The following is a 140,977-nucleotide window of genomic DNA, read 5'->3' on the forward strand; positions in this document are numbered from 1 at the left end:
TCAATGCTAGAAGATCGAGCAGACATCACACAAAAGCCGTTTAAAAGAAGAAAACAAAAAACGCGCAGCTAACTATTGAAGACAATTGGGGAAAACACAGAACAAGTGATTAAGAAACTGAGGAGCTGGAAGAAAACCTGACGCGTTCTCCCTGGCGACCCTTCACCATCGTTGCTTGCTTGTGGAAGCTGACTCACAGAGTGCGATGAAGCAGAGATGCGGCGTAACCCTAAATTCCTTCGAAAAATGAGATTTTAGGGTTTTATAGGGAATGCTCTAAATTGAAGGGCCTCATGGGTCAACCATTGTTTGGGCCTGATGAGCCTCTTGGCTTTTATAGGTCTGTTTTGCTTTTGCCCAAAAATACTTAATTGTTAATACCAAAAAGAAATCTCAACAATTATTTAATCACATACTTTTCTTGACCCAAAAAAAAAACAAATCTAATCACATACTTTTTGGTTGAAAATTTTAATTAATGTGTAACTGGTGGATAATAATAATAATAATAATAATAATAATAATAATAATAATAATAATAATAATAATAATATATCATTATTCTTTATCTGGGATGAAATATTCGAATTTTTTGAATGAAAATATTTTTTTTAAAAAATTAAATTCTTTACGGTATGAGTTCTTTTCTTCATAGTTCATATATTATTGTCGTACAAAATAAAAAATACTTATAATTTATTCCGAAAAAAGATGTCTGAAAAAATGTACTATAGAAGTATAGAACTATAGAAATGTATGCTTAGCCTTTAGTCGTTACTCATTAGGTGGATAATTCAATTTAAAAATGTTATGTGTTCAAGTATTTTTATTAATTAAATTAACTAAGTTATTAAAATTTAAACTTTAGTTATGTTCTTTTTTTTTTAGTTATATTCTTTTTTTTTTTATTTTTCTCCTCTTTTAATATCGTTATCGTCGACACAATAACTCTATCGCTACTATTGTCACAACTTCTTTAATGTATTGTTGTTATTCTTTTTTTCTTCTTTTTCTTTGTGAATTGGATGTATTTTTTTAGTGAAATTAAAAATGTAAAAATACTTTTTATATTATTTTTTTATGCTCAATATTTATGTTATTATATGTGTGAATTTGTGTGCTATGTTGAACAAAAATATGTATTATCTATCATGCTAAAATATTTGTGTGCTATAATAAATTATAATTTCTTTAAGAAAAAAGTATGAAAAGATAATAAATTTAATGTACAATATGTACAATAGAAATAAAATTAAAATTATAATAAGTTAATAATTAATTTAAATAATTTCTCGTAATTTCGAATTTTAAATTTTAAATAAATAAGAATTTAGTTATGGAAAAGTTACGTATTTCTCCATTTTATGCGTACGCCCAATTTGAAATTGGACCTCCACGAGGAACTCCATAAACCAAAGATCCTCGCGCGGAGCCCCGGAGTTCTACCCTGACCTTGTTGTACTCAACATCGTCCCCTCCATCGTCAACCTCCTTAACCACGACAATGCTGACATCGCCATCTACGTCGTTTAGCTCCTCCAGCACCTCACTGACGAGGATGTCCTCAACGACAATGATAAACCGGCTAAGGTTTTAGTTGATGCTTTGATAGAGAACAGTGTTATCGAGCTGCTGGTGCAGGTTCTCCACTGGCTCAATGATTCTGATCCTGACGACTTTGCTGTAGTTTACCCGACGCTTGCAAAGATAGAGAATATGATAGAAGTGAAGCTGACAGTGGCAGAGTTAGTTTGTAAGAAGACGAAGCTAATGAAGTGGTTGCTCGAGAAGATTAAGGTATGATTACTTCAGTGAAATTAAATTAACGAGCTCCGTAATTGGATATTCAATTCACTAAATACGTAGATGGTTATTTTAATTCTTAATTTGATGGTTATTTTGTTTAATTTAGTTTAAGTATATACAAGTAACAAATGCTAGATGGTCATTTCACTAGGTAGTCGAATGATTATTTTGATGGCTGGTGAGAGAGCTTCTAACACTGGAGAGGCGGGATTATTGATGATGTGGGATAGGAGACGGTTTGGGGGTAAGGTGTTTAGGTAAGTTTCTTTGGTAAATTAGGGTTATGATGGTTAATTTTTTTGAAATAACTGTTTATTTTTTTCTTATATTCGGCCAAATTCAAAACCCATTATTGTACACATTGTCAAGATTTTTCATTGTCTCTCTATCGGAGTTCTTTGTTTAATGATTTCTGACAAATTAGTGTGAGTTACCAGACTATTAGCTTCGATTATTTGTGTTATTTTTCTATACTCGATATTTGTATACTATTGTATATATTTTTATTTTTTATTTCTTGATTATGATTATTTATGATGACCTTAGTTTTTTTAATTAAGTTGTTTGAAAAATTAGTCTTATTCTATGATTCTGATTTTTGTGCTGTATATGTAAATTTGTGTGCTATGCTGAATAAAAATGTATGTTACGCTTAAATATTTGTGTGCTATGATAAACTAGAATTTGTTTAGTGATATCTGTCAAATTAGTGTGAGCTAGCAAGCTATTAGCTTCGATTATTTGTGTATTGTGAAAATGAAGGAGTGTGTGCTGTTTCATTTTGATTTACACATGTGATGTGGTATAGTATAACAGAATTCAATAAAAAAATATACATATAAATTTTAGTGTAATAAAATTTGTATACTATATCAATAAATTTGTATTATGTTTTAATTTTGGTGTGTTATACTTAAAAATTTTGTATGCTATATTTTAAAATTTCCGTATTTTTCAACAAAATTTATATGTTGCAGAGAAAGTGTAAAAAAGACTTATACATATGATGCAAGCTCTTTAAATTGTGTGCCGGTGGAGCACTGAAACGATGTCACGCATTTCATTTTGAAAATAATTTTTATTATAGTTGAAAAACTTGAAATATTAAACAAACTTAAATAAATTTGATTGTAAAAATATAACATCACTCAATTTAGTTAATATGTGAGTATATTTATAAGCACTTATTAAATCAAATACATGGTGTTTTAACCATAATAATACTTTTTCTTTTTGCTGAATAACCATATTACATTAATTCGAATAATTCCTATTATCTGAATTATTTGAAAAAGTAATTATGCACTAGTATACTAATGTTAATAACTTATTTTTTTTTATCAAAATAAAAAAAAAATTAGCAAAAACAATAAGAGAGGGAAAGAAGAAAAGAATAAAAGGCGAGGTTAAAACTTAAAAAGGTAGGAAGAAGAAGGAGAAAGCAAAACAAAGCAGAGAAGAGAGAATCCATGGCGAGAAGCTCGATCCTTCGATCATTGGTTCTTAGCCGTGCAATGCTGAATAGGGTTCGCCCATTCTCCAACCATCTTACCTCTCATTCATTCCCCTCTCCTCCTCAATCTCACTCCTCTCTCTTCGCCTCCGTCGCCGCCGCCACCATCGCTTCCTCTCAGCTCTCTCTTTTCCACCACTCCCGCTCGCTCTCCTCCGCCTCAGGTGCTTCCTCTCTCTACTCACTACTATCTTTTCTTTATATAAACTATTTCTACTTTTCACAATCAAATACACTGTATACTAACTATAAAGTCAATTTCTTGAATGATTTTTCAGCTCCTTCCGATGTTGTCCTTGTTAATTCAGAGAAAGAGTTCAATGATATCCTCAGAAAAGTTCAAGGTTCTTTTCTTTGTTTTCCTTTCGTTTTCTATGGATGGATTTGGTTTTCTCTGATTTATGCTGTTGGGGATTTATTACTCCCTTCACTTCACCTTTGTTAATTTACTTCTGTTGATGCAATTTCATTATGAAATGATAATATAGAGCTGATTGATTAATTATTTTCTGCTGAAAAATATCTTTTTAAAAACAGATAACTCGTTGCATGCCATCTTCTATTTCACTGCAGTCTGGTGTGGACCTTGTAAGTTCCCGTTCCTTTTATTGTTTTGTTGATTAAGATATTGGCAGTGAACTATATTCTGTTTTGATATTTTGATTATGCATGTGTGATGATTAATTATATGGATATCACATGCTATGTTTATTGACAGTTTGCTAAGAGGTAGTTTCCGCGCTTCTGATTGTTCATATGTTTTTCTTGCTTTCTATTTACTCTAGACACAAATCCCAACTGTTTCCCTAGTTCTTGTTTCTTTGTAGGCAGGTTTATTTCTCCTATAATTGGAGAACTAAGTAAGAAGTACCCTCATGTAACAACATATAAGATTGATATTGATCAGGTATGGCCTATTTTCTATAATGTAATGCAGGTTTAAATCATGGACAGATAAAATTTATGTACTGGAAAACCATTTTTTTTTTAGTTACTAAGCTTTACTACTCATAAGCTGAAATAGCTTAATTTTTTTTTGGTATTTCTACTATGTTCTGGTGTTTTGCATAAGATAAGTCCATGCTCCAAGGCAGCTGAAACCTGAAATTTTGCCCTTTTCTGCTATGTGTTCCAGGAAGAAATTCAAGGCACATTAGGCAAGTTACAGATTACATCTGTGGTAATTGTTTAAGCTTTTGGTTAGAAATTCATTTGTTCTGTTATTCTTTGTATACATAAAATCTTACATATGTATGGACCATATATCTCACTGTGTCCATCAATCACACTTATCTTCATATTTATAATCCCTTGTGCTGTTGTGCAGCCAACGCTCCATTTCTTTCAAAATGGGAAAAAGGCTGATGAACTTATAGGTGCCGATGTTGCACGATTGAACCATATTACAGAGAAACTCTTCAAGTAATTCTTCAAATCTTCACTTTATGTAATGTTTTGGTTGCTGTTATTTCCTTTCACTAAAGTTTTGCATTGCTAGCATTTCATGTAGCAGTGCAATGTTCTATTCTGCAAGTTATTATTGATCGGTTGTATATCGTTGTTTCTACTTGCTTTCCCGTTAATTCATTGAGCTATGGGCTGCTCACATCTCTTGAAACTTCAAGCATGCATGTTTACATACATGTATATGAAAAAGATTATTGCTTTGCATTGGTAATCATTGTATTTTTCTTTAGTATTGGTCTTATTGGTTCAACTTTGACAACGTTGCACATCTGTTAAAATTGAGACAAGGCTCCTTTAAAGGGAGCTTGTTTGTAAAGTGAACCAATAAGAGTGAATTCATTTGTAAATAAATATTGCTGTGCACTTAGATTAAGCAAAAGCTGGATAGGCTCTTACTCACTTTAGAGGCAAGCTCTGTTTTGAAGAGCTATTGCTATCTGCCACAGCCAAGCACATTTAGATCCTCTGGATTGGGGTATGAATGGGGAGTTTTGACCACAAACTGACCTCTAGGAGGCTAGGACTTCTCTCCGTGAACACCCCACTTTTGTTTCTAGCTTGGGTAGACTTTTCTTTTTGGTCACAGAGGAAAGCCATTGTTTTAATCAATTGAGATGCTTTTGCATTGTAGTTTTGATGTAGCATAAAATGTAATTGAAGCATGGAAATTTGACTAACTGTGTGTTCTCTGTTCCAGGAAGGACTGACTTTGGTTTTCAGAGGTGGGAATGGCTGATGGTTGATGAAGTACAAAATGATCAAACTGCAACTGCTTAATATTTTTTTTTTTTAAATATTATTCACAGTCATCATTTTATTCTATTTCAAATTTCCATGAGAGAAGAGAGAATATGCATACATGTTTAGGACATGGGACATATGCATTTACATGTAGAATATCGTTGAGCCTGAAGTTTCAAGAACTTGTGTCACTTATTGTTACACTTAATAATAGTTTTCGAGCTTTATTTTTCAGAAGTGGACCATTTGAGTTATGCTTGTTCATTCCATCTCTGCATGGTTGATTTTTGTGAAATACAATATGAGTTTCCCAGGTGTTCTTGAACCGCTCCGTTTAACTATTTTGGGTTCTTTTGCATAACAAACCTTTCCAAACTAGTGCAACACAATGAAATGAGGTCTACTAATTGCAAATTATCTATTCTTCAACCTTGATTAACAATGAACACCGGAAAAACTAACATCGAAGACTGGACGTAACCTTATGAAAAAGACATTATTTTTATAAAAAAAATTAATTTACAATAAATGAATTTATATTTATTTTTAACCATATACAAGATATTAATTTATAACTCGGAGGATTTATATTTTATATAACACGCACCGAGTCATGCTTAATAAAAAAAAAAACGCTTAGAAATGGCGATATACATATAGGAGCGTTTGGGAAGTTTTAAAAGCTATTTTTTTGAGTTTTTGACTTTTAAAAAGTAATAGTATTAATATTTAGTATAATTTTTAAAATTAAATTGTAGTTTTTTGAAAAGCTATTTAAATGTGTATGAAAAAGTTAAAAAATGATTTCTTTCATAATAAAAAGCTTTTCACATTTTTTTAAAAATAAACACGTTTAAAATTAAAAAATTAAATATAAAATAACTTATTTATAAGCTACTTTTAATATAAATATTTATTATTTAAACTATTTTTTCAAAATGAACTTAATTAAGCTAGGAGTGTTCGTGAATAGAATCATATTCACATATTTGCGATAAATATCCGCATTCGATCCGAAAATTGCGGATACGATCCGATCCGCAGATTGATCGCATTGTATAGGATCCGATATGTACCCTTTAAGGATCGGATCGCGGATATCTGCGTATCCGATCCTTAAATTTGCAGATCCGCATAATAATAATTAACATATATATATATATATATATATATATATGTTTGGTATTATATTTAATTGTTTGTATATTTTAGTTAGTAGTTATTATTTATATATTGTATTATTTTATTTTTGTTATTTAAAAAAAGTTTGATTAAAAATATTTTAAAAATAAATAAATTTTAAAAGTGTAAAATAAACATTTTTGTTGAATTTTTTACATAAAAATATCGCGTACACCCCTAAATTAAACTGTTTAACCAAATCCAGATCGGATCATGCTTAATGTAAAAAAAAAAAAAAAAAAACCTTGAAAACGGCGTCGTTTCAAGGTAACCCACCCCCGGGCCACCTTCAAGCCTAATCGATTAATCCGGGATTACCCAGCCCTCAAACACTCTCAACGTCTCTCTTCTATCGAGTCTTTCTCGTCATTCTCTCACTCAAGCTCGGCCTCTCTCACTTCTCTCCCGGCTGGGGTCGCAGTCAAGCTCTCTCGTCGTCTCTCACTTCTCGTTCGGTCTCGCACTCACTGTCTCGGACTCAAGCTCGTCGTCGCGCTCTGTGTGGTCACCGTCTCGCAGTCAGCGCGCGCCTTCCCCGCGCTCGTCGTCACCGGCGGCTGAACCATCAGGTCCCGGGGCTGGTCGTCGTCATGGCTGTTTGTCTCGCCACCGTCGCGCACTCAGTCGCGCCTTCCCTGCGCTCGTTGCCGCCGGCGGCAGAAGCAGAACGTCCCGGGGCTGGTCGTCGTTGTTGTGTTCTTGCTTTGAGCCTCACCGTAAGCAGCTGGTCCCCGATTTGGTGAGTTCCATTCATCTCTGCACCTTTTTTTTGTTTTTTTGCTGAAAATCATCACTAAGTTGAATTTGTTACTGATTATGTTGCTGTCTTGCTGAAAAAATCACTTAGCTAATTTTTTTGTTGCTGTAATTCATCACTGCACCTTGACGGTGAATTCGTTGCTGAAAAAACACTGAGCTAATTTTTTTGTGGCTGAAAATGAGTTGAATTTGTTACTGGTTATCAAGCTTGAATCTGTTGTTGTCTTGCTGAAATAATCACTTAGCTAAGTTTTTTTGCTGCTGTAAATAATGTTTTGAACTAAATTTTTTGTTGCTGAAATTATCATAGTTGAGTTTGTTATTCAAAATGAGGTTCATGCTCTCTGCAACTCGGAATAAAATTGTTCCCATGCTCTCTGTTTGTTTTTTTTTTCTAGAATTTTAAAATGTCTTCATCACAACTCAGTTGCTATTATGAATTATTCTTGGGATTAATTTGTGAAAAATACACAAATGTAGATCAATTAAATTTGGAAGATGATCAAGATAACAATGGAAAGTAACAATGGTATGGAAGATATAGATGCAAATTAATGAAGGAAATGTTGGTCAAGCTTCAAATTTGTCCTCTGAAGATATAGATGCCGACTTTGAGATCACCCATTGGATTTGATTTACCGATTGTGTTATCTTTTGCTTTCTCTTGTTCATTTAGATTGAGAAAGTATTTTGTACTCATGACTAGTTTATTCTTTTTACGTCATTAGTTATGTCTAAGAATTGATAGTTGGTTGTTATTAATATGTCTTCATTTTAAGTTTTAACTTTTTATTTTAGTTTTATTTTCATAATTTTACATTTTTATTTAATTATGACCGGGTCAAGTGGGTAAATCAGTGACTTATCGGTTGAACTAGTAACCCGGTGACTTCGTCGTATGACCAGGTCAATTACCGGTTTGATAACTATAGTTGAGACTTTGCAGTTAGCAGCATAATGGTGATGACCAACAATCCCAGCACGAGCTTTTACTTTCCACGCCAACCTTACGTTCTCTCCGCACCTTCCACTCCCAAAGTACGTTTTTTTCACCATCATAACCCATTATTCCTTTCCCTTTCAAAGTCTCTCATTCTCTGTGTTTCATTTTCACACACGCTACTCTTGTTCCTTCTGCAGACTGCAATTTGCTGCTACTCACCTCCAGAGCTTTCAAAGGGCCACCTTGGAACCAGATTAACGGAAAACCACGTTGCGCCAACTCAAACCCATCAACAGTCCCGGGTTCAACCACTCATTGATCTCCTGAAGGCTTGCGAAGAAACTAGGTCTGTAAAGATTGCAAATTGCATTCATGGGTACGTACTAAAATCTGGTTTTGAGGGCAAGGACTTGTTGGTGTTTCTGAACCATATAGCTCACGTCTACTCCAAGTGCATGGTCTATGATGCTGCCCTTAAGGTGTTTGCTGGTATGCCCCAAAGGAATGTGTTTTCTTGGACCGTCATGATTGTTGCATCTAATGAACGTAGATTCTACCTTGATGGATTGGAGCTGTTTCTTATGATGTTAGGTGAAGGAGTGTTGCCTGATGGGTTTGCTTTCTCTGCTGTTCTGCAATCGTGTGTTGGATTTGGTTCGACTGCGCTTGGCGAGATGGTGCATGCCCAGGTTGTTGTCAGAGGCTTTCTGATGCATGCGGTTGTTGCCACATCTCTTCTTAACTTCTATGCCAAGTTAGGCAAGTGTGAAAGTTCGATTAAGGTGTTTAACAGCATGACAGAGCTTAATAATGTCTCTTGGAATGCAATGATATCAGGTTTTACCTCTAATGGTCTACACCTACAAGCATTTAGTTGGTTTATCAATATGATTGAAGAAGGGGTTGCACCTAATACTTTCACCTTTTTAAGTGTTTCTAAGGCTGCTGGGCAGTTGGGTGACATTAACAAGTGTCATGAAGTTCATAGGTATGCTTCCAAATGGGGATTGGACTCCAACACTGTAGTTGGAACAGCTCTGATTGATATGTATTCCAAATGTGGGTTTCTGTCCGATGCACGAGTTCTTTTTGACTCGAAGTTCACATGTTGTCCGGTTAACACACCCTGGAACGCAATGATAACAGGTTATTCACAAGCTGGTTCTCACCAAGATGCTTTGCAACTGTTTTCAACGATGCGTCAAAATGATGTCAAACCAGATGTTTACACATTCAGTTGTGTGTTCAACTCGATTTCTGCTTTGAAGTGTGCGAAAACCTTGGCAGAGACTCATGGGATGGCTTTAAAATTTGGATTTGATGTGATGCAAATCAGCGCTTCAAACGCCCTTGCTGATGCATATGCCAAATGCGAGTCAATTGAAGCTGCAGAGAACGTATTTAACAGAATGGAAGAGAAAGACATTGTATCTTGGACAACCATGATCACTGCATATTGTCAATATTCTGAGTTGGAGAAAGCCTTGGCCATCTTCTCTCAAATGCGCAATGTAGGCTTTGCTCCCAATCATTTTACATTTTCAAGTGTGATAACAGCATGTGGTGGCCTTTGTTTACTGGAATATGGTCAACAAGTTCATGCTCTGATATGCAAGGCCAACCTGGATTCTGAAGCATGCATAGAAAGTGCTCTAATTGACATGTATGCAAAATGCGGTAATCTGATGGAAGCAAAGAAGATTTTTGAAAGAATATCTAACCCAGACACTGTTACTTGGACTGCGATAATATCAACTTATGCTCAACATGGTCTAGTTAAAGATGCACTTCAATTATTCAGAAAGATGGAACAGTCAGGGGCAAAGGTCAATGCTGTTACACTATTATGCATCCTTTTTGCTTGTAGCCACGGAGGCATGGTGGACGATGGCTTGAAATTTTTCCATCGGATGGAGGACACCTACCGTGTGGTACCGGAAATGGAACACTATGCTTGTGTTGTTGATCTCTTGGGGCGCGTTGGTCGCTTAGATGAAGCAATGGAATTCATAGACAAGATGCCAATCAAGCCAAATGAAATGGTGTGGCATACATTGTTAGGGGCATGTAGACTTCATGGAAATGCCAAGTTGGGGGAGAAGGCGGTGCAAAAGATCTTATCCGTTCAACCAGAACATCCATCTGCTTATGTTCTTCTGTCCAACACTTACATAGAGTTAGGACTCCACAAAGATGGAGATAGTTTGAGAGAGGTGATGAAAGAACGAGGCATAAGAAAGGAACCAGGACATAGTTGGATTTCTGTGAGAGGGGAGGTTCACAAGTTTTATGCTGGGGATCAACAGCACCCACAAAAAGATAGAATCTACAATGTTTTACATGAGTTGTATGCAAATATTAAGCGCGTGCATTGTGGACAAGAATTCAGTTATGTATCTTAACATTTGAAATTGTAATTGTCCATTAAAATCATGCTTAAACAAGAAGATTAACAACGCATCTAGCTCATGGGATTGTTTACTTTGGAAAATACGACCAATTTACTCAAGAACTCTTCTAAGGTGTCATTTAAGGAATTAAGAAGAGTGCTTCTCTTTTATCTTTCTTTGTTACTTTCTCTTTTAAGGCACGTCCTAGGCATAACACAAGAAATCAAGAATCATTGTTAAGTTCTTGGACATGTTTTTCATCGTCTCAATCAAGGGCATTGGAATTTCGGAAGAAATGAGATATACCTTACTAGTAAACTACTATTTGAGTCTCAAAATAATTAATTTTGACGATGTTATTTATTTCTGGGAGATTCTTTGATGTTTATAATTTTTTTTTCTAAATTGCTTAAAAATAGAGATAAAATGGTGGAATTCATCCTTTTATTTTTGAATTTTATGTGTAAAATTTAGACACCATAGAAGACATTTTTATTTCTCTTCAACTTTTGAATAAACGATTCTATATGAAATAATATTTTGACCTTTCAAAAATTACCTAAATGCACCAAATATAAGAAGATATGTGTACCTGAAAAAGGACAATAGTTCACATTTGTAAGCTAAGTGTTTTTTTTTCTCTTTTTGCAATTTTTTATGTGAATGACAAAAAATTAAAACTAAAAATTGAGAAAAGAGTGTGCAACTTGAATATTTTATTTGTATATATTATTTAAATAAATTTTCAAATGTTTTTGAAATTAGATTAAATATATGAGATATTTGTCATTTATTAAAAAAATATGGTCCATTTTATTAAATTAAGATTATCTTTAAAGAGTCAATTCTTTATTTCTTTTAGAGATGATTTTGTTGTAAATTAAATATTTTGAACATCAAAATGATAGTTTCTCTTTTTGGACAAACACTCAAACTCACACACACGACACAAGTATACAATTCACACACACTATACTGATTAGGCTAAACCTAATCTCACTCGGAGAAAGCATATTTAGAGACACTATAATCTATTACTTTAATTAGGCTGTATTTGTCTTTTGAAACTAAGACTGAGATTGAAATTGAGTATTATTTTTGTAATAAGAGATTACAATTAAAATTTCAGTTTTAAGATACAAAATTTCAATTCTTTTAATACCTCTAGAAAATGAAGATACAAAGAATTGAAATTTTTTAGGGATAATTTGCTTTCTCAGGTTGGGATGAGTTTTGCCACTAGCATGCTCACTCCTATAATCTCCTCCCTTTAACTCTTGTCCATTGCCTCAGGAATTTGAAGATCCTTTTCTATTTCGTTTTATAATAGGAGCTTTACAATATGTAACCGTGACAAAGACCCGACATATCCTTTGCAGTTTGTAAGGTCAGTCAGTTTATGGATCATCCTTTACTTTCTCATTGGAAGGCAGTAAAGAGGATATTGCGTTATTTACAAGACACCAGAACTCATGGCTTATTTTATTCAACAAGTGCAGTGATTTTTGGCTGTATGGATTTGCTGATTCAGACTGAGCAGTAGATTTAAAGAATAGGAAATCTGTCTCGAATTTTTGTGTATATCTAGGCACTAATTTGGTCTCTTAGTTTTGCATGAAAAAATTCACAATTAGCAGGTCGTCAACAGAGGTAGAGTTTCGAAGCCTAGCCGCTTGCCAAGCTGAGCTCAAAATCCTGCTTCAAGAGCTGCAGATTACGCTGCGAACAGCTCCCACTTAGTGATGTTAGCAGCAAATCTAGTCCTCCATAATAAGACTAAGCATTTTCAATTAGACATTCAATGTGTGCGAAACAAGATTAACACTAAGGAACTTCATGTTATACACATTCTAGGGAGTGAACGAGTTTCTAACATTCTCACTAAATCGTTGTCAGCAGCCACATTTGATCGGTTGAAATTCAAATTCAGAGTGGTCGACAACCCTCTCTTGAATTTGAAGGGAGTGTAGAGGATAGCAAATGTACAAAGATCATGAATAGTTATATATATATATATATAAGGATAGAGCTTTTCGAGTAAGATGGATTGCATTGATGCGTATCATGCTATTGTTCAGAACTTTTCGAGTGTTCATCTTGATCTCATCGTCAAGACCCAAGAACTGTGTAACAGCTCTTGGACGGTGGATTTGGCTCTAATCTAACGAATGCGGCAGCGGATTGCATAGCGAAAACTGCCATACGTTGCAATATTTCTTATACGAAGTGGTTGTTACCCAACAGAATTTGGTTGAATTTTTAGCAGATGATATATTCCTTTTTCTCTTAGTTTTTTCTTTCTGTGTTTATTTTGTCCTTAGTCATAAAAAAAATTCATATGAATACATAATGTGATTACGTTTATTTTTATCAACTTAAATTAAATCGTTAATTTAAATTATATCTATTTAAATTTTAAATTAAAAATTTTATAATTTTATGGAATAAAATTAGATTAATTAAAAAATAAAAATATATACTACAATCCAAATTGTATCGAAATGTAAGCAAGTTTACCAAATTTATAAACAAACTTTATGTAAATAGACAAGTTCGTCATAGACGAATTTTATATGCATTGCAAAAGTTTGACTATCTCTATATTAACTATTAAGCGAACTTTATGAGAACTCTAAAAAAAGTGAATCCAAAAAAATAATGTCTTTTTAATTTGTTTTGAAAATTAAAATTTTTTTATATTTTATGATAGGAAAAAAAAACCCTTTATATATATATTTTTAAAGCATGGTGATTAGTGTAAGAAAATCACTAAGCAGCATCCGAACTCAACTTTTGACAAGGAAACAACTTACTTTGTATTTACCTTACCATTATTAACTGTTTCGTCTGTTCTTATTCTTAAATACTTTGTGAAAACCAGAAAAAAACACACACACAAGCATTTCTATTTGCATTGTGGCAAAGCTATAACCTAATTCTAGTACAAGATTAAGAAAAAGAAATCACTTTCTTAAAGGGACACACATCTTTAATCGTATAATATCGTCAACTCTTGTAATCTATTTCACATCTATAAAAGGTGACATAAATGGTAAACCGTCTAAAACTAAAAGGCACAAATATTCCTTCCAAGTTCCAAGTGAGTTGTTGGCTTTTCTATCTAATTTGGGTTCGGTTGCTTCTTTCAACTAACTTCTTGAATGCTTCAAAACATTGTTATTTTGAAAACACTTCACCCTTTATTATTTTGACGTCGACATTATTCCTAATACAGAGTAGTTCCATCAAATCCCTTACTCTAGAAAACAACTTTACTATATATATATTCCGATAATCAATACATAATAACATTTAATAAATTAAAAATGTTGCACCTAATCCTGGATTGAAATTACGTTGTCACCCATATACAATTTCTGATAGTTTGTGTAGTACATCTTGTGACATAGTGATGAACTCAAGACATGTCACCAATTGATTCAGTTCCACATATTTTCAGTTTTTGAAGATGTTCTGAAATAACAAAGCTATAAAATTAAAGGTGGAAACTCAGATGCAGTCAACTTTACCTGAAGTTGATAGTTAAAAACAGTTAGATGATTTAACTGATTTGATTAATTTTTCATCTAACGGCTCTTAGATACCAACTTTTAATGGATATCATAGAAAACAGTGGCGAAGGAAACCAAAAAGTGAATCTGTTTGACAATGTAACACATTACCATATGGTTTCAGAAAATTAAATTTGTCAACTTTGCGACTTTTTCTTAGAGAAACTTCAAATATCAAATCAAAGTCAAATTAAATCTGTATTGGGTCAATGGAATAGAATAATCCTGTTCCCACATGTCCTTACTTATTATTTCGAATAATTAGGGTTGTTATATGCTTATTGATTGCACCTCCTACATATAGATATATATAGTACATGTATACAAAGTTATAGACAATAAAAATAAATTAATAATATTACCTATTTGTATAAAATATATATATTAAAATATAAAATATACATTATATATATTAATTAAGAATTTTAAGAATGTTAAGAGTGCTATATATAAAAATATAAAGTAAACATCAATCTTTTTATTAAGTATTTTATGAATTGAATGCATTAAAAAGAATGATCTACTTTCTCAATTAAAATTCTCAAAACACACTTTAGTTATATAGCCATGCCAACGTGATAAAATTCTCAATTAAAAGAAGCTTTTGTGGACACCACATATCATAATGTGCATTGCCCATTGTTTTTGTTTTGGTGGAAGATAACATAAGATGCACTACCCACCGTTTTTTTTTAATTTATCTTTTTCCTTTTAAGTAATAGTTTTTTTCTTCCAAATTAGTGGATACTCTATCATCACACCATCATGATACAACCATTTTTGTTAGTGGAGAAAAATGCCATGCATATTTCCAATATTATTTGTCTCTACCCAAACAAATTAGGGCCTTACCTTTTTTCCCCCTTCATTTTCATATTTCCTTTCTAACCTAAATGATAGGAAGTTTTTTATTCCATTGGTGGCTGTTAATGTTGATAACAAATTAACAATAAGTGAAAAAAATGCAACTACTATACAATGTTGAATAGTCAATTAGGTTAAAAGCGAAAGTTGGCTAAATTGACATGATTAATCAATAGGCACAACAAATTAAAGACGAATATGAGTTCTAAATTTCTAATTATATATGGTGGCCCTGGACTTTCACTCTAAATAATATAAACCACAACTTGAAGTGTGTCCAAAAAATTTTGATAAACTAAAATAAAATATAAAAATTTAATTTATTTTTATTTTTTTATTTAAAAAATTTAAAAAAAATAATAATAAAAGATAACAAGAATAAGAAATAAATAAATAAATAATAAATTATATTTTTATTAATATTTTTGTGTCTTTTTTATTAAGATGAATACAAAAATATTAATTTAATGTCTCTAAATATAATATTATTGTCTATATTTTATCGATCAAATATAATTTTATAATTTTATATTTTTATTCTCTGTTTTAATGTCCTATTTCTACAAACAAATAAAACGCGACTATGCAAGAGAAATTCAAAAAATCGGATCCTACAGATATTATATCATTGGAGAATTATCATGGGGTACAAAGTCACGTGGGTCACGTGCCAGATGCGTTCTTCATGCCAACCTGTTTGTTGTGCGTCTCACAGTCTTCGGTCTTTTAAAATACATTAATGACATTATTTTGATGCGACAAAATGTTTTAAAAATGTTTAAAAGAATAAATTTTTTCTTTTTTCTTTATACTTTATAATTTAAAAACGTACGTAATATTATTAAAACATATTGAACACAAATATCTTTCCGTATAATTAATTACAAATCAATTATTTGATGCTATTTATATCTTTAAAGGGCTATATATAATATATTTTTAAAAAACTAAAATATATAAAAAAATTTAAGAATTTTTTTTAATCAAAGATAAGAAACTTGAACCTGCAACTTCTTAATTGAGTATGAAGAGACTATGCCATTTGAACTATTATTCATTGACAAAAAAAATTTTAAGAATAGAAACTTATATTTAATATATTTCCATCACACTTATATTTTTTAAGAATCAAAATAATCGTTAATCTTTTTAAAATAAATAAATTAATATAAAAATAAAATATTATTTTGATTTTTAATATTTAAATCAAATTTTAATTTAATCTCTAATATTTCAAAAAATTTTAAACGTCCTATTTTAATCTTTAAAAATTTTTAATAAATCAATATTATTCTTTTATTAAATTTGACACGAACAATTAACATATTTAATAATCAATAATATCTAATTTTAGTACATAAATAAAATTAACACATCAATAATTACTAACATAAAACTCCTTTTTTGTGCAAAAAAAATAAGTTACAAAAATATTTTGATTATATTTTTCTAATATAAAAAATATGGCTTAACAATTATATTATTAGGGTCCATATCTTTTACTCTTAGTTATTTGTATAAATTTAATGATAGGATGCTATTAAATTTGTTTGAAATTTTTTAAAACAAAAATAGAAAGTTTGCCAAATTAAGATTTGATATAAACATTAAGGAGCAAAATAATATGAAGAGTGTTAGGAGATTAGTGAATTTTGTGATTTGTAATTATTAATTAATTACTATTAATAATTTTAATGGTGTAAAATTATATCTAATAATATAAAATTATTTATTTTTTTGCTAATTAAGTGTAGACCAAATTTTAATAAAAATACTGATTTCTAAATTTTTTTTAAATAACATTTTAAACTTTTATCTTTAAAAAAGAAACAAATTATTTTAGCCTTTTTCTCTTTTGTTTTTTTTTCTAATTTTGAAGATGATGTTACTTTAAACATGAAAAAGATTTTCCACTTCCTCTTATCTTTAATTGTTTATCATTCCCGATTCTGGATTCCATGTTCAAAATTAATCACTGTGATTGACATTGTTTGACCAGTTGGAAAAAGACCAAGCTAGCTAGAACCTTGAAGCAATTTTCATTTTTCACACCTAAGCTCACACGCCACCGGGCTTGACGAGAACACAAGCAACGCAACCACGACTCAACCAACTCTTCCTACGTGGCATGCAGTACAAACTCCTCCCAGCATGAAGTACAACATAAAACTGAAATTCTAACAAACCCAAAGGGTAAAAACGTAAAAGCGGTTCAAAAACCTCCCTCCAAATTCCAATCCAATAGTGGCCCCACCCGCACCTTCCACTTAGTTAAAAAATTGCTGTCTCACCCATCTCCCTCGGAAAAGTTCTTCTCTTTTTCTCTTCTTTCATTTTTCTTCTCTTCTTTCTGCAAATTCCGTTCCAAATTTTCTCTCCATTTTTTTGCTTTTTGAAATCTTATAAATCTCTTTCGCTTTGCATTCCCTCGGCACCTTCCTCATCATGGCGCCGAGCGTCCGAGACATCCAGCTAACTCCCGCCGGTAAAACCTCCCTCGCCGCCGCCGCCGACGACTCCGGTGACCTCGAAGATGTTCGCCTTCTCGATTCCTACGATAAGGACGACGTTGAAGCAGCAGCAACAACATCAACGAAGCGGATTCAGGTCAGAGTCACCGGCATGACCTGTGCCGCATGTTCCAACTCCGTCGAATCCGCTCTCATGTCCGTTGACGGCGTCGTTTCCGCTTCCGTCGCACTTCTCCAGAACCGCGCCGACGTCGTTTTCAATCCGAGCCTCGTCAAGGTTAGTTATAGCTAGCTAGCTAGTTGAATAGTTTTGTATTATGGAAACTGAGTTTCTTTCTTTTTGTTTAGCTAATAGCTACTGATTTTTTGCTTTGGAACTTGTTGCGTTGGTTTTTAAACCGTAGGATGAAGACATTAAGAATGCGGTTGAAGATGCAGGTTTCGAAGCCGAGGTTTTGCCGGAACCTCAACAAAGCGCGACTGGAACGAAGCCATGTGGTGCTACTCTTGTAGGACAGTTCACCATCACGGGGATGACGTGTGCGGCGTGCGTGAACTCCGTGGAAGGGATCCTCAAGGACCTCAGTGGTGTGAAGAAGGCTGTGGTGGCTTTGGCTACTTCGCTAGGTGAGGTTGAGTATGATCCAAATGTGATTAGCAAGGATGAGATCGTCCGTGCGATTGAAGATGCTGGGTTCGAGGCTTCGTTTGTGCAGAGCAATGAGCAGGACAAGGTGGTGCTAGGTGTTGTTGGTGTGTACAGTTTGGGTGATGCTCAGGTTCTGGAAGGTATGCTGAGTGGGATGAAAGGTGTGAGGCAGTTCCGATTCAACATCGTGTCGAATGAGTTGGATGTTGTGTTTGATCCCGAAGTTATTAGGCCTCGATCACTTGTTGATGGGATCCAGCTTGGGAGTAAAGGGAAATTTAGGTTGAATGTTAGGAACCCTTATGCCAGAATGGCTTCTACAGATGGTGCCGAGAGCTCAGCTATGTTTCGGCTTTTCACTTCCAGCCTGTTTCTTAGTGTGAGTATCTCTTCCGTCTCAGTTATTGTATGGCAATGTTTTATGTTGGAGTCATGTTGCTTAGTTCTTTTTTTTTTTTTTTTAAATCTGTTTCTTCATCCATATTCCTATAGGTGTGTGAAATCATGTTCATAATCATTGTTAGATGATTGAACGGATACTCGTGAGTCATGACATGCATAAACAGATATTTCTTCACAAAATGCATTGGTGGAGAAACATTAGGAGTTAATTTTCTAGTAATGTAATGTGCTTGGGATCAATAGGGACATAGGGTGGCTTTAGAGAAGAGACGGGAAGCTAGAGATTCCAAGTCATACGGTGGCTGCGGTTTCTATTCCCATGGTACATTAGTATCAGTCGAATCTTCCTTTTATATTCTATATTTTGTCAAATTCCATTTATTTATTCTAAGGGTTGCATTAGTTTGTACAGAAGTTTCATATAAAGAAAGCAGTATTCTGCCGTGATGTCATTCTCTCTGTTCTTCATAGAAACATAATCAAAGCAAATGGTGACTTGTTATTGTCAAATATTGGTCGTGTATAATGTGTTAACATCCTTATTTTGTTCATGTTCTTGTCTGATATTTCAAATTGATTTTTGCTTGATGTATTTCGTTCAGGTTCCTCTCTTCTTCATGGGGGTAGTTTGTCCTCACATACCATTCATATACTCCTTATTACTCAGGAGATGTGGACCTTTCCTCATGGGTGATTGGTTGAAATGGGCATTAGTGAGTGTCATCCAATTTGTGATTGGAAGGCGCTTCTACATTGCAGCGGGCAGGGCTCTTAGGAATGGTTCAACAAACATGGATGTCCTGGTTGCTTTAGGAACTACAGCCTCCTATGTTTATTCTGTTTGTGCTCTTCTGTATGGTGCTGTTACTGGATTTTGGTCTCCAACATACTTTGAAACAAGTGCTATGCTCATAACATTTGTATTGTTGGGCAAGTATTTGGAATGCCTTGCCAAGGGAAAGACATCTGATGCCATTAAGAAGTTAGTGGAACTTGCTCCTGCAACTGCTTTATTGATTGTAAAAGATAAAGGTGCACATCATTTTCTTTTCATTTTATATTCTTATTTTCTTGACAAAAAGGACACGTAAAATTGTTTCCATTTACAGCTAATCTTTATATTTTATTTCATGAAAAATGGCTTCTTCTTTTATTTTTTTATTTTTGAGTAAACACCAAATCAGTCTCGAAGGAATTTTAGATGGAACTGGTCCCTCCATAAGGGAGATTAATTTGTCATGTAATGATATTTTTTAAAATCTAATTTCTTATAATAAAATTTGTTTATTTATCCAATATGAATATTAAAAATTTTATGAAATATAGGGACTAATTTGTTTGACGAGAGTAATTATCAGAGACCTATTAGAGTAATAAAATTTATTGGGATCCAATCCGGATTTTGTTAGGGACCAATTTAGGTATTTACTCTTCATTTTTTTCCATTTTAGAACTCATTAATATAGGTTATTTGATTCATCATGTTCCACATTTTATTGCAACATCAGATTATAACTTGCTGATAATTATCTTATTTTCTAGGTGGTAAATTAATTGAGGAAAGGGAAATAGACTCCTTACTCATTGAACCTGGTGATACATTAAAAGTTCTTCCTGGTACAAAGATTCCCGCTGATGGTATTGTTAAGTGGGGCTCAAGTTATGTAAATGAGAGCATGGTGACTGGTGAATCTGTACCTGTTTTGAAAGAGCTCAATGCATCAGTTATTGGAGGTACAATCAATTCACATGGTGTCCTGCACATTCAAGCAACTAAAGTAGGATCCGATACAGTTTTGAGTCAGATAATTAGTTTGGTGGAGACAGCCCAGATGTCCAAAGCTCCCATTCAGAAGTTTGCTGATTATGTAAGTAGTCTGGTTGTGCACTTGGGTGACTTCTATTCTCTAGAAGTTTTACTTTTATATCACAGTTATTTATTCGTAGAATAAAATAGCATTTGCTTCAAAAGCATAAAGACAGTATTAGCTCAAGAATCAATTCCGAAGTAAAGTAAAAAATTTCATGTTTCTAGATGTCCTGGTTAATGAAAACCACATGATTTAACTTCTTAAATCGGTTGGCCATTTCATATAATTGTAACTAAAAGAGTTGCATTGAGTAGCAAGGAGTCAGCATTTACTTTTCCCAAGCTGCAAATTCAGCCAAGATTTGATTAAGCTTGTCGAGTTAGGTCAATATTTAAATGCCTCACCTTTGATCACTAAATCAGAAGAAGCTCCTACAGAACTATTTGTAAAATTTGAATGTCATTGAATTTAGTACTTTGAGGTTTAGGCTTTATACCAAATTGGAGGAGCTTTTTCTTTTGTGTTCTTATAAGTTTGTAAAAATTATCTTCATCTTGTCATCTGGATCATTCACATAAGTGGATTGGTCCACAAATGATTGAAGGAATATAAGATATGAACTTATGTTGCATTCTGTTGATTTGCAGGTAGCAAGCATATTTGTTCCTACTGTTGTGGCTTTGTCATTATTGACATTCCTGTGTTGGTAAGATTAAATTGTCTAGTTTTTGTCATATTAATAAAAACTTGATTCCCAAGGAATTTGGAATGCTTATCCCTACTTTCTCTAAATATTTTGACTAATTGTAGGTATACTGCTGGGGCTCTTGAAGCTTACCCAAAAGAATGGCTACCAGAAAATGGAAATCATTTCGTTTTTGCTCTAATGTTTTCGATATCTGTTGTGGTGATTGCATGCCCCTGTGCCCTTGGTTTGGCAACACCAACTGCTGTCATGGTGGCAACAGGGGTTGGGGCTAACAATGGTGTGTTAATTAAAGGAGGAGATGCCTTGGAAAGGGCTCAGATGGTGAAGTATGTTATATTTGATAAGACAGGCACTCTAACTCAAGGGAAAGCCACTGTTACTACTGTCAAGGTGTTCACAGGAATGGAGCGAGGAGAATTTCTTACACTGGTGGCTTCTGCTGAGGTGACTTCCAATTTCTCAATGATAATATTACTTTCTGAATCTTATATTCTGTCAACGGTGTTGTAAGATACTTGGTTTGGACCTACATCCATTCATGCAGCTATAGAAGACCACTAGGTTATATTTTGTATTTTCTCCACCTCCTTGACACAGACAAATCAACTTTTCCTACAATGTTCTAGATTGTTGAAAATAGATTAAGTACAATCTTAGGAAAGATTATTCATTTCTGACTATTTGATTTGTCAGAAGGTTTCACCCTTCTGTTTCTTGTAGGAGGAATCTACCTGTTCTAATTCTCTGTTTCTTATTTTTCAGGCTAGCAGTGAACACCCATTGGGAAAAGCAATATTACAATATGCACGCCATTTTCATTTCTTTGATGAGTCCTCTACTATCAATGGTACTCTGAATGATGCGAAGGAATTAAATTCTGGGTGGCTTCATGATGTATCAGATTTCTCTGCTCTCCCAGGAAGAGGTGTCCAGTGCTTTATAGATGGGAAGCGCATTTTGGTAGTTTCTCGGTCATTGCTATTTAACTATCATTAACTTCATAGAACTGTGGGATTTGTTTGTTTTTTTAAGCTGTTTATTTGACGCAGTATATCCTGAACAGGTTGGTAACAGAAAGCTGCTGTCAGAAAATGGTATAGATATTTCCACTGAAGTGGAAAATTTTGTGGTAGAGCTTGAAGAAAGTGCAAAGACAGGAATACTGGTAGCATATGATGACGTTCTAACTGGAGTGTTAGGTGTTGCAGACCCACTAAAGAGAGAAGCTTCTGTTGTTATAGATGGCCTCCATAAAATGGGAGTCATACCTGTTATGGTTACAGGAGACAATTGGAGAACAGCTCAAGCTGTTGCAAAGGAGGTATGTATATGTTTCTATAACTCTTGTTTTTCTTGGCTGTTAAAGCTTTTTGTTATATCTATTGAGTGTGGTTTCAAGGGTATTTGGCTATGCTTGTTCAAAGAAAACCAATATCTTTGCATAGATTATATTAGTCTTGGTGTTTGTACTTTGTAGTGGAACACAGTTGTTTTTCTTGATCATAACTGCCAGCGTAATAATTTAAACTTTAAAAAAATAGTATGATTTTGAGTTTGTATTTTGTAACATGAACTTTACTGGATAAAATCGATTTTGTTTTGTATGGCAGCTTGGAATTGAAGATGTGAGGGCAGAGGTTATGCCGGCAGGAAAGGCGGATGTTGTTCGATCCTTTCAAAAGGATGGGAGCACAGTAGCAATGGTGGGTGATGGCATCAATGACTCTCCTGCATTAGCCGCTGCAGATGTTGGTATGGCAATTGGAGCTGGGACTGATATTGCAATAGAAGCCGCTGACTATGTGCTGATGAGAGATAACTTGGAAGATGTGATCACAGCCATTGATCTTTCTAGGAAGACATTCTCTCGTATTCGATTGAACTATGTATTTGCCATGGCTTACAATGTTATTGCAATACCAGTTGCTGCGGGGGTGTTTTTCCCTTCTCTGGGGATCCAGCTGCCACCGTGGGTTGCTGGTGCATGCATGGCTCTCTCCTCTGTAAGTGTTGTATGCTCTTCTTTGCTTTTGAGAAGATATAGAAAACCCAGACTTACCGCAATACTTGAAATAGTTGTAGAATAATTATAAATAATACGTAGATTTAGAGGGTACAAATGAGTTTGACCCTTATAGTATTCCAATTTTGTGAATAATCAATCTTCTTCTGGGCTCCTTGGAGTGTAATTGTAATTGTAGTTGCCAATTCATTGTAAATGCAGTAGTATTTTCATCTCTCTCAGAATTTCTTTTTGCTTTTTGCTTTTTTCTTTTTCTTTTTTTTTTTTTTCTTTGTCAAGACCCTAACACACCCTTTTTTTCTTTTCCCATGGGTTCCATATAACAACTTTCTAATCATAGCTAGGATTTGTTTCCGGACACACCTTCTAACAAGGCATACATGGTATGTCCTAAAAAAAAAAAAAGCATACATGTATGCCATTAGGATTTGTTTCCGGACACACCTTCTAACAGGGCATACATGTTACCAAAAAAAAAAGCATACATGTATGCCATTTAGTACAAGCCTTGCGGTGCTCTCATCATTTCCGTTTAATGTAATGTGGGATCACCGATCACGTGTTAGTCTATGTTCTTGGAACATAAAAGAAAGATTAAATTTTTCAAGTGGTTTTTAAAATTTACAATTTTAACCATTTATGTTAGTTCATCGGATCTAAAATTCACTATTCTGATTTTTGAGATCCAATTTCGAATCTTTTTAAAACTGAGTGGTGAATGTAGTGTTGAGCATGCTCTGATTTTGTTACGCTAGACACAGATCAAAATAGTGTTGTTTTGTTTTAGTGTATAAGAAGACAAAGAATTTATATGAAGTACAAACTGTTTTATCTCTTCATTCGATAAATCGTAAATATCACATTAGGAATTTAGTCATAAAATAATCAATACAACATAAATTCAGATACAAGAACAATGACATAATCCTTCAAGTCTTGGGCTTTTATTCTTTTGTGTCATAAAGCATTCAAGACGAAAGCAAATATAAATGGTTAGATAGTGTTTGGTGGAGAGACAGAGATAGAAAGATGAGACTGAGAGATAAAGACTAAAAGATAGACATTGAAATAAATCTCAATATTTTATAAGAATGAAACTCTAAGTTAATTTGTACAAAAGATAAAATTGGAATTAATTAATTGAAATGAAGATATTTTAGGTATAAAATGTTATTAAAGTTTCAGTCTCTATTTCTAAAAATTTTAATCCCCTATGTCTATACTTTTTGGAGGTACTGAAATACCAAAATTTTAGAAATAGAGACAGAAATTTTAGTATCAGTCTCTGAACCAATAAATATGATACTCAGTCTTTCAGTGTCTGTCTCAATATCTCAAAACAAACACTACCTTAATGATAAAAACAAAGAAACTCCGTGCAAAACCATGAATCACACGCAACCTATAAACAACAATAACGAACCCTTATTACATTGAGTGGGTAAAAGAATACCAAAAATAGATTAGTGTGTGTATAGATTGGGTTTTGTTAAATTGGAGTTTGAATAAAAATAATTTAATAGAATTAATTTTGGATAGAAATGAGTCTATATCAACATGATTTATGTTTATTAATTTTATATTAAAATTGATTTTGATAAAATAAATATTGTTTGAATAATATTAATTAAAATTATTTTTAAATAAATAATTACTAGAAAAAATATTTCAATAAATTATAATATTATTTTTAAGTATATTTATTTTTTTACACTTTTTTCTAGTATATTTTTTATATAATATTTTTTCTAGTATTCTTAGCACTTTTTTTTAGTATATTATAATTTTTCACTCCTATTATTATTTATAATTATTTTTTTTAATTTATTCTGAGATCAATAAATTATATTATAAAAAATAATAATAAATATAATATACAAAAATTATAATTATAAAAGTGTACAATGTCAAATAAAAAATTAATAAAAAATAAAAATAATAAATAAAAAAAAGAGAACTGATAAAAAAAACATAAAAATTTCATAAATAAAACATTAACATATATGAAGAGTAGGGTAAAATTCAGAAACAATGATTTGTTACTTCTTATAAACGAGGAATAAGTATAAAATTATCCAAAAATTGAAGCGATCAAAAAATTTGAACTTTTTTTTGAACTTACTTCAACAAACACATCCTTAAATTAAATTCAAATTCCAGAGGACAGCACGGGTGGTAACGGGGAGAGTAGAATAGGGTTTGGAACCAACTCTAATTTTACCCGTGGATTGCAAATATCTCAACTCTAACTTTACTCATTATTAACTTGTGGATACTTGACTCTATTTGCGAGTTAAAAAAAATGCAACATTATTATATAACTTGATGATAATTTAAAATAGAAGTGATTTTTATGTAAAAAAAATATTAAATTATCAATTAATGATTTTTTAAGTGGCTAAGGATCTTTTGTATTTACTATTTAGTGAGAGGTCTTTGGTTCAACATCCACTTAAAACATATTTTTATAGGGAGCCATTCAGATAAAGACGTCTAAAACGTCTTTTTTTAAAGATATTTTCTAATAATTAAAATTTAACACATATAATCGATTAAATCGTGTTATTTTTATCAAAATTAGGTCATATAAATTAATTTGACTGAAAAAATGGTGAATCAAATCTTGAATCGGTCTAAATTAATAATATTTTTTATAAAAAATGATTACAATATCCTTATCGTAGAAAAATGACTAAAATATTCTTATTATATATATATATATATATATATATATATATATATATATATATATATATATATATATGAAAATTCTAAATCCTAATCTTATGACAGCAGAGAAGTAAAGAGTTAGAATTTAGAATTTTCAAAATTAATATATATAATAAAAATATTTTAGTTATTTTCTATAATAAAGATATTGTAGTTATTTTCTATAAAAAATAATATTAATTTAGTCCAGTTCAATATTTGATTTACCATTGTTTCGATCAAATTAATTTGTCTAGTCTAATTTTAACAAAAATAACACGATTTAATCGATTATGTGTTAAATTTTAATTATTAAAAATTATTTTTAAAAAAAGACGTTTTAGATATCTTTATTTAAGTGACTCTATATAACATATACATATATAGGGTGCGAGTTGACAATAACAAAAATGCAGAATTTTTTTTTGTCAAGAAAATGAACCCTTTTTTTCCCTCTAAATACTTAAAATTTCTATAAAATAAAGAATGCAATGTTTTTTAAAAATGACCTATTATTAAAAATAATAAATAAATTAGCATATTACAAACTTTAATTTTTCTCTCTTTTTTGTAAAAAAGTAAATGTAGCCTATTAGAAATATTTTAAAAAATATAATTAATCTGAATAACAGGTTATTTAAAAAAAATCCATTTATATAAAATATAACTAAATAGAAAATTAAGATTTTTTTAATTAAGATTGCAACACTCTTTAGTCTTTAGTAAAAAAATGTTCAAGAATAACCTAAAAGATGATATTTAAGTATATTAGTGTGTAATGTGATTATCATTAAACTTTATTCTTAGACTTTTATGTAGTTGTGTTTGTGTGAGTTGTGACCCTTAATTGGTTCCACTTGGGTGCTTTTGGTTAACATGTTTAGAATTTGCATTTGGTTTAATTCGGATGATGCAACTTTTGTATTGTCGTGGTCAAGAATTATGACATGCTTTTGTTTACTCCACTTGCTTGAAAATGTAACTGTTCTTCTCCTTAAGTAGCTCGAGTTGGCTTAATCAAGCTCTTAATAATGCTAGCAAACCAGTCTTGCTGGATAATAATAAATAATAATAACTGTTCTTTACGCCTTAACAACCTTTGAAAATTATTTTCTGTCGGCACGTGCGATAGTGACTGAAAACCCAGCTTCCAAAAATCAAAACTATGTGCGCCAACTCTTTTTTTTTTTTTTTTCTTTTTTTGGTTAGGTCTCCAATTCTTCTTTTTCACCACCTCAAATAGAAGGTGGAATATTTTGCAACGCCCCCATTAAAGTATCCAATTCCCATGTAAACAGGTCGTTGGGACTAATTTAATTAAAAAAAAAATTTTGACATTTTGATACGCAGACATTTAAATCTTTGAAAATTTAAAAATATATTTAAATTTTTGACTTTTTCAAAACTTAAATATATTGATCTCTCATGTTTATTTGGATCTGTCAGACTCAATAGAAAAATCAAACGTGATACCTGATTGATATGGATGGACACGTGACAGAGTTTTTAAAATTAGACAAATTAAACTCAGGAATATATATATCTAGATTTTGAAGAGATCGAAAATTTAAATGTAATTTTAAATTCTCAGAAATTTAAATGTCTGCAGACAAAAATGTCGATCTTTTTTTTCTTTAATTAAATCCAGACTTAATTCTACTATTTTATAGAGTATATGTTAAATATTTAAACCTAATTCTAAATTAATCAAACAGAAATTGAATTAAATCAGATTGACCTAATACATAATTAGTGTATATACTTATAAATTTTATACGATTAATTATTAAAATCTTACTCTTAAAAATGAATTTAATAATTATATAATATTTATACTAAAATAAATTATTGTAAATAAAAAATAACAAAATATAATATAAAAATATTAAGTAAAATATAAACTTATAACATTTCATTAGTAATTTCATTGTAAAATTTGTATTTTAGTTATAAAACATAACTTTGGATTGGACCAAATTTACTCGAAACATAATTCGAATTTGAGTCGAAAGTTACATCAAATAAAAATGAGAAATCTAAATCCTACAAGGCTAGGGTAGAGTTTCAACTTTCAAAGCGAATCAGGTCTTAAACACCCCCTCAATTCCAAACGATTCTTGATGTAACGTTACATTATTTTTCCTCTCAATAATAATATAATCTTGAAGAGTTCAACGGCGTAATGTTATTTATTTATGGTCCAAAGTCTTCAGTAATATAATTCGTTACTGTACAATGGTCCCAGATGAATGGCTTTGTGAAGTACTTTGAAATATCGTAAGAGTCAACAAAGAAGAAAGGAGGAAATTACAGCATCCTAAATAGTCAATTGATTTTCATATCATAGTATAAATTACATTATACTATACCTAGTCATATTTCCCTTCCCCACACCCACGCATTAATTATGTCCAGTGTATAGTATAAGGTCTGAGGTTGATATTTAAATTTATATGCCAACTTCTTATGAAAGGCACTAAGATCAACTTTGACCAAGTACTATGTTTCAATAAGAAATGCTTTAAGGCAAAAACAGCACTAAAATATTTTAAGTGAGGGATCATACTCAAAGGGAAAAAAATTACTCTTCATACCTAGTTTATTATTTAACCAAACCCAAAATAATAAAATCAGTTGGACAGACACTTATTGGATCTCATAAAAGTTGAACACAATAATACGAGTTTAACTCTATTTATTTAAATAATAAGTAATTAATTCTTATTTTTTTCTCTATGAAAAAGTTTAGAAGATTAACAACTTTTATGTTTTGTGACTAATACTTAACCATAAAAAAAAGTAAATGATCTCTTATTATTGGATGTAATTTTACACCATTAAAAATACTATTGATGACTAATTAATGGTTACAAAATACAAAAATTATTGATTTCCTAACACTCCTCATTTTCTATTCATTTAAAAATAAGATCTCCACAACCTTTTTAACAAAAATAAATAACAAACTCACCATCAAAGATGAAACTATTTTAAAAGTGGTTATTAACTTTACATTTACACTTATTATCCTAATATTTTTCGAATTTTAATCTACTAAAAAAATTTCCTGAAATCTTTGTTAGCTTGAGTATTAAATTTTTTTATAAGTAAACATTACTCTGACAGCTTCGTCCTTACAAAAGAAAGGGATCGAACTTTTTACCCAAAAGCATTTAAACTTTACATTCAGTCCAAACCACTCTAATTCTAAGTAAGCCTCAGAACATTTACCAATATAATGTTCAAACTAATTCAATTATAAACGAACTAAACTAAAAAAAGAAACAGAGTATATGAAGTGTGAATACGTTGCAATAGACAATAGTTATATATAGAAAGATGACTTGGTTTGCATGATGAGGCTGTTGCCCAATGGCCAGTATTAATAATCATATTAAAAAAACCAAAAACACCCAGAAAAAAATAACAAATCCAAAAATTTAAAAATTATCATATAAAATTTTGTTATTTCTCTAAGTTTATCCATATAAAAAAGGTCTTAATTTGGTAAACCCTAAGGTAGCGTTTAGTAGAGAGATAGAAACTGAAAGACTGATACTGAAAAACAGAGATTTAAAAACAGAGAATGAAATAAATTTTAGTATTCTGTTTGGTGCAAAGTGGAAGACAGAAATTGAAACAAGAATGAAGTTCTAATTTAATTTGTACAAAAAGTAAAATTGGAATTAATTAATTGAAATGAGGGTATTTTATGTATGAAATATTATTAAAGTTTCAGTATTTGTTTCTAAAAATTTTAATTTTATGTGTCTCTACTTTTTGGAGGTATTGAAATACTAAAATTTTGGAGATAGAGATAAAAATTTTAGTACCAATCTCTAACTCAACAAACATAATATTAAATTTCAGTCTTTTTGTCTCTATCATAATATCTCAAAATAAACGCTACCTTAAAGTGATGTGAGGATGATACGATGAGGTGTAAAACTATCGAAACCTAAACATTTATTGACTCTTGGCAGCCACGTATATATGAATCCTAACTTTTGTTGGCCTCACAAGTTATTTTAATTGAAACTAGAACTTTCCGTCTAATAAACATGTTCATCATGAAATTCACGACCAAAATAAAGAATGTATAGGCTAAATCCTGGATTAGGCACGTCATTATAATTAGCTATTAAGTATAGATAATTAAATTATCATTATTTTGGGGGCAGGGGGTGAGTATGTATTTCAGTATTTCCATATCATACGCGTTAACGACTTTTATATAACTATAACTCTATAACAAAGTTTAGGCTAATTACATAAGTTCTTGTTCTATGCTTTTTTTGCTAGACATACCAAAGAATGACTTAGATGTAATAAATTTATGGATTATAATGCTTTAAATATATATATAATAAAAGTATTAATATAAATAATTATATTAAACTAGTCTCTCGTATATAATATATTTTAAATCATAAAAAAGTAATACATATAATGTAAATATATAGTAACTATTTTTTTTATCATAATATAATATTTTTTAATAGAAATTTGATTTTCAAGCTTTCAAGTACACATTTTGTTGACAAGACCACCTCAACATACATAGCTGCAATGAAACCAACAATGAGTCCACCTCAACACATTTTCTTTAATTTTGATGTATTAATTATTTAATTATATATTTTATATTATTCACATATAATAAATTAAAAAAAATTATTTTTAATAATATAATAATACATAATTAGATACACAATTAACTTAATATTTTGATATATAAAACCCCCTGATTAGCGTCACTGATATGAACACATGTTACTTCCTGGAAGCTACCCTCTCCACTTTTTGGATTTTAGTTTCATTCTGAATTCATAGAATAGTCAAAGCCTGAGACAATCTTAACCTTTGACCAAACACAAGCTACTATAAATCCATACACTACCAAACCCACCATTCTTTCTTTCAACCAACAACCACTACTCTTCTCTCTTAGCTTCTTAATCAACTCTTAGTTAGAGTAACTATTCATGAGTGGTGCCATGGCTGCTACTACTACTGATCATCATAAGTGGATGATGCAGTTGTATGAGCAGCCTCAGATGGATTGTGATGGAAGCAACATGGCTCCTCCTATCATGGAAGCATTTTCTGATGCAACTGTGGTGACAACTATGTCACCAGAGAGCAGCAGCATGATGATGTTGAGCCAAATAAGCAATAGTAGTTGTAGTAGTAGTATTAGTAATGTTCAGTTGTTAAGTCCAAAGAGGAATAATAATAATAATAATAATAATAATAATAGTGCATTCAAACCAATCAGAAAGAGATCAAGAGCTTCTAGGAGAACCCCAACAACCCTACTCAATGCTAATACCAATAACTTTAGGGAATTAGTTCAGAAATTTACAGGCTGTGGTAGCACTCACATGTCTCTATCAATCCATAAGGGACCTATTACCTTGAATTTCCAACAAGGAAGCAATAATAATGATAATAATCACAAGATGATTCTTCATCATTATCATCATCATCAGCAGCAGCAGCAGCAGCAGAATAGCACAACAACAAGTGGAACAGTTTCACCATTTGGCACCAGAACTAGTAATTATTATTTCTATAATCAACAAGCTCATGAACATCATGATGTAGCTGCAGTGATGCCATCATCACAAGAACAGCAAAGTGGTGGTGCTGGCTTAATCTCTACCTCCTTGGACTCTAATCTTCCTTCTTATGATGTTGATTACTTATCATCATCAAGGCCTACCAGCATGGATGCCTCTGAAGACGGTTTGCATCAACTAACTGTGAATGATTTCTCCAACAATGGAATTAAGGGGAGTGGTTTCTTCATGTGATGATTGGTTTTGATTCATTTATGGAAAAAGAAAAGAAAACACATATATATGTCTTAGTTATTTATTAGCAAGAGAAGTATGCACTTCTCTTTAGTCAACTGTTGTATGCATATGCTACATATACATAAAACAAGAATAATTCATGTTTCTTTTATTATGATCAGTTCAATTCAATTTGTTTTGTTGTGCTGCTTTTCTAATGGAGTTCAATTTGTTCTCCTTCAATACAACAATTTCTTATTCTGTTGTTTGTACAGTATGTAGTTTATATATATGAATAGTGTTTCTTTATTTGTAATCTCCATTGATATAAAAAAAAAGAGCTTCCATTATCCAGCAAATGAATTGATATTATATTTTATTGATATGATAACTAAAATTGTGAAGATAAGATCATACTCTTTGTCTACAAGCAAATAGCATAATTTAAAGTTGAGTAACCATATATTATATTGCTGCAGATGAATTATTGATCACTTTGCATGGAGTTGTTGTGAAAGAGTGTGTGTGTGTGTGTGTGAAGCTTTCCATCATAGTTGTCTTGATTCATGAAGCAGGTTTCAAATATTCAGTAAGGTTGAATAGAAGAGGTTTCAGAAAGTGATGTGATTGAGTAGTCATAAGGTATGGTTTACTTGGTAAATTAACTACTAAGAGTAACTTTGACCATCATTAACTTAGGAATAAAAACTTTTATAAATAGATTTCCAATAAGGGAAGAATTCCTAGAGATTTTGTGTTTATAATGATTAGAGGTTGAGAAGAAAATTTTAAAGATGATGTGTGAACAAAAACACTCTACATTTGATCTAATGACAGCATAAATCTTATTATCATCATCACTATATCATAACTAATCTTTTGTTGTAATATTTTATTCAACCCAAAGTTGCACCCCTTTTGTTTTAAATTTAAGAAAAAAAAGACAAATCAGATGCCTGATTTTTTTGCTTACAAACATTTAAACCCTTAAAAATTTAAAAATACATTTAAGTTTCTGACGTTTTCAAAATTTGGACATATCGATCTTTAAATTTAATTTGTCTGATTTTAAAAAAATTTTCACGTGTGTATCTGTATCAATCAGGTCAGTACAACAGGGGTCATATTTGATTTTTCTATTGAGTCTGACAGACCCAAGTAAACATGAAGAATCAATATATCTAAATTTTGAAAAGATCAAATACTTAAATATATTTTTAAATGTTCAAAGACTTAAATGTCTGTGGATAGACCTATTTGTTTTTTTTTTTTTTTTTAATAGATGGAGTTTTGGTCAACAAATGGACAAATTCAAGTGAGGAAGGTTGCAATGTTGCAGAATTGAATTGGAATTGCTAACTGGTTTTGGCTTCATCTGTATATAATTCCTTATCCCACAAGTCTACCCTTATCTTCTTATTCAAGCCATCATCCATATTTGTCTTTTGTTATGCCGCTTAGTTAAATTTTAGATAATTCCAAGTTGATTAGTTTAGTTTCACGTGCAGTTTACAATATAAATGTTATTCTAATCTTTGAAAATAACAATAATGGTTGTTTATTTGTTCCCCCAAATTAAAAGATGAGTAATTATCTCCACAATTCTTATTTATTAGTAAGAGAGTCAATTTGTTACAAGACGTACAAGGTGATGTCTTTATTTATTTATTTAATAGTCTTTTGAACAGAAACTACTTACTATGCTTTACATCTCATCAAATTTGTATTTATAATAGTCAACGAAAAAGAAAAAAAAATTATTTGTAATTATAATTTTTAATGTAAAACTAAGAGAGTATTAACTAAAAGAATCATTATTATTAAAACTTAAAAAGGCATATTCTTTCTTCACGTTTACGACGCAAATAGGCATAAAAAAATTTATATAATTGAATAACGGTGTAAAATATTTTATACTAATAATACATTAAAATTAAATTCATTTTCAAATTATATTATTATAGATAAAATGCTATTTTAAATCTTAATATTTGAGTTAATTTTTACTTTTGTCTCTATCATTAAAAATGTTTATATTTATCCCAAGTACTTTAATTCATCTTATTTTTATTCTCATCAAAATTTAAACTTTAAACAAAAAATATCATTTTTCTCTTATTATTATCTTTTTTTCCACCCAATTTCATTCTCATAGCAAAGTATATTTAGTCTAGTATATTTTCGACGCAAAATTTTAAGATAAAGACTAACCAAAATAGCGATTAACAACATAATTAACTTTGTTAAAGCTGCGTTTATTTTCTGAAACTAGAACTGAATATTGTGCTTGGTGATTTTAATTTTAAATTAAAACTAAAATTTCAAACATGGGACACAAAATTTCAATTTCTTTAATAAATCTAAAAAATGAAGACACAAAAAAATGAAATTTTGAGATAAAGACTAAAATCTTAATATTTATTTTTAAAAATATTCTTATTTGACTTTTCAAATTTTAAATTTATTCCTTAGTTTCATATTTATTTTAAATCAAACATGATATTGAAATATAACTCAATCTAATATATTTTATATTAAATATAATATAGAGATTTAATTTAATTTCTGTTTTTCCGTCTCTATCTTCTAGTATTTATCTCTCAATTTCAGTTTTTCTTTCAAACAAAGCTTAAGAGACTATAATAAAAGACATTTCATTGGCATCTATATTCTTACTAACAAAAAGATTATAAGTGAGAACTATTTGAAGAGAAAAATTTTATAAATATTAGTAATATATATATCATGTAACTATTCATGTTGTCTCTTCCTATCAGCTTAAACTTAAAAAAAAGTGATATCATAATATTCCAAAAGAAAAAAATAACATAAAACAAATAAAAAAAACTATACGAAAAATCAAACCAACCTTAAAAAATTCTTACTTAAAAAAAATTAAAAATATAACCATTTATATTTTTTTTTCTATCCGCATAAGTTTTTGATAAAAAATAGGATAATAACAATAATCTTTCAGAATCTATTTTATTTTGCATCATAATAACTGAAAAAAAAATTGAGTTTTAACTATTCTTTCACTTAAAAGTCCCTATTCAAAGTGTCTATCAAATGACTAGTCAAATTTCTTAGACACCAAAAAAAAAAAAAAGAATGATTAGTCAGATTAATGATTATTCCACCTTGCAAATTGTTTGAATCCGGAGCAATTTTCCCAGTGAATTAGACAATGGGATCCAGCACATACCTAAGAAAAAAGATAACCTTTCGTTGTTTGTTTCCCAAATCCAAGTTGCTCTGCTAAGTCAACTCTTCTAGATATGTTTCCGTACTAAACGAGTCTTAACTCATAAGCAACTAAACTTCACAAATATTGTGAAGTTTCATATTTTGAGAGACAACAAAACTCTATTTTCAATTACAAAACTGCTTCCTTTTTATTATACTTTTCATTCTCACGTTAACAAGCAAAATCATCGGCAACCTTCTGATGGAATTAACAACAGAAAATGTTCAACCAAAATATGAGAGAAAAGAGAAGGAAAAGAAAAAAAATAAGGGGGGCCGGGGGATAATAGAAATAAATGTTAATGTATAACGGCATAAAATTGATTCCCGGTTATTCAACTTAACAGCATGCCCATGTAGATATTAATTTTTTAAAACCAAAATGGTTTGAATCATCTTCTGCTCGTTGTGGCCTGTAATAGGCTAAGAATATATGATAGAGTAGCCTGAGATGAACAGTTATAAGATTGGTAACGAGCCTTGTGACTACTTCAGATGGTGCTCAAACAAAGATGCCATCTCAATCTGTATCACACAATTCATGACACGTTACTCAAAATAACTACTTAAAAGCCTGCAAACTTTACAAGCAGCCAAACAAATTGGTAAATGACATTTCTTCAACCAATAAGCTTGTAAGTTGTAACTCAACCAATGCTGCTTAGATCTTTACTAAGTTCATGAATAATTGAGAATGTTTGCAATCTCTGGATAATTATTGTCACACTTCGAATTCATGATTCACTACAACCACATTGAGTAAGTTGCATAATACTTATCCATCAATTTAGAATGAGAATTTATTATTTATGCTTTGATTGTGTAGGCTTGGGTTAACTTGATGCACTTCAACAATTACCAGTTTATCCCAAAGCTAGTTGAAGCTCTAGGTTAAACCGGAAATACCTAACTAACATGCCCCACACACCCTTCCTAAATCTCAAAGCACACATACTAGGGTGTCGCCAGTGGGTGACGTAATGTAAGATGCCGTAAACAACTAGCAAGACATAGCTTTATATAAAAAAAAATAGATGATTATTGCATAATAAAATTATATTATGAAAGCTATAAACTTACAGCAGTCAGTGCGGCCTCAGCACCCTTATTCCCAGATTTTCCACCAGCACGATTTAGGGCCTGCAGTCGGCAGAAAGGATAAAAAAAACTAAATGATAATAATCATTAGCAAAGCAGAAAATTTCTAAGCTAAACAAATGGTACAGCCTAAGTTTACCTGATCCATATCTTCACAAGTTAGGATGCCAAAAATGCATGGAACACCTGCAGTCACCCCAAAATGCATCAATTTCCAAGTTGCATATTAATGCCAAAAAAGGTAGCCGAACAACAATCACTGACAATCGTAATTTACATCCCAAATAAAAAAGGACATGGGCAAGGGGCCTCAATCGTTCTCATCTATATTAGGACCGAACAAGCTTGCATTAAATTAAAAGTTTCAATATTTTGCTTAGTGAGGACCAAGTGAAGTGAATTTACTAAGGCGTTTGATGTAACCCTCACATTTTAACAGTCTCTTTCCAACCTAAATTCTACTCAACATTTGAAGGATCAATACGCCAGTTGAAAACTCAAACATGATCTGTTCGTATCTGAATATTACAATTGACATTAACAGAAAACAACCTGAGTTGAGACTAGCTGAAAGCACTCCAGATGCTGCAGAGTTAGCAACTGCATCATAATGGGTTGTATCTCCTCTTACCTGTTAACAGCAAATATTGGTCACAACAGAACTACAGAATGTTAAAAATTAAAAAATAAAGACTATTAAAAGTTTTCATATATTTGTAGATTTGTATATATTTATCATACCACAGCTCCTATGCATACAACTGCATGATATTTGCCTGATTTTCCCAGTCTTGCCGCAACAACACCAATTTCAAAACTGCCAGGAACCCACACAACCTAAGGGAGAAGGGAAACAAACAAAGTTTCAGTCAAAATTCACCCCAAAAGATAGGAACACTGAAATTTCTAACAGACTGAACAGAAAAAATGACTCCCTTTGCTCTTATGATTTATTTAGTACAATCTAAGCACTAGCATAGCATTTCAAAAAGAATGGGTTATTTGTAATCCGTTTTCAAACAGGGACTTCTTGTGGGTCAGAACAGCTTACATCTATCACAACTTATGTACTGCAACTGACATCTTTTTTTTTTTTTTTGAATATATTGATGTCGACATAATATGATAACAAACACACCAAGTTAGACATGCATAGATGAAGTAAATAGAAAAATATTTCATTAAGGGTAGAGAATGATAAATGCTTTCAAATTAAGGATAGGACATATCAGAGCAAGGAAAATGGAAAAGGGCAACGTTTCATTTTAGATTACTACAGAAAGCATGCACAATTTTTGTATAGATTCCACTGAAAACACATTTGTCTTAGCTTATCATGTAAATTGAATCCAAAATAAAGAAATTGGAAAAAAAAAATTTGAACTCAAAACCATAGAGAAACAGAAGGGAAAATGTAAAACAAAATAAATTTTAGAGATCGAATCAAACGATACTAAGAAGAATTCCATGAAGTTTTAAATAAGATAGCTTACTAACATCAATGTCCTCGTCTTTAACTGAATAATTTTTGAAAGTACCCAAAGCTCCCTCCAATAGCGGCTTTGTAACAATTTCATTAAACCGTGCAACAACCTAAAAGTACAAATTAGAATTGAGCAAAGAAGCATAGAACGAAAATACTAATGACTACAATCTTGAAAACTTTTAAAAAAAGTTGAGGAAGGGTGTTTCTTTTATTAGGAGGTAGAATTACTCCCATCCAAGCCTCTTGTTATCTAGCATCCCATTGTTAGCCTTTGCTACTTATCTTTCTTTGATATTCTAGGCTTGGGGTGGTGGCATCCTCTATACCAAAGATAAACTTCATGAACTCTCAGGTATTGGGGTGGCTCTTGGGAAGTTTCATGGCTAAGTAATCTTTGTTTCTCTGCTACTACACAACTTCTCCCTTATTATTATTTATCTGCCATCAACTATTCTCCATTTGAAATTCTTTTTTCCCGTTCTTGGTATTTCCATTGTATTCAAAACCTTAGTCAATCACCACAAAGCTTAGAATTGGAGTACCCACTTCTTCTGCCACTATAATTATCCATCTTCTCTCCTCTACTATGTCCAAACTAATGAATTTATTCATTAAATCAAAACTTCAGGAATGCAAGATACCCTCTAAGGCGAGGTCTTTCATTTACTCTCTCCTAATGTTTGATTCATTCAAAGGCAATTAACAAAAGATTTGTAACGAAGACATCTTAGCATTAACATTGTGGATTACTTATTTACTCACCACAGCAAAACGAAGTCCCTGCGTTTTGGTAACAGAACCAGTCAGATGCCGCACGGCAGCCGTCTGGATAGAGGATGATCGACCCTTTCTCTGTACAGCAACTTGAGGCTTAATATCTGAATCAAAATTAGGAAGCCAATCTACATAATTAATATTCCAACCAGCAAGAATAAACAAAATGGATTCTTCCTTATATTTATCACAATACAGAAATCATTAAAATAGTCAAAGGAACAAAGAACATCACCTCGTATGGAACCCGCAAATGAGAGAGACTGTGGAGTTTTAGAGGCACCTTGAAAGTTTACGATGCTATTGCCACAAAAAGAACGATCTTGAGCCTCATGATGCACAAATCCAAGCTGAGATTGATGGGTAGGAAGGAAACATTCGGTAGAAACAAATAACGCCATTCTGTTGATCTCCAAAAGTTAGCACCAAGAACGAAAACTGCAAAATAAACAACCCAAAACGAATCACAGAACCAAAGTGTTTAGCTCAAAACAGAGTATCCTGTATAAAACTAATATCCACGCTAAAAATAAATAAAAAAAATGGGTCATAGTCATAGCACATTAGCACTTCACAGCTGAAATTATTTTCTGTAGGAAAAATCAGGAAATCAATCAAGGAAGAATAACATTTCGAATTTGAAATTCATAAATTGTGCTGAGTATAACATAAATCACATATTTTTCCAGCTTGAATTAGCATGAGCTAACAATCCAACAGCACGCTTCATGGAGAAAACGTCACATTATGAATAGTGAAGCATACAAAATCAAATAGAAAAAAACTCACCGTAGAATGTAGTAAACGGCGACGCTCCAAGTGTGGACAAAGGAGTAAGGAGAGTGAGAATAAAGATGATGATAATTGATGTGTGTAAAATGGGGGAGGGTTTTGACTTTTGATGAAACTCGAAACGCACCGTTTTCGGCTTCTGGGAAAAGCGGGGGAAAGGTAAAGAAAAGACAAAAGAGACTTACTTTCAATTATAAAAGTTGGTATTCATTGGATCTTTTTTTAAGATTGATTAAATCCAATTAACACCAATTTACTGTAAATTCAACCAATGCCTTTTTTTTTTTGGATGAGTTATTCTTCATGTACAAGTATTTTTTTTATATAAGTCATACAAGTCATTTATATTTACGTGTTTTCGTGTTTTTTTCGTGTTTTTTCTTTTTTTTTATTTTTCTTAATTTTTTTCTCTCGTTATCATCGTCGTTAACACCACAAATTTCTTTTTTTTTTTCTTTTTCTCTTTCTCCTTCATCATCAATTATCTCATTGTTGAAGATAATAAATAATTCAGGTTGAGATTGTCAATTAAACCAAAATAAAATTGATTATTGTTTTGAATCCAATCAAGCGGCTAAGATGTGGTTCAATTTAGAAGAAAAAATATAGCATTAGAGGAAATATTTTTATGCAGCAAATTTGGATGTAGCACAAATATATTTAGATGTAACACGAAGATATTTAGGTGTATTTTAATAGTTTTTAGTGTATTTTTATTCTGATAAGTTTTGCATAATTCAAAACATCTTCATCTTCTTCCTTCTCATTTTTTACTGTTTCTCTTTTTTTTTATCATCATCACCATCTTTTTTTCTTTTTTTTTTTCTTATCCATCTTTTCCTTTTTATTTTACCTTAACAAGAATAAAAACAAAAAAATCAAACAAAAAAAGAAGAAACACATAATGCTGCAAAATTACTCAAGACGGGATGAACTTACATTCATCTAACTAAAAGAAAGAAAGAAATAAGGAAAAAAATAAGAAGAAAAATGCAGCATTAGAGAAAATATTTTTCTGTATTTGTAGCAAATTTAAGTGTAACAAAAAGATATTTGGATGTATTTTAAGAATTTTTGAGTATATTTTTATTCTAATAAGTTCTGCATAATTCAAAACTCTTTTTCTTCCTTCTCTTTATTTTCTACTGCTTCTTCTTCCTCATCTTCTTATTTCGTTTTCTTATAGTTATTCTTGAGAGAAAAAATCAAACAAAGAAGAAAAAACACATAATGTTACAAAATTAATAGAAAGAGGAGGAGGAAAAAATGCAGTAATAACAACAATAATAAAAAAATAACAATAAAGATTGAACACGCGAAGAAAAAAGAAGAGAAACACAAAAAAAGGAGGAGGAGAAGAAGAATGAAGAGGAGGAGGAGAAGGACGAGCGTTAAGAAGAAGTGTCTTCCATAATGGTGAATGCAATTTTTGTTAGACTTGACCTAACTTGTAAAACTTGTAAGTCAAAAAGACTTATATGTAACTCTTTTTGGATTTGGGTTCTCTAATCTAAATTTTGAATTTCATTTTAGAAGGTAAAGTATAATTTCTTAAAATTTATTTTATAGGTAGGACACAAAAAAATATAAGAGAAAAATCATTTAAGGGTGAGAAATCACACTTTATCATCTAAAATGAAAATTTAAAATTGAGAGAATTCAAATTCTTTTTTTTTTGTTTCGATATTATTTTCTAATTTGACAGACTAAAAACTAATTTATCTTAGTTCAAAATTCTATTTAAAAGTTTGTTGTTAGCCAATAAATTATTATATACAAATTCAAACTCCGAATAATTATACTAGTTAGTTATTCACTATTCCAATTTAATTTGATTAAATTTAACTAATACCTATTTAAATTTTTTTCCTGTATTTTACATTTGATTTAGACTATATCATACATATTTTTTTATACGATTGAAATGAGAAATTTGTATAAAATGTATTAAAGTATAAAATTCATAACAAAAATAAATTCAAAATAGATAAGTAACATCAAATTGTTCTTTAGACGAAAGTTAAAATGTTTTATGATATTAATTTTCTTATGTTAATATAAATTTATTTAATTTGCCCTCACATAAAATAATTATATTTTAACTTTCATTGAACAAATACAAAATATTAATAGCTACTATAAAAATGTCTTTTAAATAGTATAACAAGAAGCATGCATTGGTGTTAAAATTTAATTTCAATATGTGGAAAAGATAAAAATGCTTTAGACAAATATTTAGTATTTAGTATTTATCGTACATTATTGTGCTGATAAAATTATTGAAAAATCCAATAATTATTCTAAAAATATTATTAATGATAATTAAATAATAGTGAAATCTTTTGATATTGACACTACGTCATTTTCTTATGTTCCTAGCATAATTTTTTATTCGTCAAAATATGATTTGTTTAAGGTAAGGGATAATTTTTTAATTAAAAAAAATCCTTTTTTTTTCTTTGTTTGAATAGAAGTTTCCTTAGCATATACGTTTTCCTCGTCTCTTCTTTTATAGAGTCCTTAACATACACGTTGCAAAATTACCCCCCATACTGAACTAATTTAATGGGTTTATGAACCGATAAAATAATTCAAATCTCAAAATTAAGATGCACCCTAAATAGTTTTATTCTATTTTATTTTATTTTATTTTTAGATATGTTTTTGGACAAATAAAAAATTATTGACACATAAAGAGTAACAATACAACTTTTGAACAATTAATAAGAAACAAACAACGCCAACAGTTGTAACTTGTAAGATGTGGAATGGGAGAGATACATCTAGAAGAGAAAATATATTTATCCTTGTGATTTGTGAACATATATTGTTATTGTGTGCTTATCTTTTATAATTACGTGATTAACTCAGAGTTTCAATCTTTTAAATGTCGGTTTAAAAATTTGTGTACAAAATATTTTTTTAACAAATTAATTAAATTCACAGTTTAAAATTATCAATTAAATCAGTTATGATAAGATAAATTATAAAATATTCTTAAGCTGAAATAAAATTATTTCTCTCGTTAAAATATGGCAGTTTAAAGAAAATAAAATGTATTCATATATAAGGAGAAGAATATAACTCACCAAATAAAAATATAAAGATCTTGAAACTTAATTTCCATGATTAGAAAAAGTTGAATAGTATAGTATACTAGAAAAGAAAAAGAAAAATTGAAAGAAAAACCTTCTTCACCAAAATATCAATTCAATTATCATTATCATCATACATTTTTTTTTTCTAAAATTAGCTAAGGATGGCATTTGAATTATAATTTATTGATTTATTATTATTATTATTATTATTATTATTATTATTATTGTTAGCTAAGCAGTCATATCTACATTTCTAAGTTTTAATCACTCCTAAGTAACTACATTATTGCATTAATTTTTGTTTTTCTTTTAAAAAAAAAAACATGAAGTATACGAACATACGTGTTATAATAAACCCACTTCAAGTTTTCAACGCATATATAACTTTTAAAAATAAAATGATTTTAATGTATAACCAAAATATACCATTTTATTATATAATTAAATATTATTATATAAATATCTTTTAAAGCAATAATTATTAAAATTTAATACTGCAACTAATAATACACTAATTCAGTTACTCAATATCTTATCAATATTATTATCCATACTTATTGTAAATTTATACATTTATACAACTTTTGAGAAAATTCTCTAAGAATTCAACTTTTATGATTTAAAAATTATATCTTTAACAAGATCTTAACTCTTAAGTTTATTTATTTTTAATTATTAGTGACAAGAGAATGTATCCAAAAGAAGCTTTATCATAAAAGAACTAAGATTGAGTTTGAGGAAATTTCTTCCACTTTTAAATTTTGATATTTTTTATTCTTCTAAATTATATAAAAAGAGTTGAATCAATCAAATAAAGTTTAGAAAATTACTAAATATTGTATGTATTTTTATGATAAAAAATATACATGTATAAATTAATTCCAACTTTTCATTTTAATATCAACATTTAATTTTTTAAACTTAATTACTATATTCTTATTTATATTTTATTTTGCGCTTAATTATTATGTTTGTTTTGATATAATATTAAAATTTAATCGAATATAAATGATTTGGATGTTTTAAATTTTAATTTTTTGTTAAAAGCAAATGTGATTTCTTATTAATTATTTTATAAATAAAATTAAAAAATATATAAAAAAATATTTAAAAATAAGAAATCACATCTTATCTATTTAAATAAAAATTTAAAATTTAGATGATTTAAAATTTAAGATTTAGTAATTAATTAATAATTAATTTGTTTGGTTCTCCAATAAATATAGGTGAAGATGGAATTGTAAACCACGCTATTTATATTTTTTCTTCTTCTTTTTCATATTTGTTTATTGAGCTTCTTTTTTCCCATTCTTCACTTGCACTTGGGTTTTTTTTCTCCTCAAATCCCTCTCTCCTTTCTTTCTCTCTCTACTTTCAACTCTCACTCCCAACAATCACTCCAATTCCCTCATTCCTCCCTTCAGGAATTGGGGTTTTTCCTCTGATTGATTGCACGATCAATTTCGATTGATCCACTCCCTCAATCTCAATCAATCTCTTGTTCTCTGTGCGATGTTCTGTCCGAGATGAAGCTCAAGAGAAAGCGGGCACTTGAAGTGGTAAGCGCCTTTTTTTTTTCTTTTTCCTTATTTTTGGGGATTTTTTTTAATTTTGTTTATTTTTTACTTTGATTCTATTATCTGATTGCGCCGGTATTTGATTTTCATTTTTCCCAAATTTATCATTTTTTTCTTATTAATTGAGTCTTTTTTTTTTCATTGGGGTTTATGATGTTCATTCTCTTTTTCTTTAGCTGATTTTGGGAGGTTTAAGCTGTTCTACAGTGTGGTTTTTGGTGGCTAATAAAGTTTGTGTCTTTTCTGTTCCCCGTTAATTTGCTTTAGTGATTCCTGTTTCTTGATTGAGGTTCTGATGTTTGCTTTTGGGGCTTGGAATATTTAGATGTTTTTTGCATGGATTTTACATTTTTCTAAGCTCCATTCATAACAAAATTGTTGAAATTCTTGTTGGAATCTGGATGACTCTTCCGTGCACGATATACATGATCTATTTTCTGAAGAGTTAACGTGCAAGGCTTTTTGATTATTTGGTCGTTTTGTTGATTAAATTTTATCTGAAGAGTTTTTTAGCTCAATGGACCCTGCCATTGGCATTAAGTACTGGAAAAATAAGTCGATACTTTTTATATATTTACAATTTTATGGTGATCAATTGTTGTGATGATAGTTCGTTGGGCTTGACTTGCTAAGTGCTTCATAGGATGGAATATTTCTTCTTCTTGTTCTTCTTCCCCCCCCCCCCCCCCCCTTTTTTTTCTGCTGCAATGTAATCAACGTAGAAATGACACTTGAACGAGAGCATGTACATTTTATTCATAAATTCATTTGTCTTGGTGAAACAACCACACATGAAAGTTAGGGTTTGCTTTGCTTGTTGTATACTGTGTTCAAACAATTGATGGCTTCAACATCTGTCCACTTGTTTGTGTTGTTTTTCTTGTTTTCATATGGCGAAGAGCAATTAACTACATTTGTTGGCCTGATTTGCATCAATACTCAGTATTGCAATTCTTAATGCATTGCACTTACAAATATCCATATTTTAATGTTGATCAAAATATATTTAAGTATCTAACTTATAATGCTGAGTAAATTGAAGTGTGTAGGTGACACCTTCAAAGATGCATTATATATTGATATTAGGCTTCATGTTGTTGATGCATTTTATTATTTATTATTGTTGGAAATGTTGATGAAATCCATATTTATAATCAATGCAATTACCAGTGAATTCATGCTAATACTTTGAGAACAGGTTTGGTGTTTGAGCTATATGCTTTTTCCTGGTAATGCACTTAGCTTAAGCTGTCTCTTATTTCAAATCTTAAATGTGTTTATTGCTCTAGATGTAACCAACTTACAGTCCTCCATATGTAATTGTGTTCTTAATTTATTGCTCATTGTACTTCGTCATCTTTAAATTTGTGTATGAGTTCTGCAGAAGTTATGTTGATACACTGTTTCACTTCTCTAATATGAGAGATATGCACACATCATTTAACCAATGAAGATATAATAACTTTTCTTTTTTACTTTGACTTGTTGCAGCCTCCGAAAATTCGATCTTTCATTAATTCTGTTACTTCAGTCCCATTTGAGAAGATAGAAGAACCTTTAAAAGGCTTCATTTGGGAGTTTGATAAGGTGCCATTATGGCCTTCTCTTCTTATGTTACTAAATATGTATGTGTATATTTGCTTTGACGTGTATGATTCATTGGCATTTTTTTTCTCTGAACAGGGAGATTTTCATCACTGGGTTGAACTATTTAACCATTTTGATTCATTCTTTGAGAAGTACATAAAACCCAGGAAGGATCTACAGATTGATGATGAATTTTTGAACTCTGATCCTCCCTTCCCTAGGGAAGCTGTTCTTCAAATTCTTCGCGTCATTAGAATAATTTTGGATAATTGCACAAATAAGCACTTCTATAGTTCTTATGAGGTATGACATCTTCCTCGTACAATATATATATATCTTGGTTATATTCAGAGGAGAGCCAAGGCAGGCTTATCGCTTTTGAGTGTGTTTAGAGTTTGTTTAAATTTTTATGTTCTCTTTCTTGTGGTGATTTAGAATATTTTGTTGAAACTAATCATATAACCTGCTAGAGATATCTTACTATTTACTGTTTCATGTCCTACCACTAATATTATGGCTTATTTTAATTCGCAGCAACATCTTTCAGCGTTGCTTGCTTCTACTGACCCTGACGTGGTTGAGGCTAGCCTTGACACATTGGCTGCATTTTTGAAGAAAACAGTTGGAAAGTACTCAATAAGAGATGCTTCTTTTAATTCAAAATTGTATTCTCTTGCGCAAGGATGGGGTGGAAAAGAAGAGGGACTTGGATTAATTGCATCAGCAACTCCTAATGGCTGTGATCCTGATCCTACTACGTTGGAACTGGGTTGTACTCTTCATTTTGAGTTTTATGCAGTAAATGAATCAGAAAGAGACATCAAGGGAGCTGAAGCCTCTGCCCAAGGGTTGCAAATTATTCATTTATCTAACATCAACAAATGTGCGGAAAATGATCTGGAGCTTTTGCACAAGTTAGTTACAGAGTATAACGTACCTGCTAGTTTAAGATTTTCTTTATTGACAAGATTGCGGTTTGCTCGTGCTTTTGGTTCTTTGCCTTCAAGACAGCAACATACTTGCATTCGCCTGTATGCTTTTATAGTTCTGATTCAAGCATGTGCTGATGCTGATGACTTAGTCTCATTCTTCAATGCTGAGCCTGGATTTATCAATGAATTAGTATCATTGCTGAGCTATGAGGATGCAGTTTTGGAGAAAATTCGTATTTTATGTTTGCACTCATTAGCTGCTCTTTGCCAAGATCGTTCCCGCCAACCTTCAGTGTTGACTGCAGTTACATCTGGTGGGCACCGTGGCATTTTATCTAGCCTGATGCAAAAAGCCATCGATTCTGTTATTAGTGATACCCCACGATGGTCAGTTCATTTTGCAGAAGCTCTACTCTCTCTTATCACTGTGCTGGTTTCGTCATCATCAGGGTGCTCTGCCATGCGTGAAGCAGGATTTATTCCTACTCTACTACCTCTCCTGAAAGATACAAATCCGCAGCACTTGCATCTGGTTGAAAAAGCTGTGCGCATTTTAGAAGCATTTATGGATTACAGTAATCCAGCTGCTGCATTATTCAGAGACCTGGGTGGTTTAGATGACACCATCTCTCGCCTAAAGATTGAGGTCTCCGTTGTAGAAAATGGTGGAAAGCATCTTGATGAAACTTCTGTTTCTAGCGGAAGGAGTGCACAAATGGTTGAAGATTCTTCAACTGGGCAAGATGCTACACAACACTTGTGTTCTCAACCCTTAATTTCTTATCACCGTCGATTGCTGATGAAGGCCTTGTTGCGTGCTATATCTTTGGGAACGTATGCTCCTGGGAATACTGCCCGTATCTATGGATCTGAAGAGAATGTTCTGCCTCATTGTTTATCTATTATTTTCAGAAGAGCAAAAGATTTTGGTGGTGGAGTTTTCTCGCTTGCAGCAACTGTCATGAGTGACTTGATACAAAAGGACCCTACCTGTTTTCCGGTCTTGGATGCTGCTGGTCTTCCATCTGCCTTCTTGGATGCTATTATGGATGATGTTCTCAATTCTGCAGAAGCTATTACATGCATTCCCCAATGTTTGGATGCTTTATGCCTTAATAGTAATGGTCTCCAGGCTGTGAAAGATAGGAATTCATTGAGGTGTTTCGTGAAGGTGTTCACTTCTAGAATGTATTTGCGTGCTCTTACAGGTGACACACCTGCATCTTTGTCTAGTGGACTGGATGAATTAATGCGACATGCTTCTTCATTACGTGGACCGGGAGTGGACATGTTAATTGAGATTCTGGAAACCATCTCAAAAGTTGGTTCTGGAGCAGATTCCTCATCTTGTCCTGATCCTTCCACTTCAACCTCAGTTCCTATGGAAATGGATAGTGATGACAAGAATTTGTTATTGCCTGATAGTAAGGACTCAACCAAGGTGGAAAGGACAGAGCACTTTAGTGAGCCATCTCCTGATGCATCAATAACGAATATCGAGTCATTTCTTCCAGATTGTGTAAATAATGTTGCTCGCTTACTCGAGACAGTTCTTCAGAATGCTGATACATGTCGAATATTTGTTGAGAAAAAGGGGATTGAAGCTGTTCTCCAGTTATTTACCTTGCCTTTAATGCCTCCTTCTGTTTCTGTTGGGCAAAGCATATCTGTTGCCTTCAAGAACTTCTCCCCCCAGCATTATGTTTCTCTTGCTCGGGCTGTGTGCTCCTTCTTGAGAGAGCATTTGAAATCGACTAATGAACTTTTAGATTTGGTGGGAGGAACTCAGCTAGCTCTAGTTGAATCTGCAAAGCAGACAAAGGTGTTGAAATATCTTTCTAGCCTTGAAGGTGTCTTATCTCTTTCCGTATTTTTGTTGAAGGGAACAACTACAGTGGTCTCTGAGCTAAGCACTTCGGATGCTGATGTATTGACAGATATTGGGAAAACTTATAAAGAAATAATTTGGCAAATATCTTTGTGTAATGATTCCAAAGAAGATGAAAAGAAGAATACTGATCCAGAACCTGAGATATCACAGGTGGCTTCATCTGCTGCTGTTGAAAGAGAGAGTGATGATGATGCAAATATTCAGACGCTGAGATACACAAATCCAGTTTTTGCTAGGAATGGTTCACATTCCCTGTGGAGTGGAGATCGTGATTTTCTTTCTGTAGTTCGTTCTGGAGACAGTTTGCATCGTCGTAGTCGGCATGGGTTATCTCGTATACGGGCAGGAAGGACTGGTCGTCACTTAGAAGCTCTAAATATCGATTCTGAAGCATCTTCGAGTGCACTTGAGGCACCTTCATCCCAAGATCTTAAAAAGAAAAGCCCTGAGGTTCTTGTTTTGGAGATTCTTAATAAGCTGGCTTCCACTTTGCGCTCTTTCTTCACTGCTCTTGTAAAAGGATTCACTTCACCCAACCGGCGCAGAGCTGACTCAGGGTCGCTGACTTCAGCTTCAAAGACTCTTGGAGCAGTCCTAGCTAAGAATTTTCATGGGGCTCTTAGTTTTTCTGGGCACTCTACTTCTGCCGGACTTGAGACGTCACTTTCTGTAAAATGTAGATATCTTGGGAAGGTCGTGGATGATATGGCGGCACTAACATTTGACAGCAGGCGCCGGAGTTGTTATACTGCTATGGTAAACAATTTTTATGTCCATGAGACATTCAAAGAGTTACTCACAACATTCGAAGCTACTAGTCAGTTACTTTGGACACTTCCATGTCCTTTCCCATCATCAGATACTGACATGGAAAAGAAAGGGGAAGGAACTAAACTGTCCCATAACACATGGCTGCTTGATACATTACAAAGCTACTGCCGCTTGCTTGAGTATTTTGTAAACTCTTCTTTACTGTTATCCCCAACATCAGCATCTCAGGCAGAGCTTCTTGTTCTTCAGCCAGTTACTCAAAACCTGTCAATTGGGCTCTTTCCAGTTCCTAGAGACCCAGAAGCTTTTGTTAGAATGCTGCAATCTCAGGTTCTGGATGTGATCCTACCAGTGTGGAATCATCCCATGTTCTCCAATTGTAGTCCTGGATTTATTGCGTCTATTATTTCACTTGTTACCCATATATATTCTGGTGTTGGAGAAGTGAAGCGAAACCGTAGCAACATTATGGGAAGCACAAACCACCGGTTTATTCCCCCACCACCTGATGAGGCAACTATTGCCACTATTGTTGAGATGGGTTTTTCAAGAGCAAGGGCTGAGGAAGCACTAAGAAGAGTTGAAACAAATAGTGTTGAAATGGCCATGGAGTGGCTATTTAGTCATGCAGATGATCCTGTCCAGGAAGATGATGAACTTGCACGGGCACTTGCCCTTTCCCTTGGAAGTAGTTCTGAAACTGCTAAAGTTGACAGTGCAGAGAAGACTACAGATGTGCTAACTGAAGAGGGGTGTGTAAAGAAACCACCAGTTGATGATATACTTGCTGCATCAATGAAGTTGTTTCAGAGTAGTGATTCAGTGGCATTTCAGTTGACAGATTTACTTGTAACACTTTGCAGTCAGAACAAAGGCGAAGACCGTCCAAAAGTAATATCTTATCTTCTGCAGCAGCTAAAAATTTGTCCATTGGACTTCTCCAAGGATAACTGTGCATTGAGTGTGTTAGCACATATTATAGCATTGCTTCTTTTTGAGGATGGAAATACAAGGGAAATTGCAGCTGAGAATGGCATTATATCTACCATCATAAATATCTTGTCAAACTTCAACAGCACACACTTGGCAGGGAAAGAGATACTGGCCCCGAAGTGCATCAGTGCTTTATTGCTTATATTAGAACAGATGCTGCAATCGAGACCAAAAACTGAAAACACTGAAGGAACCAAAACTGGCTCCCTGCCTGATTCATCTGGTGACCATGGTTCTCTGCAAATTTCCGGTACAGCTGGGCAGAAGGATAATAACATTAATGTGAATGAGAAAGAACCTGGCATGGATTTGGAGAATATACTGGGAAAATCTACTGGCTTTGCATCTATTGATGAGAGTCACAAGTTGCTGGATATAGCATGTGACTTGATAAAACTGCATGTACCTGCTGTGGTTATGCAGGCTGTTTTACAGTTATGTGCTCGGTTAACCAAAACACATGCTTTAGCTTTACAGTTCCTTGAAAATGGAGGCCTGGCTGCACTTTTCAACCTTCCAAAGAATTGCTTTTTTCCGGGGTATGATGCTGTTGTATCTGCTATAGTACGTCACCTCCTTGAAGATCCACAAACATTGCAAACAGCTATGGAATTGGAGATACGTCAAACGCTTAGTGGAAATCGTCATTCGGGGCGTGTTTCTCCTCGATCATTTTTGACATCATTGGCACCTGTTATCTCTAGGGATCCCGTGGTTTTCATGAAAGCTGCAGCTGCAGTTTGTCAGTTAGAGACATCAGCAGGGAGGGCAGTAGTTGTATTATCAAAAGAAAAAGAAAAGGAAAAATCAAAAGCATCAGGTGTGGAGGTTGGTTTATCTTCAAATGAATGTGTCCGAATTCCTGAAAGCAAGTCTCAAGATGGATCTGGTAAATGTTTGAAGAGCCACAAAAAGGTTCCTGTTAATCTCACTCAAGTAATTGATCAGCTTCTTGAGATTGTGCTTAAGTACCCGCCCTTGAAAGGACAGGAAGAATCTGAGTGTGGTTCAACTCTCATGGATATAGATGAACCTACCTTGAAGGTGAAGGGTAAATCAAAGGTTGAAGAGACAGGGATGCTAGAATCTGATTCTGAAAAATCTACAGGACTGGTGAAGGTGACTTTTGTGCTTAAGTTATTGAGTGACATTCTTTTAATGTATGGACATGCAGTTGGTGTTATACTGAGACGTGATACTGAAATGTGTCAATTTCGTGGATCCAATCAGCCAGCTGGACATTGTGGTATTATCCATCATGTTTTGCACCGTTTGTTACCCCTCTCTGTTGAAAAGTCTGCAGGACCTGATGATTGGAGAGGTAAATTGTCTGAAAAAGCTTCATGGTTCCTGGTAGTCCTGTGTGGGCGGTCTGGTGAAGGGCGCAAGCGAGTAACAAATGAACTTGTTAAAGAGCTGACATCTTTCTCAAATCTGGAAAGCAATTCAATGAAAAGCACCTTATTGCCTGATAAAAGGCTTTTTACTTTAGTTGATCTTGTATATTCTATTTTGTCCAAAAATTCATCATCCGGTAGCCTACCTGGTTCTGGATATTCACCTGAAATCGCAAAAAGCATGATAGATGGTGGGATCATTCAGTGTCTAACTAGCATCCTGCAAGTGGTTGATTTAGATCATCCTGAAGCACCAAAAATTGTGAATCTTATACTGAAAGGTTTAGAAGGCCTTACTCGGGCTGCTAATGCTAGTGAACAAATCTTTAAATCTGATGAGAATGAGAAGAGAAGATCTACTAGTCTAAATGACAGACCTGATGATCAAGTAACAGCTCCCTCTGCTCCTGTAGCAGGGACACATGATCAGAATGTGAGCAATCAAGAAGCACTGAGAGATGGAATGGATAATGCACAACATCATAATGAAACTTCTCAAGGTGATGATCATGCTGAGGATAATACAAATCATACCGAGGAACAAGATATGAGAAGAGAAGAAGAGGAGACAATGGCTCAAAACCCATCAATGGATCTTGGAATGGAATTTATGCGTGAAGAGATGGGTGAGGGCGGTGTCTTGCACAATCCGGAACAAATTGAGATGACTTTTCATGTCGAGAATAGGGCAGATGATGATATGGGTGATGAAGATGATGATATGGGAGATGAGGGCGACGATGATGAGGATGATGATGAGGGAGAGGATGAAGATGAGGACATAGCTGAAGATGGTGGGGGCATGATGTCCTTGGCGGATACTGATGTTGAGGATCATGATGATACTGGCTTGGGAGATGAATACAATGATGAGATGATTGATGAAGATGATGATGATTTTCATGAGAATCGTGTAATAGAAGTGAGGTGGAGGGAAGCTCTTGATGGGTTGGATCACTTGCAGATACTTGGGCAACCTGGAACAACAGGTGGCCTTATAGATGTGACTGCTGAACCTTTCGAAGGGGTCAATGTGGATGATCTGTTCCGGCTTCAAGGTTTTGAAAGGCGCCGGCAGACAGGTAGGTCTTCCTTTGAGAGATCTGCTTCTGAAGTTAATGGTTTTCAACATCCTTTGCTTGTAAGGCCACCACCATCTGGGGATGTTCTCTCAATGTGGTCATCAGGTGGAAACTCTGCTTCCAGGGATTCCGAAACTTTGTCATCTGGCAACCTTGATGTGGCCCACTTCTACATGTTTGATGCACCTATTCTTCCATATGATCATGTGCCAAGTAGTCTCTTTGGAGATCGTCTGGGTGGTGCAGCACCTCCTCCCCTGACTGATTATTCTGTGGGTATGGGCTCATTGCACCTTCCTGGAAGAAGAGTCCTAGGTAATGGTAGGTGGACTGATGATGGTCAGCCACAAGGAGGTGCTCAAGCAGCTGCCATTGCTCAAGCAGTGGAGGAACAATTCTTAGCTCAATTGAGCAATGCAGCTCCAACAAGCAGTCCTGTTGAACGACAGTTACAGAATTCTGGAGAGCAAGAGAAGCAATCTGACACTCTTCAGTCACATGATGGTCCAATTTTGGGTGCAGGGACTGGTTCTACTTGTCAGCGGATTGAAGGTCAGGAACAAGAGAATGTTAATGGAACCACTGTTCAGCAAGACAACGTTGCAGTTGGCAGTATTCCTTTTGTGGAAGAGATAAATGCAGACTCTGGTATTCGAGATATCAGTGAAAACCTGCAAGAAAATGAGCCTATGTCAGTGCAGCCACTTTCACTGAACATCATGCCAACTGATGTTGAGTGCGCAGAAGCTGGAGGAAGTGTCACTGCTGGTGAGTGTGCAACCACAGATCGAGCTTTTGTTGACTCATCTATAAATTGTAATGCTGATGTACAGTGCGAAAGGGGTGCTGACATACCTGCTATGGACAATAATGTGCCAGATGTGCCCATGGGCTGCAATGGGTCATCTGTTGATGGGAATCCTGCTAATATTGATCTAGTGGGTTCTGATTTGGAGACACCTAATCCAGGTAATTGTCATCTATCATCAATTGATGCTAGTGATGATGTTAATATGGATGGTGTTGATGCTGAGGGAAATCAACCAGAGCAGCCAACTGTTTCTGAACAGGGGGGCGATCAACCTTTATCAACGCAAAACCCAGAGGTTGCCCCTAATGCCACCCAGGCAGATCAAACTAGTGCCAATAATGAAGCTTCTGGTGCTAATACGATTGATCCTACCTTTTTGGAGGCTCTTCCTGAAGATCTTCGAGCAGAGGTTCTTGCTTCACAGCAAGCTCAATCTGTACAACCCCCAGCTTATGCACCACCTTCTGCTGATGATATTGATCCCGAGTTTCTAGCTGCTCTTCCTCCTGATATTCAAGCAGAAGTTTTGGCCCAACAAAGAGCTCAGAGAGTTGCCCAACAGGCTGAAGGACAGCCAGTTGATATGGATAATGCATCTATAATTGCCACTTTTCCTGCTGATTTGCGTGAAGAGGTTGAAGTCTTAATTCTTTCTGTTTTCAGCTTAAATGAGTTTCTATTCTCTATTATGAATTATAATGCTTGTATTTTGCTGTATACTAGGTTCTTTTAACTTCTTCCGAAGCAGTTTTGTCAGCACTGCCATCTCCATTGCTTGCTGAAGCTCAAATATTACGGGATCGAGCAATGAGCCATTATCAAGCTCGCAGCCTTTTTGGGGGCAGTCACAGGCTTAACAATCGGAGAAATGGGCTTGGATTTGACCGGAGGCCTGTGATGGATAGGGGTGTTGGAGTTACTATAGGGAGGAGATCTGCTCTCACAGATAACTTGAAGGTGAAGGAGATTGAAGGTGAGCCATTACTTGATGCAAATGCTTTGAAAGCTCTGATCCGACTTCTGCGATTGGCACAGGTAACTTCATTTCTTTTATATACGTCCTTTATTTAAAAATAAAACAAGAAATTCTAATGTACAGTTTTTATGGTGACTTGCTAATATATTTGTGCCAATTTTGCCAGCCCCTTGGAAAAGGTCTTCTGCAGAGGCTCTTGTTAAACTTATGTGCACATAGCATTACAAGGGTGACTCTTATTTATCTTTTGCTGGATATGATTAAGCCTGAAGCTGAAGGGTCTGTATGTAGACCGGCAACATCAAATTCCCAGAGACTTTATGGTTGTCACTCAAATACAGTTTATGGCCGATCTCAATTGTTGGATGGTAATGTTTACACCTAGGGAGGGATAGGAACTTCATGTGTTAATCTCAATAATATTGTCTACTGTGCACTGATCACACTCATTATGCCTTCATTGCAGGTCTTCCTCCTCTTGTGTTCCGCCGAATTCTTGAGATTCTGACTTATTTGGCTACCAATCATTCTGCTGTTGCAAAGATGTTGTTTCACTTTGACCCATCAGTTATTCCAAATTCTTCAAGTATGGCTTCGATGAATGAGAAAGGGAAGGAGAAGGTTATCGAAGGAGAGCCATCGCCAAAGCCATCTGGAGCTCAGGCTGTAGACGTTCCGCTAATCCTCTTTTTGAAGCTGTTAAATCGACCTCTGTTTTTACGCAGCGCTGCACATCTTGAGCAGGTCATGGGTCTGATTCAAGTTGTAGTTGATACTGCAGCATCAAAATTAGAAAGTCAATCCGTCTCTGAAAAAGGAATGGTAAACACCCAAACTTTGCCAGTCAATGAAGCCGTGGATAATATCGAGAAGGATCCTTCCTCAGTTGATTCAGACTCTAATAAACAAGATAAGAAAGATGATACAAATCCATCTCATTCTCATGGGAGGAAAAATGTTGACATGTACAATATCTTCTCGCAATTGCCACAAGCTGATTTACGGAATTTGTGCAGCCTTCTTGGTCGTGAAGGGTACTGTTCTCAACCTTAAAAACTTGTTTTCTTTTTGTTTGGATTCTTCATTTGTGTGGCTTCCATCGATTATCTTCATAATTCTTGTCTGCAAGTTTGCATTCCTTAGTAATATTCTACCTGTTTCTGGTTTTGACGTATATATATTTTTCTAGGCTTTCGGATAAAATGTATATGCTTGCTGGTGAGGTGCTGAAGAAGTTGGCCTGCATTGTTCCTTCCCATCGAAACTTCTTCACTGTAGAGCTTTCGGAGTCGGCTCATGCCTTGACAGGTTCAGCTGTCAGTGAGCTTGTTACCTTGCAGAAAACAAATATGCTCGGCTTGAGTGCTGGCTCCATGGCTGGTGCTGCCATTCTACGTGTGCTGCAAGCTCTGAGTTCACTCATTTCATATAATGGTACTGGTGATATAGAAACCGAGAATGATGCAGATCGGCATGAAGATCTAGCAACTATTTGGAACTTGAATAGTGCACTTGAGCCATTGTGGCAGGAACTTAGTAATTGTATTAGTGCAGCTGAGATGCAACTTGGTCAGAGCTCCCTCTCCCCTACAATGTCAAATATAAGTGTTGCTGATAATCTCCAAGGTTCCTCTACTTCACCACCTCTTCCTCCTGGAACACAGAGACTCTTGCCTTTCATCGAAGCTTTCTTTGTTTTGTGTGAAAAGCTACAAGCTAATGAAGCCATCATGCAGCAAGACCATGACAATGCTACTGCTAGGGAAGTCAAAGAGTCTACTGGTTCTTCTTCTTCAATGAGTGTAAAATTTGGTGGAGATTCACAACGAAGGCTTGATGGTACTGTTACATTTACAAGGTTTGCCGAGAAGCATCGTCGACTTGCAAATGCTTTCGTTAGGCAGAATCCTGGATTGTTGGAGAAATCACTTTCCATGATGCTCAAGGTACCAAGGCTTATTGACTTTGATAATAAGCGAGCCTATTTCCGCTCAAGAATCAGGCAACAACATGACCAACACCTGTCTGGGCCACTGCGTATAAGCGTAAGAAGAGCTTACATTTTGGAGGACTCGTATAATCAGTTAAGGATGCGTCCTACTCAAGATCTCAAGGGGAGATTAAATGTGCAATTTCAAGGTGAAGAGGGTATTGATGCTGGTGGTCTCACTAGAGAATGGTATCAGTTACTGTCAAGGGTCATATTTGACAAGAATGCTTTGCTTTTTACAACGGTGGGCAACAATGCAACTTTCCAGCCAAACCCTAACTCTGTGTATCAGACTGAACATCTCTCGTACTTCAAGTTTGTTGGCCGAGTGGTAAATTGATGATATTTATATTTTGTTCCTTTTTTTTTTTGAGAGGGGAAAAAAAGGAAGAAGGAAAGGGGGGGGGGGGGGGGGGGGTTGGAATTGATCTCAGAATGATTCCCTCGCTTCTTTGAATCCCTTATTGTACTGGCCTTCATTTGGCTTGTGTTATTGTGTGGTTCTTTGACAGTTGTTATGATATTAAATGCAGGTGGGAAAGGCTTTGTTTGATGGTCAACTGTTGGATGTTTATTTTACCCGATCTTTCTATAAGCATATACTGGGTGTCAAGGTGACATACCATGATATTGAAGCAGTTGATCCTGATTACTACAAGAATTTGAAATGGGTGTTGGAGGTGAGTGTTGATCGACAATCTTCACTCTCTTTTGTCCTTGTTCTCTTTAGAGGCTTAGACACCACGTAAAATATAAAGGTCATGGAACAGTGAATCATGAATTATCTACTGGATAATAATCTTTTACGGCCCCATGTTTTTTTGTAGCCTTGTGGATGACACTACTTGCTCCCTTCTATTTATAATATCATTTCGTTTGCGTGGCTTTGTTTTTTACATGAATCACTCAGTTGTTCTACCCTTGTATGCAAATAACAGAATGATGTGAACGATGTTCTTGACCTGACATTTAGCATGGATGCTGATGAGGAGAAGCACATACTTTATGAGAAGAACGAGGTAAATGAACATTTTATTTTTGTCCATGATATTTTCTTTTTGTGCATAAGGGCTGGAAAATTTCACTTGTTCTTTAGAGTCTTGTCAAAGCTTTAAGCATCTTTTATATTATTGATTTTTTGGGTGATATTCATATTTATTTATCCCATGGTAGATTCTGATGTGCTCATTGTTGATTGATTGGTTTGTTTCCTCTCAATATTGTGAAACAGGTCACTGACTATGAGCTTAAACCTGGAGGAAGGAACATAAAGGTCACAGAAGAGACAAAGCACGAGTATGTAGACCTTGTTGCTGATCATATTCTGACAAATGCAATCCGTCCACAAATAAATTCTTTTCTAGAAGGTTTTACTGAACTAGTACCGAGAGAGCTTATATCCATCTTTAATGACAAAGAGCTTGAGCTGCTCATCAGTGGTCTTCCAGAAATTGATTGTGAGTTGCCTTTCATCATTGGTTAAATTATGTAGTGTGCTTTGATATCCTTCTAAGCATTAATAAGCATCAATTTCTTTTCAGTGGAAGACTTGAAGGCCAATACAGAATATACTGGCTATACTGTGGCGTCAAATGTCGTTCAATGGTTTTGGGAGGTGGTCAAAACTTTTAACAAGGAAGACATGGCAAGATTTCTGCAATTTGTGACTGGAACATCAAAGGTGATTTACTGTGAACATTGTTAATTTTCAAATTTTCATACTCTACTCTTGTTTTGTTTGTAAAAGTATGGTGTAAATGGTTGTGCTGTTGTAGTTGTGTGTTTTGTTTTTTGTTGGCATAGACTTATAGTTTGTAATCTTGTTGGTAATCAGGTTCCTTTGGAAGGTTTTAAGGCCTTGCAAGGCATCTCTGGTCCTCAGAGGTTTCAGATTCACAAGGCATATGGAGCTCCGGATCGATTGCCGTCGGCTCATACATGGTGAGTTTTGTATGCAGATTTCTTTTTCGTATGCTATACAAATCAGATGGCCACCCCATCCTAATTTCTTTTTACCTTTTCCCAATTACTTTATTCAGCTTCAATCAACTAGACCTTCCTGAGTATACCTCTAAAGAACAGCTTCAAGAACGGTTGTTACTAGCCATTCATGAGGCCAGTGAAGGCTTTGGTTTTGGTTGACTTCTATCCTTCTCCCATATCTTTGCACAGCAGTTCTACCATTATGTCTTCAACCTGTCATGTGGAGGTATTGTTGTCATTTCTTTGAAAATTTTGAATTTTTTTTTTAAATTTTTCTCCCTCTTAAAAATGAGTCAGTTACGAAGAGTTCCCTGTTTTTCAGATGATGATGAATGTGACTCGGCTGGGCAGTTATTTATTTTTGTTGAGGACAGGCAGCATCGAATGAGGAAATTTATGATGCTGTGTTCAATTTATTTTGGTGCTCCCTCAGTAGAAATGGCTAGAATATTTAGTCTTCTCTTTTTCAATCTCTGTATAATTCTGCCCGGGGTTAGTTTTGGGATCTTAAAATATTGTTATTGGATGATGGCCTTCACAATGTACCAATCTTTTGTAGTAAGCTCCAATCGCTTTTTTGTATGTGGCCAAACAGCCTTTCGGTAGTTCTATAGTTCTTTCCTTTAATAAGATTTGAGGATGTACATATTCTGGAACTGGATTACATTATAAAAATCTGGATTACATGATCGATATATTCTCAAGTATGAGTTTTAAATCGTTAAAGGAAAGCATGCTAGAATTATTATTTGAAAATGAAAATTATGTCGTTGAATTGGGGATTACTGCATCCACTAGTAAATTAAGAGCAATGCTACATGGATAGAATATTATTTTTAGTCAGTTAATAATAATTTATATTTATATTTACAGAAATTTTATAAAAAAATATAATTTATTTTTATGTTTATTAAAATTTGTATATATAAATTAGGGTAGATCATTGAGTTTTTAATTTGTGGATTTTTAATTTTCTCGAAAATGAAAAATACAAAATAATTCTTGACCTTTTAAAATGTCGTATAAATGAGTCGTTATGTTCAATTTGTTTCGCAATACGTTACGGATTCAGGTTACACGACGCTTATGTGACATAGCAATGAGTACGTGTCTCTAGTATGATATGAACGGGACTGTGACGTAGCAATGAGTACGTGTCTCTAGTATGGTGTGAATGGGACTGACATGGTCAAGTGCAAAAAGGTTATATGACATTGTGGTCCTTAGACCCTAAGACGATGTCGTTTCGAAAAAATGTTTTGGAATGGTTCTTATGACTTATGAGATATGCCAATGCTGCCTATATCAGTTACAAACAATTACAAGAAGTCCTAGCACTACTAACTTTTTTCTTCCAAAAAATACAATGTTTCGTCTTCGTGTTGTTGTCGTTGCTGTTCCATGAAGCAGTTCCATATTGAAGCTTTGTGGTTATACCTGCGTCTGCCGTGGAGAGTGGTAAGTACATTGATGTTCAAATTTGTTCTGCTTATTCCCATTATTTGTTATCAATGTTGTAGGATGGGATTGATATAGACTGTATGATTATTATAGGTGATTAGTTGTGGGGTTAGTCATTTGTCATATATTGTTTAGAGAGATTTTGGAGATTTTGATAATAAGGGTTGGTTTTGTGTTGTGTTATGGATTGAAAAATTTTGCATATGGTTGATGTATTCGGTGTTCCCGTGTTCTATCATGGGGTAACTTTTCAAGGGCACCACCTACTGGTGAGTTAGTCTATCTGTATGGTCAAGTTGAGAAGTTTCTTCCGATGGACTTGGATTTTGTCAATTTTGGAGATCTAGTCACGATGTTCAAAGGATTGAGATATCAATCGTATAAGGAGGTTTACTGGTATGATCCAAAAAGCAAAGATATGGAGTCAGGGTTGCATGTACTGAGGGGAGATGCAGGGATCAACCAAATACGACAGGCTAAGTTGAGGAACAAAGATACTGAAGAGTTTTACATTTTTTTGACCATCTTATTGACCAACCTGAGATTGCAGATAATGATTGTGAGAAAAATGATGAGGTTGAGGAAGAAGTTGATCCAAATGACTTAGAGAAGTTGGATGACTCCTCTACTGACGATGATAGCGATGACAGTGAGAAAGATGAGCTGTATAAACCACCACCAACTGGTTATGAAAGTGGGAGTGAGAGTGGTAAAGATGATGAGGGCAGAAGGGTTAGAGCTGCCAAAGGGAAGAGGAAACAAGTGTCTCCATCGTCGAGGAAATGGGTTGATTCCAAGGAGAATCCAAAAAAACAAGCAACACATGAGTTTAAAAGGTAGAAATTTAAAGTAAGAAAGGTGAGCTCAGCTGGTGAAGGTTCCTCAAGGTCTACTGAGCCTGTTAAACAGCCCAGTACAAATAGGTCAGGAAGACAGCCTAATAGATCTAGGCCTGCTAGGGAGCTCAGTATGAAGCCAGCCATTACAGAGTATGTCAGTGATGTAGACATAGATCATGAGGACATTGTGTTTGAGTACGAGTTTGAAAAGCTGCATACCCCCTGTCTCATCAGAGGATGAAGGGAACAAACCACACTGGTCTGAGTTTGATGAACAGTATGGCTTTAGAAAAAGTAGATTTGAGCTAGGCACAAAATTTGCTACAATAGAGAGGTTCAAGAAGGTTGTGAAGGATTCATTATTGCTGAGGGGAGAAAGTCGGTCTGGATTAAAAATGATAAGGAAAGGGTTAGAGTTAGCTGCAAGGGTGAGGATTGTTCCTGAATTACTCATCTCTCATACAATAAACAGCTGCGGTGTTTCCAAGTGAAAATTTATAGGAGTGAACATACATACCTAAGAAAGATAAAAACAAATAGATTTAGATAGATTTTCACCAAATAAATTAGATGTACATATGTGTATTTTTGTATTTTATTACTCTATCTTTTTATTACTTTCTTACTAATTTGATAAAAACAAATAGATCCAAATCAATTTAACATAATAGTAGAAGTGGTGCTCTCCAACACTAAACGAAGCGGTTGTGAAGTTGATGCATTTGAAATTTGCCAGGGGAGCACAATAAATTTGATAAGGTTCGCCAAGAAATATGATGAATTTGTGATTTTTTCATTAAAATAATTTTTTAATTTTATTCTAAAAAGATATATAAATAAATAATTTATAACTTTGTTGGAGATTTATGTTGCTGCAAAAATTTAGATAGAGCATCTCGCATTAGGGAGAAAAAAAAACAAGAAAAAAATAAGAATAAGCATGTATAATGTGAAACATAATATTATTAAGAGAGAAATTCTTATGTAACATATTTTACTCACTTCTTTAAGTTTTGAAATTTTAAGACATAGTATAATAAACTGTCTATTGAATTTTTTTTTCCATCGTCAACTTCAAAAGAATATGTGAAACAAGTAATATCAGAAAAGAAAAGAAAAGAAAGTGAGACTTATTTTATCACTTGTGCTATATATATATAATAATGAGAGATATCACATATCAATGCTCTTAGTTTAAAAACATAAAGAGTTAGTTGACTAGACAAAATTAAAGTAAGGAAAATGCGTTGAACTCTTAAATTTTTTCATAATATTTATATAAAAAATATTACGTATAAGAAGTTTGTGTTAATCAAATACTTTTTATTGATTTTAAAATAAAATAAACTTTTACATGTTTTTTTTTCCTATTAATCTGACATTGGAGAAATCAAGTTTAAATGAATAAATAAAACAAATCTTGAAACGAAGAAAAAAAAAAAAACATGTATTTTCAAGTTATCCTGATTGATTTCGGTCATTTAGCAGGGCTGCACATAAATCGGATAATATCCGCATATTTGCGGTAATTATCCGCATCCGATTCGAATTTTGTGGATATTATCCGATCTACAGAGCCATCGGATCGGATCGGATTCGATCCGCACTATGGTAGGATCGGATTGCGGATTTGGCAGTGATATCTGCGGATCTGATATGCAAATCCGCATATCCGCATATCACATATAAATAACATAGTTTAAGAAAATAAACTCTAATATGATATAAATTTTAGTGTGTTGTTTTATAAATTTTATGATATCTTATTTTTTATGTTTTATGTTGTACTTCGACTTAGAATAATTAAACTTAAATCTTATGTTATTATTTTTTTTGTTATTCAAGAGAACTTTTATTGATAATATTTTAGAATTAAATATACTTAAACAGGTGAAAAATTATTTTTTTTGTAAAAACAGCCAAATAGAATTTGAAAACATTTTTTTTTAATTATGCGGATATACCCGATATCCAATCTGCAAACTTGCGGATCGAATCGGATCGGATCCAGCCTAAAAAATTGTGGATACCATATCCGATCCGATCCGATGAGTGCAGTACAGATCGGATAGAATTTTTGACTATATCCGATTCGATCCGTGTGCAGCCTTATCATTTAGAATATCCTCTAAAATTAGGAGATCAATCATATAAAAATAATAAAAATATAATTTTTTAATTATTTATTTGGTCACAGTATAAAAATATATTCTAAAAATATAGATTAATAATAAAAATACAAACTAACATAAAAAGTGAACGCATAAACTAAAACTAAGTGTGTTTAAACTTCATAATATGAAATTACATTTGTATTATATATATATATATATATATATATATATATATATATAATCAAACCAAAAATTAAAACATTTAAAAAATTTAGATGTACTCTTTATAATCTAAACGCTAAACCAAATATACCCAATATTAATTCAATGCGTCTGTGTCTCCTTTTATGGGAATGGTGCGTAACAAATTATGTAAAACAAATCCTTGTTTATATTGCCCATCAAAGATAAAACCATAAACTATATACAAAACAAGCAACATACAACAAAATAGAAATTGTTCGAGCTTCTATTACACTTATTATCTGACGTGTTTTTAACTTTTTGTTTTTATGTAAATCAACATTCTTCTTTAGCCTCCTCGTTCAATTACCTTTTTGGATTACAACCCTTTACTCTCACTCTAATGGTCTAAATTCTAGAAATTATGTTTAACACTAAAAATTTTGTTTCTCAAAAATGAAAAATCTCTCTGCTCCCAAGTTTCTAAAAAAAAAAGTGAGATTTTTTTTTATCATTTGTGCTATAAAAGGCTAATATTTATAGGTTCTTGTTCTAGTATACCGACTACTTTATATGTATTAATAGGATTAAGGAAAGAATAAAAATTATCACATAAATTATATTTTTCAATTAGCATTTTTCTTTTGAAAAATATTATATCAATACGTAATTATATATGTAGATTAAAATATTTTTATAAATAATTATGAAACAGATATATTCTTATAATTATTTTTTGTAACATATTTTTGTAATAATTTTTATTAAAGAATAAAAGACAAATAGGTTTCTGACTTTTTAAAACGAAGACATTTTTGTCTCTCAAGATTGAAAAACACATTTCGATCCCTCACGTTTTAAAACGCGTGACAATTAGATTCCTCTGTCGAGTTGGACTTCAAAACGGCAACGGAACATGCTAACCTGGAAGGGTAGTGTTAAATATCCGTTTTAGACTTTTAGTTGCTGATCTGAATGGAGAACAAAATTTTAATAGACAAATTAGTCTTTGATATCTAACATCTTGCCTCTGCCATGTGAGTTTCTGCTCAATGACCCTCCTACTCTCCTCATTTTGATTATTCTAAAACTTATTCATAGCTTGCTTCTATTGATTCAAAACCTCCATTTCATTATACAAATTCTTAGTGTTACTAACATACCTATCCATCTTCCTCACCATACTTTTCATATGCTTAACCAAGAACCTTAATTCATTGACATCTATGACCACACTCATAATGTCACCATACACATGCTCAAATTCCTGCAATGCAGGAACAGAACACATCTTCCCTAACCATATTTTTGTAAGACTATATATATAAACACTAGCACTAAAATAAAGGCCTAAATTTGAGAATTTTAAACTAATTCTAATCCTAACACATACAGTAATACCTGCAAGACTTTTTCGAGAGAAGCAACAACCTTATACGTGTATGTATCATCTGTGCAATACCATAAAAAATTGTATTTCAAGAATTAAGTCACTATTTTCTGGGAGCACAAATATTGGAGATCATTCGATATATCAAAAGCATCATCCAGATGCTTGAAATTGACCTTGAAATATACACACAAACACACTAAACTGGGACCACTAAATACACAAATTGTTAATTTGCTATCACCTTCTTGGTCTGGTTGAAGTGGTATATTCGAACATGGGACATACATATAAGGCAATCAACTAAGAAGAAGCCGACATCAAGCTAACCAATATCTTTTTCCGGAGCTTGGTCGAATAAGAATCTTGAGGTAGCCATGTCACCAGCCTTTGCATAGCCATCAATTATGATCGTGAAAGAAGCAATACTCTTTTCCGGCATAGCATCAAGCACTACCCTAGCATTGCCCAAATTTTTCACCTTCACAAAATCCCATATCATCGCATTCCATGATGCCACATTCCTCTGAGGCATTTCATCAAACAGCCTATTTGCCTCCACCATATCCCCAACCTTCACATATCCAACTACTATGGCCGTCTATGAAACTACATTCTTCTCAGACATTCCATCAAACACCTTGCGAACGTCACCAATCTTTCCACATTTTCCGTACATATCAACCAAACAGGTTCCAACAAACATATCACCTTCAACCCCCACACCTCAACGCCGAGCCATGGAGCAATTTTCCTTCGCAGGATTTGCACATGCTTGAACAGGCCTTAATCACAGAAGAGTAAGTGTACCTATCGGAAAGAGACCCATGTGCCTTCATGCAAATAAAAGTAGAGAGGGCGTCAAAAAAGTAACTTTCTTTGGTGTGGGCTCTGATGAGGGAGTTCCAGAGAAAAGGGGAAGGGCCAAGGACGCGGTCGAAGACGGAGGTGTAATATGAAGCAGTGGCGACAAAGGAGGTGGAAAGGAAAATGAAAGGGGAGATGATGAGGTGATCTTGCTCTAGGCCTCGTTGGATGATGGAGGCGTGGACTTGGTAGAGGTGATGAATAGTCTTGCAGGCTTTAAGAAGGGTGATAATGGCGGCAGTTGAACGAGAAGAAGAGTGTCGAAATATTGAATTCATCGGAAGAATGGCGTCGTTTTGGCCTTAAGGGACGAATTTGTCCACTAATAATTTGTCTCAATCCACTTCAACAAGTGTAACGGACACGTCATTCTCTACCCCTCCATGTCAGCTAGCTCTGTTGCCCTTTTTTTGCCCAAAATGGATGGAGGGGTATAATTGTCGGCCGTTTTAAAACGTGAGGGATCGAAATGTATTTTTCAATTTTGAGAGACAAAAATGTCCTCATTTTAAAAGGTCAGGACCTATTTGTCTTTTATTCATTATTAAAAAATAAATAATTATTTTTTATTATTGTGACACAAAAATATTAAAATAAAAAAACGAACCCAATAATTTAAAAAATAACAAATTTAAAATCAAAGAATCGGAGAATAAATCCCTAATTATTCATCTAGAAAACGAATTCCGATTGCTCTTTTGTTCTGTACTAACTGCACGATAGTTCGTGCAACTGCTGCGGCCGTCGTCTCTGTGTAATGCCACCTCCGGGGTCGATGCATAGGTAACTCGACACGGTTAAGATCGTGGTTCACTAGGTTTCGATCCTTGAAGGATGGTTATCGGAGGAGTCTTCTTCTTCCCACCAGTGCCTCTCCAACAGCAGCACGCTTAGCATGGTGGTCGGAGAAGCTGGATTTGACAACGACCGGAGATCTACAGTTGCCTATTTGTGGCAATAGTGGTGACAGATTGGGATGGGATGGGTGGAAGGGGCGGCAAGGGAAGGGGGTTTTAGGGCGTCCATTTTATTTTAATTTTTTTTATTATAAAAAAATATTTTGATCATAATAATAAAAAATAATTATTTCTTAATAAAACAAATAATTATAAAAATATATTTATTTTTTTATAATTATTTATATATAAGAATATTTTAATATATATATTGATATAATAACTTTTTAAAAAAATAAAAATAAATACTAATTGTGAAAATACAATTTATAATTTTTTTATTCGTCTATTTTTTTTTATCATACCAATAAATTAGTTACTCTATCAAAATAACTACCATATTTTTAGGATAAAAAGATTAACAAAAAATAATTTTTAATATTCAAAGTTGAAAGATTTAATTGATTAATGTTGATAAAGACATCAGACAAAAATAAGAGGGGAAAAAAAAGTGAAGAGGGTGACCTAAAATTTCTTGTAATATTTATATAGAAAACTTTTATTTTTATCTTTGGACTAAGCCCACCTATAACCAACAACTTTGAGTAACTTATCTTAAACATGGGCACGGATTCGGTACGCGCTCCTTTTTAGCGCACTTAAACGCCAAAAACGTGTTTGGCGTACGATAAGTCAAAAAATGTCAAAATAAAAATATTTGTTTTCTGGGGTTCTTTTTGCAATTGCACATAAAATAAAGGGGTCATTCTTTTATTTTTTAAATAAATATCCATATTTAATTATCTATTACTGTCATTAACATTTTTCTCCAAATTTTCTTCTTCCCCTTTCCCTACCGTCGTAAATGCACGGCCTCCTCCATTATCTCCATCGCCAACAACGACTGAATCCCCAAGACCTCTTCTATTCGCTTCTTCGTCACGCTACCAACTCATTTTCCTCCCCCGCTCAGTCATGGTGGCTTCGGCAGCTTCTTATTGGGTACGCCTGAGGTCTATTGCCCACATTCTACCAAAAATTTCAATAACTCAAACCGTCCATCCCTTTAGAAGTGCCCACATCTTCATGCTCAACAGTGGGATTCACTTCCATAGCATAGAAATTGGTGAAGCTATTGACCAAATTTGGAGTCTTTGTGAATCGTTGTTGAGAACAGAGTCGCTAATAGTGGCGAGAAGAATGGAATGAGAGTATTGAGTTGCATGTAGTTTTGCCAACGCTACTTTTGCCACCAACGAAGACCCATTTGAGAGTTTATTGTTCTATAATGTTCTGTTCCTTCTGGCAAATTCTGCTGATTCGCCATGGCCACACACCCACACTGTTACTGTCAACTGCGGTTTCGAATATTCAGTCAAAACTTAAAATGAGATTCGGCATTTTTAACCATGAATTATATCTTTTGAACCATGAATGATCATTTATACAAATACAATGATATCTTTTCATAAATAAATTATTAAGCAGTTTAATGGAATTAATTTTGATTATTATTTTTTACTTTTATAATAACTAAAATAACTTAAAATTAAAAATTAAAATAAAAAATTGTATTAAATATTATCTTTAAAATGATACTGATATTATATTAAAATATACGTGGACACAAATATTAAAATATTATAAGCACAAATATCACTCTTATTATTTTTTTTTTGTCTTTCTTTTATTAAATTTTGTGAAAAATAAAATAATTTTTAAAAAATATTACAAAAATTTTAATTGATAAATTTATTCTCTATATCATTTAACCATAATTAATAAAATTAATATAATAACATTATTAATTTTCAATATATATAAAATTAATTAAACTACTCTTAAAATTACTAATTTTAAATTTATCGTTAAGGTTGATGAGGTTTTTATTTGTGTAACAAAATATATTTATTTTAAAAAAAAAAAAAACAAAACAAAACACTAGTTATGAGAGTTTGAGAGTTAGAGGTTAGGGGTTAGAGTTGAAGATTTGGAGTTATTGACATAACCACTAGATGACTAGACTAGTCTAACTTGGTTAAAATATATTTATCTTATTTATTAATTTTTATAGCATCTTACTATAATTCATACTCTATACAATTAATCATCTTCCATGACATATTTTTATAATTAATAAAATTAATTTAACATAATAATTAATTTCTCATATCATATTAACATAATTAATAAGATTATTTTAAAAAAAAATTAATTTCTTAGATCATATTACTATAATTAATAAAATTATTAAAAAAATCAATTTTTTATGTATTCTCTATCCTCTCTTTGTACTCTCTATTTGTACTAATTTTTATAGTATCTTATTATGATTAATATTCTATATAATTAATAATTTTTCATGACATATTACTATAGTTAATAAAATTAATTTAACATAATTATTAATTTCTCATCATATTAATATAATTAATAAACTTACTTTAAAAATTTACTAATTTCTCATATCATATTTCTATAATTTATAAATTACTAAAAAAATAACTAATTTTTTAAATTATATTATTATAATCTATACAATTATTCTAAAAAATTACTAATTTTATATAATATCTTACTATAGTTAATAAAATTATTTTTGATATCATATAACTATAATTAATAAAATTAATTGAACCGAATTACTTAGGTTATAATAATTGGTTTAAAATATAAAATTAATTTAAAATATAAATTCATTTATGGTTTTTTTTCGTAAAGTGTTCCATCCTTATCAAAACTTTAAAAATTAATGACCAGTAAACAAATCTGACCAACCTTATTTTTGACTTTTTGTTTAACAAAAAATTCAAAATGGTAATCATCCAACAAATCGAACACTACTATTCATTAGAATTCCAAAGGATTAATTAACGTTGAGTTCGCACTGAGTATTGAAAAAACTGCAAACGTAATTATCAATATTGAGTATTGAAAATATCAATGTGTTCAATGAGTATGATCCGAATCTTAAATTAGCTCAAATTTGTTCTGCTTATACTCATTATTTGTTATCAATGTTGTAGGAAGGGATTGATAGGGACTGTAAGTGATTGTCATAGGTGATTAGTTGTGGGGTTAGTCATTTGTCATGTATTGTTTAGAGAGATTTTGGAGATTTTGATAATAAGGGTTGGTTTTGTGTTGTGTTATGGATTGAAAAATTTGCATATGGTTGATGTATTTGGTGTTTCCATGTCCCATCATGGGGGTAACTTTTCAAGGACACCTACCGTTGAGTTAGTCTATCTGCATGGTCAAATTGAGAAGTTTTTTCTGATGGACTTGGATTTTGTCAATTTCGGAGATCTAGTCACGATGTTCAAAGGACTGAGATATCAATCGTATAAGGAGGCTTACTGGTATGATCCAAAAAGCAAAGATATGGAGTCAAGGTTGCATGTATTGAGGGGGGATGTAGAGATCAACCAAATGCGTCAGGCTAAGTTGAAGAACAAAGATACTGAAGAGTTTTACATTTTTTTACCATCCTGTTGACCAACTTGAGATCGCAGATGATGATTGTGAGAAAAATGATGAGGTTGAGAAAGAAGTCGATCCAAATGACTTAGAGAAGTTGGATGACTCGTCTACTGACGATGATAGCGATGGCAGTAAGAAAGATGAGCTGTATAAACAACCACCAGCTGGTTATGAAAGTGGGAGTGAGAGTGGTGAAGATGATGAGGGCAGAAGGGTTAGAGCTGCCAAAGGGAAGGGGAAACAAGTGTCTCCATCATCGAGAAAAGGGGTTGATCCCAAGGAGAAGCCAAAAAAAAAAAAAAACAAGCAACACATGAGTTTAAAAGGAAGAGATTTAAAGTAAGAAGGGTGGGCTCAGCTGGTGAAGGTTCCTCAAGGTCTATTGGGCCTGCTAAACAGCCCAGCACAAGCAGGCCAGGAAGACAGCCCAATAAATCTAGGCCTGCTAGGGATCCCAGCATGAGGCCAGCCATTGCAGAGTATGTCAGTGATGCAGACACAGATCATGAGGACATTGTGTTTGAGTACGAGTTTGAAGAGCTGCATACTCCTGTCTCATTGGAGGATGAAGGGAACAAACCACACTGGCCTGAATTTGATGAACAATATGGCTTTGGAGAAGGCAGATTTGATCTAGGCACAAGATTCGCTACAATAGAGAGGTTCAAGAAGGTTGTGAAGGATTCATTTATTACTGAGGGGAGGGAGTTGGTCTGGATTAAAAATGATAAGGAAAGGGTTAGAGTTGGCTGCAAGAGTGAGAATTGTCCCTGGATTGCTCACCTCTCATACAATAAACAGCTGCAGTGTTTCCAAGTGAAAAGTTATAGGAGTGAACATACGTGCGCAAGAGATCTGGGAAGCAATGCAGCTGACCAACACTGGATCAGCAAAAAAGTGGAGAAAAAGATGATCACTCATCCCCACATGAACACACATGAGGCTATTGATTTTTTAAGAGAAGAATTTGATCTAGTTCTACACCCTAAAATGGTTTACAGAGCTGTGAAGGAAGCCAAAGACAAGATCATGGGCAATGAGATAGAACAGTATGGGAATCTGAGGGACTATCTAATGGAGATACATAGAAGCAATCCAAGGTCTACTGCCTTGCTGGACGTTATTTTCCAGCCACAAGCACCCGCAACATTCGACAAAATGTATATATGTTTCGACGCCTGCAAGATGGGATTTAAGAGTGGATGCAGGCCGTTGATTCATTTGGATGGAGCATTCCTCAAGACCTATCATGGGGGCCAATTGCTGTCTGCTGTGACACAAGATGCTAATAATCAGTTTTATGTGATTGCCTATGCTGTGGCAAGGTCTGAATCAAAATAGTCATGGAAGTGGTTTCTGACCCTACTACAAGAGGACATTGGAGATCTGCAATAATATGGTTGGAATTTTATGTCTGACCAACAAAAGGTTAGTAAGTGACTTTCTCTACCTAATTTAAATACTTATCATGCAATTTGATAAAAGTCCTTCTTGAATTAATCTGTGTTAGAGACTGATGCCTGCATTAAAAGAGATAATGCCGAATGCACATGTGCGAAATTGTGTCATGTACATGTGGAAGAATTTCATCAATCATTTCAAGGACTTATACATTAGGAAAATTGTGTGGGACTGTGCAAAGTGCACGACTATGCTTGAGTTCAAGGCAACAATGGAGAGGCTGAAGGAAGTTAATCAGGATGCCTGGTCATACTTGATGAAATTTGAACCTACAACATGGGTAAGGGCCTACTTCAGTCATGGTCCAAAAGTGGACAACCTGACTAACAATATGTGCGAGTCTTTCAACTCCAAAATCACCAACTACAGGTGCAAGCCTATACTCACAATGTGCAAAGAAGTACGCTGCTACCTAATGAGGCGTATGGTTCAGCACAGGAGACTGATAGACTGCCATCACAGAAAGCTTGCACCGGTTCAAGGAAAAAGGTTGAAGCGACTTGTCAAGCCAAGTAACAAATGGTCTGTGGAGTGGATTGGTGATAACGAGTGCAAGCGATTTGAGGTCACATACAAGGGATCTAAGTTGGATGTGGACCTGATTAAACATACATGTACATGTAACAAATGGCAACTAACCGGCCAGGTGTAATTGTATTTCTCTACTTGTTTTTTGTTGTCTTTGCTGCCTGCTGGTATTATTATAAATTGAAGTTGTATATGTCTAATGGTATTTGTCTAATTGTTATCCTCAATGTTCCGAAAATCAGATCGGACCGGCCAGTTAAACTGGTCCAACCAGGAACCGGCAATAAAAAGGTCCGATCTGCCTATAATAACCGTTCCCTTGTAAACCGTTGCAAAACTGCCGAACCGGTCAGGAACCGGTCGGTTGGACCGGGCCAGTTACCGGCCGGTTCTTAGTAAACGGCGCCGTTTTGATTTTTTTTGAGAAAAAAAAAGAACCCTAGCGTTGCCTTTACTCCCTCACGGCTAGGGGTGGCAAGCGGGGAAACCCGCCCCGCCCCGCCAGAAGCCCGTCCTTTGGCGGGCTGGGCCACCCCGCCCCGCCTAGTGAGGCGGTCCTAGAATCCTAGCCCGCCCCGCCTAACTGCGGGCTGGCGGGCTTAGTCCGCCAAAGTTCCTTTTTTTATTATTAACTACTAAGTAATATATATAATTTCACAACTATATTAATAAATTTATAATTTCTAATGGCATAAAAATTATATTTTTTATATTCACAAACATTAAAGTCTTTGTAATTATAAATATCTAATAAATATAATTATAAACCAAATTTTCATTCAAAATATAAGTATAAATATTCTCTTCAAAGCAAAATAAACATAATCCAAAACATAATTATAAATATTGTCTCCAAAATAATATAAACATAATTCAAAACACTCAATTTTTATCTTCATACTCTTGTAAGTTAGATTGGGAGAAGTTAGGTTTTGGAAAAATTATAAAAATACCCACTCACTAAAAAAAATCTTAGCCCGGTGAGAAAGTCCGTCCCATCCTGCCAAAATCCGTAATTTGAGTGGTGCGAATTAGACAGACTTTTGTTATTTTACAATCTCAATTTTCTAACCCAACCCATTTTTCTGTCAGATTACACAGACCAATCCGACGAGTTTAGGCCCATTTGCCACCCTGCTCAGGGCCTCACCCCCTTCCCCCAACACCCCTTAACAATTCATGAATCACTCTGAAGTCTGAACTCTAAAGCAAAGTTAAATCCCCAAATCAAAACCCTAGGTTCTCCCTATAACGTTTCTGCCGCAGTGCTGCCGCCGTCCGTGGCCAAGCCCTCTCTTGTAGCTCGGCGTCCTCCTTCCTCCTGTCCTTCGTCCGTCCTCCGTGCTCGCTTTTCTTGGCTTGGAGCAGCTCGCGGTGCGCTGCTCGTCGTCTCCCTGGTCGCCGTCCGTGTCTCCGTCGAAGGTTAGTGTCACTGCTTTCACTCCTTCAGTTCTTGTTCGTGTCTCCGTCTTCTCTCCCCAGAGCCTCCCTCTGTTTGCTGATTTTCAATGGGAAATTGTGAAATTGCTCTTTTTTGCTGATTTTGTGCTGCTGCTCTTTCTTTACTTCCTTAAATTTTGGTTGAAAATTTCTTGCTGCTGCTAAAAATGAAAATAAAATCATTATTGAAAATTTTGTTTAGGGATTAGGGATTACTTGCTGTTTTGTAATGTTTGTTGAAATTTCAGATTTAGTGTGATTAGGATTACTTGCTGCTGTTGAAATTTCAGGTTCAGTGTGATTAGGGATTACTTGTTGCTGTTTTGTAATGCTTGTTGAAATTTCAGGTTTAGTGTGATTAGGGATTACTCGCTGCTGTTGAAATTTTAGGTTCAGTGTGATTAGGGATTGCTTCTTGCTGTATTTGCTTGCTGCTGTTGAAATTTCAGGTTCAGTGTGACTAAGGATTACTTGTCGCTGTTTTGTAATGTTTGTTGAAATTTTAGGTTTAGTATGATTAGGGATTACTTGCTGCTGTTGAAATTTAAGGTTTAGTGTGATTAGGGATTACTTGTTGCTGTTTTGTAATGTAATAATGTTTGTTGCTGAATGATAATTTGTACCGCTGCTGTTTTTAATTTTGTGTATGATTTGTTAATTTCAGTTATGAATGATAGTATTAATCAAGAAACAATTGCTGATAACAATGCATCTGTGAATAATAACTTGCCTACCAATCCTCCTATTTTGATTTTGTTACTTTCAAATTCGCTCCAGTCCATTTGCAGGTTCATAAACACGGATGAAGTTGCCTTTGTTAATAACTTCGGTTTCTTTTGCTTTTCTGGGATTTTTAATTGATATATAACTTCAATTCAGTCACTATTTTTCTTGCTGATCTGCTAATGGTTTAGTATTGCTTTTACAATTGCTGTTTTTACACTTGCTGCAGCCACTGCTGAATAGTTCCTGTGCACATGTGTGAACCATTTATTTAACATACATGGCAACTTGAGAAAAACCAAAGCCATGCATTTGATATAAGGCTTGGCTTTTTAGATTTGTATATTTAGTATTTACAACCTAAGCAATTTCTTTCTGCTATTATTATTATTATTGCTTACCGTATTTGTTTAGTAGTACTTTTTATATTTTTCTCGTTTTCAATTTGTTATAAATTTCATGTTGGCATTTAATATTTAGGTATTCTTTTTATTATTTAACTTTTGAGTTTGTATTTTGATAAGATCATGTGAATTTGGTTGATGATATTTTATGTAGTGTTTTAAATTTTGAATATATTTTAAGATTTATATTAGACTATAATTATATTTTAGGATGTTTATTTATTATTCTATTCATAAACTACATAATTCTGAGCGATTAAATAAATTATAAATAAATATGTAGGTTTAATCTACATAATTCTGAGGGACTATTTGGTGGAGTCTTCTGTAGTCTTTTCGTATGCCTTAAGTAATTTTTTTCCTTGTGATATCTACATGCTTGAGCACTTTATTTCTTTTGGAGCCTTAAATGTACTTTATAGTAACTTCAATTTGTACTTATTTGGAGGCAGATTTGCCATATACTACTGGTGAGACTACTTTTCAAAAAGAATTTTCGAATTTTGGCAAGATAGCTGAAGGGAAGTGCATTCAATATCCATATTGTAGGATTTGGAATTGAGCTTGGTACTTACCATGACTCTTGTATGCACTGCAGTTAAGAATACAAATATAGAACACTTTTGGCCTGGAACATTATTATGTGCTCTCTGAGGTTTGTTGTTGGAGATTATGGGGGGAATTGGAAAGAAGAGGAAGAGAGAGAAGCAACAACCCACCATTCACCCAGACAACAAGTACGCTGAGACGCCACCAGACTTCGCTCACTTGGCTTCTCTCTACCCTTCCTTCCGTCCCTACGTCAACTATTCCACACACGGCGGCGCTGCCCATCCTTTCCTCGACTGGACCGACTTCAACGCCACCCGCGAACTCACCCGCGTCCTCCTCCTTCACGACCACTCCCTCCACTGGCAGATCCCTGACGGCCACCTCTGCCCTACTGTCCCCAACAGGTCCAACTACATCCACTGGCTCAACGACCTTCTCTCTTCTCACATCATTCCAACCAACTCCGTTTCTTCTCAGCAAGGGAAGGTCAGGGGTTTTGATATTGGCACTGGCGCCAATTGCATTTACCCGCTTCTTGGCGCTTCCCTTTTTGGTTGGACCTTTGTTGGATCAGGTATGTTGTCTTTTTCTCGGTTTTTGGATTATTTTGGTTTTACCTGTTTATGCACATTATGTGTTTGATGAAATGAAAATGCATTTTGTAACGCAACTTTGTTTATATGAAGATGTGACTGATGTTGCAATTGAGTGGGCCACCAGGAATGTTAACAGTAATCCACATATTGCCAAGTTGATTGAGATTAGAAAGGTTGAAGACAACGAAAAGGCTCCATGTCTTGAAGGGTTCCATGATGGTGGAACCAGGATAGATATTTGCCAAGAGGTAGGGCCGTCTTTGCCTTCATTACCTCTTCATTCAAATGTCCATGAGAATAAGAACTATGATGGACCCCCCATACTTCTTGGAGTAGTCAGGGATGATGAGAAATTTGATTTCTGCATGTGTAATCCACCCTTCTTTGAAAGCTTGGAGGAAGCAGGACTTAATCCAAAAACTTCTTGCGGTGGCACTTCCAAGGAAATGGTTTGTCCTGGCGGTGAGAAGGCCTTCGTTGCTCGTATTATTGAAGACAGTGTTGTGCTGAAGCATCAGTTTCGGTATTGTTTTTTCACATAAGAAATATCATTCCGTCGATGTTGTTTTACCTGTATTAAAATCATATTCATTTATTTTGATGTGGTCATAGGTGGTTCACTTCAATGGTAGGCAGAAAATCAAGTCTCAAGTCCCTTGTTTCAAAACTTTGGGAGGTTGGTGTCACCATAGTGAAGACGACTGAATTTGTCCAAGGCAGAACATCCAGATGGGGGCTTGCTTGGTCTTTCTTGCCACCCATACAGAAGCCATCACTTTCTTTGCCGCAGAAGAACATGTCCTTCATGCTTGAGGTATGGTATATTCTTTTTCTGTCTGGCAACTGTATAATTATTACAGTGACAAAACTAAAGAAATTTTCCACTTGTGTTTCGTCTCTGGCAGATGTCTTCCTTTATTTGAAATAGATGCAAAGTTGTCTTCAAATGCTTATCAGTTGAGCCTATACCATATATTGTTGCATGTCTTACACATTTTGCGTTGCTCCTAATTTTAAATTACATGAATCAAATTTATTTTTCAGGGTCTTCCGCGCCAACATGGTGCCATTAATGTATTGGAAGCTGTAAAATCTTACTTCTCTATGCATGGCCTGTCATGTACACTGAATACCTCTGCTTTCACAGTGGATGTAAGACTACTTCCTCTAAGTCTCAGATTTTGATTTGGTTTGCTTGTGATGGCTGTGCTTGTTAAGCATGATTGCATTTCAACAGGTTGTAGCATCCAAAGATGAATGTGATTCAGTCTTGAAGAATCATTCTCCTGTTATCAATAAATCCATCAATTTTCAACCTACAGGAGAGACATCAAATGGACTAAGACTAAATTTATCTTCTGATAGGTCGAGCCTTCGTATTTTGGTATGATTGCTTGTTCATTGGCTTTAAAAATGATTTGATTGGAAGAAGTGACATTAACCTTACATTATTTTATCCGTCTTAATAGGTTTTTCAGCAGATCCCTGGGACACTGTTAGTGAAGGGTTCATTGCAGGATAGGAGTAGCCCATTATCAGGTTTTTTCACTGATCTTAGTTTCCAATTCGTATTGTTCTAAATAAGTTTCTCGTTGTTTTAGTGGTATTAGTCTCTAGCAGACTCTATAAATGACTTTGGAGTTGTTATTTCCCTCTGTTGCTGAAAAGCCAGTGGTCAATTGAAAGGATAAATTTTGTGAATGAGTGCTTCCTCTGAATTATAAACACGTTCAATATTATTTTTCCATGTCTTCAATGGAGTTATCATCGTTTCTTCTTGTGCAAGTCAGTCGGCTCCTCACATGATTTGCAGTGTTGCAGCCTTTTACATTGACTCCTGCAGTTTTAACTGTTGCAGCCTTCCTATGGGTTGAGTGAATAAAAATTATGTAACCTTGTGGTGTTCTCTTTGCAGGGGTGTTTGCAGCTATATTCCAAAAACTGGAGGAAGCTTTGCGCCATGAATTTTGTACGAAATCAGCATAGGAGTTTTATTGCTTACCTAGCTTATTATATGGGATAGTTTTATTGGATATGATGATAACTTGTGGGATGATGGAAAAAAGTTAATGAATGCTAATTTCTATATTTCAAGGAAACAAGCGATGGCGCTGTTTGGGTGTAAACAGGAAATAGAGAGACAATCATTGTGGATTTTGTTTAATCATCTTTATATTTATTTTGTGCACCAAACCCATCAAGAACTATCCACTTGTATTTTGTTGACTCAATTATACGTAACATTTTAGAAAATTTTCTTCTTTGGTACTTGCTCTTACCTTGGAGTTATATTCTGAATCATTTGCTAGTTCAATAACTTGCATGACAGTGGACATTGCAAATTATCTATGATCGTGTGGCCAGATTCAGTTTATGGTTAAAAATTGACGTTAAATTTTTATCAAAAGAATCGCAGTTTGGCAAAATTTCAGAACAAGATTCAAACTACTTTTCTCTATCGAAAGGAAAAAAGTTTCATGTTAAGTTGAAAGAAAGCCATAGTTATCAAGAAAGAAGAACACTATAATGGTTCCAATAGGGGGTTTCAAGTTATATTATCCTATAATATTCAATAAAACCTTCACATTTGTTAAAGCTTTAAAGTTAATAGACAAATTAATCCAAATACTTTATTTGGTTTCTTTATATATGGTTAATTAATTGTCTATGGACCGTTTTTTTCGGTACTCAATAAATAGCAATATGAAAGATGATATAGATCCAACGAAATATTATCCAGTAAACAAATTAGCACAATTTGAATGTAATTGAGTTGTTAAAAAAATATTTTAATAAAAATAAATATTTTTATTTTTTAACATATTTAACAAAATTTGAATAATAAAAGTACTAACTTTTTAAAAAATTATAATTTATATATTTTTTATTTAAAAAAATTTAATATTATAAAGAAATAAAAAAAATTATATTATCGTATTAAAAAATAATTGTTAAATAAAAAGATATTTTTATCTAAAATATTTAAATATGAAATTATTTTTATTTTTAAATGTTTTTTGAAAAAATCACTTAAAACAAATCTTTTGATAAAAGTTTAGCCAAGCAAGCCCAAAAAACCTAAGAGAGTAAGAAACATCGCTTCCACTTCCACTCCCATTTCCCAGGTCACAATTAACACAGTTTGGGGATTTGGACACTGAGGATTTTTGTGGCTGCTGTGGTCTGAAGAAGTAACAACTGCACTGATTTGATGAACATGATGCTGGCTTCGTTCCCTGTATACCCAAAACCCTTTGCAAGCGTTAGAGCAGAATTCCATACACAGCAATCTTCTTTTCTCAAGTTCGCACCTCATTCCTATCCTCTTGCAAGCAAAATCCTTGTTAAGAGTAATCATCTCATCTCTCTCTCTCTCTCTGCTATGTTATGCTATTTGTTTTTCCTGTTCATGTGCCTTGCATGCCCTTCTCTCTCTTGTTGATTGAGTCTTTTTCGGCTTTCACACGCTTCAGAACAAGCAAATCTTTTTATCCTTTTTCTTTGCAAAGTAGCGATTTTTATGCGAAGGCTTGTTAGAAATTCTCCACCCCATAGGATGCAATGCAGTTTTTTTATGTGGGTAGCACAAAAATGTATAGGCAGCTGAAACTTGGTCATTTGAAGGAGTATTATTAATGTGGTGGATATCTTTCCTAAATTGTTGGAGTGGTTTTTGATTGGCCCCTGATAAATTTGTGAGTGTTTGCTGACATTAAATCATAGTAGGCAAACAGATGTAACGGCTGATGGATTTGTATGCATTATGTTAGGAATTGAATTGGTGATAATTACATGCAAACTTCTAATCTTTTCTTTAAGCTTGTTAGAGTGATCTGTATGCAAGGTTGTGGGATCTCTGTCTTTCACATTTGTACCCTTCCTTTTAATAAATCATTTTATCTTATATGCTTTCAACTTCTAGACAGATGGGCTTCCAGTAACACAGTGAAACATTATGTTATCAAGTTCTAAGCTTCTGTTTAGGTTTAATCTACATAATTCTGAGGGATTATTTGGTGGAGTCTTCTGTACTCTTTTCATACGCCTTAAGTAACTTTTTTCCTTGTGATATCTCATATCTACATGCTTGAGCACTTTGTTTCTTTTGGAGCTTTAAATGTACTTTATAGTAACTTCAATTTGTAATTATTTGGAGGCAGATTTGCCATATACTACTGGTGAGACTACTTTGCAAAAGGAATTTTCGAATTTTGGCAAGATAGCTGAAGGTAACTGCATTTCTCAACATCCATATTGTAGGATTTGGAATTGAGCTCGGTACTTACCTTGACTCATGTATGCACTGCAGTTAAGGTTGCTAAAGATGTAAAAACGAAAAGATCAAAAGGATATGCTTTTATTCAATACATGTGTCAAGATGATGCCATGCTTGCGCTAGAAACAATGGATCAGAAGGTTCAAAATTTTACAACATGCCTCGTCCTAAGATTATAGACAATGGCACCAGAATGTGCTTGTCTAATTTATTTATTGTCAATTGTCTACAGGATTTTTATGGTAGGACGATTCATGTAGAAATCGCAAAGCTTGGCTGGGATGATTATGGTGCACGGCCAAGGACCTCGGGGCCCCAAAAGAAATGGACTTTGCCAGAGCCAGAGCAAGAGGAGGTGGTAGATTGCTGGTACTGAACTAAATTTTCTGAATCAGTGAAGTTTCTGAAGATTGAAGAAGCTAAAATGTTGGAAGTTGTAGTATGCTAGGAGGATGGCTGTTGATGCAACAATTTCAGTTCATTACCGATCATCTTGGCATAAAATAAATGCTATATCTTTGAAGATATTGAAGATCATTTGCATTAACTATATTTTGTATAAAACCATTTAAGGAGTGGGATATGTAACATGTTACAAAATGGGTGTGCTTTTCAATAACACCTTGGCTTTTTGATGTAAGGATTAAGGAGATTATTGGAGATCAAAACAACTTATGTTAGGTTTACTCAGCCCTTTCTTATGTATATTATGAGCCTCTTCAAACACTCTTTTATTAAGTAAAGAGGATTGTATTTTTTGTTAATTAAACAAATCTTAATTTTTTATTTATTATATTTTATATCAATGGTTCAAACTTTTAGATTTAGGGTAGTATATTCTTTAGGTATAGGGCTTAAAATATAGGATTTGTTGTATTTTATATATATTTTTTTCATTTTTAATAACAAGTTAATTTTCATGAAGTCTTGTACTCTCTATTTTTTAGAATGCTTAGCATTTGCTTATGTTATGTTTGACTTATACCATGATCACTAATTCACTATTATTTCGGACATAAGTTAGTCTAGTATGGCTATAAAAAACCAGTATACCAATCATTTTTCTAATAGAAAACTCTTGCATCATTTGAGCTAACCTTTAATTGTTAGCCTTTTTCCAACCTAAGACTATTGGTCATTGACATAATTACCTAACACTGGCATCAAATTATAAAAGATTATTAAGGATAAAAGCAACAAAAATCATATAACAAATTGAAAAGAGGGACTACAACAACAACAACAACAGGTCCACTGCTAATTTCGTGCACAAAGGAGGGAAAGCATTTTTTGTCTCTATTTAGCTACTAGGTATTACAACGATGATGATGGATACAATGCAACATACACACATTTATGTAAGACAAACACTAATAATTAATTAAATACAATTATATGGTATGAAATTAAATTCATAATATCCATAAAATGATCCAACTACTGACCTTAATATCACACAACATGCAAATGAAGTTTTAGAGCTTCACGGAACACTAGAGCTTTTGAGTAACTTGAACAAAATAACTAATGTTTTCATTAATATTGCATTCTGTTAATCAAATTAAGAAATGACAAAACAATTAACACTGTCTACAGTACTTTCATTGTCCATCAATAAAATCATTTAATTTGTCAATATTATACATGTGAATGTACTTGATTGAATTGGAACAGGAGCCTGTTAAGATGGAACATCTAGCACTATTTTTTATCAAATTGGTCCAGCCAATTCTGGTTAGTTGCAATGTTTAGTGTTTAATTAGACCCATATTAACACACATGCATCCAAGATTAGACTTAAAATAATGGGATTATTTGAACAATATGTTCAGTGCATAAGACACCATAATGCTCTGCTTATACACTTGTCCACATCACATGAAATGAAATCAAGCCAACAATTATATTAACCTTGATTAATTTAAATGAAATCCTACCCTAACATATGATATATATATAGCCCGTGACATGCACAAGAAGAAGAAGACGCCAGCACGTGAAAGATGGGTTTTTAACTTTTAAGCCATTATTTGTGAGATCATGAGTTTCAGTAAAATGATGTGCTTAGGAGTTGCATGTGATAATATAACAGTGTTGGAAGTTGGAACTGTATTACTAGTATATCATTCAAAGAATCTTTCATGGACTAAAAGAACCACTATCTAGGCGCGTGTGGCGCGTGCACCTGACCCTTTGCCACGTGGCTTCACTGTCAACCACATACTCTCACCCCACACTGTGTTTGTCAGGTCTAAAAAAAAGTACTCCCCAGAATCTCTTTGATCACAAAACTGAAAACTTCTCTTCCTCTCACTTATTAAGCTTTCCAGTCCCTATTTTTCCAGTTTTCTTTATAAAAAAATGTATGTTTAATTATTTTGATGGTTCTTATCATTTTATCAAATTTATAATTAGATTTTTTATTTTTTTTGTTTAATTACTCTCTTGATCTCTATAGTTTTACCAAATTTTCAATGAAGTTCCTATACTATATCAGATTTTGTAATCAAATTTCTGCCATGACAAAAACGTTAGAATTAACGAATAATCCATTCAACAAAACGGATATACTTAACACTCAGACTGAATATTCTGTATAGTTTAGTAGAATATTTCATTCATTTCAACGTTTTTGTAACGGTAGGGACTTAGTTATAAAATCTTATATGGTATAAAGATTTAATTGAAAAGAGAAAAGTATAAGAACCTAATAGAAAATTTGATGAAATTATAAGAACCGACAGAATAATTAAATATTTTTTAATTATGTTTCTATACTGTTTTAAATTTTATAATTAGGTTATTTCTAATATAAACAAAATATTAGAGTTAACTGGATATTTTTTCACAAATTGAAAATATTCATAATTAAAATTTTAATTAGATATTTCACCGTATTTATTTTAAAAAAATATTTTGTTAATTTTAAAATTTTTAACGTGAAAATAACCTAATTACAAAATTAAAAATAATGTAATCCCCGATTGAAAAAGAAAAAAATATATGAATCTAATTAAAAATTTAATAAAATTATAAAAATTAATAAAATAATTAAACCAAAATTTTATAAGATGCCTCTCGCTCATTTTGGCTTCATATTCTTGCATTATTAAATAAAATGCAATATTTAAACAGAATTAAGTCTTGAAAATTATTTTACAAAACATTTAATTTTTGTTTCTCCAATAATTGAGAATTATATTATTATATGTCAAATCTATATGTTCTACATAGGAGCTAAACAGGATTATGATAGAAATAAAATAATGAATTTTGATATTGTTGTCCTTTACTATGACACCCGTGAGGCTAATAAGCACGTGACATGCTCAACAATTTTCTCTCTGAAAAACCCTCTTCACACTCACACTTGATGCATGCATGCTTTCACTAACATACAACTTGCACGTCAAACACCATTGCATGCTTAGAAGAAAGCAAATTAAACCTCATCACTCATCAGGTGAAGTCACAAAAAATATAATCCTCTTAATATCTATCATCACTTTTTCAATGGTCTCTTTTATTATTTTGTGTTGAGTTGTCACGTAAAGGGACATTCAGATATGTAGATAGAAGGAACCATAGGAGGGAAGGGTCATAGTTTCTAAGAGGGTCACTCTCTTATATGTCTCAATTGAGTAGTCTTTATTTATTTATTTTGGCATTTAATAATATGAAACATTTTTTGATTCCACCCGTGAATGTGTTAATTCTCTGTTGTCGCCCACCTAATACTATTCCTTGGCCACAAGGAACTAAACAACAACAAAGAGTCACGGGATCCCTTTTATTTTCTTTTACATCATCACAACCAATTTTTATTTGCACTTTTTTTTTTATTTTTTTAAAATTCATCATTCTCTCAAAGCTTACGTGTTCTCTTCTCACTGGAAAATTGAAAATAAACATTCATATCAGCAACACAACCACCAAATATTTTGCTGCTCACTAATTAATAGTCATATATTCTTAAATGGTTGTGATGGGATAAGTGATGTGTGTGAATTGTGATAGCTTAATTCTTAGAATGCCTGCCCTGAAGATACGGTCAGCATATGAAATGTGATATTAATTGCCTTGCCATCAATAATGCAAATCAATTAGAGAAAGCTTCTACTTCAAAAAATTGAAAGATAAAGTCTGCCATAGCTCAAATTAGAATGGTGGTTGTGATTCACCACATGAAACTTCTTACTATCTTTTATTGTATTCTATTTTGTAATTTAAACAGATCTGGTCCTAATAACTTGCAGCCATATATTTCACATGCATTATATCTTATCCTATTTATATAATATTATTGCCCTCTTTCAGGGGTAAAATACACCTCATTGGATCAACTTATGTTAAATATTAAATACCACCTTTTATAATCATTTTAGTAGTTAGTTACCTTAACAAAACTAAAAATGTTTACTGTCTTTTGAAGGGTCTAATGTGTATTTTTCTCTATAAATATGTAAATTTATTTTCTTATCACTATTCTGCTATATATGTATACTTTCCACGTCCACTTTAATTAGTTACTTCATGATAAGTGACTAATGATCCAAATTCAGCTTATACCTATATAAAATCAAATCCTTTTTTTTTTTTTGCTTTGAGAATTTAATTCTGACACTTTTAATATATGTTGGCAGTGTGTAGCTCGTAGCAGCAGAAAATTGTTCGGTGTGCAACATAAAATTCAGAAACTGTGAGCAAATAATGGCCAAGGGAATGGAAAGTGTAAGAAGAGAAGAACCAAGGCATCACATTCTGGACCACAATAATTCAACACTTCAAAGAAAAATAATTACCTTGAGGGAAAAAAAATAGTTAAAATAAAAAATAAAATAAAGACTACAAGCTTACAACTATTAGAGTTGTTTAAAGTTTAAACTCTAGAAAGGGGTTTAGAAGGGTCCAATATTTTCCATGACACACTATACTTTCAATCAACATGGACTTGACACGTGGCAACTCCATGCTTGAGAATTTATTTTTTCATAAGAAAACATACATGTATGTTTCTGAGTATATAAATAAGACATGATCCTTGCTTGCTAGGCCACTCTGCTTCTACTTACAAATCAGATTCTACCTTAGCCATTCTTCCTCCTTCAATTTTCATTCTCATTATCCTTTGCATTCTTTTTTTTAACTTAAGCTCAAGAACTTCCTTTTTGTCTACATACATAGTGGGGAAAAAGGAAAAAACAACTTAGCACCATTTTGTGGTTCCACATTGGCTCATACACATTTGTGAGAAATGGAAACCATTCACTGGTTTTTAATGCTATGGATTAATATGATTCTACTCTTCAACCATAACAACATTGGAAATGTGGAAGGAAGATACCACCATCACACAAATAATCATAAGAGAAATTCCCCTGTTTCTTCTTCCCCTGTTTCTCCTTCCCCTGTTCCTACTAAGCCCCCTGCTTCTGATTACTCCCCTGTTCCTTCAACACCTTCCACACCTTACCCCAATGATCCTCCTCCTCCAGAGTCTGCTCCGGACGGCATCTTTGATTTGAGGTCGTTCGGAGCAGTTGGTGATGGTTTAGCAGATGACACAGCAGCATTCAGGACAGCATGGAAAGCTGCTTGTGCTGTTGAGTCTGGTATTGTTCTTGCTCCAGAGAATTACTCTTTTAAGGTCACTTCAAGTATTCTCTCAGGTCCATGCAAACCAGGACTAGTACTCCAAGTAAGAACAACAATGCTCATAATAGTTACTGTGATTTTAATCATATATGATTAAGATTAATGTTAACTAATAAGGTTTTAATGTGAGTAGGTGGATGGTACATTGATGGCACCAGATGGACCGGATTCATGGCCGGAATCCGATAGCCGAAATCAATGGCTTGTGTTTTATAGACTTGATCAAATGTTACTTAATGGCACAGGAACCATTGAAGGCAATGGAGATAAGTGGTGGGATCTCCCCTGCAAACCTCACAGAGTATAACCATCTTTCCATATTGCTGATCAATTCAACTATTTCGAGTTCAATTGGAAAACCCCATTAATTTCATTTTTGGATTTTCAGAGTGCAGATGGAAAAACAACTTCAGGACCATGTGGAAGTCCTGCTGTAAGTAATCCATTACTCAAGAAAATTTAGTTATTTACAACTGTTATCTTACCATTGTTTGTTTTATAAACAGATGATGAGGTTCTTCATGAGCAGCAACTTGAAGGTGAGTGGTCTGAAAATCCAGAACAGCCCTCAGTTCCACATGATTTTCAATGGCTGCCAAGGAGTACAAATAGATAGGCTATCCATTTCTTCACCTAAACTCAGCCCCAACACCGATGGAATCCATGTTGAAAACTCTAAGGCTGTTGGAATATACAATACCATGATAAGCAATGGTAATCATGCATATAATTAAAAACAGCAATCTTCTACTTACTATAATTATACAGCTTATTATGATAATAACATTATTAATTATTTGACTAATTTTGAGCAGGTGATGACTGCATTTCAATTGGACCTGGCACTGCAAACGTGGACATAGATGGTGTCACTTGTGGTCCTAGCCATGGGATTAGGTACATACTTACCAATTATTGGTGATTACTAAAATAAGTGCCACCTAATCTGATTCTCATTGTTACTAATCATGTCTTGTATTACAGCATTGGAAGCCTTGGAGTGCACAATTCTCAAGCATGTGTGTCCAACTTAACAGTCAAGAACACCATCATAAAAGAATCAGACAATGGGCTAAGAATCAAGACATGGCAAGGTGGGATGGGATCAGTGACAGGTTTGAGATTTGAGAATATCCAAATGGAAAATGTTAGGAACTGCATCATCATAGACCAATATTACTGCTTGTCAAAGGAATGCCATAACCAAACTTCAGCTGTTCATGTGAATGATGTGTCCTACAAGAACATTAAGGGTACCTATGATGTTAGGACCCCTCCTATTCACTTTGCATGCAGTGACACTGTTGCTTGCACAAACATAACACTCTCTGATGTTGAGCTTTTTCCATATGAAGGAGAATTGGTTGATGACCCTTTTTGTTGGAATGCTTATGGGACACAGGAGACTTGGACTATACCTCCGATCAATTGCTTAAGGGAAGGTGACCCTGAGACTGTGGCCGACCCTTCTGCTTTTGAATGCAGTTAAATCTCTTTTAGTAACTGTCTCAAGATAAAGACATTTTTTTTGTCTTATCTTTGTTTCAATCGTCTCAATATTTTTATATTTTCTATCTTGAGACAGTTGGTATTAGAAATGTTAGTTTGAATTTTGGTTGGTCATAGAAGACATATATATATATATATACTACAAGTATAGAAGTCAGATAGCCATTACTATGTGTTGGTGGTTGTGGTTTCCAATTCCATATTAAGAATTAGGACTCGTCCCCATTTGGGTGTTCTTATCCCATATTGTGAGATGAAATATAGAATTGTTATAGTCCTCTTTTGGGACTCTTCTATTGTAATAGCTTGATTCAACATTTATATATATTATATGGTTAGTATCATGTACACTTTTAGTTCCTTGACAATATTAACTTCAGATTTTATATTCACGATGCCATAACGTTCATAATTTACTAAGGTGGAAAGTACAGTAAAGTGAAGTTCATACCTGGTGGAAACTCGGGTAAAGTTGATATCTGAGAACTATTAGATGATTTGACTAATTTGACTAAATTTTCATCTAACTAATTTGACTAAATTTTCATCTAATAGCTTTTAGGTATCAACTTCACGTGAAGTCCAAATTTTCATGTGAAGTCGAGTACACTTAAGTTTTTACCATTTACTAATTTAGTATCTATAGGAACCTGTGGTGGCAAAATACAAATTGTTAGTACATCTTTACATATTACATTATATATAAGATATCATTTTCATAATTATTAATTATAACTGGATCAACACAATGATCCTTCTACATAAGCAGATATAATTATGAGCCCAACACATCTAAATATAATAATGTACCTCAGTACCTGCCATTTATTTTAAGAGTAGTTAATGAGTAATGAGTTAGCTTGTGTATAGCCCAAACTAACAGGACAAACTTTTGTTTTATGTGGAAAAATTAATTAAGTGACCCTTCAAAGTGAGTTCTTGTTTGTGTTGTGTTTTGACAATAGCATTAGCATAATTACCAATCACCATGATCACAAGTGAATTTCTGACATGCACAATACTTATGTTAGCAATCTCGTGAGTGGTGAATATTCAAATTCGTCAATTCATATATGTTTTGTGGTTTATATGAGGAGATATCACCTAGCACTATATAATATGTTTAAAATCCAGAGGCAATCTTGTGGATGTAATGGAGTCCATTCTGTGCACACGTGGGTTCTCAGTGCAATTGTGTCCACATGTTTTTTACAGCGCTGGAATAACAAAATAGAACATGCATGAATCCTCTCAATAATATACAAGCATGTAAGTTGGTGGGGGCACAAAAGATGTTGAATTTATGTTCTTTAATTAATTAATTCCATTATTGGAAGCCTGTGTATGTGAATTAATTTTAAGACTAAAGCATTGTGGTAAAACTAAAGCATGCATATGAGACAATACAAGTTTACACATACTTAACCATATAGCAATAATAATGTGACATATCCAAATTAAGATTCAGATTCTGTTATAGTATAACACAGTCAACAAAAGGATACATTATATTAACTAGTGTCTATATAAAACATAACATTAGAGAAGAGGGCAACTCGTACTTAAGCATATTTAGATTTGTGAGATAGCAAAATAAGATGATATGATATGATATCAAACTTTGGTGAAGCGCAAGTAGTTCTTCCCTGAAGGGAGATCCTTAGTTTCAAAACCTTGAGGGAACATGTCCTTGGCTTGTTGATCAGTAACACTTGGCTGAATGACAGCAGGGTCCCCTGGCTTCCAGTTTGCTGGTGTTGCAATCTTGAACTTTGAAGCCTTCTGCAGAGACTCCACCACCCTCACTACTTCATCCATGTTCCTCCCTGTTGTTGCTGGGTACAGAAAACTCAGCTTCACCTGAAGATCAGGCCCCACTATGTGAAGAGCCCTAGAAGGTAGATTATTGCCACTGGAATCTTTCTCATCGGGGTCCACCATGTTCAGCTTCTTGATTATCTCTCTCTTTGGGTCTGACATGATTGGGTAACTCACCTTGCAACCTGGCTGCATTATGCATGCAATAACTAAGCTAAGGGAATTCATTAAACAACAAGTGTATATTGAAGGTAAATATACTGACAGTGAAGGCTTCAATGTCTTTGATCCATTCATTGTGGGATTGAATGTCATCGCATGATAAACCCAATAGCTTCACTCCTCGCTGATTAAACTCTTTAGCATACTCAGCCATCTTCCCAAGTTCCGTGGTACAAACCGGGGTGAAATCACCTAATAATAATCATGCATGAATATGGATAGTTATAATATATGAAACAAGAAGAGCCGAGAATATACATATATATATATATATACCAGGGTGAGAGAAGAGGATGGTCCATGAATTAGAACAGAAGTGGTGGAGGTTGATCTTGCCCTGGGTGGTTTCAGCTTCAAGGTCAGGGATTGTGTCTCCAATGGTAAGGCCTGGCATGATGATTGGAAGAAGAGATGAGGAGAGAGTTGCATGTGTGTTGATGTTGAATATAAAGGAAAGAAGGTAGTCTGCATGAAGAGAACGTGGCATGATTGTGGCTATGGACGTGACCCTTTTCTTGCTTAGTTGTCGCTTGCAAGTTGAAACTCTCACACTTTTTCAACCAAAAAGTAAAGATTTTTACAAAAATTGAATTCCGTTGCCGGGACTTGAACCCGGGTCTCTCGGGTGAGAGCCGAGTATCCTAACCAACTAGACTACAACGGATTTGTTAACTCGTCTTATATTAATTTAATTTAGTCATAAACACCAAATTCGTCTATTCCTTTTTAGTTTTTTTGAAAACTTTTTTCTTTGATGCTATTTTTTCTCTTTGTAGATGTAAACGTGATTCTATCATCTAATTTCTGCTCACTTAAAAGTTAAAAATTTTAGCTTTTGTATTTATTTTTTGTTAAACTATTAATTAAAAAAAATTATTTTTTACCTATTAATTATGTTTTTTTATTGTTTATACGATAAATTTTGTTATTTTTTCGTAACATTTTTTTAATATTCTCTCATACATGTTATTATGTTTTTATAGAATTTTTATTAATTTTGTTTATATGATTTTTTTTTCTATCGTTATTATTATTTCTTTTTTGTATAGAGGTTTTTTTGTTTTTGTTTTGCATTACAATTCTATTATTTCTATTAGAAAGATTAAATTAAATAAAAGGTTAACATAAATGAATTACAATAGAGTCTAACATGTATTCAGTTATTTACGATAATGTTATGTTAATTTTTGTATGTTAATTTTTTTTTTAAATAAGAAGCTCAAGACGGTAAGATAGAGCATTTAGAAAGTCTAGAGTTACAATACAAACACTAAACAAAAAAACTGAAGTTATCTCCGGCATTGCCATCAACAATGCTCTTAATCGACTTGGTAATAACTTCCGCAATGCATGTTTCTTAATTCTTGAAAATCCTGGTATTCCTTTCCAACCACGTATTCCAAATAATAGCAAAAAAATCAATCAGCCACCTATTACGTTCGACTTTTCTTACAGGAGCTCCTGTCCAACTCTCAAAATGTTGCTTAATGGTTCCTGGAATAGACCAAAATTTATTATAGGCGTATATCCAAGCACACCACACCTGCCACGTGAACTCACAACTAATGAATAAGTGGAAATCATTCTCAATTTCTTTTTTACATAAAACACAAATCATATCCCTGTGATCAATAATGCCCAATCTAATCAATTTTTCCTTAGTATTGACCCTACCAACTAACACAAACCTGGTGAATAACTCAACTCTTGGTGGTACTAGTCATCTCCATATAGATCTAGTGAAACTATAATTCGTAATGTCCTCCGGGAGAGTCTCAGTCTGCAAAACCTGCACAAATGAGTTAGTAGAGTAAACTCCTGATCTATCAAATTTCCATACTATTATGTCCTCCCTCTCACTTGTTAACCTGACAGATTGTAGAACTCCATGAAGTTGGTTAACTAATTCTAACTCCCATTGGAATAGTACCTTTCTCCAATGAAAGTTCCATATCCACTCCAACCCATCCTAGAACCCACAGTCCACTATAACAGATCCGACTTGATTTGAAACCGAGAAAAGTCTTGGAAATACATCCTGCAACACACCACATGGTAGCCACTTATCTTTCCAGAAACGAATTCTTCTACAATCTCCTAACTCTAATGATAACCATCTGACCATTTTATCTCTCGCTTGCTGTTCTCTTATCTGCAATTGACAAATGTCCCTCCACGGACCCTTTGTATTAGGAATCGGCTGACAAGAAAGAAGGACATTTGGCTTCAAGTCATTGCAGGAGCACACAATTTTCTTCCATAATGGGCAATCCTCCTTTGAAAACCGCCACTACAACTTGAACAACAATGCTGTATTCCGGAGCACTGCATCGCCCACGCCCAAACCCCCGAAGCGTTTTGGAGCTTGCACAATATCCCACCTTACCAAAGGTACCCCATCCCTTCCGTCCTCATTACTCCACAAGAACCTCCTTTGCAAAGATATCAACTTATCTGCTACTACTTTGGGCATCTTATATAAGCTAAGATAGTAAACCAGCAGACTATTAAGCACAGATTTGATGAGTACCAGCTTTATTAATCGTTTGGCTTTCCACAGATTAAGGCTTAGTTTGGTAAAGTTTTTACTTTTCAAAAGTATCTTATAAAAGCTAACGTTTAAAAGATGGTTTTTTAAAAGTTGTAGCATTTATATTTGGTAAATCAAATTTAAAATTACTTTTAATAAACACAAGTAACAACAATTGCATTTAGTAAAATAGCTTTTAAAATTTAAAAATACTATAATAGACATAAATGCAAGTATTAAATTTGAAAATTAGTTAACATATGAGGTTATATTAGACTTTTAAATTTTGAAAAGCACAAGCCAACTTTGAAAAGCTCTATCTTAGGTGCTTCCAAAAGTACCCGGGTCTTTTAAAAGCTGCAAGCACAAGCACATGATCTTTTTTATTTAACAAACACAAAATGAGGTGCTTGTACTTTTAAAAAGCTCAAGTACATCTTCGAAAAGTTTTACCAAACCAAGCCTAAGTTTTTCTTCTACTTTGTCTATAATAGATTTTCATGTCTTGACTAATTTCGGATTCGCTCCCAAAAAAATACCAAGATATTTGACTGGCAACGTTGTTTCCTTACACCCCAACAAGATGCACATATTTGAATCATGTTTATAAAATTTAAGAACTAAATAAAGACAATTAAAATTTTAAAGATTAAATTGAGACTTGCATAAAAGTTCAAGAACCAAATATCTCACCAAAAAAATATTAAAATTTATTTAAATATATAAAATAAAATAAAGTAATATAAAATAATTATTTAAATTTATATTTTTTAATTTTTAAATAATATAATTTAAACAATATTTAATTTATTATAACTTATTTTAGATAAAAATTCCTAAATATAAACTATATCAACACCAACACACTTTTAATTTTATACAAATTTATATTTAAAAACATAAGTTTCGTTTAATTTTTGTTTGGCTATGTTTATGAATGATGAATTAAAGGCGGCACTCATGTAGTGGGGGACTTGTGATGGAATTAAAGTGTTAAACTGAATAGTAACTTAAAACAAAAACAAAATCTTAATAATATAATCTATCCTCAAAAAGTGATGGGGCTATGGGATTGGGAGCAATTGTGGCTTTATCACACACTCGCCTATGTCGGAGAGCGTATGCATTGTCATCTACAGCAACATGTTGGAAAGAATCCACAGATTTTTGGTGTAATATTCTATGCATGTTTGAGAGATTCCTTACTTTTGCGGTGTATATGTTTGGTGGAGGCTTCTTCCATGGTGAAAGTATCTTCAGGACTTTTAAGGTCCAGGAAACATTTATAATTAATGAATATTTTAGTTCTTGGTTCATAAATATTTTAAAATGAAAAGAAGCAAATTTCTGACAACTAAGTGTCTTGGTTATGATTTTTTACTTTTCATCATTTCTTTCTTTTTAATAACAAAAATTTTCATTCTTAAAATTGACTTTTTAGTTTAATTTCTATAAAATTATTTTATGAATATTTTTAAACATTTATATATTTTGTACCATAAACCTTGATTTACCTATTTTTTTTTGTAAAAATAATTATTTTACAACAAAATTCATTTACTTGAACTTTTTTTCCTTTCAAAATAATATTTGTTCAAACGGAAAAAAATTCGGTTAACTTTACTCTTCATTTTTTAAGCAATAATCGATTCAAATTAAAAAATATTATTTGGTTCACTTAAACTTTTTTTTTACTTCAAATTAAACAAAATAATTGCTACTAATTTAATGTTTTTTCTCTGACAATTTGACTTTCTTTTAAATTGTTTATAGTGGTTGAAGCTAAGTTGAGAACTCATCATCATTATTTTCCAAAGAAACAAATTTAATTTGAAGCAGAAAAAATATTAGTTCACCTCAAACTTTTTATTCTTTAAAAATAACATTTTCATTAAAAAACATCATTATTTCACTTCGATTTTTCCTTCACACAATTATTTTTTGTTAAAATTTTTTTATTTAAATAATTTTATAAAATAATTATTAATTATATACTAAATTTTTTTCTCACTAAATAAATGTAGTCATTATTTTAAAATTTTAATCTTTTAGACTTTTTTCTTTGAATTATAAAAATATTCTTATCCTAAGGAGTAGTATTCTTCAACTATTCATATTTATATTAGTGTAATTACTATTATTAGTATTATAATTAGGAGTTATTACTATTATTATTTTAATATTCACTACGATTATTCTTATTCACATTTTTCTGATAATTATGATCATTTTCTTTTTTTATTACGATTGTAATAATAATACTAACTATTATCATTATCATTCATATTGTTAGTATCCTCAAGATAACAATTGTTATTAATTATTATTAAGTAAAAAAATAATTAAATTAAGACAAATAAATATATCAATATCACCTACTTTTTTTTTACGGTGAATCGGATCGGCTTAATTAATCGAATTTGTCAACTTAAATAATCTACAAATATTTTACTTAAAAAAAATAATCTACAAATAGTCCAGCAATATATAAAAAACATTGCCTCTTTTGCAACTGAACCGTTTTCATTTTTCTCATTCTCTTTAACCCGGTTTGCAATTACATAAATTCTGGGGCCAAACATAGTAAAATTATTTTCAACGGTACGGCGCCATTTCTAACCACATATTTCGAATATTTTAACCTGGTGCTTCAAGGACCAGAACCAACTTTTCCCACCATAGACAATTCCATGTTTGGTGATTAGACATTTCAAAGTGTTTACTCATGCTCGCACTTAATATATATGACTTGATTTCTTACAAGTTGAGAATGAGCTAAAATATATTTTAATCCCTGGAATTTTACGTCGGTCTTAATTTTGATTTTAAAATTTTAAGTTATTTAATTAAAATTCTCAAATATTGAATCATAATTCACGTTTATTTTAAATCTTCAAATATTGAATCATGATTCACGTTTATTTTTATAGTGATTTTTATTAACCAAACACTAAAATTGTCATATTAAAATATTTAAAATGACACTATTTTAAAAACGTGCCAATTTTCATTAAAAACGATGTCATTTTAGAATTTGAAGGATTAAAAATATTTGGTCTACACTATAATTATTAAAATAAACTATATTCGACCCTTTTTCATTCTCTCGTATGTGTAAATTTCACAAAGAAAAATAATTCGCGACTGACATTTATCCTCTCTCAAACTGTTCGAAGAGGTTGTTTAAGAATTAGTATCAACGCAGCAACAAAAGCCAAAAAACATATTAAGAACTAAGAAAAATTCATGATTTTTTTAGACTCGGTTCTATGTTTATTTGTTGATTTGAGATTTATATTGTGTGTTAACTTGTGTTACAATATAGGTTTAGGATTTTGTTAGTTTATGAATTTTAAATATGTTAGGGCTTTGGTTTTTTTTGTGTTGCTGAACTTAAAAATGGTCATCATTGTTTAAATGTTTTGTTTTGTATTTCTATAGACAAGAAAAGAGAATTGGAAAATAAACTTAAAAAAGATTGTATTTTTTTTGTATTTGTATTATTTGTTCTCTATTTTTAGCTCATACAAGTGAAAAAATATATAGTATAAAATTGCAGAGACTGTTATCATTGTTATACAAGTAAAAACAGTTATTTTAAATTGTTAATAACTACAAACTCTTCAATTGTATTACTCTATCTTGAACAAAATATAAATCAAATTCGAAGTATTTGGTTCAGTTGTGTAGAATTGTAGGGTATTAACACTATTGACCTGTTATTTAAAAATATAACTGATATCATTGTTATTGATTTTGAATTGCAGATGGATGATGGAATAACAATTATTTTTCATCATAGAGGACAATTTGAGACCAAATCAAGATGAAGATGTGATTTATGTCAGAGACCACATTGATAACTTGGTTGGACTGGATGAGGACACGATGGATATCTTCTCAATGTGTACAAGATGATGGGATATGACAAGTTAAAATTGTGCTGGTGGCTAATTTCTCGGAGGCCATTGAAGAGTGGATTGAGAGCACTCTCAAGTGATAGTGAACTGCTTGAGATATGTTTTTATGCAACGAATAATCATAGAGTTGTGCATGCCTATCTTGAGCATGGAGTATCTGAACATGAGGCTGAAGAGGTTTTAGAGTTGATTGAGATGACTCACATTTTAAAAGAACCTGAAAATTGACACCAATTCAAGCACCTCATCTATCCCAAACATATCTCCTATCCAAAACAGCCACATATATGCTTACCAGTCCACATCCAACCCGCTATAGAATTCACCTCCACTTTTCCTATCCAGCCTACCTCTGTGAGTCCAGTCTAGCCCACAACTATATATCCAGTTCAGCCCACAACTACAATTCCGATACAATTCAGCCCATACAATCACCTCCAACCTAGCCTACCTCTTCAGCTCTAGCCCAGATCACCTCTTCACCACCAATTTAGACCACATCCAAACTCCATGATAAACATCCTACTAATCCAGCTTCTAAAGAAAAACCCAATCTTATTAAAAATTCCACATCAACCACCACTATTGTTAAGAATTTCACTCCAATTTTAACTAAGAAATTCAAGTCCACTCTAAAAATAAGTGCTACCAAAAATAACATTACATTAATACCTAGAAGAGTGACAAGATCAGCTTCTAGATTTGCTTTGAAAGAAAAGAAGGTTGCTGGTGAGGTGGTTGTAGTGACACTCTTGAGCAGTGAGAGCAACGATTCCTATAAAAGTGTAGAAGATGAGCTTTATAGGCTTGGATCTGAAGTTTTTGAGAACTCGAGTGACTATGATTCTAATTGTGAGGTGGCTACGGCAAGGATTAAGGAGTGTAAAAATAAAAAAAGGTAAGAAAAAATTCAAGTTATGCCTTGATGATTTCTGTGATGAGGATGAGGTCATTATGCAGAATTCAAATGAAGACATTGATTTGGGTTATGTGCTAGGGAAAGTAAGTGATATCCAGGAACCATATGATGCATTTGATGCCTACCATGATGACTCTCATGAAAATGATTTATGGCATTCTGAGGAGATGAAGACTCCACTAATTCTGATGAAGAATATGATATTGATGATGATGATACATTTTTCATGTTCATAGAAGGGGATAGATTTGGGAAACTGAAGTTGGAGGTTGGTATGAAGTTTAATACAAAACATGATTTTATTGAGGTAGTAAGGGAGTTCACTATACAAGAAAGGAGGCAAATAAAATTCAAAAAGAACTAGAGCAATAGAGTTAAAGCAATTTGCAAATACAAGATGGAGAGTTGTAACTGGATTGCCTATGCTTTCATTGATCATGAAGAGATTTGTTCACAGATCAAGACTTTCAATAATGACCATATTTATACTAGGAGGACTAATTAAGAACACAACAGTAAATAGGAAGTGGCTAGCCTCGAAGTTGGTGAAAAAGATATAAAAAAATACCCAAACCTAAAGCATGGAGAGGTTTCTGATTACTTCAAATGAAAGTATGATCTGGACTTGAATAAGTTTTCTCTAACTCACCGATGTAAGAAACATTATTTATGGGGATGTGGCAGCATAATATACATTGATTAGAGACTATACAGAAACTCTTCTAAAAAAAACCATGATTCAACTGTAAAGCTTGGAGTCATACCACCACCAGAAGAGGATCCAATATTTGAAAAAATATACATCTGCCTTGATGGGAGCAAGAAGGACTTTAAGGATGGATGTCGCCCTCTGATAAGGATTAGATGGAGCGTTCTTGAAGACTCAATTCGGTAGCCAACTCGTTTCTGTCATAGGACAAGATGCCAACAACCACATTTATGTAATTGTCTAGGCCATTGTAGTAATAAAGAATAGAAAAAGTAAAGATGGTTTCTAGAACTATTTTATAAAGATCTGGGTGACCCACATCAAGACAATTGGTGCTTTATATCAAATTTACAGAAAGTTAGAGCTAACTTAAATTCACTTTGCTTCATTTTTCATAAGTTTATTTTAATCTACATAAATTTGTGTTGCTGTTTGCAAGGACAATTTAGTTTTAACATAGTTAAATTTAAGGTGTGTATTAAGTCATACTAATTTATTTATTAATTCAACTTTTTATTTATCAAATATATGATAAATTATGTTTTTGGAACAAAACTGTGTACTAAATCTTTTACCATTTTTATTATAAATAGTAAATTATTATTAGTAAAAGTGAAACGTTGGATTGAGGAGTTGTCACTGTGAAATAGGTTTGAGTAATCGAGAATTTTTAAAATTATTTATATGTTACTAACTATTTTTAAGTAATTGCTGGTAAATTATTACAAAGATTAATTCCAATCGTTCAAGATGTATTCCCTAAAGTACAGCATGAATTTTGTGTTTGGCACATGTGAAAGAATTTTAACAAGTAGTAAAAAGAACAAGAACTGAGAGATTTGTGATGGGAGTGTGCAAGAGAGACCACAAGACATGGGTTTGAATTAAAGATGGAGAGGTTTAAAAGAATGAATGAAGATACTTGAGCCTATCTGAACAAATGGCCAAAAAAATCATGGACTAAACATACTTTAGGTATGGTCTGAAACTGGATAATATATGTAATAATGCATGTAAAGTGTTCAATGCAAGGACTAAAGAGTATAGACTATAAAGCTAAGCCTATAATTATCCTGTTGGAGGAGGTTTGCATATTTGTGATGAAGACAATTGCAAAAAATAAAGTTAAGCACTTAAGTTACAACATCACATTGGCAAATTATTCTCTATACAGAAGAACAGATTTGAGAAAATAAAAGAAGAGTCACAAAAATGGCATCCAGTGTGGTGTGGAGATGATAGTTATCAGAAATTTTAGAACTCTAGTTATCTGACAAACATGGCTATTGATTTAGGTAAAAAAATTTGCACATGTAGATTCTGAAAGATTACAGAATTTAATTAACCATTTTCATATAATGATATGCAAATCTAGTGTATTCTAATACTAATTCTAATATATATCCACTCAATTTTAGGCATGTCATGTGTTCATGCATGTGTTGCCATTTCCAGATTGAATGGTAATCCTAAAGACTAATGTCACTCTTGGTTAACTATGGATTCTTTAGACAAACATATATGCATACTCTAAATATGATTCCCGGACAAGTCTTATGGAAGAAGTCTTAGTATAGTAGGTCTCAAGTTCCAAAAATTCGAAATAAGCCAGGTCCATTAAAGAAGAAGAGGAGAAGGAAGGATGTTGATGAAGAACCTTCGGGGACAAAAAAAAAATCTAAGACTGGAGCAACCAAGTTGAATAAAAAGTACAAGGAGTTCACTTGTACCTACTATGGCATAAAAGGCAACACCAAGAGAAGCTACTCATACAAGAAGGCTGATGATGTTGCAGTTGTCCTTGTTGAAACAATCGCAATTGTTCTTGTTAAAAAAAAAGGTAAGGGATCTGATGCTGTTATAACTGATCAGGATGGAGATGGTGCCTCTAATCAAGTGACTCCTTTGGAGACTTTTATTGATAATGCTAAAGATGTTGTTACTAATGATGCTCCTAAAAATGTTGTCACTCCTTCAGAAATTGTGCTAGTCCAACCACCTGACTCGCAATCAAAAAATAGATATCAAGTGATTTCACCCTAACTTAATTTTATTTGTAGATTTAAATTGTATTTATGATTATATACTTGTTATAATTATGTCACTAACTTAATTGTATTTGTGGTATGATAAAATAGGTGACCCCAGCAGGGAGGTCCAACAAACTGCTACCTAAAAGAAAATTTTCTCCAACTCCAAACTCAGCAAGCCTTGACTCAATTCAGGAAGCAAGTTTTGGAACATCTTCAAGAATAGCTGCATATATAAAATTTGTCCTCACATACACTCGAGCTAAAATCAGGGTTCAAACCTCCTAAAAAGAAGTGATGGATAATCAAATTAAGAATACGCATTTGCATTATGTTGATTTTTTCTTCTTCTTTTTTTTTGTGATTGGAACATGGTTATCTTATTTTGTGACTTGATTATTAATATCTTTCTAAGTTATATTTTGTTCATACACTTATTAGGTTTATGTTGCTCAGTTTGTTTTGGTTGGTTTATGGCAAACAATGCCCTTGAATATTGGTTATGCTATGTATGCCTTATTTTGAATACATGTATATAGTGAAAAGTTTGAAATTTATAAAAAGTTCTAGTAGGTTTTATATATTAAAATTTATTTGTTAAGAATTGTGTAACAACTACAATATCCCAATTATAAGAAGGATGCTTCAATTACATATTTATTTTTACATTGACTTACTTCATATTATTAATTTATATAAATAACTACATATTTCTAATCACATCTTACCCATACTTATACCATAAATAATAATCAAAGATACAAATATACAAATCATCAAACTCAAAAAATTTATCTATAATTTCAAACACCTAATCTCAAATTTTATTGTGCTAATTTTTCATGCTAAACTCATTTTTCAATTATCATCATTGTTTACAAGTACTTATCATCTCACTATGTTGCTTTCTTTCTCATCATATACTCACACAAAATAATCACACTACATCCTTTCAGCTGTCTGTCATTTTAGACACAACAAAAAAACAAAATATTATAAGAATATCTAAGAGGAATTTTAGTCTAGTAACAGATTGAAGAAGACAACGCACAAGAAAAAAATTATATAGCAAAGAACTTATATTATAATTTAGGCACCCATAAAAGGATCTTTTAGGATTTGCATGTGTCCCAAACCATCAAAGAATAGAACACATTCTATAGCCACACTAATCTGGAATCTTTCCTAATCTATTATTATTAGGGTTCCTCGCAGAAATGCCATGAGAACGCAACCTCGCAGATTGGCAGCCTGAACCCATCATCTTCTCAACAAGATCGAAGATGGGGCTGCAATTTAGGATTTTAAGTCTATTTTCAAGGGTTTATTTGGGTCATTTTAACCTTTTTCATATTATGTATCTATCAGCATTCTACCATGACAATCTGAAACTTAGGTGACAACATAGTTTGACAACTTAATGTGCCACATTAGCGTTTCGTTAATGGAGATTACTGCAGGGACAAATGTGAGTCAATCTTCAATATTTGGGGGTTTCAATTAAATAACTTAGAAATTTAGAGTCAAAATTGAGGCCGACATAAAATTTTAGGAGCCAAAATAAATTTTAACTCAGTTATAAACTGCATAAATTCATAATCAATATCCATATCTGGCCGACCATAATAAATTTTTAAAAAAATACATGTATATTTTATTATTTTTTTAATATTGAATTTGTAATGATGTATCTCACCAAAATAATACAAAAAATGTGTTTAACCCTGTTTTGAGAAGTCGACGTTTTGTATTACAAAATTTTAGAAAATCCTTTTTAATCAAAACAGTTTTGTGTTTCAAAAAATAAAAAAAATTTAATCAAAATATTTGTAAAATTCACTTTTTTTTTATCAAAAATATGGAGATTTAAATCTGTGATTTCTAAATGAGTATGAAGAGATTATACCATTTAAGTTATAGTTTATTGACAGAGTGTAAAACTCACTTGCACGAAAATATATAATGAAGTATATATCACACATTTTATTACAATATCAAAAAAATTATTGCTCTAGTTATGAAGAGGAGATGATCAAGTAAAAAAAAATCATTTATGTGTAAAAAGGTAGCAGTAATTTTTTTTAACAAAAATGTTTAAATATTTATATAATTTTATTTAATTTTTTAAAAAAATAGTAGAGTTAATGGAATATATTATTTTTTTGGGAGGCATTTCGATAAGATGTTTAAAACGTTTTCTTTTAAAGATATTTGTTATTAACTAAAATTTAATACATATAATTGATTAAACTATATTATTTTTGTCAAAATTAGATCAGACAAATTGATTTGGTCAAAAAATCGGTAAACCAAACCTTGAACCGATTTAAATTAATATTCTTTTTTATAAAAAAATGACTACAATAACTTTATTATAGAAAATGACTAAAATATTTTTATTATATATTTTTTTTATTTTAAAAATCCTAAATTCTAATCTTATAACGACACAAAGAAAAGAAAAGGGTTAGAATTTAGGGTTCTTAATATATATATATATATAAAAGAATATTTTAGTTATTTTTTATAATAGAAATATTGTAATTATCTTTTATAAAAAATATTAATTAGACCGATTCAAGGTATAATTTATCGATTTTTTGGCCAAATCAATTTATCTAATCTAATTTTAATAAAAATAATATAGTTTAATCAATTATATGTATTGAATTTTAATTACTTAAAAACATCTTTAAAAAAAGACGTTTTAAGTATGTTTATCTAAGTGGCTCCCTTATTTTTTTACTAATATTTTAATTATTAGTTCAATTTTTTTAATCTAAAATCTAACAATATATTTTTAGTTAATATTTTTAAGGTTTAATTACTCTATTGGTCCCTATAGTTTTGTGGAATTTTCAATTTGGTCTCTATATTTTTTTTCCTTTTAATTGAGTCCTTGTACCAATTTTTTTTAATTGGGTCCCTACACTTTTTTTTTCTTTTATTTAGATCCATATACCAATTCTTTTTTTTTAGTTGGGTCCCTATAAAATTAAGTCAATTACTATTAAAAGGGACTTAATTGAAAAAAAAATTAGTGCAGGACCTAATTAAAAAGAAAAAAATATAGGGATCTAATTGAAAATTTTACGAAACTATAGGAACCAATAGAATAATTAAACCTATTTTTAAATATTATTTGTTAACTGTTAATCAAAAATAATAATTTTGTCTGTTATTTTTTTTATACATGATAATGCAATTTAAATTTATTCATCTCATTTTCGTAATAAATACCACGTTTCTCTAAATACGTGTCCTTATATCATATGTTAAACTAAAAGCAATTCAACATGTTAATAAATAATAATAATTGGGATAATATGTTCATCCAAAACAATATTACAACCTATTGCTGATGAGATTACCATCGTTTCACCAACTTTACTTGACCAAGCACATTATATCAGAATTGTTTAGAAGTAGTAAAGTTGGAATGGATAAGTATGCATAACTAAGCTGAAACTTTATGGATATATAGAACTCCAAAATATCAGAATTCAAAATTGAAAATTTGAAATAAGGATATAATAAACGGACATTAAATTAAAACTTGTTCAATGAAACTTAAGAAGAGATTGATTAATCCAATAACTAGTGGAGAAAAACTCAAAGGTCAAAATTTTAGTTTATATTAACTAGACTTTTAGTTAGCAGTTAAATATCTTTAGTGTCGTACCATTATCCAAAGTAGTGTATGTATTGAATAATAATTGAACAACTAAGAAAATAAATATTTGACAGGAAAGCATGTAAAAAATCTAGTCCTATACTAGCTAGGAATTAAGCTAAGAGGATATGTAAAGAGTGGAGCGAAGAAGAATCAGCATTAGACTTGAGGAGGTGCCTGCAAGTAGGACAAGAAGAATGAGAGAGGAGCCACTTGTCAATGCAAACCACGTGAAAATGGTGACTGCACTGCGGAAGAAACCTTATTTGCTCACCATCACTGAACTCTGCTAAGCATATTGCACAGTTGTTATTATTATTGTTACTAGGAGCTGCTTCAGAAGAAGAAGAAGAAGAAGAAGAAGAAAAAGTTGAGGTAGGGAGAGCCACCATGTCCTTCCTCTTGAGACCGGAATTGAGCCTTCGAGAAGCGATCCATTGAAGAGGCTGCGTGAGAACACGCCCCGCACACTGAAACACGCATTGTAGCATGGTGTTGAGCCCTAGAGCGCACAGCAAGGCACACACGATGGCCGCCGCTACAACTGTCCAATCCAAACCACCATTATGAGGTGGTGGTGGTGGTGGTGTGGCCGTGGGAGGGACAAGTGTAGTTTCAGCCTCCATAAATATAGAAAGAAAGAAGAAGCTAATTAATTAACATGAAGAGTAGTAGAATGGAGAAATGGAACAACAATATAGAAATTATATTGGTGGACATAAATGGGACCTCCTTCTAATTAATCATCCACTTCCATCTTCTCATCCCTTTTTCTTTATATAAAGCAACTCATCTCTTACATATCTTTCTCTTTCCTCCTCCTATGTCCTATGACTCCTATCCCATCCCATCACTCGCTCTTCCTTACTCTTACATACACTACTACTCATTTTATTATTCAAAACAAACATTTCTTTCTCTCATGTTACATTTATCACTTTATTATTATATAACTTTTATTTAAAATACAGTCATAAAATAAAACATCTATATACACATGTCAAAAAAATAAAGAGTGTTGTCTATTATTAATATATATCTATTGCGTGAAAAGTGAAAACGATGTTCTATTATTTATTGGATGTTGATAAACTCTACTTTTGTTATTTAGATATACATACACCTGCTACATCAATACATGCTTAATGTCCTAAAAGGGAAAAGGATAGTCCAGGGTTCAATATACCAAATGAATAGTAGTTATCAAGTAAAAGCTACATGCCAAGTAACTATATTTTAAACATGTTTTTATACTTTGATATTCATATTAATTGGGAAAAATACAAAATTTGTCGATAATCTATTACTACTTTATACAGGAGTTTGATGTGGTGGAAGTCATCGTCAATGATTTAATCCACTAAGCGTAGTTATCTCTCTTTCGCCACGAAAAAGCAATGTTGTTGCTAATGCTATGTTTCTTTCCACTTTCCAGTAAAGGCGCGGCGTGGAGATGCCGCTTCTTGTGGAATGTGGACCATCTCAATTCTCAAACGTTTCTTCCCTTTTAATTTCTTTTATTTATGACACTGTACACTCAAAATTCCCTTAAGAAACATTATTTTCAACAATATTAATCTGCCAAAAGATATTATTGTAAAGGTGTAACCCATTATTGAATTTATCACGTTTGAATTCTAAAGTAGATAAGGCAATATCACTATCTTCTTGTATTGTGTGAATTGTGATGTTCCCTTCTAGTGATATTTCTATTTTCTATTATTTCTAAGTCCACTAATCATATTGAGACAAAATTAAAATTAGATCTAAATATTTAAAATAATTTTCAGTTGTATTTCTCATCATGTATATTTTTTTGGATAGTATTTCCATAAAAGTTTATTCAAAGCCTCAATGGAGTTCATGGTCAAAGAATAAAGTAAGGAATTCATTTGTCAGCAATATACTTTTAAATGAAATTTTCATCCCTAACAGATTAATTTTTAACCTGCTTAAAAAATATCATGAAAAAATAAATCAAGTGTAAAAAAATAAAATTTAGACTTTTCAATACAGATAAGTTTTTTTTTTATCAAATTCAGGATATACATATCTATTCATTCTTACATTAAAAAAAAAAAGACTTGTATCTTTTGACCCAACGATGGCCAAGAGATGTTGACAAAAAGAAAAACTCTTGTCTAAACTGGGCCATATCAGGCCCAAAAGGAAAACAATAATTGTACCGATACTTGGAACCTAGCTAGAACCCATATAGGGATGACAATTGATTTTACCCGCCCAAAATAAAAATGGGGAGACCAAAATGAAAACCTAGGACAAGAGATTAAGAGCAGCTGAGGCTTAGCTCAACTGGTAACACCATGCGCCTCTTAATATGCTGCACCCGGGTTCAAATCTTGGTGAGTGCACCAAGTATTGATTATGAACTCTTAAAATGTGTGTGGGTGAGTGTGTAGTGTGGGTGAGTTGTGATACCTAGGATTGGATGTTGTCCAATCCACTTGACAAAAAAAAAAAAAAAAGAGATACCTTTTACTAGGTAGTAGGTACCGAGTATTTTAATAATTTTCCATGCAGCTTTAATGTCCAATGCTACTCGTGGTTCCAAGCGTTCTTTATATCTAATTGAAGCTCCATGTTGGATTAACAATTCTATTACTTATGTTGGTGGTATTACTAATATACAATCCCGCAAAATATGTATTCACGAATTCTTTTCAATAGAATAAGAATACATGTGCCCGATGTCATTTTTTCTTTTCTAACTCTCAAGGGAAAAAAAAAAAAAAACCAAAAAAGTTATACACCACTATAAATTTAAATCTTTTAAATTTTATATTTTTATTTTAGAGAATAGATTATTCCTGTGAATTTCAAGTAGTGATGAACATTTCTTATTTCTAATATAAAAGCATTAGGGTATAAAAAGTGAGGTGAGACTTTTCATACTTGTTCCGTTCCACACGACCTTTTCTCCTTTTCGCTCTTTCTTGGTCATGATCCATGAAGGCGTATCTGAGCCGCACTTAACTGCAGTTAGCGAATCCTTGCACGATTGGATTTAACTGCTTAACCCTTTTCTGCTTCACCCACCAAGTGTATTCCACAGAATCCAAGGTTTTCTCAGAAACTGTAATGCAACAAACACAACACGCTAAACTCTTGTTCCAACTCTCTTTTCCCTTCCCAGCATAATTAGCAAGTCAGACCATAATTTTCAAAACTATGGAGAGGAGTAACATACACTCCATGTGAGAGTGTCTCGGAGTCACTTATTATGCAACCCGCATTACAAGTTCTTCCTGCACAGTCAGAGTCAAAGTCAACGGTTCAATCTTCAAATAAAATTATTATTCCATGTTCAAACCAAGACACAACCTCAATTTCACACTTAGACCACAGAGCAGCCAGCCAGGCAAGTGAGGGTCCCTATATAAATAAATTAAACCCAATCAACTTACAAAAGCCCACACCAATTATCTGATCTTCACCAAACATACACAAAATCAAAATGGGCAAATCGGCTCTTTGGCTCACCACATTCACCCTCGTGTTGACGGGCTTCCTGACGGCCCGGGCTCAGCCAGAGGCAAACTTCAAGTGCAGCAGCAGCACGAACGCCACGTGTCGAGCTCTAATCGACTACTTTAGCCAGAATGCGACCACGCTCCGAGACATCCAGAAGCTGTTCAACGTGAAGCACCTCCCGGACGTATTGGGCGCAAACGCCAACACGATCCCGGAAAACGCGTCAGGCAGTTACAGCGTGGCGCCCAAGCAGGTAGTTAGGATTCCGTTTCCGTGCAAGTGCAGTAACGGAACGGGGCTGTCGAACCACGTGCCGTTGTACAAAATCAAGCCTGGTGATGGCTTGGACTACATAGCAAGGACAGTGTTCGCGGGCGTGGTGACGTACCAGCAGATCCAGAAGGCTAATAATATCTCTGACGCCAATAAGATCATCGCTGGGGATTCCATTTGGATACCTTTGCCTTGTAGCTGTGATAGTGTTGGAGGGAGCAGTGTGGTGCACTATGCTTACATAGTTCCACTTGGAAGCTCCGTGGAGGGGATTGCACAGGAGTTTGGTACCACTGAACAGATCATTCTTAGTCTCAACGGTATTGATGACCCTAAGAAGCTTCAGGCTCAGCAGGTTATCGATGTCCCTCTCAAAGGTATTTCATTTTCCCTTCTATTTTTTTTTTTATAATTTTTTGTTTGTAAAATTAAATTCGCCAAAGAAAATTTAATCATTATCATTATAGGATAGACAGAGAGACGCGGAGTACAGTTACACCGTCGCCCTGCTTTAATCATTATCGGTTTGAGAATTATCAATTATAAAAATTTAAAAAGGAAAAAAAAATGTTATCTTGGAATTCTTGATTTTTTTGAATGTGCTATGTAGAATCACATCCACTTTGGTATATAAAGTCAACGGAAGTTTACAATATTGTATGCTGCTTCCAGCTATATATATTCACTTTCTGTTTGAAAACCTATTTTCTTGAAATTTCTATTAACTTTTGAAAAGCTTATCTCACCTCAAAATGACTTCTCTATCTATATCCTAAGAAAAGTGGAAACTCACTTGCTTTAGGAAATTTGCTAGTTAAAAATCGTTTAAATAATTTGATATATATGATTAAATTATTATCCAACCGTTTTTAATGATTATCTTTACATAAAACACAGCTGTCTTGAGTCACTCATAGATGTGCCCGGTTGCAATTATTCTTCTCAATAAATAAATAATTGTTTGAACCATTCCTAGCTAATCTACTGTTAGATGCTCGCATTGATAAAGAAAGAAATTACTTTTTTTTAATATTTAATTCTGCAGTTTTGTGAATGCAATAATGGAGATGTTAGACTATGAGTAGAATATGGCACCACTTTTTTTTTTTTTTCCTTCCTTTTCCCAGTTTTGTAAGCAAGCATTAAGAAATCACGATGAGGGAATATAATTGAGAATTATTCTAGTGACATGGATTCTAAAAATGTGAATGATAACGATGTATGTTGTGGCAGCGTGTTCCACAAGTGTGAAAAACAATTCCATGGACTACCCTCTGCTGGTTTCAAACTCCACTTATGTCTACACTGCCAACGAATGCGTGAAATGCAAATGCGACTCCAGCAACAACTATGTGTAAGTACCTTCTTTATTTGTGATTAATTTGACCGTACCAAGAATGCAATGAAAATATATTAATTAATTAATAAGTTGTGTGATGCGAGTTTAATACTTTAATTTAAGTATAGATTGCAATGCGAGCCATCGCAGCTTAAACCAACAGGGGGAAAGTGGTCGGTATGCCCCTCCATGAAATGCACAGGGAACCTGACAATTGGCAACTTGACATCTGCTTCAGATGATCCATGCAACCGCACCTTCTGTGCCTATGCGGGTTATAGCTTCAAAAGAATCAATACCATTCTTGCTAATGAGTCCACTTGTCCTGGTTAGTGCATTCTATACAGGATTCTTTTTGTGTATGGTATGCATGTGGTGAATGACAATGGTACTGTTTGTTTGTTTGTTTGTGATTGTTGTCGAAAAACAGCACCGGCACCTGCACCCAGTGGCGGTTCAGTAGGACCAGGTGGTTCAGGATCAGGAGCGTCAAGGACTACCTTCGGTCTTATCATTGTTCTCCACTTCATCCTCCTTGCTCTGTGTCTTTTGTAGTAAAATAAAATTCCCTCCACCCACTTTTCTTCTTTTTAAATTTTTGTTTTTTGTAACAGTTTCATGTTTGAAAGAAGAAAATAAGAGTGATTATAAATTTATAATAACTAGTGTGTGACTCGCTTTATTCACCCCTTCATGATTCATCAAAGACTCAAAAGCTAAATTGCTGACTATTAGTCTAAAATTGTAATCTCATTGAATTCACACAGACTCACCACATATATATCCAATTGCGAACGTGGAATTGAGATATATATATACAGAGTGGGGACTGACTGAGCCAACTTGTACACGCACAAGCTGCCTCAGCACTACGTCACTATTGTGGCGGCTACATACTATTTTGCATACTGTTTCCATCCCAATCTAGGGATTACATTATTATTACAAACGTAAAGTTTACCAGTAAATTCTACATAATGAATGGTATGGTTAATTAATGAGTAATTGAGTATACAATGACCCTCTAGCATGTTTGTTTCTATATTGTTCAACAATGAATGACACCAACCCTTATTTGTTGGCTATACAGTAGAGAAGTACCCATAATTGACGATGAAATGTGACCAACAAATTAAATAAAAACCAAGTTGGCAACAAGAACAAGCTAAGGGATTAGTTTATGTAGTAGCTTAAATAGTACTTGTTCAGTATGTTTTAAACTTTTAATATACTATATATTTAGACATAATTTTTAAGAGAGAAAGAGAGGCAAAGTACATGTATCTGGTTTGGTGTATGGTCCATTCAAAGTTTCCAAGTATAGCCACATTTGCATTTTAAGCCTATACATATACTCTTGATAAACTCTTCTGAGAGAGGCAAATTAAAGCCTCAATTAACTATATAATAATAAGAAAACAAAAAGATACATTTGCATCATATCAAATGAATAGATGAACCCCTGCAGCCCCTGGTGCAGTTGCTTAATTAGCATTCAACTCCACACTGCTTGAGTATTGGACCAGTTTGCTTAGGCAAGAATGGATCGATCCTCACCCAAATCAATGAGAAAATGGATGCTAGCAGAATTGACCATAAAACCACAATGGTTGGAGTCCTGTTTTGCTTTCCCATGAGACCCTTTAGGAAAGGATATAAGTGAACAATAACCCAAAATGCAAAGAATAACTTCCCAAATAAAGGTCCCCATGTGCCATATCCATTGTTAATGGCATCAGAGACACCAGCCACAACCCCAACCATGTTCAATATTATGAGGGTTGTTGGTGGGATCAGAAGTGTTGTCCACTTGAAAAGGTATAACTCTCCGAACTCAGTATCATCTGCTGCTTTTGCTGTAACTGTGAAGTTGGTGTCTACTCCTCCAAGAACTTTCAGGAGGCCTTGGAACACAGCAAAAAGGTGTGCCGAAACTCCTCCAATCACCCAAAATTGCTCGTTTCGCCACCAATCTTCGATGCTAACTCCACTCCACCGAAGCTCAAGGACACCGGTTAGGATGATGGATATAAATAGAGCCATGAACCAAACACTAGCAAGGTTTGTCAACTGCACAAACCAATTCAAAACCTGTAAATCAGTAACAACTAGCATAACTTGTGTTGCAAGAAATCTACAATAATTATGTACTCACGGTGGGAATGATGAATTTTCCAGTAAGAAGACACACAGCTGGTAGTATGCAATATGCAAGGAGAGGAATGGAAGTGAATGGATATACTATGGTGTTGGTATAAGCCATCCTTTCTAGCCACTTAAGCTTTCCTCCATAACCATACCACAGGGGACAATGGCGACTAAGGCAAATTTCAACAGAACCAAGAGCCCATCTCAAAACTTGGTGCAACCTATCTGATAGATTTATTGGTGCAGATCCCTTGAAAGCTGGTCTCTTTGGCATGCAGTACACTGATTTCCACCCTCTACAGTGCATTTTGAACCCTGTTAAGATATCTTCTGTCACTGAGCCATAAATCCACCCAATCTGCAAGGACTTGATAAGTTAAGTACAAACTTAAAGATTTTATGTGCACACTGAACAACATTACAAAATAGGAATGGCCTGTGTACTCATTTTGTCTCGTATAATAGTAGGATTACCTCTTTTCCCCATTCCGTTTTGTCTTCATAGCCACAACTTATAACATGAATGGCCTCCTTTATAAGATTTTGAGAATTGGTGCCTTCAGGAAGTCCACCATTCTCCATCAAAGTGGAAGCAATGAAAACAGGCGACTGCCCGAATCGCTTCTCAAACTGTTTCTGTGACATTAGAGATGATTTCTCTAGCTCATCAAAGCCTTCAAGCCCTTCTTCAATCTCTTCAAGATCAAACATGAGCTCAGACCCTTTTCTAACATAGTTCTTCCCCTTCATCTTTTTCTTCTTGTACAATTTACTGAAAAGACCTCCTCCACCTGATTTCTTCTTTGACTTTGATTTCCTTGAACCACCACAACAGCAGCAGCACCAGGAAGGCCAACAATCACACGTCATCTTCGGCCTTTTCTCGGACACCGGTGGATCATATCCGTACAATGCCTGCCTATTGAAAACAGTTCCAGTACCAACATACACTGGACCTTGGATCCCATCTAGGCCTTTCATATTGATCTGTTATGAAATCAAACATTTGAAGACAAGCATTAGAACTTAATGGAATTTAATCTTTACACATTTTGGTTAATGAAGAGTTTAGAATGTGTAGCACCACTTACATCGAAGAATACAATGTTGCGATTGGCATATCTATCATGTCGATCAATACCATCGAACCTTTGTGGAAATTGGACATAGCAGAGCTTCTTCCCAAGCTGAGGATCCATTAAGAAGCACATAGCTTCTCTTATAGCCTTGCTATTGTTGATGTAGTGGTCACAATCCAAATTCAACATGAAAGGTGCATTTGTAAGCACAGCAGAAACTCGAACCTTTTTAAGGATAAACACCAAGAAAGAAACAGATATTTCAACATCCTATTAGCCTTGCTTGAATGGATTAATCACCATAAATCACAAGTTTTTGTACTTACCAAAGCATTCATGGCACCAGCTTTTTTGTGGTGTTGATAGCCAGGACGTTTTTCACGCGAAATATACACAAGTCGCGGCAGTTCCTTGCCTTCCACGTCAAGTGCACCAGCACTTCCCAAGTACACCTACATCAAACATTTCTTTGAATCATGGTGTTTCTTGTACGATTGTTTATAAGATATTATGTTCTTAATGACAAGAAGAAGAAGCAAAAGGCGAACCTGAATCATTCCTGGATGATCACGAGTGTTATTCCCAGGCCATGGTGTTCCATCCTGCATCACCCAACCTTCCTCTGGTTTCTTCTGAGCCTTTGCCACCAAAGAATTAATCTTCACTTTAAATTCTTCATATTCTCTCTGCAATTTAGTAAACAACAAAAAGGAACAGCTTCTATGAGTCTCAAACTCCCAATGAACACTGACAAAATAACAATGAAAAAATGAATGAATGAATAAATAAATAGCATATATACCTTCATGGCCCTGCGTTCCTTGACAAACATAGGATGTACCTTGTCTTTCAAGTAATCGATTTTCTGAGAGAAATAGAACTCAGGAGCTCTTGGCTCAATATTATGCTTCTTGCAAAATGGAACCCATCTTCTTGCAAACTCAGAGGTTTCAGAGAGTGTGTCAAAGAGAAGCATAGAAGCACCATCATCTGATACATAGCAGGAAACCTTTTCGACCGGGTAATCGACGGAAAGGATGGAAAGGACGGTGTTGGCTGTTATGATTGGAGGTTCCTTCAAAGGGTCCACAGTACTGACAAAGACATCAACAGGGGAAAGCTTGTTTGGTTCCCCTTCGCGCTCGAACCTTATGGACAAGCGGTCCAAGTAAGTCTCGCGCGTGATGGGGAACCATTTAGGGAACTGGTCAAGGATCCACGAGAATGCAAACCATGTCTCACATATCACAGATGTTAACCACAGTGGGAAAGCATCATGTGCTGGAGTCATGATGCGGAAGTGCAAGAAGAAAGCCAGAATCACCAGCCTCATCACAATCACTATCCGGTATGGGTTGATCAGGCTTGAAGATATTGGAACTTTACGCCACAATGGTTGTCTAGCTTCAGCCAAACTGTTATGTAATTTTGTCTCAGTTGATGCATATCACGTTTTCATAAGAATGAAATTTCAAGGGTAAGAGAAATGAACACTTACAGGTACTCATCTTCTTCTTCATCTTGATCGTCTTTTCCTTCTTCTTTGTTTAGGAGGCCTTTCTTTTCTTGTCTGGCTTTCCATTTCTCTACCCTTTCTTCCCACTCTGCATTGCTGTAGAATTCTTTGTCCCCTTCAATGTCCTTGCCGGTAACTAAAGAAGAGTAAACCAACTTATAAAATCATATACAGATTGAAGAGAAATCTGGTAAGAACAACATTTTTTTAAACGATGAAAATGATTACCACTTCCTGCTGAAGAAAAAGCTTGAGCATTGGGATGCCACTGCTGTTCCTTCTTGTCTTTATCTTCCTGTTGAAATTACAAAGATCCCCTTAGCCTCCTTTTTTGATTACTTGTATTCAATTAATTGGTAATGCTAACTCATTTGAGTGAAATCTTATTTGGAAAATAATATCAATAAAATTTCTGCATTCCATGCTGCAACATGCCATATTAATATCCTCATGCATGATCTTTTAAGTTCTAATGCATGTCTTATGATCAAAGGCATGCATTACCGCATGATTAACATCATCATGATCATGATCATGATCATGGCCAGTCTTAATCTGAAATTCATCATCAAAATCATCTGCATCAAAGTTCTCCTCTTCATCTCCTACTACTCTAGGAGATCCTGCAGTGAAGCAAAGCAAGTCACATAATCAAGTAATATAAAAGTGATCTAATAATAAAAATGTAAGCAAAAACCAACCTTTGTGACGCTTATAGCGAGTGTTGCACTGAGGACAGCACTGTGTGCCTTCACTTCTCTCATACTCATAGCAGGGTCGACAAACAGGGAAGCCACACACATAACATGCCACAAATAACCCTCCATCTTCCTTATATCCAATCTCATCACCACAAACTCGGCATTGTACTTTCGATGAAGCAGATTGTCGAGTAGGAGGGGGAACCTGCCATTCAATAGCAGTGTAAGTGCAAGAGAGTAGTAAATCATAATGAAGAAAATGTATAAGCATTGTTTGAAGAAGCAAGCAGAGCGCAATACCTCATCAGAGTCATGTGACAAATGGCGATGATGAGGACCAATTGTGAAGGAAGCCATGGTGTAATGAAATGAAGGGTTGTGTAGTGATATAAATAAGAAAGAAATGGGGTGGTTAAGGCATCATAGTAGAAGACATGAATGAATACAAGAGTGAGTAGTAGTCTACCAAACTGTGAGTTGGGAAGTCATTGGATTGGTTTGAGTCTAAGAGACGTAACGTAAGTGAAGGTCCATGTTTGTTAGTTTGGGTGTTTGTTTTTCTGTTATTGCTTGGTCTCAAAGGAGACCACATTTCATTTCTAGTTGTCTTACTCTGATATCATATGATGCATCAACAAGATACGCATTGCACTTTTTCGCACAAGCTTTGTTATAATGTCATTGTCCCCACATCGCTTACTTCAAAATACCAAAAACGGACGCATCATATTTATTTATAGGTGAAAGGGAGCAGTTCACACACAGATCAATTATGAGAATTTATATAGCATCACATGTTCTACATTTAGTAACTTGTGAGTCAATGCTCTATTCTCATTATGCTCTCATTTCTTATTGAAATATATCGATGCTGAAACGAAAATTCTGGCAAAAGTTTCAGCTAACCTAACTAACTAAGCGCACAGATTTGTGTCAGGGCCATGACTGACATTTCAATATGTTTTTTAGCTAAGATTTTGCCACTAAATGGGCCTAATTGGGCTGGAATTTTAACAAAAATTCCACCCACTCTCATTTGTTGTTCGGTAAGAAAATGTAAGCATGTTCGAAAATCCGAGATTGAGGCCTTGGCGTAAGGGTTCAAAGCAGTGGATAAAAACTCTGACTATGTTTAGACTATCCAGTCTTATTATTATTGTTATCGGGTTGAGCTTTTTTTTGTTAAGGACTTTGTTGTCTTTCGAAATAATTGTCAGGAGCTATTTTGGATTTTATTAAAAAAAATATAATTATTCTGTGGTTTTCTCTAGTTTTATCGAATTGAAAATTCGGTCTTTATATTTTTTTCTTTTCAATTGAGTCTTTATATTATATTAGATTTTATAATTAATTTTATACTATGACAAAAACGATAAAATTAACGGAATATTTTATTAATTTTAATATTTTTGTCATGATAAAATTTACAAAATCTATATCGTATAGAACCTAATTAAAAAAATATATAAAGACTTAATTAAAAATTCAATAAAATTATAAAAAATACATAATAATTTAAAAAAATGCCCATCATAGGCATATCAAATTGAAGTATTGAGCCCTGGTCAAGCCTAATTCAAAGACTAACGTGAGAATTTTAAAAATATTTATATTTTTTGTGTTTTACACTAATAGTAGGATTATTTTGCAAAAAGATAATTTAAAAAGTGTATTTTGTAGTTAATTTTTTAGTTGAAGATATTGAATTTAGACCATACAATTTAGTGATTTGTAATTTTTAAATTTTTTAAAACGTGAAAAAACATATTTACAATTTAGTGAAGTGAAATCTTTTAAATTATTAAAAGCTTAAATTGAACTGGCTAATTTAATTTCTCTAAAATTCAATCATTTTTGCTCATGGCAGCCATCATACATGGGTAATTTCACCCATTTGGTCAATAATATTATTAATCACATTCAATTTAATAATTAATTTACGACTTATGTAAAAATATCTAAATTCAACTACATTTATTTTTATTTTTTTTGTATGAATTTAATTTTCATGTATTAAACATATAACATAATTTTATATAAATATTTAACCATATATTATGCCATTAAAAATAATTAATTTTTAATTTATTATCAAAATAATTATTTAAAACATAAGTTTAATTGGATCAACTTGTAAAATTAATCAAAATATTTATTGTGTGTTGAGTTTTAGAGTGGCCATCAAGAATTAATCTTTGAATTGATTGATAAGTTGCAGGCAGCGATCGAAACTCGAAAGATTTAATCTTGCCTTGAAGGAACCATTGAAGTGTTAGTGCACCTCCGTCCTATGCCGCAGTTGTAGAACTGCAAAATGTCACTTTTCCGCATTTTGAATCTGATGATCCTCGCTGCATTTGCAATCGATAGAGCTCTCTGCATCAGGTTCCCAGATCGGATCCATAAGCCCGACAGCGACGCCCCCGAACGCCTCAAGACTGCCGTCTTCGCTCTCGGAAGCTTCTGGAGATCCGAAGCCGTTTTTGGTTGCCTCCCCGGCGTTGTCCGAACCACCGCAGGCTACGCCGGCGGCTCCAAGCCCAATCCCGAATATAGAAGCTTGGCTGACCACGCCGAGTCCGTTCAGGTCCGCCTTTTTTGTTTCTCTGCTCATTCAATTTCGAATCATAGTTTGAATTTGATGTTCATGAAAGAACCTCATTTGATCAATTATAACTTGCAATAGATAACAATCCTGAATTGTGGCTTTCTTGTGGTAGAATCCATGTCTTAGGGTTTGATAATAAGTTCCAAAGAAGAACTCACTTAGAAGAAAGAACACTCTAGGGACAATTTAGTGATCCCCATCCTTGGATGCATAAATTCCAATGGTGAATTGACTCAGAATCATTTAACTGAGGGCAATTCAAGGAGCCCTTCAAACCCTCTATAGTCAATTTAGTTTTTTTTCCACACCTCCTTATCCATTTTTCACAGCATTGATCAGATAGATTGATTTGTTTTTTGCCATGTGGAAACTAGAACTATCCATGTTATGTAGTATCCAAATGTAGCTACTTGGATGCTTTTATTGAACTTTGCTGCCATGTTTTTTGCTGTTCTAATACAGGTCGAATATGATCCACGGCTGATTGGCTTTAGGGAACTCCTGGATGTCTTTTGGTCAAACCATGATCCCAGGCAAGTGTATGGCCAGGGTCCCGATGTCGGCAATCAGTACAGGTAGGAGAACTATTGCTGCTGTTTGCAATTGTATGTAATGATCTTACATATCAAACCGCATGCCAATTTCTAAGTTTTGTGCTCTCTTGCGATCTTGCAGATCCATCGTTTTTTGTAATGGAACTGAAGAATCAAGAATGGCCGCCCTGAGCAAAGAACAAGAACAAACCAGGTCAAGAAGCAGCATTGTGACTACTCAAATTCTTCAGCTTGGACCATTTTATCCTGCTGAGCCTGAGCACCAGGTTATGGATGTCAGAATTATTGTTTATCCATACTTCCAAAGTTTAATTGGTGGTTCTGAAAAATAGTTAAAAAAAAGGGGGTTTTCTATTAGATGCATGCTAGATTTCGGAACTCAATCCATATAGTGACATAGTGTTTCTTGTCAGAGAAGCTCAGCCACGTATGAGAGTTATATTTATAAAGTTTGAGCAGTAATGCATCAATTCATCTACATAATTGTAAATAGCATGCTAGCATAAGTAGTTATGAGTTGGAAATTTTAAGCTCATTTTCAAACAATTTCAGTGAGTTCACTTTTAGTAGCACCTAAACAGAAACTGCCTAAGAAAATTGAGTTGCATTTGAAATCACTGACATTCCATGTTGTGTTCTAAATACGCAGAAATTTGAACTGAAGCAAAATCCCTTCCTTCTTCAGTTAATTGGGAACCTGCCTCAAGAGGAGCTTGAGAAGTCAACACTGGCAACAAAATTGAATGGATATGTAGCTGAGCTATGCCCTCCAGATATCCAAAGGCATATTGATGCAAAGATCAATGATATCATAAAAAAGGGTTGGCCTATTTTGAGGGAATTGTAGCTGCTATTTTGGCAGGTTGCTCAGATCCTTATTCTTGAGTTGAAAAAGAAGAAAGCATATGGCACCCTTGTAATTATTGTACTAAAGAAACCAATTTTCCCCCGATATGATATATGGTATGGCTCATACTAGAAGTAATCGGATAATGTTTTAATGATATTTTGGTTTATTACATGGTCTATATGTCCCCGTTGAAATTCTTAAATTGAGTTATGATTCTTTCTGTATTCTTTGGGCAATTTTTTTTTTTTAATATTAAGAGTTTATGTAGTAATTTTTTAGTAATTAATTGATTGGCGGTGTACAATTTTACATTAGGAGTGCTTAGCAACTTAATAAAAAAATAGTACATAGTACAAAATGAAAAAATAGACAGTTATATTATTCCGATTAATAATCAACCAGTATGTATCCCAAAAAAGTAAACATGTGCGCAAGCTTTCCATCTCTGATCATCAATTGCTACTTGCTGTGACCTTAATATACATCAACCTTAGATCACACGAGTTTATCGGATTGTATTACAAGTCGATATAAGTAAAAAGTACACTATTTGGTTCTTTCATATCGAATGATATAGCTGAAGATGTATGTTTACAATTTTTGCGTTTGCCGGGAGTCGAACCCGGGTCTATTGCTTGGAAGGCAATTATCCTAACCGTTGGACTACAAACGCTTCTTGCTTAAGGAGGATCTTAAAAAGCTAATACTAACTTTTAAGTGGCAAAGTTAACTTCAAAACTACTCTTTTTGACCAATTAAAAAATAACGTTTGCTTCTAAAAAATTAGAATTTACGAGTCCCATGACCGATCATCTTATTAGAAAATTTATATTTTTTTTCCTATTCACTATTAAATTTAATTACTTGTATAAAAATAATACTATAAATCTATAATGTCATTGTAAATCAAGTGTAGAGTGCGGTTGCTAAATACAATATACCTTTTTGTTTTTTTTTTTTGTACCTTTTCTTCTAGCTATTAAATTACCTTCTGTTGTATTTTCTCTCTTTGTTGCATTAATAAAAAAGTAATAAATCATTTATTTAGATAATAGTTCCAAAAATGTACAGCTTTCTTTTTTTCCTTTTACATGAATGAGCACAAGCTTGTTGCATGTACAACAACATGCATTGCGAAAATGATAAAATAACTAACTCTTGAAACAATTCAACAACTGATCAGCATCCTATACATAATACATACAGCATCGAAAGTGAAGAATTGGGAAGGTTTGCATACTACCAGAGTTTAGACATATGCATGAAAACTTTCCACTGTTGCTTTAGATAATAATAAACATTGCTAATATAAATTGGTTTGATTTGGGCGGAGGAATTTACTCTTCAGACCTTTCTTCTCTTCTGTTTTCTCCAAAATCAAAACTCACAAACACACTCTAAAGAATCCGTCACATGGTATCAAGAAAATGAGCAAAGCTAGAGTACTTTGGTTCCCACCCAACTTCGTGGCGGGTTCTTGTATTGTTTAATCTCTTACCTAGAGGGTCGTTAGTTCCTGCAAAGGCATACATAAATATATATTATTAATGCTGATAAGAGCAGAAATATGAATGACTCTCAACTCACAACAAAGTAATGATCATAGTTTCTGGGTTAATTAAGTTTCAACATCAAAAGTGGGAGAACTCACCAGTAAATTTATCAAACCTTTTACTGAACTTCCCACTTGCATTAACTAGATCCATCATTTCTTGCCTGCAAATGTATGACCAGTGTGAGAGAATGCTCTCAACGAAAAATTGAAAGCAAAAAATCTCGTAGAAATGCATCAGTAATAGTGCATGAACAATCCAATAATCAGAATGCACGCCATTTAACGAGCTAAGGAGGAAGCGTCTAACCTAGATAACGGGTGATTATCGCAACCCAAGAAAATCTTTCCACGAGGATTCTTCTTCAAAATTGCAACTGCAAGGGAAGCTGCATCCTGGTGTGGAAGCATGTTTTCAAAACTCAAAGTGAAGAACATATTATCTCCATCATCATAATAACCACAAATACATCAAAGGAAGCAAAGGATAGGACAAAAATATTATAGAAGAAACAGTTCCAGTAGCACTTGTTCTGTTAATTACTAGAAGCATGGGATGATCAAGCTCAACTTGAATCTTTGACAACTCAAAGGATCAAATATTGAAAATCACTTACAGAATAAACTTCAATCCTTCAGTAATATGAAGCAGAAATCACTAAAAATATTGGGAAACCAAATACAAAACATGAGTTAAGATGTAATGGCATTCTGACCTCGTAATGTATAAGATTCAGGATGTGATCAGGACGACTATCAACAACGCCCTTTTCTAAATAATAGTTGTGCGCACCTCTATCTGCTTTGTGTAATTGGTCAAGGTTGCATTGAGATAAAAACATCACAGCAATTATTAGATAAATTTAAAAGGAAAATCTTTAATTTGGGATAAATTGAATCCCATAAAAGGATATATAAAGCCCTGCTAATCTTAGAACACAACCACCAGATTCTAGTACCACGTTTTCAGCTTTAAGGAGGACATCAACTCTAGGGCTCCTCCCAATTGGCACAACTGGAGAATCCTAAAGAAGTATATCTCATTAGCATAAATCAACAAACCTTGAAGCAATTCAAACAATTCGCAAGTTCATTACACAGCAACTTAGATCAAGAAACCAGTATCTTATGGTAAGTAACAGGATAAAAAATAAAAAAGACAGTTCGCATTTGCAACCCACCTCATTACATGATCCATTATCATTACAATTGTATGGAGCAGAGCTTGATGTAAATACAAAAGAACCTTCACGATTCCAGCTTAATGCAGCTAGCCTGATTAGTTGGCAATCCATGGCAACATGAGTGCATAAGAATACAACTACTACATGGACAAACTTTTCTATTGCCAAGTAAATTTCACTTTTCACAGGGTTACCAATAACTAAGTTATATAAATGAAGCAATCTTGGAACATTCAAGTTGATCATAACCGAGTGTTATACCCTTTGACCTTTAATTACAAAATGATGGAATCAACTCTTAAGATTTCTCACCTAACATTACCAGCATAGTCTGGGGTCCGGGAAGGTGGAGCACAGTAAATTACATTTGAAAACTTGTGGGTGCCTTCTGTCCAATTCAAGGAGGGGTTAATCCCCAATTGAATCAAGTCTTTGTGATGATCACTAGTCATTGTTTGTCCATAAACTTGACAACTCGGGTTTTCCTTCTCAGAAGCATATATACAAACAATTAGAATGCATTGATTAGTGAGTGACAAATAGCAATGCCATCGAACAAGTTAGATCACAACAGTATAAAGATACCTCTCTCCAATTCTGAGCTACCAAACGACCAAGAACCCCAGGACCCACAATGAGCAAGTCATGGTTTCCAATTACAGGGTTAGAATTAGAGTGTGATTCTTGGGTGGGTGAGAATGCATCTTGTGAAACCCGCAAATAGGTTGCTTTAGATACAGAAAAAGATGTAAACTTTGGAGAAGGTGAGCGAGAAAGTTGGATTGTATAGGGAGTGAAAGTGAGACACGCCATGGTTCCCATCTTAATGAAGATGAGGCTTCCTCTAGTCTCGCTATTTGTTTGGAAAAGCGGCACCATTTTATTTATCATTTTGTTTTTCTTATATGATTGATTGGAAAAATTATAACTTATTTAAGACAAAATATTTAATAGAGTACAAATTTACACAATAAGAGTACGAATTTTTTTAATATATAAAACATCATGTAAATCTTTTACATGGCATATATAATTCATTATCCTAGTATTTATTTTTGAGAATTACTTTTTTTTTTCAATATAAAATCAAAATTTGAATTTTAAGTTGAGTTGTTAACAAATAATGACTTATTAAATATTTAATTATTTATCAAAATCCTTAAAGATTATTGATTGAGCGTAAAAATCTATATATTAGTGGAGTTAAAATCAATTCTTATCACCTACTATTTACTTAATATTTTATTTTCATGTTAATTAAGAATATAATAAAAATAAATAATAATATAATGTATTTCTACTGAAAAAAGTTTGGTGATTAAGTACTTAAGAAATCTTTCCATTGACTAAAGTTTTTATGTTCAATTCATTTGTCATATTAAAAATTTTTCTGATATAGATTTGTGGATTCAAACACTATTTGTTTTAAAATGCGGCACCATTTTATTTATCATTTTGTTTTTATTATATGATTGATTGGAAAAATTATAACTTATTTAAGACAATATTTAATAGAGTACAAATTTACACAATAAGAGTACGAATTGTTTTAATATATAAAACATCATGTAAATCTTTTACATTGCATATATAATTCATTATTCTAATATTTACTTTTGAGAATTACTTTTTTTTTTCAATATAAAATCAAAATTTGAATTTGAAATTGAGTTGTTAACAAATAATGACTTATTAAATATTTAATTATTTATCAAAAATTCTTAAAAATTATTGATTGACCGTAAAAATTTATATATTAGTGGAGTTAAAATCAATTCTTATCACCTACTATTTACTTAATACTTTATTTTCATGTTAATTAAGCATATAATAAAAATAAATAATAATATAATGTATTTCTACTGAAAACAAGTTTAGTGATCAAGTACTTAAAGAAATCTTTCCATTGACTAAAGTTTTTATGTTCAATTCATTAGTCATATTAAAAATTTTTCTGATACAGATTTGTGGATTCAAATTTTATTTTCAGATAATTAATCTTAACTCTTATATATTTTCTTTTTCTTTCTTCCACACTTTCTTTAAGAAATAAAAAAATAAGAATACTTGTTTTACTAGTTTACTAATATAAATTCTTTTATTTTTGTATGATTTTAAATTATTAAAATAAGGGTTAATTATTGTTTTCGTCTCTAACGTCTTAGATCAAAATTAAAACCGTCTCCAACCTTTTTTCGTTATTAAAATCATCATCAATGTTAAAAACGCTTTAAAACCATCATTTCTCGAATTCTTGAACCAAAATACTCTTATCATCATAAAAAAGGACAGGAGATAGGAGAAAAGGGAGAGGGGAAGGGGAAGGGGAAGGGGAAGGGGAAGGGGGGATGGCGCCGGCGAAGGGGGAAAGGGAAAGGACGCGTGTGGGGGGAGGGGAAAGGACGCGTGTGGGGGGAAGGGGACGGCGGCGGTGAAGCTTGGATTCGCCGTCGCCGTTGGGAATCGCGAGGCAGAGAGGAGACGTGAGCCACTGCCGCTGCCGCCGCTGCCGCCGCCTCCGCCTCGCCACCTTGCAACCTCGCCGCCTTGCCGTCTCGCCGCCTTGCAACTTCGCCGCCTCGCCGCCTCATCTGCATCGCTTTCTGCATCTTGCTTCTACTTTCTTACTTTCCTGCTTTCTTGCTTTCTGTTTCTGCTTTTTGGTTTGGTGTTGGTGTTGGTGTTGGTGTTGGTGTTGGTGTTGGTGTTGGTGTTGGTGTTTGTGGCAGTGGAGGTGGTGGGGTGAGGAAGGTGAAGAAGAGAATGATGATGATGAGGGTATTTTGGTCCAAGAATTCGGGAAAGGATGATTTTAAAATGTTTTTGAATGTTGAGGATAATTTTAATAACTAAAAAAGGTCGGGCACGATTTTAATTTTTACCAAGACGTTAGGGACGAAAACAATACTTAACCCTTACAATAATAACATAAAATTGAGATATCATATATACTTTTTATCTTTAAAATTAATTTAGCACATTAATCTTGTTTTCTAAATTTTATAACAAAAATAATAGATATATACTAAAATCAATAATATAATCATCATTTATTTTGTATTTATATATAAATATATATTTTAATTTATTTATTTTTAATATATATTTTATATTAATAACTAATTTTGATATATACCTAATATAAATAATTTTATAATATGTAGATAACTTGTTAAGTTTGATGAGACCAATAAGCCTATCTTCAGTCTTTTACAAGATTATCTCCAAAGTATTTGTACATAGGCTTCAGAGTATGATGAATAGACTAATTAGCCCTACGCAGAGTGCTTTTATTAAAGGCAGATTAATCTTTGATAATATCCTAATTGCTCACGGGTGTATGCATTACTTGAAGAACAAAAAAAGGGGTCTCGAAAATGAAATGGCGCTAAAATTATATATGAGTAAGGCATATGATAGGTGGAATGACACTTTCTTTGGTTTATATTGGAGAAGTTTGGTTTTGACTCTCGATGGATCATGTGGATTCGAGAATTAGTGACAACTGTTTCTTATTCTGTTATTGTGGAAGGACAACCTTATGGTTTCTTCAAGGAGATCCTCTATCCCCCTATCTTTTTCCTTTTTGTGCAGAAGGTCTCTCCTTCTTGCTACATAAGGCAGAACAAAATAGACTAATTCAGGGTCTTCAGATACATAGGCGATGTCCCAAGGTCAACCACTTCCTGTTTGCTGATGATTCCATTTTATTCTGTAAGGCTAATCCTGAAGCATGTTCAAATATCCTGCATTTATTGAATTCTTATAAAAGCATCAGTGGCCAGAGGGTAAATCTTAATAAATCTGCTGTATTCTTTAGCCACAACACTCTGTCCACTACTCGTACACTACTGGCTAACTCTATGAATATTAATCATATTGGGGCTCAGGATAAATACCTTGGTTTGCCTTCTACAGTCTCTAAATCGAAAAAGGCTTTTTTTAGTATGATCAAAGAAAAGGTTCGGAAAAGAATCCAAGGGTGGAAGCGCAATCTTCTTTCGTCAGGTGGTAGACACATATTGCTTAAGGCAGTGGGAGAAGCTATTCCTATTTATACATTGTCTTGCTTCAAGTTGCCTGATGGTTTAATTTCGGAAATTCACTCTCTACTTTCTCAGTTCTAGTGGGGACAAAAAGGTTCTGAAAGAAGGATGGCTTGGATTAGCTGGGACACTATGACTCGCCCACGAAAAGAAGGAGGCCTTGGATTTAAAGATCTCAGAATCCAAAATCTGGCGCTTTTAGGCAAACAGTTTTGGCGACTTGTAACACAGCCTACTTCCTTATTATCCAAAATCTTAAGAGGTAAATACTTTAGCAATGGTAATGCTATAACGGCAGAAATTGGAGTCTTACCTTCTTGGGGATGGAGGAGCATACTGGAAGGCTGAAAGATTGTTGAAAAAGGTCTTAATTGGGCTGTGGGTACTGGTGAGGATATCCGAACCTTTGAGGATCCTTGGCTGCCTCCTCCGTATCCTTTAATGATTTCTGACATGCCAAATAGACAGGCTATTTCTGAGTTGTTTCCAAGAGTTAAAGATCTAATTACTGAAGATAGAAATTGGAATCAGAATCTCATTCAAGAACTATTTCCCCAAGACGTTGCAAACAGAATTTTGTCAGTTAAAATTCAGCAGAGTAGGGACAAATTGCAATGGGATTTGAACAAATCCAAGCAATATGATACAGCTTCAGGTTACAGAATTGGCTATTTATTTTACCATCCGCTTCTGGAGTTTTGCCCTAATTATATGCAACAGAAAAAGTCGTGGATTGATCTATGGAAGTTGAACTTGCCTCACAAAACTAAGCTATTTATTTGGAAAGCTCTCCATGGCCGACTTCCGGTGCTTGCTCAGATTCATCACCGCATCCCATCTATATCACCAATATGCCCTTGCTGTCATGAAGCAACGGAAACAGTCACTCATTGTTTGATCGATTGCTCTAGAATTAAAGACGTATGGTCTCAGAGTTATCTTCGTGACTGTCTTCCCCTCAGAGTTCTAACAACTTTTGGACATGGTGGACTGCATCAACAGAGATACTTAACCCGTTGAAGAATGCTGACCGTAATCCTCAATTGCTTGCTATCATTTGCTGTAACTGCTGGAAAGCTCGCAACCAGTTGATTTTTGAAGGTTCTACTTCTATGCCGTCTGCCATTCTAGCAAGCTCTGTCAAGTTGCTCCGTGAAATCCAAAGAACTCCCAGTTTAGGTCGTCATCTCCATGAGACAAGCTCTTAGGTGCATTCAATTTGATTTATCATTATTTCTTCTTTAAGATTTTTCTTCGTTTTTCGACCACGCACCGTTGGATGAATACCTTTAGTGTAGTGTTTTTGGGAAATCCCCACCCTTTTATTATGCTGTCCTGCTTTTGGACATCTTTGTATTTCATTTTTTAATAATTAATGAAATATAACCTATTATCTTTGAAAAAAAAAACTTCTTAAGTTTGACTAATAAATATCATGTTTGTAAAAATTTCTAAAGGAAAAGAAATTTCATTTAAGAATTAAAATTGAGATTCTAATTTATTTATTGAATTGAATGAGAAAAGTTAACAAATATTCTTAACTAAATTCCAAATTAATTTTGATATCATTGTATAAGTTAGCTCTTCTGTTCATTTCTGTCACCAAAAAGTTGACTTGCACAATTAAATGACATCGTTTTGCTATTTGTTCTAAAACGATGTCGTTTTATTTTTCCTCTTCTTTCTCCTCCTCAAACAGTCATGGCTTCTCTCCAACCCATTTTCAGTCGTCAAGTAATCATCATCACTTTCATCTAGACACACGTGAGCAATTGCTTCATTCACAACAACCATAACCTCTTCTACTTCCTCTATTTCACTTCAAATTGATTTTTAATTATCATTATTATTATTATTATTGAAAAAGAATGGGAGATAGGATTTCAGTGCAACACTACAACTTCAATTCATCATCTTTCTTCACCAAGAGTTCCCTTCACGTTCTTAAAGCCTCAAAGCCATTGATTCCAGAACTAGTGCCTCCTCCCCCATTGACCACATCGCCGCCCCCACCTCGGACCCACTATCCTCGTGAGGGCTACTCCACTTTTTTTCACTTTCTCTGTATTGCATTCACAAAAAGCTTTTCATATGATTGAAGTGGCTTGTTCAGAGACTAATTATTCCGGGAGTGGTGGAAGAATGTTGGACGAGCTTCTTGTTGGTTTGTTTGAATTTGGCACCATGAAGCCTCTTACAGTGACAAAGGAAGGCAGGCGTTAAAATTTGAGAGTATAATTTGGATCAATTAAAAATTCGAACATTAAATTGGATCGGAGGTCAAATTTCAGGGATCATTTTTAAGTATTAACTATATACTTCACAGGGTTAAACATATAATATATCAAAGTAAATTTACTCGACAATTAGATAATAAATTCAGATTCTACTAACTAGCATGTATCTTCTTCTCTCATATAAAAGTTCAGTATAACAGATGGATTGAGACGAGAGTTCAGTCAAAATAATAATAATAATAATAATAATAATAATAAGTCTTAAAATACCTTTCTAATATTTAAAGAAAATAAAAATATGTATGTTACTCTTTAAAAATATTAAAATGATAAAAAATTTAGACTTTTTTAATTTAAAAGATAATTAAAAAGATAAATTAATAATTATTTTTTCATATATGTATTATGAATCTTAAATACAATATATAATGTGTTAAATTTGTGATCATAGTCATATAAAAGATTTTGTTTTAAAATTTTAAAGTTGCGTTGACCCTACTATTATACTGTGTTGGTCAAACATGTAAACATGCGTCTCAATCAGTCTTCACTCTTTAGTTTTGCACACATGATTTGTTGCCCTAGATGCACTAATTTTTAAGTAATAGTTAACTGCACTCTGCAAAGCTGAATTTAGCCGCAACACCTCATAATCTTACCAATCCAAACATCTGTTTGCAAAGCACCGTCTCAATCAGACTAACAACAATGATTTTAAATAAATTAATTAATAAGTGTGTTTGTTGAAATCGAAGCTAGCTTGTTAGTTCTTATTTATTTTATATTTTTGATAATATACACTATATTATTGCCAAGGATTCTTCTGACATATTCAAAAAGAGTTGGCCTAAAATCTTAAGATTTCATGATATATATACATGTTATTGCAACCAAGTCATGTATGGTATCATATATGTATATAGATAATTCTAAATGATGAAAGAGTGTGACTTAATTAAGAAACTATGATCTGCATCAAAAAGGTAATAGAAATGTATATGGAACTAATATACATAGAGAGAATTAAAGAAGGCTAACATAATAATAGTAATAATAATTTCCAAACCCAAGCTTTAAGCTTAGCTAGCTAGCTAGCTATAAGCTAGTTTCATAATTAGATTCCAAACCAGGCTTTAATACTCAAAATTAAACTAACTAATGTACTAATAAAACAACACTTCAAATCATTTAAACTCATGTACTATATTAGTACTAATGTACTAATAATTCAAACTCACCATCACTTCCCATATTTGATTTTTCATTATTATATATAAATAAATTAAGCATTAAAGTTCTGAAAGGGGAGTGCTAAGTGATCAAGAAGTCCAGTAACGGGAGTAGCAAGTCTAGGCTCATATGCAAAACCATGCAACTCATCAACAAACCCATGATGATGGTGACGACGATAAGGACAGGGCGGAATCCACTGCCACCTCTTCCTAGAAATGTCAAACAACAACGCTTTGTCGGTGCCACGGATGATTATGACAATGAATTCTCCATGCCCTACACATTCAAACCCATTCCCACCCTCCAATTCTGCAAACTGAACGTATAGCTGCTGCGGCATCCTCTCACTCTCCACCCACCTACACAAAATAATGCAATCAATTAAATAAATACTGATATCACTAGTATTTGAAACAGTACATATAGGGACGTACATACATTGTTCCGCAAGATTGCAAGGTCCAAACCCTCAAGCTCTTGGGGACGTTGAGCTTGCTCTTCTCAACAGCGGCGATGAGGAGGAGCTTGCCCTTACACTCAAGCAAGCTGGGAGAGCGCAAGAACCTTCTCATGGGAGCTTGGATCTTGAACCACGCGTTGGAGGTTATGTCAAACGCCATAACACTAAAGGGGCTGCAATTCATGCAGTAGAATTTTCCTTCTGCATAAACCATTCTTCCGGATTCAAGACTGCAAAGCCGGGGAAGAGAAGAAGTTGTTCCCCATATGGAGTAGAATCCCCCTCCATCGATGTGAAAGCTCTCTGATGTTAAGTTCTTGACGGCATAAGGGGAAATCATGTCGTCGCCAGCTACTGTGACGTCGATGCAGGTTGGAGTAACGGTTAAGCCAATGGAAGGGAAGAGTCTTGGCCTTGGTGTGGGTGGTAACTGAGTAAGAGAACCGATGATAGGGTTGCAGAGAAGCATGGTTTTGGGACCAGCTTCATCAGAAACCCAACACAGTAATCCCGACGAAGAAGAAGCGGGAGAGAATCCAGATGGGACGAGAGTGAAGGAGATTCGATACCATGCCATGTCATAGGGATCAAAGAGGTAACCGTCGTTGTTGTGATTGGAGGCAGTGCCGGTGGCGCCATTATTGTTGTTCTTGTAGATGTAGCTTTTGCTGATCTTGTGGTTGAAGAAGATGAACCAGTGGCGCCTGGGTGAGACTTGAAGGTATAATTCGAGAAAAGAGTTGGAGAAGAGAAGGGCGTACCATCTCTTGCACACAGAACGAGCTCGAAAAAAAGCAGGAGGAGGGAGGAAGGCGAGGATGCGATCAATGAGCCTCTGAGGAAGCTTGCTCCATATTCTGCTATTCATCCATGGTGTGGTGTTGAAGGTGCTTGTTGTTGCAGCGGTGCCCGTGATGGCAAAGGTATAAGAGAAAGGAGAGGTGATAGAAGAATGGTGATGATGAAAACCTTCCATAATTGTTTTAAAAGAGTTATGGTGTGGGGCTTGTGTTCCTCCCTTTTAGTGGAGGAATGTAATTAAGAAATGGAAGAAAGTAAAGGATTGTGTTGTTTTGGTGGTGTTGCTGTCTGTAGATAAGTGTCTGTATATATAACCATTTCTACTGCCTATTCTCCATTTCTTCCACTCAAATTTTTTAACCACAAAATTTAACATTATCTATACCTCTTTGTTTGTACTGAACCATCAATAAAATCGAATAATATATTTTCTTAAATATATATCTAATTATTTATTAAATAATAATTACTATTTTTCTTCTTATTATATGGATTTAGTTAACTTATATTTTATAACAATACATATTAAGATTATTAATTAATTTTTTTTATAAAAATAATTTAGTTAATATGTATCTTTAGGACATAATAAGATTATTGTTAGCAAATTTTTATTTTTAATAAAAATTTTTTTTATTTATAATTTTAATATGTATTTTTAGAATATATATTAACTAATTTCTTGTAAAAAAAATACAAAACTTATACCTCAATTTAAATTGACTTTTAAAGAAAGTTATTATTTTTTAAAAAATATTTTTTTAATAGACAAAAGTTATTTTTATTTGAATAAAATTTTTAAAAAAAGTTTTTCAAACATTAAAAGCAAGGTATTGTTAGCTTAAAAAATGCAAATAATTTATTCTTTTTAATAAAAGTAATTTTTTTAAATGTATTCAAATAGGTTAAAAATTGAATAAGAGTACTCTAATTATAAAAGTACTTTTTTATTGGAAAAAATCAATCCAAACTAACATTACATGTATATACTAAAATTAGTCACTAAATTAATTATTATGTATTTGATATAAATACATATGTTATTTAATATTTTTTAATATATATTTTATATAAATAATTAATTTTTTATATACACCTAATATAATTGATTAAAATAAAAATTTAAAAATTTATACTAACAATAATCTTAATATATATTTTAAAGCACTTATTAACTAAATTTTTATTTAAATTAAAATTAATACTGATTAACTCTTTAATGTTTTTAACAAAAAAATGTAATTTTTTTTTACTTTCTGCGGATACAAATGGTATTCATGCAAAACACTAGTAAAATTAGAATGCAAAAATAGTTAATAGTACAAGGACTATAAAGTAAATTAATATAATTCACATTTTCAATATTTTAAATTCTACTTTTTACTCTTACTTCCTTTAGATAAATATATAATTTTTAGTTCTCAAACTTTTTTAGACTTATTTGTTCGGGTTATTATTTATTTTCATGTAAGAAGAAAAAATATATATTTAGAGAATACTAACTTCATCTATTATTATTATTATTATTATTATTATTATTATTATTATTATTATTATTATTATTGTATGTCAAATTAACTCAGTCTTTATTAAGAAAGAAAGTCTATTCGATCAAAATATTGAAAATCATATTATTATTTTTCATTTATTTGCACGTCTTGTGATTGCCTTTTTGCAAGAGGTTAGGTCTAATTAGGTTAAAAAAAATAAAAAAGAAAAGGAAAAGTGATTTTGATGGATGCCTATCTATCATTTCAGTGTTGTTTTGTCAAGGCCGAGGTTGGAGACGAAGTTGAGAGAGAGAAATGCAATTGATGAAAGAGCAACCCATGCAAGTACACACCAACACATGGGTCATGCTTCATTTACTATTTTTTTTATTTAAAAAAAATAAGAAAATAAAGACATTACTTAGTTATTATGGTATATATTCATCAATATCCATCCAAAGTCAGGGCAATTTCTAATAAGAAAAACCTGACGAGTATCGTTCTTATTTAAGAAAGAGTAGAGTAAAAGTCTCAAATAAGACATTATTTGAGTAGTTGATTATTGATAAATAATGGAAAGTGGAAACACATATAAAAACAGTAATTTAGTAATTTTTTACTTATTTTATTCATAAAATAAAATGAAATTGTTCGTAAAAAAAATTAATTTAGAGAATTAAAGATTATCATATTCGATTTAGAAATAACTAATTTTGTTATACTCTAACTATGTATACATGAATCCTGAAATAAGTAACTCAGAAAGCATTTGGCATGTTACTGTTTAATTTTTTGTTTTTTCTTTCTCGTCTTGTTGCTCTTGTTCAAACACACGGTTATTCTGCATTCAATAACACATTAAAAGAAAGGACAGAAAAGAACAAAGGATATTTATTCATACAAATGGACAAAATAAGATATGAATACACGTGGAATAATATTTATTAGAATTTATTTTTTAATTCTTGTGAAGTTGATCCAAATCTTAGGTGAATTTATCTTTATCTTTTATTTTATATTATAATAAAATATTTATTACATCGTAAAAATATTAACAAATATAATAAAATAATTACTTATTAATATTTTTAAAATTCTCAATAATTTTTTTTATATTTAAATATTTTTTAAAATACTCATTAATATGTATTATAAAATTCTTTGTACTGTATTATTAATTATTTTTTATTTTTCCTCTTTTCATTATATTTATTCTTATTTTTTTATTTTATACTATATATAAAGATTCATTATACTATAAAAATATTAATTAGTATAATAAAATAATTATTTATTAATATTTTTTTATAATACTCATTAATATTTTTTATTTTACTCATTAATATATTTTTAAGATAACAAGTATTTTTATTTTAAATTTAATTAATATTAGTGTACTAAGTATATATTCTGATGTGTAAATTTATTAAATTTATATAAAAATATTTAATCAATAAGCATATTAACGAATATTGACACACTAATATTAATTAAATTTAAAATAAAAAATATTTTTTAGAGTGATAATGGGTACAATAAAAAATATTAACAAGTAATTATTTTATTGTATTTATTAATATTTTTATAGTCCTAAAATAGAAGAATAAAGATAAATATAATAAAAAAATATATAATACAAATACAATTGTGCAATTTTCAGACCTAGAAAATAATGTTAGTTTAATTTATTTTTGAAACTAATTTTTTATAATGAAAAAAATTCATAATTCCAGAGAAAAAAATCAAGGTTCTCTTATTTCAATCTATAGTGCATAAGATATGAATTATCAAGACAATTAAGTATATATGGCTAGAGTAATAATTCATCATTATTAACAAGATCAAAGAACTCAAACTTGTTACTAAAATATGATATGTGAGCATTACAAAGAAAATTTAATTTACTACTAGATATTTAGTACATTTAGTATGTATTTTTATATTAGAAAATATATTTTTTTATTAAATATCTAAATGATACTCTCTTTTATTTTATTTATAAAACGTATCGTTTCCTTTTTTTTAAAGTTAAATAACATATATCTTAATCTATTTAATTAAAATATTTTTAATAATGATTTTTCATATAAATTAGTGATGATTATTTTATAATTTAAAAAAATAATAATGTAAAAATATATACTTATTATTGTAATAGTTTTTATTTAGTTTTAATATTTTAACTTGTTACAAAAATATTTCATTCAAATTTTGTTATATTAATTAATGAAAATATTAAAAAATAATTAAAATTTATTACATTAATAGTAATATATATTTTATATTATTGTTAAATTATTATCGTAGTAAAAATAATAATATAAAATATATTTATTGTTATAATATATTTTATTTATTTTAAATTTTTTATCATTAATCATGAAATATATAAACATTATAGATTAAATGTTTTTGTTGAAAGTTAAAATATTTTATATTATGTAATGGTAATAATAATAATAATAATAATAATAATAATAATAATAATAATAATATATTTATTATTAAAGTAATAAATTTATTTATTTTTAAGATTTTATCATTAATCATGAAATATATAAAAAAATTTTAAATTAACTATTTTGTAACAAATTAAAATATTAAAATAAATTAAATTTATTATATTAATAATAAATATATATTTTATATTAGTAATACTAATATATATAATTATAATAATTATTAAAAAATTTTAATTAAATAAAAGTATATATTATTTAATTCTAGCAAAAGTAGAGAATATATATTTTAAAAATAAGAGAGAAGTAAGTGTCATAAAAAAAGGGTACCATTTTCTCTTTTTTATATTATAAAAGAAAGAATGGTGTGAATAAGTTGATATATACATGCATGAATTAATGATAAATAGAAATGGAAATGGAAATGGAAACAGTATGTCAGAGTGAATACATACGTCCAATCCCATCGAACTGATAATGATGAGGGGTTTTCTTTCTTTCTTTCTTTCTTTTGTGGTGGCAGCAGCACAACACAGGGAGGCGTGAACCACCAAAAGCTTATTATGATGTTGCTCTGCTTTAGGGAAAGAATAGAGAGAGAGGAGAAGAGATATAGCAACATTATTATTATACATAACAAGTCCAGTATGTGATTAATTATATAATAATAAGAAAAATGATTTTAATATAATAATTATACGTGACAATGAAATAATGATGATAATAGGATGGCATAAACACACTTCTGACTATTCCTTGCTTATTTGTATGAGTAATAATATTCTGTTTCAAAAAGGCAATTGGCTTTTGTTTGGTTTTGTTAAGGGAAGAAAATCTCAGTCAGAGAGGGCCTGAAGGCTTCCCCCACCACTCCCTCTTCTCTTCTGAGAGAAAAACTGTGCACATGTCTTGTATGTGTCAATCTCTCTCTGCACTTTAGCCATTCACATTCACATTCAGCAACACACACTCCCTTTCCTTCGATATATAGAAAATTTTTGGAAAAGCAGCCTTCCTCACCTTTGGAAATGTTTGTCCTCCTTCAAGAAAACCCCCATTTTTGGAAAAAGCCTAACTATGCTTATTTAGCAATTTGTGTTCACTCCCAAGCAATCTATACCTATCCCCTATTGTCTTTCATCTTCCTTTATTATTTCATTTTTTTTAGGGAAAGTCAAACAATGCAACTTTCTTTCCTTTTTTCTTTTCTTCTTCAAAAAATAATAATTAATAAATATAATTTTCATATAATAAAAAAATTATTTTTCTTACTTCTATCACTCAATTGCAAAAATTTTATTACAATATAAAATAGTTTTTATTTTAATTAATTTCATACTTAAATTAATTAATAGATACATCATCAAGGCTTATTAATTTACTAGTAGATATAAACATCATAATTGTTAACTATCAAATTATTTTCTTTGCTAACAATTAAACTTTTCTATGCATACTCTGTTACAATACAACATAGTTTGTCATTACTTTTAAAACTAAACAAACTTTAGTGCCCTAGAAGAAAGTTGTAATACAAAATATACAACTGATAAATCTTACTCTACAAAATGCTCATTTTTCACATGTAATTTCTTTGTTTATAAATCATTATAGTTAAATACCATTAACATTTCAATATATTGCTAAAATGATTACTATTTGTTTTGTTAGAGAAAAGCAGTAGCAGTAGAAAAGATAGAAAGAATAATGATTTTTTTATTTTTTAAATAATATTGTTAAACATGATCTCTCGTTATATATTTTCTTTCAAATAGGTTAAAATAACGTGTAAAAAATGTTATATAATAAAACAATTATATTTAATAGTAATATTCGCAAAACAATTTAAGAAGACCCGTTAAGCAAGGATGGCATTGTTTTTAGATTAATCTCACAAGTATAACATTTCTATTTCAGAGTGTGATGAATACTTCAAGTGAACCGTATAATTAGTCTAACTACTGGTTGGCTAAAAACAGACAAAAGGCTTCAATTTCCAATAAAATGAATCTTAGGCACTCATAATGACATTGTTTTTATATTAAAAGAAGTGCTTAGAATATAACTTGATGTATTATCTAGATTATTTTTTATTAGTTTAATAATATTAGTTATAATTAATTATAGTAAGAGTACATGTAAAATATACAAGGTGCAATCTCAAAACAATTTATAATTTATGTACTCTTTATATATTTTTATTATAATTAATTACAAATAAATTAAATTAATAAAAAATAATTTAAATAACATAGTGTAAGAAAAATAATTTTATACAAACAATAAATTTTGATGTATTTAATATAATTAAATAACATCAAAATATTATTCTTTTATCAAGGGAATGAACCCTATATTTTTTTAGCTTTAACAAATAGTTTTAGCTGTTATCAAAATTCGTAATATTTTATATCAAAGTTGAAGAGCGACTTTGAAAAACTTCTTAAAATATTAAAAGCAAAAATGTTACTCGAACATTTTAATGTTAATATATTAAATGGTTGAAAATTTTTAATTATTTGTTATTATTTTATAGGATACACTCTTATATGATCTTATCATGTTTAATTTCATAGGATTATTCTTCTTCAAAAAAGACTTAGACAAGTGGTATATAACACTAGAAAATTAACATTGAGAAGGATATATAAAGAGTATTCTCATTATTATTATTATATATCGAGGATATTATTCTATCACTGTTTCTTCAAGATACTGTTGTCCTCTTCTCATATAATTAGGAAATAAAATTAGTTTTCCTGAATATTGCCAAATTTATATTCCAACTAATTTGCTTCAGAATCAAATGAAATTTTTTATAAGTTTTAGTTTGGATGTATTTTTTATAATTTTCTGATATAATGCATCAACTTGATAGTATAATATTTTTTATATTTATCTTGTATTTAAATTAATACTAATTAATTTTTTACATTTGTCACTCAAAATATTTGGACGTTAACATTTTTCGTCAAAGAATGCTAGTCAATTATGATTGTTATTTTAAAATGTCATATCTCCCATGGGGTTTATCAGTTATGTCATAATGTTTGATGATAGCAATTTTGAATAATGACAAGTGATTACGATGTTTTATTGGGATATATTTACAGTGTTCTATAGTGGCAACTTAAACTTCATTTAGAAGGAAAGTAACGTGGTTAAGTATAATTTAATTAGATATGATTAAAAAATAATTGAATATTATGTACAATAAAAAATTAATATTATTAAAAGATAAAATTTTTATGTTTTGTTTTTTTTTGTCTTATTTAAATTCTTAATGTTTTAAAATCATTTTAATTTTGTCCTGCCGTCAATTTTATTAACAAATCCCTAATGGCAAAACAACATTGAGTCAATTTTAAAAAGTTAGGGACTTAAATAGGACAATTGAAATATTAAAGGTAACTTTAGGACTTATCCCAAATATTGGGGACAAAAACCATACTTTACTCTAAAATTTAAATAGAAGAAATTACTAAATTCATATCAGTTTTTTAATTATTTTAAATATAAACAATTTTTATATTGAAATCAATAGTGTGTGAGTTCGGTTAAAATTGATTAACTTTTATTATATAATATAGAGTTAAGTATCGTTTTTATCCCTAACGTTTAGGATAAGTTTTAAAGTTGTCCTTAACATTTTAATCGTCTTATTTAAGTCCTAGCATTTCAAAATTGACTCAATATTGTCCTGTCGTTAGGGATTTGTTAACAGAATTGATGGCGGGACAAAATTAAGACGATTTTAAAACGTTAGGGATTTAAATAGGACAAAAACATTGGGGACAAAAATGATACATAAAAATAAATTTTAATTTAATTTTATCTTTCAATTAATATTAATTTTTTACTGTACATAGTATTCAATTATTTTTTACTCACATCTAAGTAAATTATACTTAATCACATTACTTTTATTTTAAATAAATTTATTTTTTTATAATTTTAAAGAATTTTGATACATTAGAGACAAAAGTTATAATTTATATTTTATTGTATATATTATTTTTTTCTTTTTCGCAAGTTTATATACTAGTCATTCTAAACATATTTTATAATAATTAAAAATTTTTAAGAGTAAAATTATACAAAATATTAATTTATTTAGAATGAAAATAATGTGATTAAGTGTAATTTACTTAGATGTGATTAAAAAATAATTGAATACTATATACGGTAAAAATTTGATATTATTGAAGGATAAAATAAAAATTTATTTCTATGTATCATTTTTGTCCCCAATGTTTTTGTCCTATTTAAGTCCATAACGTTTCAAAATCGTCTCAATTTTGTTCCATCATCAATTCTGTTAATGGATCCCTAACGGTAAGACAACATTTAGTCAATTTTAAAACATTAGGAACTTAAATAGGACGATTGAAACTTTAGAAACAACTTTAAAACTTACCCCAAACATTGTGGACAAAAATAATACTTTACTCTATAATATATATGTATTATGTTTTTATTTTATTGCATTGCATTAAATTCAAAATATTTAACACAAAATATTTTATTTTAATTAAAATGTGTACTATAATATTTTCCAATGAATCTCACATTAGTTCAAACAAGGATCTTTCAGTCTTTTTGTATGTCTTTAAAATTTTATAATTTTTTGAAAAATGATTGCTCGAAACTTGAAGATCTATGGTATGATCAAACTTTTATTACTACATTAAAATGCTCCTTTAAATTCTACCCTTTGAATCTATCCATTAGAAATATAATAATTCATGTTGTATTCTCCTTAAAAAAAAAGATAGTTTCATAATATGGTATCAAAACTCTATATTTAAAAAGGTATAGAGTTCGATCGTTGGTAAACTTCAAAAGAAAAAAAATAATACAAGGCAAATAAAAGGAGAAAAGAAAGCGTAAGCAAAAAATCAAGCAAATTCAAAAAAGGCTCTTACTTGAAGAAAAGTGTTAGAGATAGAACTATTCAAATTGGTTCTTTTTATCAACTTAAACTTAAAAAAAAAATAATTTCATGACAATATCAATAAAAAGTAGAAAAAAGGACAAATAATTCTCTGAGCCTTTAATTCGTAGATAAATTCGTCCCTTAGAATTGAAAAATACAAAACTGTCCTTGACCGTTCAAAACGCATGACAGATGGGGCCTCTCGTGCAAAAGTGCTCCCTCAAACATAACGGAGACAACTTATGTGGCGTTGATGGTGGGACTTCACCGTTACAGTGTATACGTGTAAAGCTGGAATATGATTTAGGAACGAATAAGTCCCTAGATGAAAATACGATGTCATTTTGCTTATGTGCCCTAATTCTTCAAATTGAATCCAATCACAATTGCAGTGTCATTGTTGTATTTTCTGTGAGAGCTTGAGAGTGGTATTATGCAGTGTTCCATGGCCAGTGAAGGAGCTTCATCCAACACATGACGCACTACAAGAAAAATGTTGAGTACTATCAGATTTATCATCGGATTTAGCATCGCAGAGTAGCAGCAAATTTACCGTCGAATTTACCGGTGATAATCATGTCAAATTCGTAAGGTTAAGTAATTATCGGCAGATTCTGTTTTCCGACAATAAATCTGTTGGTAATATTTGGAGGAAAAATAAATTAGATTGGCACGTCCTTTACTATCAGATTTATCGTTAGAAAAATCCAATGGTAACTCAATTTAGTGAAACGATGCGTTTTGGTAACCCGTAATGGTTTACCATCGGAAATTATAAAAGAGGCATAAATTCAAATCATGAATCTCTTCCCCCTCATTCGAACCCTCACCACCATCTCTCTCTCTCTCTCTCTCTCTCTCTCTCTCTCTCTCTCTCTCTCTCTCTCTCTCTCTCTCTCTCTCTCTCTCTCTCTCTCTCTCAGCTGCCATCAACATCATCTGCCACCACCGAGACCACTGTTGTCGCCACCCCCTCTCCATCGCCGTCAACTCTATATGCCGACACCTCCTTATTCTCATGCTTCCCCTCCGTCTCTCTCTCTCCTTCGCCGTCACCACCATCTGTTGTCACCATCATCAGCTGCCACTGGAACTTTGGCGACCAAGACTGCAACATCCACCTCTTCCCTTATTTCTTGCTCTGTTCTTTATTATACGTTCTTGATGAGCAACTCTTTTTCAATTTCTTTAATTTTAGTTTAATTTAGTTTAAATTTGAGTAGAATTTCAATTTTAATTTTGAATTAGTTTCAAATTTAGTGGATTTAATTTTCTAATCTTAGTGGATTTAGGTTTATTAATTTATGTTAGATTCAATACATTAGGTTTTGAATTGTTGAAGTGTTTGGAATTGTCTAATTGTGTTAATTACTGTGTTGATGACTGTTTTGTTGAGAAATTAATAATGAGATTGTTTGATAATTATTTAATTTTAATTTAATTTAGTTTAGGTTTGATTAAAATTTTAATTTTAATTTTGGACCGGTTTTAAAGTTAGTTGAGATTAGTTTTCTAATCTTAGTGGATTTAGGTTGATTAAGTTAAGTTAGATTCAATACATTAGGTTTTGAATTGTTGAAGTATTTGAAATTATCTAATTGTGTTAATTGTTGCGTTGATGACTGTTTTGCTAAGAAATTGTTGCTGAGATTATTTGATAATTATTTAATTTTAGTTTAATTTAGTTTATGTTTGATTAGAATTTCAATTTTAATTTTGAATCAGTTTTAAAGTTAGTTCAATTTAGTTTTCTAATCTTAGTGAATTTAGGTTAATTAAATTAGGTTAGATTCAATACATTTGGTTTTGAATTGTTGAAGTGTTTGGAATTGTCTAATTGTGTTAATTGTTGCGTTGTTGACTGTTTTGCTAAGATTGTTTGATAATTATTTAATTTTAGTTTAGGTTTGAGTAAAATTTTAATTTTAATTTTGAATTAGTTTCAAAGTTAGTTTTGTTTAGTTTTCTAATTTTAGTGGATCTAGGTTGATTAATTTAGGTTAGATTCAATACATTAGGTTCTGAATTGTTGAAGTGTTTGAAATTGTCTAATTGTGTTAATTGCTGCGTTGTTGATTGTTTTGCAAAAAAATTATTATTGAGATTGTTTGATAATTGTTTATTTGCAGACATGTCGACCGGTAGAGGTATTGCGGATCAAGCTGCTGGTCATAGTCGGGGTAGAGGGAGGATTTCTTTTGGTACCCCTGTGGTTAGTGTTTTTAAGTTTCAACGATTATGATTAACTTTATTGCTGAAAGTTCCTGAAAATTGATTTCTATTTAGTAGATTTAGGTTGATTTGGTTGGCTGGTTAGTGTTTTTAAGTTTCAACAATTATGATTAACTTTATTGCTAAAAGTTCTTGAAAATTGATTCCTATCTAGTGGATTTAGGTTGATTTGGTTGCCTAGTTAGTGTTTTCTATTTCAATTATTGTGGTTATTACTTAAAGTTCCTGAAAATTAATTCTGGTTTAGTGAATTTAGGTTGATTTGATTTCCTGGTTAGTGTTTTTAAGTTTCAATGATTATGATTAACTTTATTGCTGAAAGTTCTTGAAAATTGATTCCTATTTAGTGGATTTAGATTGAAATGGTTGCCTAGTTATTGTTTTAAGTTTCAATGATTATGATTAACTTTATTGCTGAAAGTTCTTGAAAATTAATTCATGTTTAGTGGATTTAGGTTGATTTGGTTGCCTGGTTATTGTTTTAAGTTTCAATGATTATGATTCCTGTTTAGTGGATTTAGGTTGATTCTTGTTTTTAGTTTTTAGGTTTGCACCAAACAATAATGAATGTACTCAAGAGATGACTAATGTCATCAAGTTGATGTACAACCATCCCTAGCCCAGCTACACGAAGATCCCACTGAGACCAGGGAGCGATGTTTCAAAAATGGGCGGTAATTACTTTTTTTTCAGTTTCAAACCTTTTTAGCTAGTTTATATCTTCTATTTTGCTTAACTATTTTTAAAGTTTCTTTGTTGTAGCTGCACTTTAGGTGGGATGCAGAGCATGACCTTACCATTAGGAAGATATTCGACCATAAAATGGGTTGGCGGCTCCAGCAGATGATGGAGGGGTAGGACCACCGGACGTCCTGGCTCTGACCAGACATAAAAAAGTATTTGTTTGTTCATTGGGAGACCAATGAGGGGTTCTGGCATCGGCATCTCACCAACAGAGCTAATAGGGCCTTGGCCAGATCATCCAAGTATACTAGCGGTTCAACGACCTTTATGAAGAATAAGGACAGGCTGGTATTTAAAGTGACTTTAATTTTGTTAATAACATAGCTATATTCTTATGCATATCATTACTAGGAATCCTAATCATATTGTTTCAATGCAACATTTGTAGTCGAAGTCATTGAATTGTGAGGCGATGTTGGAGGAGACGTTCAAGTACACCCACACGCTGAAGGAGAACAAAGAGACATTTGTTGATCAGCAGTAGGATCATTATGTGAGAAACATACATTTGATTATCTTCTGTTATAAATTTATTAGAGATTCATTATATAT

The 140,977-nt window shown here is 32.7% G+C and overlaps 18 protein-coding genes and 2 non-coding genes across 23 annotated transcripts in view; 11 read left to right on the forward strand and 9 right to left on the reverse strand.

Annotated features, from left to right (window-relative positions):
* Positions 1-296, reverse strand: part of LOC130967453 (60S ribosomal protein L35a-1-like) — a 1,662-nt gene extending 1,366 nt beyond the window's left edge. The window contains exon 1 of the mRNA XM_057892310.1: positions 138-296. Coding sequence (XP_057748293.1) covers positions 138-169 — 32 coding nt within the window. The 5' untranslated portion in view covers positions 170-296. The remainder of the gene's footprint in view (positions 1-137) is intronic.
* Positions 297-3,217: 2,921 nt separating this feature from the next.
* On the forward strand, positions 3,218-5,938 carry LOC130969790 (thioredoxin O1, mitochondrial). Its single transcript, XM_057895678.1, has 7 exons — positions 3,218-3,483; positions 3,598-3,663; positions 3,857-3,907; positions 4,147-4,226; positions 4,455-4,499; positions 4,647-4,741; positions 5,484-5,938. The coding sequence occupies exons 1-7, from the start codon at positions 3,276-3,278 to the stop codon at positions 5,491-5,493; spliced, it is 555 nt and encodes a 184-aa protein (XP_057751661.1). The 5' UTR covers positions 3,218-3,275; the 3' UTR covers positions 5,494-5,938.
* Positions 5,939-7,023: 1,085 nt separating this feature from the next.
* On the forward strand, positions 7,024-11,013 carry LOC130969901 (pentatricopeptide repeat-containing protein At4g39530-like). 2 transcript variants are annotated; one of them, XM_057895808.1, is made up of 3 exons: positions 7,024-7,448; positions 7,949-8,506; positions 8,609-11,013. In XM_057895808.1, exons 2-3 carry the CDS (start codon positions 8,426-8,428, stop codon positions 10,811-10,813), a joined length of 2,286 nt encoding a protein of 761 aa, XP_057751791.1. In that variant the 5' UTR covers positions 7,024-7,448; positions 7,949-8,425; the 3' UTR covers positions 10,814-11,013. The 2 variants fall into 2 exon arrangements, with proteins under 2 accessions (XP_057751791.1, XP_057751792.1); XM_057895809.1 differs by having other exon boundaries at positions 8,415-8,506.
* Positions 11,014-17,539: 6,526 nt separating this feature from the next.
* LOC130968110 (copper-transporting ATPase RAN1-like) lies at positions 17,540-23,518 on the forward strand. Its single transcript, XM_057893195.1, has 9 exons — positions 17,540-17,985; positions 18,113-18,736; positions 19,362-19,791; positions 20,302-20,627; positions 21,218-21,276; positions 21,381-21,723; positions 22,042-22,239; positions 22,343-22,600; positions 22,890-23,518. Exons 1-9 carry the CDS (start codon positions 17,683-17,685, stop codon positions 23,364-23,366), a joined length of 3,018 nt encoding a protein of 1,005 aa, XP_057749178.1. The 5' UTR covers positions 17,540-17,682; the 3' UTR covers positions 23,367-23,518.
* Positions 23,519-30,918: 7,400 nt separating this feature from the next.
* On the forward strand, positions 30,919-31,984 carry LOC130970610 (uncharacterized). The gene has a single exon (XM_057896742.1). It carries the CDS (start codon positions 30,997-30,999, stop codon positions 31,825-31,827), a length of 831 nt encoding a protein of 276 aa, XP_057752725.1. The 5' UTR covers positions 30,919-30,996; the 3' UTR covers positions 31,828-31,984.
* Positions 31,985-35,243: 3,259 nt separating this feature from the next.
* LOC130969282 (6,7-dimethyl-8-ribityllumazine synthase, chloroplastic) lies at positions 35,244-39,357 on the reverse strand. The gene is made up of 9 exons (XM_057894940.1): positions 39,203-39,357; positions 38,649-38,851; positions 38,402-38,517; positions 37,651-37,746; positions 36,895-36,990; positions 36,706-36,784; positions 36,293-36,339; positions 36,136-36,195; positions 35,244-35,580 (listed from the first exon to the last, which is right to left on the reverse strand). Exons 2-9 carry the CDS (start codon positions 38,812-38,814, stop codon positions 35,542-35,544), a joined length of 699 nt encoding a protein of 232 aa, XP_057750923.1. The 5' UTR covers positions 38,815-38,851; positions 39,203-39,357; the 3' UTR covers positions 35,244-35,541.
* A 4,264-nt stretch (positions 39,358-43,621) lies between these two features.
* LOC130965804 (E3 ubiquitin-protein ligase UPL1-like) lies at positions 43,622-58,990 on the forward strand. The gene is made up of 15 exons (XM_057890561.1): positions 43,622-43,862; positions 45,372-45,467; positions 45,564-45,770; positions 46,002-53,978; positions 54,068-54,379; positions 54,487-54,688; positions 54,787-55,354; positions 55,510-56,641; positions 56,844-56,990; positions 57,249-57,329; positions 57,542-57,767; positions 57,852-57,991; positions 58,145-58,251; positions 58,350-58,519; positions 58,616-58,990. Exons 1-14 carry the CDS (start codon positions 43,830-43,832, stop codon positions 58,450-58,452), a joined length of 11,331 nt encoding a protein of 3,776 aa, XP_057746544.1. The 5' UTR covers positions 43,622-43,829; the 3' UTR covers positions 58,453-58,519; positions 58,616-58,990.
* Positions 58,991-64,873: 5,883 nt separating this feature from the next.
* LOC130967277 (uncharacterized) lies at positions 64,874-70,867 on the forward strand. Its single transcript, XM_057892096.1, has 4 exons — positions 64,874-64,972; positions 69,070-69,088; positions 69,559-69,794; positions 69,926-70,867. Exons 1-4 carry the CDS (start codon positions 64,874-64,876, stop codon positions 70,865-70,867), a joined length of 1,296 nt encoding a protein of 431 aa, XP_057748079.1.
* Positions 70,868-72,702: 1,835 nt separating this feature from the next.
* On the forward strand, positions 72,703-77,483 carry LOC130969955 (uncharacterized). Of its 3 annotated transcripts, XM_057895877.1 has the most exons (9): positions 72,703-72,937; positions 74,535-74,552; positions 74,681-75,208; positions 75,321-75,753; positions 75,843-76,044; positions 76,275-76,382; positions 76,468-76,614; positions 76,700-76,769; positions 77,146-77,483. In XM_057895877.1, exons 3-9 carry the CDS (start codon positions 74,755-74,757, stop codon positions 77,214-77,216), a joined length of 1,485 nt encoding a protein of 494 aa, XP_057751860.1. In that variant the 5' UTR covers positions 72,703-72,937; positions 74,535-74,552; positions 74,681-74,754; the 3' UTR covers positions 77,217-77,483. The 3 variants fall into 3 exon arrangements, with proteins under 3 accessions (XP_057751860.1, XP_057751859.1, XP_057751858.1); XM_057895876.1 differs by having other exon boundaries at positions 74,535-75,208; XM_057895875.1 differs by lacking the exon at positions 74,535-74,552.
* Positions 77,484-78,288: 805 nt separating this feature from the next.
* LOC130967973 (glycine-rich RNA-binding protein 4, mitochondrial) lies at positions 78,289-80,292 on the forward strand. Its single transcript, XM_057893039.1, has 4 exons — positions 78,289-78,580; positions 79,391-79,459; positions 79,540-79,646; positions 79,739-80,292. Exons 1-4 carry the CDS (start codon positions 78,442-78,444, stop codon positions 79,880-79,882), a joined length of 459 nt encoding a protein of 152 aa, XP_057749022.1. The 5' UTR covers positions 78,289-78,441; the 3' UTR covers positions 79,883-80,292.
* A 4,287-nt stretch (positions 80,293-84,579) lies between these two features.
* LOC130967740 (polygalacturonase At1g48100-like) lies at positions 84,580-87,009 on the forward strand. The gene is made up of 6 exons (XM_057892731.1): positions 84,580-85,204; positions 85,295-85,462; positions 85,550-85,594; positions 85,668-85,875; positions 85,977-86,058; positions 86,146-87,009. The coding sequence occupies exons 1-6, from the start codon at positions 84,761-84,763 to the stop codon at positions 86,648-86,650; spliced, it is 1,452 nt and encodes a 483-aa protein (XP_057748714.1). The 5' UTR covers positions 84,580-84,760; the 3' UTR covers positions 86,651-87,009.
* Positions 87,010-88,284: 1,275 nt separating this feature from the next.
* LOC130965489 (1-Cys peroxiredoxin) lies at positions 88,285-89,104 on the reverse strand. Its single transcript, XM_057890248.1, has 3 exons — positions 88,987-89,104; positions 88,754-88,902; positions 88,285-88,677 (listed from the first exon to the last, which is right to left on the reverse strand). Exons 1-3 carry the CDS (start codon positions 89,102-89,104, stop codon positions 88,285-88,287), a joined length of 660 nt encoding a protein of 219 aa, XP_057746231.1.
* Positions 89,105-89,301: 197 nt separating this feature from the next.
* On the reverse strand, positions 89,302-89,374 carry TRNAE-CUC (transfer RNA glutamic acid (anticodon CUC)). The gene has a single exon. It is a non-coding gene; the product is annotated as a tRNA-Glu (tRNA).
* A 13,113-nt stretch (positions 89,375-102,487) lies between these two features.
* On the reverse strand, positions 102,488-103,328 carry LOC130970581 (probable E3 ubiquitin-protein ligase ATL44). The gene has a single exon (XM_057896707.1). It carries the CDS (start codon positions 103,115-103,117, stop codon positions 102,605-102,607), a length of 513 nt encoding a protein of 170 aa, XP_057752690.1. The 5' UTR covers positions 103,118-103,328; the 3' UTR covers positions 102,488-102,604.
* Positions 103,329-105,454: 2,126 nt separating this feature from the next.
* Positions 105,455-108,257, forward strand: LOC130969848 (lysM domain-containing GPI-anchored protein 2). The gene is made up of 4 exons (XM_057895744.1): positions 105,455-106,633; positions 107,490-107,610; positions 107,724-107,923; positions 108,026-108,257. The coding sequence occupies exons 1-4, from the start codon at positions 105,967-105,969 to the stop codon at positions 108,148-108,150; spliced, it is 1,113 nt and encodes a 370-aa protein (XP_057751727.1). The 5' UTR covers positions 105,455-105,966; the 3' UTR covers positions 108,151-108,257.
* Positions 108,258-108,751: 494 nt separating this feature from the next.
* Positions 108,752-113,443, reverse strand: LOC130969847 (cellulose synthase A catalytic subunit 4 [UDP-forming]-like). Its single transcript, XM_057895743.1, has 12 exons — positions 113,340-113,443; positions 113,040-113,244; positions 112,843-112,961; positions 112,567-112,633; positions 112,321-112,474; positions 111,625-112,237; positions 111,371-111,508; positions 111,149-111,274; positions 110,835-111,047; positions 110,218-110,730; positions 109,751-110,101; positions 108,752-109,665 (listed from the first exon to the last, which is right to left on the reverse strand). Exons 1-12 carry the CDS (start codon positions 113,394-113,396, stop codon positions 109,084-109,086), a joined length of 3,138 nt encoding a protein of 1,045 aa, XP_057751726.1. The 5' UTR covers positions 113,397-113,443; the 3' UTR covers positions 108,752-109,083.
* Positions 113,444-115,214: 1,771 nt separating this feature from the next.
* LOC130969416 (peptide methionine sulfoxide reductase A5) lies at positions 115,215-117,281 on the forward strand. The gene is made up of 4 exons (XM_057895122.1): positions 115,215-115,626; positions 116,110-116,222; positions 116,323-116,467; positions 116,851-117,281. Exons 1-4 carry the CDS (start codon positions 115,354-115,356, stop codon positions 117,046-117,048), a joined length of 729 nt encoding a protein of 242 aa, XP_057751105.1. The 5' UTR covers positions 115,215-115,353; the 3' UTR covers positions 117,049-117,281.
* A 371-nt stretch (positions 117,282-117,652) lies between these two features.
* TRNAG-UCC (transfer RNA glycine (anticodon UCC)) lies at positions 117,653-117,724 on the reverse strand. Its single transcript has one exon. It is a non-coding gene; the product is annotated as a tRNA-Gly (tRNA).
* A 370-nt stretch (positions 117,725-118,094) lies between these two features.
* On the reverse strand, positions 118,095-120,666 carry LOC130969976 (uncharacterized). Its single transcript, XM_057895900.1, has 8 exons — positions 120,373-120,666; positions 120,100-120,272; positions 119,785-119,878; positions 119,517-119,628; positions 119,320-119,408; positions 118,914-118,999; positions 118,703-118,767; positions 118,095-118,567 (listed from the first exon to the last, which is right to left on the reverse strand). The coding sequence occupies exons 1-8, from the start codon at positions 120,664-120,666 to the stop codon at positions 118,461-118,463; spliced, it is 1,020 nt and encodes a 339-aa protein (XP_057751883.1). The 3' UTR covers positions 118,095-118,460.
* A 6,686-nt stretch (positions 120,667-127,352) lies between these two features.
* On the reverse strand, positions 127,353-128,739 carry LOC130967677 (protein UNUSUAL FLORAL ORGANS). Its single transcript, XM_057892645.1, has 2 exons — positions 127,742-128,739; positions 127,353-127,662 (listed from the first exon to the last, which is right to left on the reverse strand). Exons 1-2 carry the CDS (start codon positions 128,737-128,739, stop codon positions 127,353-127,355), a joined length of 1,308 nt encoding a protein of 435 aa, XP_057748628.1.
* Positions 128,740-140,977: the final 12,238 nt, after the last annotated feature.

Source organism: Arachis stenosperma, chromosome 3, assembly GCF_014773155.1.
Source record: "Arachis stenosperma cultivar V10309 chromosome 3, arast.V10309.gnm1.PFL2, whole genome shotgun sequence".
Classification (NCBI taxonomy): Eukaryota; Viridiplantae; Streptophyta; class Magnoliopsida; order Fabales; family Fabaceae; genus Arachis; species Arachis stenosperma.

Excerpts from the sequence above, each read along its gene's own strand:
- LOC130967740 (XM_057892731.1), top strand. The coding sequence starts at position 84,761 with ATGGAAACCATTCACTGGTTTTTAATGCTATGGATTAATATGATTCTA. Across the intron at positions 85,205-85,294 it reads AACCAGGACTAGTACTCCAA|GTGGATGGTACATTGATGGC; the intron begins GTAAGAACAACA and ends TAATGTGAGTAG. Across the intron at positions 86,059-86,145 it reads GGTCCTAGCCATGGGATTAG|CATTGGAAGCCTTGGAGTGC; the intron begins GTACATACTTAC and ends CTTGTATTACAG.
- LOC130969847 (XM_057895743.1), bottom strand. The coding sequence starts at position 113,396 with ATGGCTTCCTTCACAATTGGTCCTCATCATCGCCATTTGTCACATGAC. Across the intron at positions 112,962-113,039 it reads TCGCTATAAGCGTCACAAAG|GATCTCCTAGAGTAGTAGGA; the intron begins GTTGGTTTTTGC and ends GCTTCACTGCAG. Across the intron at positions 112,634-112,842 it reads ATGATGATGTTAATCATGCG|GAAGATAAAGACAAGAAGGA; the intron begins GTAATGCATGCC and ends TAATTTCAACAG.
- LOC130969790 (XM_057895678.1), top strand. The coding sequence starts at position 3,276 with ATGGCGAGAAGCTCGATCCTTCGATCATTGGTTCTTAGCCGTGCAATG. Across the intron at positions 3,484-3,597 it reads CTCGCTCTCCTCCGCCTCAG|CTCCTTCCGATGTTGTCCTT; the intron begins GTGCTTCCTCTC and ends ATGATTTTTCAG. Across the intron at positions 3,664-3,856 it reads TATCCTCAGAAAAGTTCAAG|ATAACTCGTTGCATGCCATC; the intron begins GTTCTTTTCTTT and ends TTTTAAAAACAG.
- LOC130969416 (XM_057895122.1), top strand. The coding sequence starts at position 115,354 with ATGTCACTTTTCCGCATTTTGAATCTGATGATCCTCGCTGCATTTGCA. Across the intron at positions 115,627-116,109 it reads ACCACGCCGAGTCCGTTCAG|GTCGAATATGATCCACGGCT; the intron begins GTCCGCCTTTTT and ends GTTCTAATACAG. Across the intron at positions 116,468-116,850 it reads CTGCTGAGCCTGAGCACCAG|AAATTTGAACTGAAGCAAAA; the intron begins GTTATGGATGTC and ends CTAAATACGCAG.
- LOC130967677 (XM_057892645.1), bottom strand. The coding sequence starts at position 128,739 with ATGGAAGGTTTTCATCATCACCATTCTTCTATCACCTCTCCTTTCTCT. Across the intron at positions 127,663-127,741 it reads TTGCAATCTTGCGGAACAAT|GTGGGTGGAGAGTGAGAGGA; the intron begins GTATGTACGTCC and ends TATTTTGTGTAG.
- LOC130969976 (XM_057895900.1), bottom strand. The coding sequence starts at position 120,666 with ATGGTGCCGCTTTTCCAAACAAATAGCGAGACTAGAGGAAGCCTCATC. Across the intron at positions 120,273-120,372 it reads TAGCTCAGAATTGGAGAGAG|GAAAACCCGAGTTGTCAAGT; the intron begins GTATCTTTATAC and ends GCTTCTGAGAAG. Across the intron at positions 118,568-118,702 it reads AAGGTTTGATAAATTTACTG|GAACTAACGACCCTCTAGGT; the intron begins GTGAGTTCTCCC and ends ATGCCTTTGCAG.
- LOC130965804 (XM_057890561.1), top strand. The coding sequence starts at position 43,830 with ATGAAGCTCAAGAGAAAGCGGGCACTTGAAGTG. Across the intron at positions 54,380-54,486 it reads GACTTCTGCGATTGGCACAG|CCCCTTGGAAAAGGTCTTCT; the intron begins GTAACTTCATTT and ends CAATTTTGCCAG. Across the intron at positions 56,642-56,843 it reads TCAAGTTTGTTGGCCGAGTG|GTGGGAAAGGCTTTGTTTGA; the intron begins GTAAATTGATGA and ends TATTAAATGCAG.
- LOC130967973 (XM_057893039.1), top strand. The coding sequence starts at position 78,442 with ATGAACATGATGCTGGCTTCGTTCCCTGTATACCCAAAACCCTTTGCA. Across the intron at positions 78,581-79,390 it reads AAGCAAAATCCTTGTTAAGA|ATTTGCCATATACTACTGGT; the intron begins GTAATCATCTCA and ends ATTTGGAGGCAG. Across the intron at positions 79,647-79,738 it reads TAGAAACAATGGATCAGAAG|GATTTTTATGGTAGGACGAT; the intron begins GTTCAAAATTTT and ends AATTGTCTACAG.
- LOC130970610 (XM_057896742.1), top strand. The coding sequence starts at position 30,997 with ATGAGTGGTGCCATGGCTGCTACTACTACTGATCATCATAAGTGGATG.
- LOC130969848 (XM_057895744.1), top strand. The coding sequence starts at position 105,967 with ATGGGCAAATCGGCTCTTTGGCTCACCACATTCACCCTCGTGTTGACG. Across the intron at positions 106,634-107,489 it reads TATCGATGTCCCTCTCAAAG|CGTGTTCCACAAGTGTGAAA; the intron begins GTATTTCATTTT and ends ATGTTGTGGCAG. Across the intron at positions 107,611-107,723 it reads GACTCCAGCAACAACTATGT|ATTGCAATGCGAGCCATCGC; the intron begins GTAAGTACCTTC and ends ATTTAAGTATAG.
- LOC130965489 (XM_057890248.1), bottom strand. The coding sequence starts at position 89,104 with ATGCCAGGCCTTACCATTGGAGACACAATCCCTGACCTTGAAGCTGAA. Across the intron at positions 88,903-88,986 it reads CATCCTCTTCTCTCACCCTG|GTGATTTCACCCCGGTTTGT; the intron begins GTATATATATAT and ends GATTATTATTAG. Across the intron at positions 88,678-88,753 it reads AAGACATTGAAGCCTTCACT|CCAGGTTGCAAGGTGAGTTA; the intron begins GTCAGTATATTT and ends TGCATAATGCAG.
- LOC130969955 (XM_057895876.1), top strand. The coding sequence starts at position 74,755 with ATGGGGGGAATTGGAAAGAAGAGGAAGAGAGAGAAGCAACAACCCACC. Across the intron at positions 76,383-76,467 it reads CCTCTGCTTTCACAGTGGAT|GTTGTAGCATCCAAAGATGA; the intron begins GTAAGACTACTT and ends GCATTTCAACAG. Across the intron at positions 76,770-77,145 it reads TAGGAGTAGCCCATTATCAG|GGGTGTTTGCAGCTATATTC; the intron begins GTTTTTTCACTG and ends TTCTCTTTGCAG.
- LOC130968110 (XM_057893195.1), top strand. The coding sequence starts at position 17,683 with ATGGCGCCGAGCGTCCGAGACATCCAGCTAACTCCCGCCGGTAAAACC. Across the intron at positions 21,277-21,380 it reads TTATTGACATTCCTGTGTTG|GTATACTGCTGGGGCTCTTG; the intron begins GTAAGATTAAAT and ends GACTAATTGTAG. Across the intron at positions 22,240-22,342 it reads TAGATGGGAAGCGCATTTTG|GTTGGTAACAGAAAGCTGCT; the intron begins GTAGTTTCTCGG and ends TATCCTGAACAG.
- LOC130967277 (XM_057892096.1), top strand. The coding sequence starts at position 64,874 with ATGGCCGTCTATGAAACTACATTCTTCTCAGACATTCCATCAAACACC. Across the intron at positions 69,795-69,925 it reads CTCCATCATCGAGAAAAGGG|CCCAGCACAAGCAGGCCAGG; the intron begins GTTGATCCCAAG and ends CCTGCTAAACAG.
- LOC130969901 (XM_057895808.1), top strand. The coding sequence starts at position 8,426 with ATGGTGATGACCAACAATCCCAGCACGAGCTTTTACTTTCCACGCCAA. Across the intron at positions 8,507-8,608 it reads CCGCACCTTCCACTCCCAAA|ACTGCAATTTGCTGCTACTC; the intron begins GTACGTTTTTTT and ends TTCCTTCTGCAG.
- LOC130969282 (XM_057894940.1), bottom strand. The coding sequence starts at position 38,814 with ATGGCGTTATTTGTTTCTACCGAATGTTTCCTTCCTACCCATCAATCT. Across the intron at positions 37,747-38,401 it reads AGGGACTTCGTTTTGCTGTG|GTTGTTGCACGGTTTAATGA; the intron begins GTGAGTAAATAA and ends TTGTACTTTTAG. Across the intron at positions 35,581-36,135 it reads CTGAGGCCGCACTGACTGCT|ATTGAGATGGCATCTTTGTT; the intron begins GTAAGTTTATAG and ends TGTGTGATACAG.
- LOC130970581 (XM_057896707.1), bottom strand. The coding sequence starts at position 103,117 with ATGGAGGCTGAAACTACACTTGTCCCTCCCACGGCCACACCACCACCA.